Consider the following 144,179-nt stretch of genomic DNA (forward strand, 5'->3'; position numbering starts at 1 on the left):
CTGGTTCCCACACCGCTGCTGTGTTAGTTTAAAGCCTCCCCAACAGCATTAGCAAAACACCCTGCAAGGAACTCAGTCCCAGCTCTGTTCAGGTGCAACCCGTATGGTTTGTACAGGTGCCATCTCCCCCCAGTGCTAGTCCCAATGTCCTAAGAATCTAAAGCCCTCCCTCCTGCACCATCTTTCCAGCCACGTATTCATCTGCCTCATTCCACTATTTCTGTAATCACTTGCACATGGCACCGGGAGTAATCCGGAGACTACTACTTTTGAGGTCCTGCCTAGCTCCCTAAATTCTGTCTGCAGGACAAAATTCCCCCTTCCTACCTAAGTCATTGGTACAAATGTGGACCATGACCTCTGGCTGTTCAACCTCCCCCAGAGGAATGTCCTGCAGCCGCTCGGTAGCATCCTTGACCGTGGCACCAGGAGGCAACATACCATCTTGGAGTCATGTCTATGGCTGCAGAAAAGCCTATTTGTTCCCCTAAATAATGAATCCCCTATCACTATTGCTCTTCCTTTCTTCTTCCTCACTTCCTCTACAGACGAGCCAATCGTGGTGCCACAAATTTGGCTCTGACTGCACTCCTCTGAGGAACCAATGCCCTCACCAGTTTCCAAAACAGAAAACCGATTAGCAAGCAGGACCCCAGAGGACTCCTGCACTACCTGCCTGGTTCTCTTGGACTGCCTGGCAGTCACCCATTCCCTTTCTACCTCCATGTTCCTAACCTGCAGTGTGACCACCTCTCTGAACGTGCAATCCGCGTAGCTCTCAGCCTCACACATGCACCACAGTGACACCAGCCACTGCTCAAGCTCTGAAGAGACCGCCGAAGGGGAATCTGAAGACACCCTCCTCGAAATTCCATCACAGTGCTGACGCACACCCTTCACCAGCACAGAGACACACACCTCGGTGGGACCTAGCTCTAGAATAGGCATGGGGACACATACTATTGAGCACAGTATACAGTCTGATCTGCAGCAGGCGGCGGCAGGGACTTCCAGGTTCACGTCATTCAGAGGGCTGCTAGAGGCCAGGGACCTGTTGAATCCGAGTCAGATGACGAGCCTCTGGACTCGGTCATGTCACAGTTGCTGGAGCTGCAAAGGCAAGCTCAGGACCATCAGGAAGGGATGTCCCCTGCATTCCTCAGATTGCAAGGCACGATGGAGGAGTCCGTCCATCTTCAGGCTGAGGTGCTCGTGCCGGCATTGCAACACACCGAGGTCAACACTGGCAGGATGGTGGCCGCCATGGAGACCTTGGTCCAGGATGTCACTCCTACACTGCTGTACGGGCTGAACTCCATCGCTGATGTCATAGTTGGCCTCTAACAGTGTGTACATGAGATGGGTGTTGGGCAGCTCAATCTCACTCCAGCTACTCCTTCCACTCATGGAGTCCGCCAAGCGCCCTTGGGCACCCATAGGGAAGAGGATCAGCATGTGCGCACTCCAGGATCATCCACCCAGGTGACTCCGGGGGCGTCTGGCCCACATGAATCCCTTCTTCCTGTGACCTCCGCAGCTCCAGCTTCACACGCCGAGGAGGGTGCCACTGCCACACAGGAGGACCCCGAAAGCAGGCCAAGGCCTTCCAAGTCTCGGCCTTCCAGAGGATGCCGATCAAAATAATCACAGACAGGGCGTCGCAGTCAGCACGCTTCCTCCACCCCTGCTGTGGATGTGTTACGACACAGCAGTTGGTAAAGGCTGTTATTTAAAATCCCAGGAGGAAACTTTAAACAACTGTAATAACCTATATTTTCAATTGGTATGTTTGAGCTACCACTCTGAATTCAGAAATGAACCCACCAAGCCTCCAGAGGTCTTATATCAAACTAAATGAAACATTTATTAATTTACAACAAGGTATTAAACATAAACACATGTTTACAAATTATTACTATCATAAGTTTTTAACAAATTCCCAAATTAATCTCCACTAAGGCAACAATAACCAATAAGCTTAAACAAACAGCAGGCAAAGCATTTTTCACCTTATGAATTCAAAATGAGGTTCCTTTCAATTTGTTTCTTTGCAGACACAGTGGTAGGCTTACAGACTTAGATCTTAAATGCCTCTGCCCTGCACATGCACAACTCCTTTCTGTTATACCCAGCCTTCCCCTTTGAATGTAAATTTTCATTGTATCACCAGGCCCTTTGAGCCCCTTTCATAGTACCAATTTTATTAGTAACATAAACATATTGCTTGGTGTCTCCTAGCTAAGTGCAAGATTTCACCCCCAGTCTTTGAATGGTTTATTCAACAAAATGCAAATGTACTCTTTACCTTACTGTTTACATCCCAAAACTACTATACATTAAAGCACCCAGACTGGCTGGCTTTAATCCAATTAACACACACACACTCACAGACACAGACACGGACTAAACCTCTATTTATAAAAACAAATTCCAATAACATTATATGCATTAATATCTCTTCATGACAGGGTATCTGGGGAGCACCAAGGCAGAGCGGCAGGGTTAGGGCAGTTAAGGAAAAATAGTTGCACAGCCTTGGCATGGGCATTGGTCACTGGTTACTGTTCACTCTGGTCAATAAACTCCTAAGTATGTCTCCCTGCCTGTGGCCCCTTGTTTTGATGAGCAGTGTTCTTGTCACTCGGGTATGAAACTTTTCTGCACAAGATAAAAGGCAGGTGTCTCAGTCCAGGGCATCTTCCTTGTGCTCTGTGCAGCCTTCAGACCACAGTGATGGTCTGGCCTCACACTCCCTGGAAACATTACTGATGCGGGCTCCTCAGCGGTGCTGGTTATTGCTGCTAGAATGTAGTAGGCATGTACCACATAGTTCTCTAATTTCTCTGTGTGCTCTCAGGACATTTAAGGTGAGGCTGGCCCCCATTGCACCAGTGTCTGTGACCATTGATGCTATGCACCAGCTCCTGAAGGGCTCAGGTTGTGAAGGTGGACACAGCATTGGATGCATCTAAAGTTTCATGGCTGCAACGCTATGAGATGACCCTGATCATGGAGCACAAGCGAGATGCCCTCGGCAAGATAGGAGTCAGATTTTCACAGAGCCTATGTGAAGATTCATGGAGTGTCCTCATTGCATGCTGTCATCATCCTCCTGTGATCGAGTGACTATTTGGGCCTCCACTGCATCTCCATGACAGGAGCATTCTCACAGAGGCTTTTGGCACCGCCATAAGCCAGACTGGAGTCAAACATTCACAGTTGTGATGTGCGGATCTATGGAGACACCTCATTGCATGTCATCATCATCTTCCACAAATCTGGCAGCTATGAGGGCCTCCTGAGTGCGCTTGCCTCATCTAGCCAGTACGAGAGCCTCATCCTTATCATCATCACCACCGAAGACCTCCTCACCTTCATCCCCGCTGCCGTGATCCTTATCCAAGGAGACATCCAGCTTCTCCATCTCCTCTTCAGCCAGCTCGTCTCCCCATTGGAGTGCCAGGTTGTAAAGGGTGCAGCAGACAACAATGATGTGCGACACCCTCTGTGGACTATATTGCAGGGTACCGCCAGACTGGTCCAGACACTGGAACTGCATCTTCAGCATCCTGATGGTTTGCTCCACCAAGTTGCGAGCTGCAGCATGACCTTCATTGTACCATTGCTCTACTGCAGTCTGAGGCCGCCACACAGGTGTCATCAGCCACGGCCTCTGTGGGTAGCCCTTGTCCCTGAGGAGCCATCTCTGCAGCCTCTGTGGACCCTGGAAGACATCAGGGATCTGCGGGCGACTGAGGATGTAGGCACTGTGCACACTCCCTGGAAATCATGCACATACCTACAGGATGTGCTTCTGGTGGCCGCATACCAGCTGCACGTTCAGTGAGTGGAAGGCCTTGCAGTTGATGTAGTTCACCGTGTATAGCGACAGAGACATGAGCACCACATGGGTGCAGTCAATTGCACCCTGCACCTGTGGGAATCCCAAGATCTGGGAAAATCCAATGGCCCTTGCATCCTGGCTGTTCTGGTCCCGGGCGAAATGCACAAAGTTGTGTGCCCTCAAGAAGATGGCATCTGTGACCTCATGGATGCATTTGTGGGTGGTGGCTTGTGAGATCGCACAAAGGTCAACTGTGGAGCCCTGAAAGGAGCCACTAGCATAGAAATTGAGCGCCGCAGTCTCTTTCACAGCCACTGGCAGTGGGTGCCCTCCATGTCCCCTTGGCACCAGGTCCTGCAGTAAGTGGCTGATGTGAGTGACCAGGTCCCTAGCCATGCGCAGTCTTCAGTGACACTGGTTCTCGGTCATCTGCAGGAATGACAGGCAGCGTCTATAGATCCTGGCTGTCACTATGCGCCGACCAGCCACGGCTCACATTGCTCCTGGGCAGCGTGTGCGGGAACCCAGCAGCCCTTTCTTCCTGAGGTTGCTGTTCCTATCTTTGCACAGCCAGGAGCCTCAGTCACTCTCTCCTCCGTCTTCTTCACTCTCTGTAGGCCACCAGGCATACAGCTAGGTCACCAGGATCCATGATCCTGATGTGGTCCTCCTGCAGCATGAAAGAGAGAGAGAGAGAGACATGGTTAGCATGGGTGTACCTAGCATCCTTTCCTGGCCCTGTGATACTGCCCCTTTAAGCTTCCTGGGAAGTGCTGGTCACCCCTCGGATGGCCAGAGATGAGTGCGCTGTGTGGCTGCCCTGTCAACCTGCAGCATGGGGGACACTGGTCCAAACCAGGATGCTGAGATTGCAAGGGGCTGTGAGCACCTCCAGCAGTGACTGCTACATGGCCAGAGTTGGCGAGGAGATTGTACAACGTGTGCAGTCCAACTGCTCCACATTCCAGTAAAGTGTCCGCAGACTCGCAGTCTGTGCCATGGTGGTGGGGGTAAGGTCTGGGGGGCTTGGTGGCACATTGGTGCCTCCGCATTGCTTGTGTGGGCGGGAAGGCTAGGAGCCCACTCCCAATGATATCACTGTGGCTGCGCCTGAACTGTCTCAGTTACAGAGGGATGGTCAGTTTATACAGGTGTGCCTACTGCGTGGCCACTTCCCTCGCCTACCCTGCCCCCCACCTTGATTGCTTGTGCGCGGGATCCAATGCCAGGGCAGCGGTTGCCCCTGGACACCACCCACCACCTACCCCCCCCACCCCAAAAACAATGGCTTCCGGGGCCAGGCTCAGTTGCCCTGGGACACCACCCCCCTGAAAACAGTTGCCTCCAAGGCAGGGCGGCACTTCACCCAGACCCCCCCAGCACCCCTAAAACCTGCAAAGCAGCAGGCAACCCTGGTGATATGTGGAAAATGATGCTGTTCACTCACCTCAGTTCCCCCAAAGTGAAGGCCGCCAAGTGCACGTCACCTGTGTGCTGTTGTGAAGCACATCGACATGCTTTCCCACCGACGTGGACAGATGATCCGGCGGAGTTCCAGAGCCTGGCGGGTTGGCCTTTTAATCAGTTGCTAATGTATTACAATGAGCTCGATGCCGATTGTTAGCAGGAACGTGGCCCGCCATCGATGGGCTGAGCTGAATATTGCAACCTGCCTTCTCACCGTTGTTAACCAGATCGCACCATATTGTCTGCGCCCGCCACCTATCATGCCCACTGCCAGTGAGCACGGAAAATTCCATCCTCTGTTTCTCTCTCCCCAGATGCTGCCAGACCGGTGGAGTCTTTCCAGCACTTTGTGTTTTCAATTCGCCAGTGTCTTGGCCAATAATTATTCCCCTACCAACATCACTAAAACAGATTATCTGATCATTAATTCATTAGTTCTCGGGCTGGTCAGCTCAGTTGGCTAGATGGGGTTTAGATTAATACCAACAGCACGGAGTTCAATTCCTGTTCTGGTTAATATAGACTCAGGGCCTGCCTCCTTGGTATACCTGTAATCAAAAATTAATTTGCTGTACTCAAATTGGCTGACCTTAACAGGGTTACAATAGAGTAGTAAATTCAGTAAAAATAAGTGGAGTGTGGCAGGAAGAGACCAAAACCTGAACAAAAATAATAGTGTGTTTGTGAGATCATGGAAAAATAGGAACATAGGTAAAAGTTTTATCTTAATGCCTTATACCTAATATCCAAATACACAAAGCATTCACAATATATTAAGTTAATTAAAAATACAGATAGAAATAACTAAATTTGATCCAAAATTGCCATTATGGAGATATGGTTGCAGATTGAACAAGAATGATAACTAAATATTCCAGGACACTTGAGTTTTAGAAGAAAAAGGGAAGGGCTAGCCCTGATAATAAAGGATTGGATAAGTTCAGTAGAGCGAAAGGATCTTCGAATCAAGACGGGTGAACCGAAGATATAACAATGGACAGGAAGCAATGGTAGAAGTAGTTTCTAAGCCCCCTAATCGAAGTTCTAGTGTCAGGCAATGTACAAATCAGGAAAATAGAAGTGCGTGTAACAGGGGTAATACAATAATCATGAGGGATTTGAATATTCATATAGATTGGGCAGACCAAATTTATGGTAATAGCATGGAGGATAAGTTCATGGAATGCATTCAAGTTAGTTTCCTCGAACAGTTTGGAAACAACAGCAAGTGATATAGCCTAATCCATGTTTTACCTTTACCTATAGAGAATATAAAAAGACAATCCAGTAATAGCTATAAATCAGGAGATGGAAGGGAGAGAGGAACTTGGTGAAATTACAATCGCTAGGGAAGCAGTACTGAGCAAACTGATGGAGCTGTGGGCTGACAAGCCTCCGGGTCCAGATGGGCTTCATTGTAGGGTCTCAAAAGAGGTGGCGAATGTGGAAAATAAAAGTTCATGGTGTAAGGGGCAACATATTAGCCTGGATAGAAGATAGGCTGGCTGGCAAAAAAACAGAGAGTATGCATAAATGGGTCTTTGTCTGGTGGCAGGATATGACTAGTGGGGTCCCATAGGGGTCTGTGCTGGGGCCTCAACTTTTTACAATTTACATTAGTGACTTAGTTGAGGAGGGTGAAGGTATGGTAGCTAAATTTGAAGACAACACAAGGATCGGTAGGAAAGTATGTTGTTCACAAGACATAAGGAGTTTGCGATGGATAAAGATAAGTTGAGTGAGTGAGCAAAAATCTGGCAGATGGAATAAAATGTGGGAAAATGTGAAGTTTTTCACTTTGACAGGAGGAATAAAAAAGCAGAGTGTTACTTAAACAGAGAACAGCTGCAGAATTCCGAGGTGCAGAGGGATCTTGATGTTCTTTTGCATAAGTCACAAAAAGTTAGTATGGAGGTACAGCATGTAGTCAAGAAGGCTAATGGAATGCTATCCCTTATTACGGCAGAGGTGGATAGATTATTGTTAGGGAAGGGAATCAAAGGTTATTGGGGGTAGTTGGGTATGTAGAATTCGAAACACAAACAGATCAGCTATGATTTTATTGAATGGCGGAGCAAATTCAAGGGGCTGAATGGCCTCCTTCTGAACCTATTTTGTATGTTTGTTAGTAAAATCAGTGTACTTAGGTCACATATCTATAATTATTGATGGATAGCTTTATACCATTTTAAAAACAAGTGTCATGCATCATTTAAAATTTATTTGTGCTGCTTCCAGTTCTTAAATGACAGCAGAGGATTTTCATCAAGTTGAAGTTGTGACTTCTCGGCCAGGATTTTTCAGTCGGCATGCGGGGGCGGGCCCGACACGCCGGCACATAAAATGATGCACAATGACATCGGGCATGCGTCCCAACGACATCACGCTGTCTTGCGATGTTTGGTTCGGTAGGCGCGCGCTGAAGTTGGCTGCGCACCCGTCGATAATTGATAGGTCTATTAAGGCCATTAACCAAGTAATTAATTTCAAGTTTACACTGCCCGTCCAACCGTACAGTTGGCAGGCAGGCGAAAAGGCCAAGCGGCCTTTACGTTTTTTCGGAAACCTCATCCGTGAGCGGGATGAGGTTTCCTAAAGCTTTTATGAATTAAATGAAGTGTTTTTCTGAAAAATAAAAACATGTCCCATCTCATGTGACACAGTCACATGAGGGGACATGTTTCATTAATTTTTTTATTACATTCATTTATTTTTTTCAGAAGCGCTTCAATCTCCCTGAGCCTCAGGGAGACTGAAGCACTCTTTCACGTGCATACACGAAAGAGCACTTGACCCGATACTCCCTCCTCCCCCCGCCCGCACAAGTAGCGCGCTACCGCTCGCGTATTACGCTGGGGGGGGTCTTAATTGGCCCGCCTGCGTAAAATGGCGGAGCTCAGCCGATCACGGGTGGTAGTCATCTCTGCGGCCGTCCCCACCCACTCCCGCCGAGCCCGAAACTCAGGCGCTCATTTCGAAATTTTCTCTACCGTTTAACCTTTGCAGCTACCATATATCTGTAGACTGAATTGTAACCAAGATTTCAACCAATCTTCTTGGCAGTGACCTGTTCAGTTTTCTATAACTTCTTTAAAAAAAGTATCACATTCTTCTCTTCTATCCAATTTCTTCCTTTCCAGTTGGGGTTTGTTAGCTCACTTGACTAGATGGCTAGCATATGGTTCAGAATAATGCCAACAGCACAGGTTCAATGATCTGCCTTCTCACCCTCCCCCTGAGAGTGGAAGGCAATGGCAAATTACCACTGAAAAAACCACCGCAAAACAGCTCAGGGTGAATCCAAGGACCTTGTTTTAGGTAGAGCACACAAAACATACCTTTCCAAAAGTGTTGACTTGATGGGCTGTGGTTACATGCCCACTGACTGTTATCTAGTCTATCTTCCAAGTCACCATTATTTATGTCTAATCTTAACAATTAGTTATTGGCAAGCTAACTGACTGCAGAGAACATCACAGCCAATTACAGTCCTAGCTTCTCCAATATCTGCACATGCTCACTTCTTGCAGCAGCATTGATGAGGTCGTTGGATAACAATCCCTAGCCAATTTCCACCACCCTAAACCAGCACTGTTGGTATAAATTGTGTTCTCGGGGCAAGACAAAAAGGCAACAGACAATGATATTGATGCAACGAGTTAACAGAACTTATTAAGTAAGCGACTGAACAAAGATACTTCACAACTGGCGTTAGTAGACATGTTGCTTTCGATCCTAGTTCCTCAAAGCTGCCTGGACACAGGTGATATTGTCTCTCTGATGTCTTCTCCTCTCTGGCTCCTCCTCCTATGTGTCAAGGTGTCCCCTTTCTTACCCTCCTTAGGTCTGTCCATGTGTAGCTTTGGACATAGTCTCCTGCCTACGTGTGACCTGGCTACCTGAGCCCATGTCTACATGAGGCCTGGCCATCTAACCCCAGATTTGCTAGCAACCTTTTCACACCATTTGCTGACCATGTGACACCAGGTTTCGTGTTTGACACCAAACTGGCAGGCAGCAGCTTTCTGTGGAAAGAGCGTGCTTTTTTAAAATCATTAACCCTTTAGTTCCCTCATAGCTGCAAACGGTAAAATCAAACGCCATTTTAATTCAGAGCTTTTCCACAAATAATACAAACAACATATTAATCAGACCATCTTCATAAATGAAATAAGCAACATATTTACAATTTATTACAGCCCCCTTCCCCCACTAATCTTTTGCAATTGGATTTGACCCATTTGTAAAAAATATCGAAAGGGATAAAGCAGAGGTTTATTATATGCAATTAGAGGGAGCCCTACTTGATAAATCACTTAGAAATATCCAGAAAAAACTAAATTGGTTAAAAATACCCAAAGATGCAATCTTAGATCTATTTGTGTAAATACTTATGGAACAATAATAAATACTGTTGTTGTGAGTGTTTCAGTTTCCTAGAAGAATGCTTTTTTTATTTTACTCTTCAAATTAAAACAAGTTCTGAATAGATTTTATGAACATCAAAAGTTAATTGTGCTCTGTAAAGGTACTGCCATATCCTGTCAAGTCCAAGAAGAGATGGCAACTGTCCATCAAAATCTTGAAAACTAAGGTATTTGTCAATGCCCCAAGAAAGATTTGGGTGATAAACAATAATAACAATACAATGTTGCTTAGTCTTAATCACCCAGGTTAGTTTCAGGAGTTTGGAAAACTGGAAGAGTTTGTTTGTAAATTGATGTGTACTTGTTAAGGAAACTACAAAATGTAGGTCATAGTTATTCTTCGTTCTCAAACGAAAATGAGAAAATTACTCAATCAGTATCGGAGATAATTTCAATCCATCCAATTACACTTGGCTAAAAATCAAGTTCTTTCATGTTTGTGTCATTCCTATAAATAATTTGTGGAATTAATAAGTAGGATATACCCAACTGAATTAAACAAACAATATAAGGCTTGTAAATAATCCTAAATCGCATCACTATATATCATGCTAATTTCTACAGTTTATTAACTTAATTTGGGACAAACCTAAGCACTTCTCTTCGAATTCAATTTATTTGTTCATGTCTTGATCCATTAGCTTGTGTTGCTTGTGGCCAGTTTTTCATTAATGTTTTATTATTTTTTAAATGAAATAAATATTACAGTAGCTTATTTTTAAAAACTATAGATAATAATATGGTGCCTGCTGCAACTTCAGATGTAATGCAAATTAATGCATCATTAAACAGACATTAAAGCCTCTTCAGTTGAGCAGACAATACAGTACAAACAACACAAGGAAGTAAAGAGAGCTTTTTAAGGTTTTGATTTATTTATCCTGTCATTCTACCTTCAGGCAAAATGAATGATGAAGTTACACTCAGAAGTAGCAGCCATTATGGCAGTGTAGGTGTCTGGAATATTTTTACAGCTTTTGATTCATTTGTTTACAAAGTAGCAATGGAAAAGCTTTCTCAACACTATCGTTATGCATATTTTTGTTTAGTTTACAATTGGCTTGCACAAACTGTAAACTTTCTCAAATATTTCCCAGTCTGCTCCACGGCACGGTACTTAGGTTCTTTTAAAGTGCTTTAACCTTGGAGTCAGGTGGCACTATGGGTTAGAATATTATGCATTCACATGCTACTTTTATTCTGATTGTCAGCAGTATTCCAGTCCGTTTGCCATGATTTCAGTGATTTTAGCATTTATTTTGATAAGTGAAAATAGCCTATCCTTGTACATTGCAATGAGTCCCAACTGAGGAAAGTAGTAACAAGGACAGTATGAAGAATGCTAATATGGAGAGTATCAGTGTCTCATTCAACTGAAGCAAATAACAGAGAAGGATCAACATTTGGTATGTCCATATTACCAAAACCAATGGGTTTGCAGTGGAATGGTTATTCAAAACTCCCTACTTAACAGCACTGTGAGTCCACCTATACCATATGGACAGCAGCAGTTCAAAGAGGTGGCTCACCACCACCTTGTCAAGAGCAATAAGGGATGGGCAATAAATGCTGGCCTACGATGCCCACGTCCCATGAATGAATGAAAAAAATTACAGTTCTCTGATCAATCAAATCTTTTCCCTACAAATTTTTTGTAATTTAAAAGTCAAACAAAACAGTTTCTCAGCTAGATATCAGGCAAGTAACGAAATACAGAATTGCAACAATATTGACCTCAAACAGTTATGATGCAGTTTCAATATGAGCTCTTTCTGCAGCGTGTTATGAATGTGAGACTTTATTAGGCAGTTGTATTTTAAATTATCACTTTAATTTCCTGGAATTGGGGAGAGTGAAATCTCACTAAACCCTGTCTGGAGACAGGCCTATGTCATTTGGTTGTCATGGAGAAAGAGGCACAGACCCAAACCTATAGAAATCAAGTGCGCACTTTCACACGTTGACACAAAAGAGTGGTAGCTGATGTTTCTGGACATGGACTCTCAGACAGAGAGAGAGAGAGCTGCTGCTGGTTAAAGAAGCAAAGAAACAACTGCTGTGAAAGCAGAATACTTGTAAGAGTCAGTTTTCTGTTCGGAAGGGAGAAGACAGAACAGAAGGGACATTTGAAGATTTAAGAAACAAGGAGTCGTCAAAGTAGACATTGCTGCTGTCAATTCAAGGATATTCAGAAGGACATTGGAAGACTTGCCCTCGCATGGCAGAGTGAAGAGGGCCTAAGAAAAAGCTGGGAGGAGTTTTGGACTTTATCTTCAAGGCTACATATCTGCTGAGAGCGTGGTGTAGTGCACAAATGGGTCAATAAGCGTTTTTGGTTGAGTTAATTAGTTAATGGGGATGTACCTTTTCTGTAGTTTGGTATCTTAGTTGCTTATTAAGTAATATTCAATCTATGTTGATTTTACTTCATTTGTTACAGAATAGTCTTAGAATGTGAAATCTTGTACAATTTCCGCCAGTCGCTGGGAAATTAATATCTCTTTTTAAAAGTTATAGATTGTAATTAGTGTGAAACCTTAAATACTTCTGTACATATATTCTAAATTGTCTCCAATAGCAGTTAGCAAAGAACTACAGTTCAGGAGGGAAAAAAGACTTACATTTATATAGCACCTTTCATGACCTTAGGATTTTGTAATGAGCTTTACAACCAATGAAGTACTTTTTGAAGTTTAGTCACAATTGTAATGCAGGAAGCACAGCAGCCATTTTGTGCTCAACAAGCTGCCACAAAGAGCAATGAGATAAATGACCAGATAATCTATTTTAGGTATTTATTAAGGAATAAAGGTTGGCCAGAATACTGGGAGAAACAGCCCTAATCTTCTTCAAGTAGTGCCACAGGATCTTTTGCATCCACTTGAGAGGATTGATAGGACCTCGATTTAACATACCATCTAAAAGATTGCACATCCAACAGTGCTGCACTCTCTCAGTAATGCATCAAAATGCCACCCTAGATTTTGTGCTCAAGTCATGTGGACTTAGGTGGACTGAAATTTGAATCTATCACCTTCTGACTCAGAGGTGAGTGTGTGACTGCTGAGCCACAGCTGACAATAAAGAATTAGATTTGATGAGAAGAGGGGACAGGAAGAATTATCCTCCTCACTACCAGTTCTGCTGCATTATGCTTGGGTCCAGAACAACTTGTAGGTGCTTTCCACAAATTGAGTGTTCATAGATTTTGAACCATTCAACTATTAATAATTCTCAATACTGCTGAGCTAAATATAAGTAAAGATTTTGAAGGTACAATCTACAGTGGCAAACGTTTAGATGCCACACATAATGTACACACTCAAATATCTGGAATGAAGCTGGTGCATCCACTGTAGATGTAAATGCACTCTACCTAATAAATCTCGGTTAGTAATTAATTGCTGTGATAAACAGCATTTAACTGATACAAATACTGAAAACCTCTGGGTTAACAGCTTACATTAATTCAGCTCCATTATGCTATTGAGATTCATAGGTAATCTAAATCAATTCCACAAAGTCATCAGCACACAAGGCTTAAATAAAATTGTTCAAAATTTAAAATTGTTGAGAAGAAGATACAAAGTTAATTTTTACCTGATTTGCAAATCCTCCTTCAGTTGTTTCTTTTTTCTTGCTATAATTGCATCGGGTGTGTTCAGAACTTCTCTGACCAAATGTGTTGTCTCTCTGATGCCAGGGTCCAGGATGTCACTGCCTGGCTGCAGAGCACCCTGAGGGGTGAGGGTGAACTGCCAGCAGTTGTGGCCCACATAGGTACAAACAACATATGCAGAAAGACGGATGTGGTCCTGCAGTCAGAATTTAGTGAGCTATGTGGGAAATTAGCAAGCAGGACTTCAAAAGTAGTAATTCCCGAATTACACCCAGTACCACACACAAGTGAGCATAGAAATAGGACAAGAAAGCACATGAATGAGTGGCTGGAAAGATAGTGCAGGAGGGAGTGTTTTAGATTCCTGGGACATTGGGACCAGTTCTGTAGGAGATGGGACCTGTACAGGCTGGGCGGGTTGCACTTAAAAAGAGCCAGTACTGAGTTACTGGTGGAACGATTTGCTGATGCTATTGGGGTGGGGGGTTTAAACTAACTTGGCAAGGGTGTGGGAACCTGAAGGTTATATCAGAAAGGAATTAAAAAGTGCACATAATACTGGAGAGTTAGATAGCACTAGAGTAGGGAATAGTAAGTTATTAGGTGGGATCAGACTAAAGCAGAAAGTAATAAAGTCTATATCAAGGTTATTGTGCATGTATGTGAATGTACAGAGTGTGGTAAATAAGATTGGTGAGTTATTGGTGAGGCGCAGGTTGCCATGTAGAAATACAATGTTTTGGCTATAACAGAGAACTGGCTTAAATAAGGGCAAGACTGGGTGTTAAATATTCCTGGATAGAGGTGTTAAGGAAAGATAGGAAAGGAAGAAAATGGGAAGGGGTGGTGGTATTGGTTAAGGAGAGCATTGCAATGCTGGAGAAAGAAGATGTCCCAGAGGGGTCGAGGACTGAATCTATTTGGCTAGAGCTAAAGAACAAAAAAGGTGCAGTTATATTGCTTGGTGTAGCCTATAGGCCACCAACTAGTAGGAAGGATAGAAACATAGAAACATAGAAAATAGGAGCAGGAGTAGGCCATTCGGTCCTTTGAGCCTGCTCTGCCATTCATTGTGATCATGGCTGATCATCCAACTCAATAGCCTGCTCCCGATTTCTCCCCATATCCTTTGATCCCTTTCACCCCAAGAGCTATATCTAACTCCTTCTTGAAAACATACAATGTTTTGGCCTCAACTACTTTCTGTGGTAGTGAATTCCACAGGCTCACCACTCTCTGGGTGAAGAAATTTCTCCTCATTTCAGTTCTAAATGGTCTACCCCTCAGACTGTGACCCCTGGTTCTGGACTCCCCCACCATCGGGAACATCCTTCCTGCATCTACTCTATGAGATCCCGCCTCATTCTTCTGAACTCCAGCGAATATAATCCTAACCGACTCAATCTGTCCTCATATGTCAGTCCCACCATCCCAGCAATCAGTCGGGTATACCTTCGCTGCACTCCCTCCATAGCAAGTACGTCCTTCCATAGATAAGGAGACCAAAACTGCACACAACATTCCAGGTGTGGTCTCACCAAGGCCCTGTACAATTGCAGCAAGACATCCCTGCTCCTGTACTCAAATCCTCTGGCTATGAAGGCCAACATACCATTTGCCTTCTTTACCGCCTGCTGCACCTGCATGCTTACCTTTAGCAACTGGTGTACAAAGACACCCAGGTCTTGTTGCATATTCCCCTCTCTCAATTTATAGCCATTCAGATAATCTGCCTTCCTGTTTTTGCTACCAAAATGGATAATCTCACATTTATCCACATTATACTGCATCTGCCACGCATTTGCCCACTCACTCAGCTTGTCCAAATCACACTGAAGCATCTCTGCATCCTCCTCACAGCTCACCCTCCCACCCAGCTTTGTGTCATCTGCAAATTTGGAGATATTACATTTAATTCCCTCATCTAAATCATTAATTTATATTGTGAATAGCTGGGGTCCCAGCACCGATCCCTGCGGTACCCCACTGGTCACAGCCTGCCATTTGGAAAAAGACCAGTTTATTCCTACTCTTGGTTTCCTGTCTGCAAACCAATTTTCTATCCATCTCAATACAATACCCCCAATCCCATGCGCTTTAATTTTACACGCTAATCTCTTATGTGGGACTTTGTCAAAAGCCTTCTGAAAGTCCAAATAAACCACATCAACTGCTTCCCCCTCATCAACTCTACTAGTTACATCCTCAAAAAATTCCAATAGATTTGTCAAGCATGATTTCCCTTTCTTAAATCCATGCTGACTCAGTCCGATTCTGCCACTGTTTTCCAGGTGAATGGACTGTAGAATTTTCCCCACTACCGACCTCAGCTGACTGGTCTATAATTCCCTGTTTAATCTCTACCTCCCTTTTCAAATAGCGGGGTTACATTAGCTACCCTCCAATCTGTAGGGTAGGTATAGACTCTGGACTCTGTTCCAGAGTCTATACAATCTCAGAAGATGACCACCAATGCATCCGCTATTTCTTGGGCCACTTCCTTAAGTACTCTGGGATGTAGGTTATCAGGCCTTGGTGATTTATCGGCCTTCAATCCCATCAATTTCCCCAACACCATTTCCCTACTAATACTGATTTCTTTCAGTTCCACCTTCTCACTAAACCCTGTGTTCCCCAACATTCCTTGTATGTTATTTGTGTCCTCCTTGTGAAGGCAGAACCAAAGTATGTATTTAGCTGGCCAGCCATTTCTTTGTTCCCCATAATAAATTCCCCTGTTCTGACAGTAAGGGACCTACATTTGTCTTCACCAAACTTTTTCTCTTCACATACCTGTAGGGCAGAATTTTGCCATCAGCGAGCAAGGGGAAGGGCCCACTTGCCAACGCATAAAATGACACGGGATGGCGTCGGGCGGTACCCCCGATGACATCCCGCTCCATTAAAATTTTTAGGAAGGCGGGGGTGCAGCAAAATCAGCTGCGGGCCCTCCGACCTGTCAATGGCCAATTGAGGCCATTGACAGGATCATTTAAACAATTAAAGGACCTGCCCGTCCAACCTTAAGGTTGGTGGGCAGGCCAGGAGTCCCGGCGGCAAATAGAAAAAACATGAAACCTCATCCACCGGTGGGATGGGGTTTCATGCAGGGTTTTAAACATTTTAATAAAGTTAATCTGTAAATTATGAACAATGACATTGTCACATGTGGGGGACATGTTAGGAATTTTTTTTTTTATTTTTAATATTTTTCAAAGTGTAAGCGATCTCCCTGAGGCTGCACTTAGCCTCAGGGAGATGTGCACTCTTTCATGTGCATGCGCGAAAGAGCGCACTCTCGCTTTTGGGGAATCCCCCCTGCCTGCACAGGAAGCGCATAGCGCTTCCCGTCAGACATCACGCTGGGCGGGCCTTAATTGGCCCACCCACGTAAAATGGCGGTGTGGCCCGCTTCGCTGGCAGGGATCGGCTCCCTGCCTGCCGGAGATTGGGCCGGGCCTGTCCGCCTGACAGGCAGAAAATTCTGCCCATAGAAACTTTTATAGTCAGTTTTTATGTTCCACGTAAGCTTACTCTCGTACTCTATTTTCCCCTTCTTAATCAATCCCTTGGTCCTCCTTTGCTGAATTCTAATGTGCTTCCAATCCTCAGGGTTATTTTTTCTGGCTAATTTGTATACCTCTTCCTTGGATCTAATACTATCTTTAATTTCCCTTGTAAGCCATGGTTTGGCCACCTTTCCTGTTTTACTTTTGCGCTAGACAGGAATAAACGATTGTTGCAGTTCACGTAGAGGATGTAGAGGAACAAATTTGCAAGGAAATTACAGAGATGTACAAAAAGTAGAGTACTTATAATTGGGGACTTTAATTACCTGAATATAGATTGGGATGGTAGTAGCATAAAGGGCAAAGAGTGGGAAGAGTTCCAGGTGTGTGTTCAGGAACATTTTCTACAGCAGTATGTTTCCAGTCCAATGATTAAGGAGGCACTGCTAGACCTGGTTCTTGGGAATGAGGTTGGCTAAGTGGATCAATTGTCAGTAGGGGAATATTTAAGGCATAGTGATCATTGTAGCATAAGGTTTAGGCTGACTATAGAAGAGGACAATGGAAAAGGACAAAGAACAATCCAGAGCATGAATAAATAATGGGGAGATAAGCCAACTTCAATGGAGTATGAATGGAACTGGTCCAAATTAATTGGAGTCAAAGGTTGGTGGGAAAAATGGTACCTGAACAAAGGGCTACCTTCAAAGAAGAAATAGTTTGGGCACAGTAAAGGTATATTCCCTCAAAAGGGAAATGTAGGGCAAACAAAGCATGACAATAGAGATAAAAATTAAGATAAAGAAGAAAAAATATACTCATGGCAGATGTCAGGTAGAAAATAAAATTGAGAACCAGGTTGAGTACAGAAGGTACAGAGGGAAAGTGAAAAAGCAACTAAGAGAAGCAAAGAGGGAGTATGAAAGAGAAAGGCAGCCAATTAAAAAGGAAATCCAAAAGTATCCTATAGGCATAGAAATAGAAAAAATGTGGTAAAAGGTGGAGTAGGGCTGATTAGGAACCAAGAAGAGGATTTATGGATGGAGGCACAAGTCATAGCTGATGTATTAAATGAATGCTTTGCATCCACCTTTACTAAGGAAGAAGATGCTACCCAGGCTATGGTGAAAGGAGAGGTAATTCAGACACTAGAAGGGTTTAAAATTAATAAAGAGAATGGGTAGCCCCTTTAGGACTGAGATGAGCAGAAATTTCTTCATTCAGAGGGTGGTGATCCTGTGGAATTCTCTACCACAGAAGGCTGTGGAGGCCAAGTTACTGCTGTGAATGCAGGAAAACTGAATAAGGTAGATGAGAGATATAAAGGGTTTTTATCTAAAGGAAACACAACAACTTTTTCATCAAATGTTGCAGCTAAACCCATAACTATATTAAGGGACACAGGAGCTACTCAAATTCTTTTGCTGGAGAAGGACCTAGCTTTCCCCCAGAGTGTTCAATGAAAGCTAAAGTATTGGTAAACGGGATAAGCGGAGAGTATATCCTGGTTCCATTCTACAAAGTGCAATTGGAATGTGATTTGTTGTCTGGATCGGTGGTTGTAGGAATGGTTAAGAAGTTACCCATGGATGGACTTGATTTACTCCTGGGGAATGATTTGGCAGGGGTAAAGGTTATAGCTTTGTTCATTATTACGGAAAGCCTGAGAGAGGCTAAAGAGATGGAATAGTTACAAGAACAAGTTCCCGGTATTTTTCCATCGTGTGTGGTGACCAGAGCAATGGCTAAACAACGTCCATCACCAGAGGTCAGAGTAATAGCAAGAGCAGATTTTAGAGTAGCCAAAACTTTCTTTAAGGATGAGGATAATTCAAAGGAAGCATTTGGCATGTCTTCCTTAATTGAGGCTCAGAAAGCAGATCCAGAGTTAAACAAGTTAGCACAGTCAGCTCACACTGAAGCTGAGGCTGAAGGAGTTGTGGAGTGCTATTACCTTAAAAGCAGAGTTTTGATGAGGAACTCAAAGACGTACAGATGATGATTGGACGGTTGTTCGTCAGACAGTCGTACAGCCCAAATATCGGAAGGAGATATTGTGATTAGCACATGAAATCCCTATGGCAGGACATGTAGGAATATGAAAAACCCAAGCATTGATAAACAGGCATTTTACCTGGTCAAGACTTCATAAAGACGTAGTGTAATTTTGTAAAACATGTCATATATGCCAGGTAGTAGGTAAACCTCAACATATAATCAGATCAGCACCTTTAATAGCAGTTTTTGAAGAACCATTCAGTCAGATATTAGTAGACTGTGTAGGACCATTATCCAAAATGAGAGCAGGACATCTGTATATCCTCACAATCATGGATATGAATTCCTGATTTCCAGAAGCTATTCCTTTAAGGGCAATTACAGCTAAGGTGTTAGTGGAAAAGTTAACTCAGTTTTTCACTCGTTATGGCCTACCAATTGAAATACAATATGACCAAGGTTCTAACTTCATGTCTAAAATTTTCCAGGACATAATCAGCAATTTGGATATCAAGCAACTAAAGTCTGCTGCCTATCACCCACACACACAAGGAGCTTTAGAGAGATACCATCAGACTCTCAAAACCATGATTAAGACCTGTTGCCATTAATACCCAAAGGATTGGGGCAAAGGATTAGATTTCTTATTATTTGCTACCAGAGATTCTCCGAGTGAATCTACTGGATTTAGTCCATTCAAATTGATCCATGAAATAAGAGGTGCATTAAAATCGATTAAGGGAAAGTTCCTAAAGCAGAAAGATGAATGCTCCATGTTGGATTGACGTGTCCATGGGGAGAATTTTCTCCCCATCAGAGGGGCTGGTTGGGAGCGGGTGCGGGCAGGCACGTAGCCGATCACTGCCTGCAATTGGCTACGCACCGCCATTTTGCATGGGTGAGCCAATTAAGGCCCGCCCAGTGTGACACGCACCCGGAAGTGCTCAGAGCTCCCTGTGCGGGCAGGGGGAGTAGGCTGAGTCAGGGCCTGCTGTCTTTCGTGCATGCATGTGAAAGAGCGCAGAAATTTACCTGAGGCATGGAGCTGCCTCAGTAAGATTAATTTGATTACCAAAAATTTTAATAAAGAAAAATAAAATTTAAGATATGCCCCCTCATGTGACAATGTCTCAAGGTTGGACAGGCAGCTCAGTTAATTACTTTAATTAGTTTTTAAATGGCCTTAACAGGCATTTGACAGTTCGGCAGGTGCACAGCCGACTCGGCTGCGCGCCTGCCAAACTGAAGATCTGAATTTTATGCGTCAGTGAGCGGGGCCCGCCCCCGCATGCTGACCCAAAGATTCTACCCATGTTTCTAGAAAGACTCACAGAAGCATGTAAAATAGCACGAAAGCAGACTAATGGAAAAGAGTTGTGGAAATAAGCCAAGTCAAAATCCAGCACACGTGATCCAGAGCAGAGTAATGGTAAAGAGGCAAAATCCAGAAGTGGAGATCATAAACAGAGTAAAAGCAGAGAGTGAGAAAAAAGGGCCAAATCAAAATCTAGAAGCCAAGATACAGCACAGAACGAAGACAAAGACAGACGGAAAAGGGACAAATCTAGAAGTAAAGATAGGGTAAAAGAAAAAGTAAAGAATGAGACAAACATGTGAATTCAAGAAGCAGAGGCAGGAAACAAAAACACAAAGGGAAGAATTTTCCCGTCGGCGAGCGGGGGCGGGGCCCACTCACCGAAGCATAAAATGGTGCACGTCCCGACGTCACTGTGTGTCATTTAGATTTTCAGTTCGGCGGGCGCGCAGCCGAGTCGCCCACCAAACTGTCAAAGGCCTATTAAGGCCATTTAAGACCTAATTAATTCAATTTAATGAGCTGCCTGTCCAACCTTAAGGTTGGTGGGCAGGCGAAGAGCTCAGGCAGCCTTCGTGTTTTTCATGAAACCTCATCCACGGGCGGGATGAGGTTTCCTGGAATGTTTTAAGATCTAATAAAAATTTATACTTTTATTCTTTGACATGTCCCAGCTCATGTGATAGTGTCACATGAGGGGGCATGTTTTAAAAGTGTTAAAAACCTTTATTTAAAACTTTAGCACTGAAACAAATCTCCCTGAGGCACCTTCATGCCTCGGGGAGATCTCTGCGCTCGTTCGTGCACACGCAGGGGACCACTCAGGGAATCCCCCTGCCAGCACAGGGAGCCATAATACGCTGGAGTTCATTGACAAGTTTAAAACTCAAATGCAAAACTATTTAGATGGAGTCTATTGTTTCAATCATTCAATGTAACAATTGTTCACATTACCGGTAAAGATGATGTGATCACGGATGCATTGTCCCAGGTGTAAAATACTAAAATAAGTTAAAAGGGTAAGAAATGCTGAAGATTGTATAAGATTGTATAAGGGGAGGAAGGATGAATGAAAGTAACTCTCGTGTTTTGTTGTCCACGTATCACATACCTTGTGATGAAATGCAATTTTGAAATGATGTTTCATCTCTTTTAAGGATGGAGGCATGTAAGAAGCATATCTTTTTACTTCTGTTCGACTGTTGTAAAGAACATATCTTTTTATTTTCTGTTGGACTGTGGTAACATTACAATGGCTGCAGTTAAAAGATATGTCCACTGGAACAGGATGAGGAATATATACAATGTTGCAGTCCTGGAACAGAGTATGCCATGAAAGACCGGATGGAGCCGGAGAGGAGTCCTGGACCAAGGGAGCTGCCTAACAACAGCATTTTAATTGGCTCCTGACCAGGTGAACAGGTTTTGTGTGAGTGGAGCAGAATAGCTCCTAGCCTGAAAGGAATAAGATCTAAAACCTCTTTCTCCTGTGTGTGGAAGATTCCAGTAACCCCACAATAAAACTAGCTTTTTTTTTCTCTTCATATCTCTATAACCTGCACTCTCTCTGAAAACCCGTTTCAAGAGGCAAAGGGGAAAACCACTGTTAGAGACATTGAAAGGCAAGCGCTCAACCAGTGAACTACTGACTGAAATTGCTGGAAGACCACCTGGGGAGGCAGTGGCATAGTGGTATTAGTACTCCAGTGCTAATTAGTATTAGTGCTGGACTAGTACTCCAGAGATCCAGGACAATGTTCTGGGGACCAGGGTTTGAATCCCGCCATGGCAGATGGTGAAATTTGAATCAATAAAAATTTGGAATTAAAAGTCTGATGATGACCATGAAACCACTGTTGATTGTCATAAAAACCCATCTGATTCACTAATGTCAGACAAAGTGTAGCAATCTTGATGTTTGAATATCTCCACAGTTCACCTCAACAGTGTAGGAAAAATGTCCTTAAATTCATCTGTAATGGGGTCTCTCTTTACCTTAAGTGCTCACTTGTTGCTCAGGCTGTGGGCTACAAAACATACCAACGAAGGACTATCTCATGATGTGATTAATCCATTAAGCTCATACAAACAAAATATTGCCAGGGATAGAAAACATGATATCAAAAAAATCAAATAGACAGCTTGTTAAGAGAATGTAAACATGCCTTATCTGAAACTTTGTGCAAAACTTGAGAAGCTAGGGTTAATGATGTGAGAGACAACAGTTTCATGTGGGGTGCCAGACTGCACGGTTGCACCCAGTCACTGCAAGTGGCTGCCTGAGGGATTTGGTTGGGGTGTAGGTGGGGAGATGTGCTGATGTCTTATTGATTGGGAGATCATCCAGGGCACCGACTAGCAATGTGAAGAAATTCCGGTTTAAAGCAGCTTTTGAGAAAATCTGATTGGCCAAAAACTTTAAGCATTAAAATGTCACCTAAAAGTCCTAGTTATTCCTGGAGGGCAGCAGCAGTGTCTCACTCAAATGACTCAGTGAGTGTCCACAGCTATTTGAGCTTGAACAGCCCAGCCAAGCTGAGCTAATTACTAACAAGTGCCTACACTGAACTAACCTAGGGGCTCTGCTGAGTTCAACTACATCAACCCCAACACTGAGAAAGGCAGAGATTGGCTACTTCAGCACAAGCACATGTACTGGTCGTCATGGAGAAGAGGAAAGTCCTGGACAGCCCGACTGACTAAGTTAGTTGGGATGGGGGAGGGGGTAGGGAGTGTTGTGGGGTGAGGGGGAGCAGACACATTTTGATTCTGGACACTTTGTGGTTGGGATCCTGGGAATGCTGCTGTAAAGCAAGAATAGAAGTTTTAAGTGGGTACATCAGTATCTTGCATAATAATCATCTGGGCACTCATCTTCCTAGCTGACTTTTTTGTGAAGACTTGTACTTGTACTCAGATGCCCTAACTCAATTGCTGGATTAAAAAATTGATAAGACATGTGCTTCCTCTTTCCACAATGGCTTAATGTCCATGCATCGAACCAGGGACCTTATTAGGCTCTGGTTCTGTTGCTTCCTGTCATTAGGTTTTGGAATAAAAACAAGAAATGGGAATTTTCACTTTCTGAAAGGACACTGAAGAGTGGATGAGCAGAATGACCTCGGCATTCAAATATGTAACTGCTGGAAAGCTCAGGCAGATAAAGCCACAAAAAATGTGAACAGTATTTTTGGCTTAATGAATATGGGCAAAGGGTAAAGATGTAATGATAAATATGTACAAAACATTGCTGAGGCCACAGTTAGAACACTGTGTACAGATTAGAATGGCCCATTATAAAAAGTACATTCAAACCAGAGAGTTAATAGAGTGTAGAATCAATAGGATGATGTCAGTGATGGGGAATTACAGATAGGAGATAGGCTGATGGGTTACATGAAATATAATGGGAGAAGGCTTGTGTGGAGCATAAACACCATTGACCAGTTGGGCTGAATGGCCTGTTTCTGTGCCCTAAATCCTGTGTAATTCTATGAAATTAATCAGTTAAGCTCATACAAACAACACATTACCAGGGATAGAAAACATGACACCAAAATAAAAGGCTTGATAAGAGATGTAATTATGTCCTGTCTCATCTGAACCTGTGTGCAAAACCTGAGAAGCTAGAGAAGCAATCTGTCATGTCTAAATGCTGATGCCTTAGTGATTTGGAGATCACCCAGGGTACCCACGGGGCAGTGTGAGATCATTGACAAAAGAAGGGCTGAGCTCTTCTAACACGTGTCACTCACATTGATCAATAGAACTGAGAGGGTTTCTATGGGAAATTACAGATATGTAAGATGAAGGTATATTTTCAACTTCCTTTATGCTAGGTATAACTCTAACCAATGGAGAGTTTTCCCGCTGATACCCATTGACTTCAGTTTTGCTAGGAGTCTTTCATGCCACACTTGGTCAAATGCTGCCTTGATGTCAAGGGCAGTAACTCTCACCTCACCTCAGGAGTTCAGCTCTTTTGTCCATGTTTGGACAGGGAGGTAATGAGGTCAGGAGCTGTGTGCCCTGGCAGAACACAAACTGAATGTCAGTGAGCAGGTTATTGCTGAGCAAGTGCCACTTGATAGCACTATCCATGGCCCCTTCCATCACTTTGCTGATGATTGAGAGTAGGCTGATGGGGTGGTAACTGGCCGGGCTGGATTTGTCCTGCTTTTCATGGACAGTACATAACTGGGCAATTTTTCAAATTGCTGGGTAGATGCCAGTGTTGTAGCTGTACTGGAACAGCTTGGCTAGGGTCGTGTCTAGTTCTGGAGTATACTCTTCAGTATTATTGCTGGAATGCTGTCAGGACCCATAACTTTTGCAGTATCCAGTGCCATTTCTTGATCTCACGTCGAGTGAATTGTATTGGCTGAAAACTGGCATCTGTGATGCTGGGGACCTCCAGAAGAGGCCCAGATGGAACATCTACTCAGCACTTCTGGCTGAAGATGGTTCAAAATGCTTCAGCCTTGTCTTTTGTGCTGCTCTCCCTCATCATTAATGATGGGGGTATTTGTGGAGCTTCCTCCTCCAGGTGGTGGTAGATTGTCCACCACCATTCACAACTGGATATGGCAGAACTGCAGAGTTTAGATCTAATCTGTTTGTTGTGGAATCATTTAGCTCTGTCAATCACTTGCTGCTTCTGCTGTTTTTCATACAACTGGTTCCATGTTGTAGCTTCACCAGGTTGACACATCATTTTGGGTATGCCTGGTGGTGCTCCTGGACTCTTCATTGAACAAGGGTTGATCCCCTGGATTGATGGTAATAGTAGAGTAGGGGATATTCCTGGACATGAGGTTACAGATGGTGGTGAATACAATCCTGCTGCTGCTGATGGCCTACAGCGCCTCATGGACATCCAGTTTTGAGTTGCTAGATCTGTTCAATTTGGTGGTAGCGCCATGCAGCAAGTGATATACAGAGCTAAGTGATCCCACAACAAACAGATCAAATCTAAGCACTGCAGTCCTGCCAAATCTAGTCGTGAATGGTGGTGGACAATTAAACAACTCACTGGAGGAGGAAGCTTCACAAATGTCCCCATCCTTAATGATGGAGGAGCCCAGAACATCAGTGCAAAAGATGAGGCTGAAGCATTTGCTACAATCTTCAGCCAGAAGTGCGGAGTGGATGATCCATCTTGGCCTCCTCCGGAGGTCCCCAGCATCACAGATGCGTCTTCAGCCAATTTCCTTCACTCCACATGATATCAGGAAATGACAGAAGGCACTGGATACTGCAAAGGCTATGGGCCCTGACAATGTTCTGGCAATAGTACTGAAGACTTGTGCTCCAGAACTTGCTGCGCCCCTAGCCATGCTGTGGCAGTACAGCTACAACACTGGCATCTACCGGCTATGTGGAAAATTGCCCAGGTGTGTCCTGTACACATAAAGGAGGACAAGTCCAACCCGACCAATTACCGCCCCATCAGTCTACTCTCGATCATCAGTAAAGTAATGGAAAGGGTCATCAACAGTGCTATCAAGCAGCACTTGCTTAGCAATAACCTGCTCACTGACACCCAGTTTGGGTTTCGCCAGGGCCACTCAGCTCCTGACCTCATTACAGGCTTGGATCAGACATGGACAAAAGAGCTGAACTTCCAAGGTGAGGTGAGAGTGACTGCCCTTGGCAGCAATGCCACATTTGAGAGAGTGTGGCATCAAGGAGCCCTCGCAAAACTGGAGTCAATGGGAATCATGGGGAAAAGTCTCCACTGGTTGGAGCCATACCTAGCACAAAGGAAGATGGTTGTAGTTGTTGCAGGTCAGTCATCTCAGCTCCAGGACATCACTGCAGGAGTTCCTCATGGTAGTGTCATCAGCCCAGCCATCTTCAGATGCTTCATTAATGACCTTCTTTCCATCATAAGGTCAGAAGTGGGGATGTTTGCTGATGATTGCACAATATTCAGCGATACTGAAGCAGTCCATGCCCAAATGTAGCAAGACCTGGACAAATTCCAAGCTTGGGCTGACAAGTGGCAAGTAATATTCACGCCATACAAGTGTCAGGCAATGACCATCTCCAACAAAAGAGAATCCAACCATCACCCCTTGATGTTCAGTGGCATTACCATCACTGAATCCCCCAGTATCAACATCCTGGGGGTTATCATTGACTAGAAACTGAACTGGACTAGCCATATAAATACTGTGGCTACAATAGCAGGTCAGATGCTAAGAATCCTGCGGCAAGTAACTCACCTCCTGACTCACCAAAGCCTGTCCACCAGCTACAAAGCACAAGTCAGGAGTGTGATGGAATACTCCCCACTTGCCTGGATGAATGCAGCTCCCACAACACTCAAGAAGCTTGACACCATCTTGGACAAAACAGCCCACTTGATTGGCACCACATCCACAAACATTCACTCACTCCACCATCGACACACAGTAGCAGCAGTGTGTACCATCTACAAGATGCACTGCAGGAATTCACCAAGGCTCCTTGGACAGCACCTTCCAAACCCACATCTAGAAGGACAAGAACAGCAGATAGATGGAAACACCAACACCTGGAAATTCCCCTCCAAGTCATTCACCATCCTTACTTGGAAATATATCATTGTTCCTTCACTGTTGCTGGGTCAAAATCCTGGAACTCCCTTCCTAACAGCACTGTGGGTGTACCTATAACACATGGACTGCAGCAGTTCAAGAAGGCAGTTCACCACCACATTCTCAAGGGCAATTAGGGATGGGCAGTAAATGCTGGCCCAACCAGCGAAGCCCACATCCCATGAATGATTAAAAAAAAACATGATGGACGGTGTCCTCAATGTGAAAATGGGACTTTGTCTCCACAAGGACTGTGTGTTGATCACTCCTACTAATACTGTCATGGACATATGCATCTGCAACAGGTAGATTGGTGAGGACAAGGTTTCCCTCACCACCTGCCACAGATCCAGTCTAGCAGCTATGTCCATCAGGACTCGGCCAGCTTGGTCAGCAGAGGTGCTACTGAGTCACTGTTGGTGATGCACACTGAAGTCCCTCACCCAGAGTACATTCTGCACCCTTGCAACCCTCAGTAATTTTTCCAATTGGTGTTCAACATGGAGGAGTACTAATTCATCAGCTGAGGGAGGGTGGTCGGCAGTAATCAGCAGAAGGTTTCCTTGCCCATGTTTGACCTGATGCCATGAGACTTTATGGGGTCCAGCATCAATGTTGAGAACTCCCAGAGCAACTCCCTCCTGACTCTATACCACTGTGTCGCCACCTCTGGTGGGTCTGTCTTGCTGGTGAAACAGGACATACCCAGGGATGGTGATGGTTGTGTCTGGGACATTGACTGTAAGACATGATTCCATGAGTATGATTATATCAGCCTGTTGCTTGACTAGTCTGCGGGACAATTCTCCCAGTTTTGGCAGAAGTCTCCAGACATTAGTAAGGAGCATTTTGCAGGGTCAACAGGACTGGGTGTGTTGCTGTTTGCTTCTGGTGCCTAGATTGATGTGGTTGATCTATCCGGTTTCATTCCCTTGTTACTTTTTTGTGGATTGATACAACTGAATGGCTTGTTAGGCAATTTTAGAGGGAATTTTAGAGTTAATAACATTGAAATAGGAGGAGTAGGCCAAATCACCCCTCAAGCCTGCTCTGCCATTCAATAATATCATGCCTGAACTTCAACTTCAACTCCCTCTATCACACGATCACCAAATCCTGTGATTCGCTCAGAGACAAAATATCTACTGATCTCAGTCTTATATATACTCAACAACTGAGCACCCACAGACCTCTGGGGCAAAGAATTCCAAAGATTCACCAACCCTGTGAGTGAAGAAATTTCTCTTCTTCTCAGTCCTAAATGGCCAATCCTCATCCTGAGACTCTGACCCTAGTTCTAGATTCTCTTGCCAGGGAAAACAAGTCTTTCAGCATCTACCCTGTCAAGCCCTTTCAGAATCTTACATGTTTCAATTAAATTGCATCTCATTATTTTAAGTTCCAGAGTGCAGAGGCCAATTTTACTTTATCTCTCTTCATAGGACAATCATTTCATCACAGGAATCAATCTAGTGAATCTCCGTTGCACCACCTCTGAGGAAAGTATATCCTTCCTTAAGTATAGAGACCAAAACTGTACACAGTACTCCAGTTTTGGTCACATTAAAGCCCCTGTATAATTGCAGCAAGAATTCCTTATTCTTATACTCCAATCCCAGCATAGAAGGAGACAATTTGGCCCATTGTGTCTGTACAAGCTCTCTGCAAGAGCAACTCAGCTAATCCCACAACCGTATCTTTTCCTCATAGCCCTGCAGATTTTTTTCTCTTGATACAACCATCCAATTCACTTTTGAAAGTTGTGATTACATCTTCCTCCAATAAACTCTCATGTAGTGCATTCCAGACCCTAACCACTCGCTGTGCAAAATCTTTTTACTCATGTCAACACTGGTTCTTTTGCTCTTTACCTAAGGTCCAAATAGTTACTGTATCTGGGCGAATCAGGCCGAGCAATGCAACATCCTCTGGATGTCCTTCTTCCTCAGTTGCTCTGGGGCTTCAAGAGAGGTTCTAGTTGGGAGAGAGGGAGGTGTGTGAGTAGAGTGAGTAAAGTGGGGAAGGGTAGTTCAGTGATAAATTGCAATGTTGCAATTAATAAGGGCAGGTATTTGTAACCAAGCCCATGATGACAAGCTTTTCACATTTGCAACCTTGGTTAACTTCTCTCATGGCCAGCAAATGTGTGCCTGGAAGGCTTCCTTTTTCTGAATTTCTCATGAGAAAAAAATTGCAGGGCTACAGGGAAAAGGCAGGGCAATGGACCAAGGTGAATTGCTCTTGCAGAGAGCCACGACATGACAAGTTGAATGGTGATGTAACTTTCTATGATTTTATGATTCTATTCCCTGGGGTTTAATAGGATGCTAATGCTCCACCTTATTAACCAGCTTGTCCAAAGTAGCCTTGGAAAATTTAAAGAGACGCCCTCATTCCCTCTTCAGCCATTATGCTAAGTGCTCCTTAGCTCAGCAGCCAGCATGTGCAGCATGTCCTTCGAGAGATGCAGGCTGCCTTCAAGTGGCCTTAGCATACAGCATACAAAGGTTCACTGGTGTCTGTTAAGGAAGGAAATCTACTGTCCTTACCTGATCTGGCCTACATGTCACTCCAGACCCGGAGCAATGTGGTTGACAATGTGGTTTAGTTTTTGGCAAGGATGCAGATCCGGATCCAGCTCCTGGAATTTTTTGAAGGATCTGTTAACATTGGGAGATAGGGCGAACTGACTGTTTTTAAAGAATGTTATGGGTTGTTTTATTTAGAATGTTGTTGATTGTTTTAGGATGTTGTGGATTGTGTCAGCTACTGTGGTGGAATTTGTCACAGCTGTCAAAGTGTGAGCAGAGTTATCACAGCAGATTGTTGGATGTGGCTTGGCCTGAACCCTCTGCAGTTCTAGGGAAGCTCTTACTGAAAACGTTTCCTTTTTTCAGCTTTTAATCAGATAGGGGAAAGCCTCAAGGGAGAGTTGCATAATTGTAATAAGGTTGAGTTAACACAGCATGGCAGAGGTGTGTGTTCTACTTTGCGCCCTCCTCAATTATTATTAATGAAATTACTGGACTATCATCAAATATATATATTTATTTAAAAAATTATTACAGTGTAACATTCCTATTTTCCTTATATAACGTGTTTTACATTAAATATAATAATCCCAGCAACTGCAATAAGAGACATTGCTGTTACTTGCCGAGTAAAAATGGATTGTGTGCGCTGATCAAGTTTGGAGTGGTTTATGGGCAGGATGCGCGCATCCGGGGCTGTCTCGGGCGCGGCCACGGGGAGCGAGGCGCGCGGACGCGGTCAGCTTCAGCTGTTCGCTGCTCTCCAGCCTGCCGAGATTTTCTTAATTTAGTCACCCGGTACCATGGCGCCCAGTGAAGAGGATGGGTCTGTGGAAGAGAAAGAAAACAAGAAAAAGCCCCTTAGCACGTTTGCTACAGTTTGGCTCACATTCTACAACATTACCATGACGGCCGGGTAGGGTAGTTTGTTCACTTGTGCGCGGTGTAATATAGTTAAATTCTTTTTCCTATTGCAAAGTTTGGCTCTGCTGTTCTAGAGCAACCTTCTCTGAATAAATTCATCTTAACGCGTTTATTTGAATGTAAGAATATGTGCAAACTTGCACCGAGGACGTGATTAGCGAGTTTTATTTCAGTGATTCTTTTAGTTCATTCAGTTTTAACACAAAAAAAATCATTTCATATGACACAGTCAGTGTGTCTTGAATGGAGGAGTGCCTGGTTACTCTTGTATTCCCTTATTAGGTTGATTACAGAAGCTGCGTCATCTTTCTTCGCAACAGTTGTTAAGTATAGATTGACACTATCTAGAGAGGAATGCCATTAGGGAGGTCGTTCTGCTTTCCTAGGCAGATTTCCCCGAGTAGTTTAGAATACAGTTCTCTGGGGAGCAGGACATTAATTTATACACTAGTTCTAAAAAAAGGGCACTAAATACGAATCTATTTATCGTTCGTCTAATGGTCTCAGTAGATGTTACAGATTACAAGGATATTGCTGGGGAATAAGTAACTAAACCAAACCGTTTTTTTTTTATTAACGAGAAACAACTTTAACATAATTACTTCTGTCTTCATACAGAACAAATATATTACAAAAGTGAATCAAAAACCCTTTAATTATAAATTCGGGTTGCTAACTGTTTATATTGAAATTATAATTCCATTTTATATCTTTGTTTTGAAATTAAGTAATATGGTCCTCTATGAACCGTTTAAATGTTTGAAACTGCATTGCTTCATTTCACACAGACTGACTTAATTTGAAGACCATAGCAATCTGAGGTTTGCACAACTGAACAGATGTAACAACATGCCTGGCAATGTTTGACAGTATAATTGATTAAAAATCAACAGAAAAACATACTGTGTTCAAAGCTTTTCACACTTGTTTTGAGTTTCAGGGGATGATTTTTTGATCTGGTAAAATTGGTAGACACATAATGGCTATCTAGATGTAAAATATATTTGGTGTATATACACTAGGTCACATACTTTGAGTTGTTTTGCTATAAGCAGTAAACCTGCGCTGGTGGATGAAAAACCATTTAGCCAGTTATGGGTGGGCTGATTTAATTAACCCAAGTAAGAGTGTAAATTATATTTAACTGTGTGTTAAATGTAAATGGTTGATCACTCCAAATTAATTTATGTAGTGCCTTAAACGTAGGTGCAAACAAAGGTCCTAAAGAGATTCATGGAGTTGCAAGCAAAAGTTGAATGCTAAACCAAAGGAGCAGATATTAGGAAAGGTCACATGAAGCATGGCCAAAGGCAGGGGTATCTTATAGGATGTGGAGAAATATATAGGGGTTTAGGGAAAATAATTTAGAGGTGGAGCTTGGAAGCAGAAGGTACAGCCATAGAGCCAACAGTGGGTTGAGGGGTGTGGGTGGGAGTGTTGGTTGGGGAATGCAGAGGAATAGGTAATTCACAATGGTGGTAATAGGGCTAGAAGTGGTTATTGGGAAAGGGAGGAGTGAGACCATGAGGTGAAAAGTTTTAATTTTTAGGCACTGGGATATTGGTAGGAGCACAGACAGGAGTGGTGAGATGCATGAGACTTTGTGTAGAATAGGATATAGGCAGCAAAATGAAATGTATATGGATGAGAACAAAAACAGAATTACCTGGAAAAACTCAGCAGGTCTGGCAGCATCGGCGGAGAAGAAAAGCGTTGACGTTTCGAGTCCTCATGACCCTTCAACAGAACTGAGCAATATCAGGAGAAGGATGAAATATAAGCTGGTTTAAGGTGGGGGTGGGGGGAGAGAAGTTGGGGGGGGGGGGGGGGGTTTGTAGGGACAAGCAAGCTGTGATAGGAGCAGATAATCAAAAGATGTTACAGACAAAGGAACAAAGAGGTGTTAAAGGTGATATTATCTAAGAGAATGTGCTAATTAAGAATGGAAGGCAGGACACTCAAGGTACAGCTCTAGTGAGGTGTCAGCTGTGGCTCAGTTCATAGCACCCTCGCCTTTGAATCAGAAGGTTGTGGGTTCATGTCCCACTCCCGGAAACCAAGAACTGTGAATGTACTCGAAAGAGTTACAGTCTGTGACTGTTGATAACTCGAAAGAGTTACAGCTCTAGTGGGGGTGGGGTGGAAAGACTGACAGGGCATTACAGGTATAGATTTAAAAATAATGGAAATAGGTGGGAAAAGAAAAATCTATATAAATTATTGGAAAAAACAAAAGGGAGGGGGAAGAAACAGAAAGGGGGTGGGGCTCCTGGCTCTGAGGATTTCTTCTCACCAGGGTGAATCTTCCAGCGTCCTTTTAAATAAAGCCCCCTTCACTCAACCCTTTGAGCATAATTGAGTGGACTTCCCATTGCAGGTACTCTCTGGTGATTCCATGGTCTTTAACTCTTCACAATCTTTGTTTCCTCGAATAAGCATTCTGTCCTTACCAGCCCCCCACTTGGTGATTACCCCAAAACCCATCCTTTTCTTCTGCCTGGCATAGCAGCTGTTGTGACTCCTTTCCCCCAAAACTCAGTCTGACTGACTCTGAGAGTCTGGGCAGTAGTAAAGCCAGTTGCCTCCTCTGTGTCCAGGTGTTAAAATTTGCATTTGACTTTGAATAAGTTTCAATTTGAATTTCTGTCTCTCCAATAAGCAGGTCACATGGGGTTGTCTCCAAGCAGAATTAGTAGGAAGTCACATGGGTCGTCTCTGGGCAGATCCTTATGGGGTCCCATCCCCCTTTCCAAACTACTCAATTTTACCTTGAATTAAAGGGGATAGTATAAAATATAACTACAGCGGTTGTAACAATCTCATCAAGTAGTCAACACCTTTTGTGGAGAATGAATTCACCACACATTGGTACATATAGATTTATACGCAATGAACCCTATTGTGCTAATTTAAATGAGCAACATTAAAAATGGAAACATTATCTGTAAATAGTTGAGGTCATTATTTTTGTAACTACACATAACTATTATCAGGATCAGAGAAGTAATGTTCAGTTGGGCCAAAAATCACTGTGCCTGTCTCTTAAGCCCATAGGTGTGCTGTATAAACTAACTGAAATTTTCCCAGTGACATCTGATTGAGATTAGCTAACTGCACAGAAATTGAATTAAACATGGAAACCCTACCTGGTCAAAGTAGTGTGTCAGGAAGATATAATAATTTTCATAATGTTATTGGAATTTATTGTAAAAGAGAGTAATAGTGGAATGTGTGTGTGTTTGAAAGAGACTTAATTGAATTAGAGGCAGCTAGTCTGGGTGCTTTGATGTAAGAAGAGAAGTTAGGTTTAAAATGTTAATTAGGTAATTATGGGGAAGTTTTAGAGTGTGAAGTATAAAGGGAACATTTCCATTTTTAAACAAACTATGAATTCAAAGGAGTGGGTGTAATGTATAACTAGCCAGCAGAAGTAGTAAGAAATAGTGTGTTTATTTAATTTTTCCCAAAGATTACTGGTGGAATTGATACTATGACAGATTAGTAGCGAGGTAAAGTTCAAAAGACATAGTAAAACAGTGGGAATTTGCATTCAAAGAGGAAAATATGCATAAAGGAGAGAAGGCTATTTGTAAGGGAGGCAGTTTAAGATCCAACAAATGTGAAAAGCCTGCAGCCTGTATGTACCAAACTGCTACCTCTAGGGACTGAATTTAAGAGAATTCACTTTGAATCTGACTTTTCAGGGTATCGTTTACTTTGCCTGAGTCTTTTAAAATCTATGTGCCTTACTGTTGCCTTAATGAAAGTGTAACTGGGAGTTAAATTAATTAGGGGATTTAGAAGTTGTTGTAGCAGTAATTTGTAGATGTATGTGCTTACGATCTTTTTTAATAAATGTTTAATTTAGTTTTATAAAAATCTCGAGACTCTGCCTTATTACTGAATTCAAAACCTGCATCTTGAAACATACAAATTGAGAATTAGTTATGACAATTATTTCAAGTTTCCCTCTGGGATTTGAAAAGCTCAGCTTTAGCATCTGCAGTGTCCTAACGCGTGCAGTTGCATATTTTGGTACCTTCACATATTGAGCCATTGGTGGACCTTGTTAGGTAACTTAGGAATCCTGCCAAATGTTGTTGGGGTTGCAATTCGTTAGCAAAAAGAAAACATCAATTAGTATGAGTGCGAACATTTCCAAATTGTCACAACTACAGTATTAAGTTTAACATTCAGAAAAATGTCATTTTATAATTAACACCTAACGCATACCATAGATTGCGATGTATAAGCCAACCTTTGAAGTCTTCTAAAATACTCCCAAAGATGGGGTCAACTTATATGCTGAGTGTAAAATGTGAACTGCTGATGTGGGTGGTTGCCATTTTAAAATGTGATTTAAAGAAAACATAACACCAGTAATTCATATTAATGTGGCACGGTTTATTGAATGAATTGATTCTACAAGATACCCTTAACCACAATCAAAGCATTATAAAACCTGCCAAATTCATTGTTTTCAGCATCCGTTGCAAAGAGTTTATTGAATTCATTCTGAGTTACTTTAGCTATGGCATCATCGTAAGGATACCAATCTGGATCAAATGTAACACTTTCAGTTTCATAGTCATTCCCCCACGACAAATCATAATGAATTGCTGGAAACCGGTAATTTTGGCATTGAAGTCTTTTAGTAGTCTCTGAGCGACCCTGGTCTTTGTTTCCATTCTATAAAGTGGCTACACTGACTAGCTATTGCTCTGAAATATTTGCTGGACTCAGGGTTTGATTTGGCCTACTTTTATATATACATTGCATTTCAGGTGAATATGTAACCACTCTGAAGATTTTCAAAGCCCCATTCCAATACATGCTTCGCAAGTTCAGGCCAGTGGCTGGTCCCTATTCTCATGGCACATTTAGTCTTGGGCATCTTCTCAGGGTGGATTCTCCTTCCATTCTCACACCAGTTTTTCACTAATGTTGAATTCTCTTGTTGAAACACAGTTATTTGATGGATTAGCAAATGTTACAATTTTTAGCTTGAAACCAGCTTCATAATTTGTTTTGTTAGACTCATTTCTCTTTGTCGCTCATCATGAGCTATGTTTACTATATGTGGGCATGTTTTAAACACCCACCTTCTCCATGATACAGTCCATACTGCCTGCTTGATCCCTTTATTGTAAGGTACTGGTAAGTAAAACATGCATTTATGGGGTGAAAAATTGAGGCTGACTTCTAATGTGAGTGAAGCATGTTGTGGCTGAAAAGGAAGTTTGATTTATTTGCCGAGTATACGCATAAACATGATTTTTGGGGCCAGAAAACTGGGATCATATTTTCCAGGTCGACTTATACTTCATGATTTACAATACTTAACATCAAATTTATATATACATCAAAGTTTTCAGTTGGTAAAGGAGAGATAGTATTCTAGAACAAAAACAAAAATACCTGGAAAAACTCAGCAGGTCTGACAGCATCTGCGGAGAGGGATACAGTTGATGTTTCGAGTCCGTGTAGTCCTTCATCAGAACTAAGACATATAGAAATGAGCTGAAATATAAGCTGGTAGAAGGGGGTGGGACAGGAAAGCTCGATAAGGGGCCAGTGATAGGTGGAGGCCAAGAAGAGACTGCCAAAGATGTCATAGACAAAAGGACAAGGTGATATTATCTAAAGGATGTGCTAATGGGGACATTAAGGGAAGCAAGCTAGTGGCAGATGGCCCTGGTGGGGTGGGGGGAAGGGATCGAAATGGGCTGAAAAGTGGAGATGAAACAATAGATCGAAATAAATTTAAAAATCGGAGGGAAAAGAAAAAAATATATAGTTGTAGAACAATTTATAAATTATTGGAAAAAGGGGGATCGGAAAGGGGGTGGGGATGGAGGAGAGAGTTCATGATCTGAAATTGTTGAACTCAATATTAAGTCCGGAAGACTGTAAAGTACCTAGTCGAAAGATGAGGTGCTGTTCCTCCAGTTTGCGTTGAGCTTCACTGGTACATTGCAGCAGGCCAAGGACGGACATTTGGGCATGAGAGCAGGGTGGTGTGTTGAAATGGCAAGTGACAGGGAGGTCATTTTGCTTTTATTGTAAAGATAGTATTCTGTTTGGTCAATCAGGCTCAATTTCTTAAGTATTCAAGTTAAGAAAATTTACCATTAATAGTCACAAATAACCAATAAACCACTGAGAAATTTGTAGTTCATTTATCAATCTCTTGCATTCTCCTTCTCAAAAAATCTTTCAACAAACTTGGTAGTAGCAATCAACTGCATCCCTGCACTAATACAATATTGCACTTTTCTCCTATCTATCTTCTCATTTTTATGAGATCTGCCTCGATCTTGCTCCCTTGATCCTCTTTTCCACTCAACTTCCTTTTTCTTTTTCATGCTTACCGATTTGTTCGTCATTGTCTTTTTCCCCTTTCAAAACTCTATATCCCAATCCACAAAAACTCAATCTTGAGCCACCTTTCCTCATTATTTACTAGCTCATCTAAAACCTCCCCTTCCTTCCCAAGGTGCATTAATTCAGTGCCACCTTCTGGCTCTATCCATCTGTTCTGGAATTCCTTGTTCAAAAACGTCTAATCTGGAATCTGCTTTTCTTTCAGCTTTGAAGTTGCACTTGCCTGTGTCATGAACGACATCCTTCATGACTACCACGATGGTGCTTTAACCTATCTTATCCTGCTGGACCTATTTTCAACATTCAGTATGGTTGATTATGCCAACCTCTTCCAATGTCTTTCCTACAAAGCCAGCTTTGAGACTTCCCTCTCATTCCTAGTTATCCAATTACACTCTGCACATCTTCAGCAATGACATCTCTTCTTTTACTCGCAGTCACCTCTGGAATTTTCCAAGGATGTATATTTGCCTTCCTCTTCTTCACCTATACACAATGTAAACAGCCAGAACAATCAACTGATTACATGATGATTTGGGCCCAGTAGATGTATGACACAGAGAACACAAAGGGATCACATTTTCTCTCCTTTTTGCTCTTATTTACTCCAGTTCCTAGGAACTGGAATTGTTTTTTATATTTGGCACTCATTGTCAGCATCATGCACTCCTAGGTCAAATGTTGTACAACCCTTTGCAGAACTTTTCGCAACATGTTTCAGGCCCAAACTTTGCCTGTTTGGCACCTTATATTAAATCTGTCAAACACCATTCCAGACACCAATCATCCTATAGTTTCTGGGTGAGGTTATTAACGATCGCCCAAGTGGGGATAATTTTGGGCTAGATGTGTATACCCGCTAGGAAAGAGTTAGACTTCCCAAATTTGATTCACATACAACTATTACGACCAGCAGACTGAGGAAAAATTCAACAGCTGATTCAACAGGGGATCTGGGTTTGAGATCCGGTCCTCAAATATACTTTTCCTCAGTTGGCTGAAGGCTGAGCTGGCACATTGGAAGTGATGATGATTTTCGTCGTCTATATCTGCTTTCATTGAGAGGAGGCTCCTCAGATATGGAAAGGCAGTTCTCTTTGCCATATTATTACCTTTCTGCTAACTACAAAGCATTACAAAGTCAGAAAGACTTGGGACAAAGGATAGCAGTATTAGAAGCCCACCATTCGCAAGTGCTGATGGGAAACAATTGGGTGAGCCCTGATGCCAGCTTAGCAGCACCTATTGTCGGCAAGAGCTAAATCTTTCTCAAGCACGCCAGGTCTAAATATTTCAAGCTGAGCTGGCTTTGAACTCAAGCCACTACACCACCGAGTTCCCTTTCCACCTTCTCTTCAAACTTACAAAGTATATTCCAGAATTGACCCTCTTGCCAAATGGGGCCCACAGCCATCTTGGATTGTGGATTAGTCTCCAACTTACCCTCAAAACCTACTGTTCCACTCCAATACTGACACTTAAGCACCACAATCCTCAGTGCCCGAGATTTCGTGTTTTTCTGGTGGGCATCTCTTTCCCATTGTATAATCTAAAAGAGGAAGTCAAGACCCCCCCCCCCACCCCACCACCACCACCACCACCACCACCACCACCACCCCCCCCCCCCCCCCCCCCCCCGCCCTACTCTACTACATTGACAGTTCTTCTCCTTAGGAGTCCCTCGGGTTCGAGGCTGATGAGTGCAATGCATGATCTGCAGATGAGTTGTTGGGAGATTTATGTGCTCTCTCTGACCTCTTGACTCAGCTTCTGTGTGTTCCCGACAAAGTCTTTGCTGCCTTTCTGAATGAACCTTCTCCATTTTGGCTGATCTTAAGCCAGGGATTCCCATGAGTTGACTGGGATGTTGGAGCTCTTCAGGGATACTTTGAGGACATCCTAATGTGTTTTTGTTGTCCTCCTGGGAGTCTCCTGCCATGACTGAGTTCCAAATAGAGCAGTTGCTTCAGGAGTCTGATGTCAGGCATATGAAAGACATGTCTTGTGCAGAGGAGCTGGTTTTGAGTGATTAGTGCCTCAATATTGGGCATGTTGACTTGGGAGAGAATACTGCTGTTGGACCATCTTTCTTGCCACCGGATTTGGAGGACCCTGTGAAGGCACCAGTTAGGGACTTCTCCAGTACTTTGAGATGCCTGCTATAGTTTGTCCAATTCTCTGAAGCTTATGGGAGCATGGGGATCTGGGTTTAAGATCCTGTCCTCAAATACACCTGTCCTCAGTTGGCTGGAGGCTGAGCTGGCATATTGGAGGTGATGACTTTTGTTGTCTATGTCTGCTTTCATTGAGAGGAGGCTCCTAAGATATGGAAAGGCAGTTCTCTTTGCCATATTATTATCTTTCTACTAAGCACAAAGCAAAGTCAGAAAGACTTTGGACAAAGGATAGCAGTATTAGAAGCCCACCATTCGCAAGTGCTGATGGGAAACAATTGGGCGAGCCCTGAGCAGCACCTATTGTTAGCAAGAGCTAAAACTTTCTCAAACACACCAGGTCTAAATATTTCAAGCAGGAGAAGGGGAGACTCCTAATGTTTACCCTGCAACAAGTGCACAAGGGAAAATGTTGGAAACATTCATCAGGGTTCATCTTGCAGCAACCTTTTTTAAATTTACATCTCCAGCTGTTGTAACCACTCCAATCTGGAATGCTTGGATTTCGGAGTACGTACCTGAGACATAAAATGGTGACAAAACATTATAAAGCACTTGTAAAAAATTATTTTATTAATCGAAATACTGTACCTTACATGTTTCCATAGGACTCTAATGATCTCACAGTAAAGGCATCCCTAGGTGGCAGCGACCACAATATGATTGAATTTTACATCCAGTTTGAAAGGAAGAAGAATGGGTCTAAGACTAGTATTTTAAATTCAAATAAGGGCAACTATGTGGACACAAAAGCTGAGCTAGCTGAAGTGAACTGGGATACTAGGTTAGGTGATAGATCAATAGTGAAACAGTGGCAGACATTTAAGGGGGTATTTCAGAATAAGTATATTCCTACTATAAAGAAAATTCTAGGGAAGGACCCAACATCCATGGTTAACTAAAGAAATTAAGGAAAGCATCAAACTTGAGGAAAAATCATATAATTGCGCAAAGATGAGTGGCAGGTCAGATGATTGGTCAGAATATAAAGAACGGCAGAGAATGACTATAAGGTTAATCAGGAGAAAGAAATTAGAGCTTGAGAGGAAGCTAGCTAGAAATGTAAAAAAAGATAGCCAGAGTTTCTACAGGCTTTTAAAAAAGGAAAAGAGTAAATAAAGTGAGCGTTGGTCCTCTGGAGAGTGACAGTGGAAGTTAATAGATAATAAGGAAAAGACGGATGAAATGAACAAATATTTTGCTTCTGTCTTCACTATAGAGGGTACAAAAAACATTCCAGTAATAGCTGTAAATCAGGAGGTGGAAAGAGGAGGGGAACTTAGTGAAATTACAATCACTAGGGAAGTAGTACTGAGCAAACTGATTGAGCTGCGGGCTGCCAAGTCTCCAGGTCCTGATGGACTTCATCCTGGGGTCTTAAAAGAAGTGGCTAATGAGGTATTAGATGCATGGGTGTTAATTTTCCAAAATTTGCTAAATTCTGGAAAGGTTCCATGAGATTGGAAAGAAGCAATTATAGCCCCTCTATTCAAGAAGGGAGGGAGGCAGAAAACCAGGAAACTATAGGCCATTTAGCCTAATGTCTGTCATGGGGAGAATCAATCATTAAGGAGGTTATAGCTGGGCACTTGGAGAAACTCAAGATAATTGGGAAGAGTCAGCATGGTTTTGTGAAAGGGAAATTGTTTAACCAACTTAATTGAGTTCTTTGAAGGAGTAACATGCGCTGTGGTAAAGGGGAGCCCTGTAGATGTGCTGTACTTTGATTTCCAAAAGGTATTTGATAAGATGCCACATCAAGGGTTATTGTGGAAAATAAAAGTTATGGTGTAGGGAGTAATGTATTAGCATGGATAGAAGATTGGCTGGCTGGCAGAAATCGGACAGTGTGCATAAATGGGTCTTTTTTCATTGGCAGGATTGACAAGTGGGGTCCCGCAGGGGTCTTTGCTGGGGCCTCAACTTTTTACAATTTACATTAGTGACTTAGATGAGGAGAGTGAAGGCATGGTAGCTAAATTTTGAAGATGACATAAAGATAGGTAGGAAAGAATGTTGTGAAGAGGACAGAAGGAGGTTGCAGATAGATATAGATATGCTTAGCGAGTTGGCAAAAGTCTAGCAGACGGAATATAATGTAGGAAAATATGAAAATAAAAGCAAAATACTCCGGATGCTGGAAATCTGAAACAAAAACAGAAAATGCTGGGAAAACTCAGCAGGTCTAACAGCATCGGTGGAGAGAAAAACAGAATTAATGTTTCGAGTCCATATGGCTCTGTCATATAGACTCAAAACATTAACTGTTTTTCTCTCCACAGATGTTGTTAGACCTGCTGAGTTTTTTCCAGCATTTTCTGTTATTGTTTAGGAAAATATGAAGTTCTCTTTGGCAGGTGTCACGACTCACTGGGCATAGTGCTCTGCGATATCAAGCCCCACTGCTCCCCGAGCCGTGACAAATGTGAAAAAGTTTGACCAACCCACCTAATTGTTCAAGTTAGGTTAACAGAATATGAGCACCAGCTTTGTAAACTCAATAAGTAAATAACTGCTTATTAAGCAAACTGTTGTTAACCAGTGGCAAAAGAAAGAAATATGAACTGCTTATTTCTAACACCATAACTTAAACTCTACCCCCTTCTTAAATCCCTATTTTCACACACACAATCACAAGACACACAAAAGGGTGGGATAAAAAAGTTCAATAGCACCAATTCCGGAGTACAGGATTCAATGGGTTGATGTTGATCAATGTCTTCCAAATTCCTTTCAGTTCTTGTTGATGGCACAAGGTGGTCTTCCAGTATTTAGTTCACTGGTTGAGCACTTGCCTTTCAATGTCTCTAACAGTGGTTTTCTCCTTTGCCTCTTGACAGCGGTTTTCAGAGAGAGCAGGTTATAGAGATATGAGGAGAAAAAGCCAGCTGGCTATTATTGTAGGATTACTGGAATCTTCCACCCACAGGAGAGAGAGGTTTTGGATCTTTTCCGTTTCAGGCTAGGAGCTATTCTGCACTGCTTCTCTCACACAACCAGGTCAGGAGCCAATTAAAAAGCTGTTGCCAGGCAACTCCCTTGGTCCAGAATTCCTTTCCGGCACCATTCTGTCTTTCATGGCACACTCTGATTCCAGGCCTGCAACATTATATATATCTCTCATCCTGTTCCAGCGGACATATCTTTCAGACTGCAGCCATTGTAATTTTAACCCACAATCCAACAGAAAATAAAAAGATATGTTATTTACAATAGTCCAACAGAAATAAAAATAAATTTTCCTTACACTGGAAAAACAAAGAAGCAGAGTATTACTTAAACGGAGAACGACTGCAGGATTCTGAGGGATCAAGGCGTTCTTGTACGTGAATCACAAAAAGTTAGTATGCAGGAACAGCAAGTAATTAAGGCTAATAGAATGCTATCCTTTATTGTGAAGGGAATTGAACATAAAAGTAAGGATATTATGCTTCAGTTATAGAGGACATTGTTGAGACCACAGCTCAAATATTGTGTGCAGTTTTGGTGGTCTCATTTAAGGAAGGATGTAAATGCATTGGAGGCGGTTCAGAGGAGGTTTACTAGATTGATACCTGAAATCAGTGGGTTGTCTTATGAGGAAAGGTTAGACAGACTGGACTTGCTTCTACTGGAGTTTAGAAGAGTGAGAGGTGACTTAATTGAATTATATAAGATCCTGAATGGTATTAACAAAGTGGACATGGAAAGGATGTTTCCCCTTGTGAGTGAGTCCAGAACTAAAGGGCACTGTTTTAAAATTAGGGGTTATCCTTCTAGGACAGAGATAAGAATTTTTTTTTCTCTGAAACTTGTGCAACTTTGAACTCTCCGCCTCGGAAGGCGGTGGAGGCAGGGTCATTGAATATTTTTAAGGAAGGTGTAGATACGTTGTTGATGAAAGCAAAATACTGCGGATGCTGGAAATCTGAAGTAAAAACAGAAAATACTGGAGAACCTCAGCAGGTCTGGCAGCATCTGTGGAGAGAGAATGATCTGATTGAATGGTGGAGCAGACTTGAGGGGCCGAATGGCCTACTTCTCTTCCTCTTTCGCATCTTCGTATGACTGTATTGTACTAAAATGATGCTGATGATGTTGAGGAAACAAGTGATTGCAGGTGGCCCAGAATTAGCACTGCCAACAGGCCCAACAAGGTTAGTATGTAGGTACAGCAAGTAATTAGGAAAACTAATAGAATGTTATTGTTTATTGCAAGGGAAGCTGAATACAAAAGTAGGGAGGTTATGCTTCAGTTATAAAGGGCAATGGTTAGACCACATCTTGAGTACTGTGTACTGTATTGGTCTCCTTTAATTGATGAAGGATGTAAATGTATTGGAAGCAGTTCAGAGAAGGTTCACTAGACTAATACCTGGAATGGGCTGGGTTGTCTTATGAGGAAAAGTTGGACAGGCTAGGCTTATATCCACTGGAGTTTAGAAAAGTAAGAGGTGACTTGATTGAAACATATAAGATCCTGAAAGGCCTTGACAGGGTGGATGTGGAGAGGATGTTTTCCCTTGTTGAAGAATCTAGAACTAGGGGTCACTATTTAAAAATAAAGGGTCGGTCATTTAAGAGAGAGATGAAAAATTTTTTCTCTTGAGGGTCTTCAGTCTCTGGAGCTCTTCATGAAAAGGTAGTGGAAGAAGAGTCTTTGAATATTTGTAAGGCAGAGCTCGATAGATTTTTGATAAGGAAAGGGGTGAAAGGTTATCAGGGGTAGGCGTGGATATGGAATTGAGGTTACAATCAGATCAGGCATGATCTTGTAGAATGGCAGAGCATGCTCAAGGGGCTAAGTGGCCTACTCCTGCTAATTTGTATGTCCGTATGTCCAGGCTGGGGAAAGTAGGGTAATGATTATTTACTAAACATTCATATAAAAAGAAAACTGAAGAATTTCCTTTCTCAGAAAGACTGTCAATGTACTAGTAATGTGAAAGGTTTTGATTTTTAATTTTAATTCCTACTAAATTAGCTGACTTTTCTATCTTTGTCATTCATCTTGCCCCTCTCCTGCCATTTTCCCACTGAAACAACCATCTTTATCTTCAGTAGAAACAGGACCATTAGAATAGCTGTAAAGGCCATTACTTTCATTATTTCATGATTAGCTGCAGTGCCTTGAAGAGCAAGTCTGGGAGTTGTGTGGGCCTGCTCAAAAAATTCCGGACAAGTGATTTTGGATTTCTAGACTGGAGCAGTTACAGTGTATTACTAAAAAGAAAAATACGTTGTAAAGAGAGAGGAATGTATGGAAGCAAGATGGATAGTACTTGTGATTAGTCTGTCTTTTGTCAAAAGAGAAACAGAATCCATCAGAAGTCACAGTTTAGAATCTGTTCTAAAGTTGGCAGAGAGATTTGGAAAATGGATCAAATTTTTGCCAACCAAACGTGACTAGATTTCAACATGGGGCTAGTTTATACTCCAAAATTGGCAGCCACAAATTTGTCAGGTTTTATTACTGATGTCCATATATGTAATGGAACATAATGATTGAGTACTAGCCCTCATCCTGCTGTAGGCCTTTGGGGCAGTTGACCATACCATTGTCCTCCAATGCTTCTCCTCTGTTGTCCAGTTGAGGGGATTGTCAACATGTGGTTCTATTACTATCTATCCAGTCATAGCCAGAGAAATGCTTGGAATTGATTATTTTCCTGTTCCTGTATCAATACATCCTGGAATCCCCCAGTGATCTATCCCTGCCCCACCTCCTCCTATTTTTCATCAACATGCTGTCGCTCAGCAACAACATCCAAAAACATGACAGCACTTTGCTCTACCTGACCACCACTTTTTCCAACCATTCCACTGTCTCTTAGTTGTCACACTTCTTGTCTGACATCAGGTTTTGGATGAGTAGAAATTTCCTCAAATTAACTATTAGAAAGACCACATCCATTATTTTTCACTGTCACCACAAATTCTGTTCAATAGCCACCAACTCCATCCCTCTCTTGGTCACTGTCTGAGATTGAACCAGACTATTTGTAATGCTAAACTGACCTGACCACATGACCTCTCCATCACCAAGGCTGCCTATTTCCACCTCCCTAACACCACCCATCTCTGCCCCTAGCTTAGCTTAATGCTGCTGAAATCCTCATCCATGTCTTTGTTACCTCTAGCCTCGATTAATTCAATGCCCTCAGGGCCAGCCTTGCACCCTCCATAAACTTGAGCTCATCCAAAACTCTACTGGCCTTATCCTAACTCTCACCAAGTCCCATTCACTCGTCACCCAGTGCTTGTGGACTTATATTGGCTCCTGCTAAGGCAATGCCTCCATTTTAAAATTCTCACCCTTACTTTCAAGTCCCTCCATGATCTTGCCCCTCCCTTTCCCCAATTTCCTTCAGCCCTACAACCTTCTACTCTGCACTTCACCAATTCTAGCTTGTTGTGTGTCTCATTTTCTTTGTTCCACCATTGACTCTGCCATCAGCTGAAAAGCTCTTGATTTCCCTCCATAAATCTTAATGCTTTAGCACCTCTCTCTCCTTTAAGACACTACTTAAATCTTAACTCTTTGACCAAACTTTTGGTCATCTGTCCTGATAATTTCTCATGTAGCTCGGTCTCAAATTGTAACAATGCCATGGTGAAGTGTCTTGAGATGTTTTATTATATTAATGGTGATTTATAAATGCAAGTTGTTGTACAGACCGGCACAATGTTTACTGTTCAATTCAAATCAGGAGTTTTGTTTGGCCTAAATCTTTCGATATCAGGACTGCCAGAGATAGAATGTAAGTTAGGAGAAGCGCAAGATGCGCATCAGGACCCCCAGGAAGTCCTGATGCGCGCACATATGCGCTGAAATTCCTGGGAAGTTTAAACTTCCAAAAGGCTGATTTCCAGTGATTGGGACCCTCCACAAATGTCTGACACTGACCTCGGTGTCAGAGACTTGGGCCAGACACTTGGAGCTTACCTGCATACTTACCCTGGAAATGTTGTACTGGTTAATACCTGGTATAACCCAGCGGCTTACCCAACGTAACTGAACTGAATACCACAACCGAACCTCCCCAACCCGACTACTCAACTACCCCCCCACCCCTGGACTCGATCGGACTAACCCTCCCCCACCCAACTACCTCCTGACCACTCCAACCCACTAAACTGCACCCCGCCCCAGCCAACTAGCTCCCTGACCTGAGTACCCCCCTCCTGACCACCCACTCACCCATTTATTCACTAACCATTTCACTTACTTAAAGAATTGAGACCTTTAAAAGCTTACCTGAATATGACATCTACTGTAGTGGAAAGGGGGCATGTCCTGTCATTTTCCATCTTTTCTTACACTCAAAGAACTTCTCTGTGGGTGTCTGTCCTGACCTGTTGATGCTTCAGCCAGGATCGGAAATCCCAGCTGAAAAATCGCATAAGGGTCACAGAAATCTTCCCAGGCAGCATCGATGTGCACAGCGCCAACACTGACCGGAAGATCTTGGCCAACATGTCTGCACGATGTGAGTGTCCATGGCAAAGCCAGAATTTGTTACCCATCCCTAATTGCCCTTGAGAAGATGATGGTGACCCCCTGCCTTGAACTGCAACAGGCCATGTGTGTGGGTACCAACGACAGTGCTGTTAGGAAGGGAGTTCTAGGACACTGTCAGACTGTAGCTATTGTGTAGCATACAACATTGTTCTTTTAACATTAAAAAGGCATTTCGCAGCACAACCTACAGGAGTAACAGCTATTTCAAGAACCTATAATGAGTGAACTGCGCAGTCCACGTACCCACAATAGTCAATCTCTTTTGGTGTTTTACACACCAAGTGTAGTATTCAGATCAAGCAGGATTAGAGAGGAGATGGAGAATTGACCCCAGGTTGGGGAAGGGGATCATCATCATCTTGCATATGAGATACATGGAAGGTGGGAAAAGGGAAAAAGTAAGAAAATAAAAGCTGGGAAAGGGTGGGGGAGTGCGAGTAGGGATGTGAGAGGGTGGTGAATAGGGCTGTAGGAAATTAGGTTGGGAATGTGGAATCAAAGCGCGGAGACTACCTAAGGGAGACAGAGGATGGCTGGGAAGCACTGTTAGGGAGGGGAGGATTGCAATACACTCCTTCCCTCCTCCAACCTTAATTCTAAGATTTAGTTGTTCCATCCTCCCTTCCGCCCCCACACTTTTTGTAGACAATATGGGGTTGTGTTAAGCTCTACTTCTCTGTCCAACGCCTGTATTTTCTTTTCACCAATCCTACCTAATTTCTTATCCTAGTTTCTTTACTACATGGGTAGAAGACTATGTTCAGCCACCATTCTGGTCTCCAGTGCCTTGCCATGCTTGGTTGCTGCAGCATTCTTTTTGTGGAGTATCAGCTTTCAGTATATGAATGGGGAGACAATGGTACAGGTGATGTAACATGCACCCCATTAGGACATGCAGTCCCCCAGTGAAGTCTAGGACTGTTGCTTAGCTTTTTGGTATGCTATGGTCTACGTTTTTAAGTAGTGGAGCAGTATTTCACTGAAAAACTGTTCAATTATGAGTAATATGCCAGCTGTAGGCAGGGAAGAAAATTACAACATTAGAAGTTAAGCAGGGTGGCTGGAGTTCAGAAGCATTTAAGTGTTAAAAATATTGATTCAAAGAGCCTTGGGGAAATTGAGTAAAGGAGCCCAAGGGTTATCTGTAATAAATGCTTAAAATTAAGAATTGACTATTGTATGTCCTGGGTAACCAGAAACAGAGAAGGACGCATGTTTTTGTCTCTTCTATCCAAATGTCATCTTTATGCATTTGCACAAAGGAAATTTAACTGTCGTAATCAATGTGAAAGCATTGCAAAATAAACAGTTAAGCATGTGTGAAAGTCAAACTTTGCATTATCATACAAGTATTCACATTTACATTTATCGAACAAGTTCCATCAGTTCTCAGGTGACCCATAATGAGGTAGGATATTCTGGCAGAACGGCTGATATTCTTGGGATGGTGGGGAGGAAGCAGGGATGTATATTTGTGGAGGGGCATCCAGGAACATTGAATTTAAAGGAAAGCCCACTATCTTTATTTTTGTCCTGCTTCTTGGCTGGCTGCCAAGTGAGAAAGCCAGCAGAAGCCTGCAGCTGGGATCTGGAGGGGATGGTTCCTGGCCATTGGAAAAGATTGGGGCACGTTGTGGAACTGGGGGGAGTTTGGGGTGGTGGGGGAGGGGGGGTGGGGGTTCATGCTCCAAGTGCAGTAGGGAGGTTGGACAGAGGGAAAGAATGAGAGTTGGGATGGAGGCAGATTGTGGAGGGGAAGGTCAGTTGATGATAGAAGATTTGCATGAGGGCCTGGAGTCGGGGGAAAGCCCTCCTGCTTTTCCTGAGCTAAAAGAGGTGCTACAAAAGCACTTGCCTGCTGGATCTGGCTGCTTCGGTTTCCCTTTGGTGCCAAGTTGCTCGGCCCCGGGAAATCTCATCAAATCGCTGCCAAATTGGAATATGGCCTCATTAACATTTATTATAATTATGTAACAACCTGTCTAGAGTGGGATATTCAGACACTGCCAAATGTGCTGTGCTTAAAATGGAAATAGGTGCATTCAAGGCAGGTTGAGATTAGGTTTCATGCGTTTGCTAACTTTTAACACCCACCAGCGTTCCCCCCGGACCACTCGAGGTATGGTGGGGGAGAGGATTAAAATTTCTAACTTTTTTTTCTCAAAACAAATGATCTTACTGCAAATGAATAAATGCCTGTGGCATTGGACCCTGATAGATTTCAGGGTCCAATCATTTTACCCTCCTGATTGAATGGGACTGAAAAACAGCTCCTGTTGCAGCAAATAGATAATGAGGGAATTTTTTTTTTTAAATGGGAGTCTGCTAAATATTCATTTTTGGACTTCTAATATTCAGATTGTGAAGTAGAAGGATGCTTGTACAATCCCCAGTCCAAGCTGTCGCACATCTGGTAGGAGGGTAACATGATGAGCCTTTATAAAGCATTGGCTTGGCTTCAACTGGTGTATTGCATCGAATTCTGTGCACTACACTTTAGGAAGGGTATGAAGACTTTAGAGACCTTGTGGAAAAGATTTACAAGAGTGGTTCCATGGATGAGGGACTTGAGTTATGTGGATAGGTAGAAGAAGGTAGGATTGTTCTCCCTAGACCAGAGAAGATGGAGAAGAGATTTGATAGAGGTGTTCAAGGGGTCTGGACAGATTAGATGGAGAGCAAAAGAACCAAAAGGCGACATGAGGTAAACTTCTTTATTCAGAGAGTGTTTATGACCAACATATGCTCTAACTTAATTTTGGAGTGCGCAAGTGATTTATTTCAGTGCGTACCCACTTTAAAATATTTTGTCTGGCTGCACACCCACACTAATAGGAGCTGACTTGTGTGTGGCCTGTGTAGGGATTTTTGGGATGCTATGCAGTCACATGGATGTGCAGTTTAGAGGGACTATTAGTTATGACCTGGAATGCACTGCTTGAAAGGATGGTGGAGGAAGATACAATTGTGGCTTTCAAAAGTGAATAGGATAAACACTTGATAGGAGAAATTTATAGGGCTATGAGGAAAGGGCAGGGGAGTGGGTCTAGTCTGTGCAGAGCCAGCATGGGCTCAATGAGCTGAATGGTCCCATTCTGTGCTGTGCCTTCCTTCTGTGCTGCAACCACTCTATGCTTCTATTGTATCGTACTGATATTATATACTGTAGGTAAGGAAAATTAAATCGAAATGTCATACTGGTACCTTTGAGATAGGTTGAAACAGTGACAGAACAATGGGAACAAAGCATCTGTCTTTTTTCTTGATGGTGGTATCAGAAGTTGAACGGATTTAATTATTGTGCATCACTGGAACATTAAAAAGACGAAATAGGCTTTTGTTGATGCAAGGACAAAAGAAATATCAAAATGTTTGTGCAGAAGATTTGAATTTTCAAACATGTTTATAGCAAGACAGTCAATATCTATTCTAATAATATCCAAAAGCACAGAAATTGGCTTTCAATATGAAACCAGGTTGGAAGCAAAGCCACATTCTTCTGTCCTTCAGAACAAAATCCATGCCTCCTTTAAGAAATATCAATATATTAACATTTCTGTATAAATAAGGGTTTTATGTTTCAACTTTTAACTTATTAAACATTTCAGTAATTTCTTTACAATGTTTATTTTGCTGTTTATGATAAATTTAGCTTCTTTTAGCTTTACAAAATGTATATTTAACATAGAAAAATTGATTAAAACTTAATTACATATGTCACTTATGAACTGGCAGATGTTTTAGAGGTGTAGCTTTTTAGTTTTGGAGCTTAAATTTTAAATGCAAGTTCAATTAGAAAATCCCTGGTAAGCATCTGGAGGCTGACAAACCACGCAGACTTAAGATAATTGCAATTCAAAAGGCATCTTGCGTTTTATTGGATGAAGTCAAATAAAAGTGTGAGAGTCATAAAATGGCAGCTGTTCACACCAGATCCAATTAAATTAGATCCATTCTAGTGGTGGCCAATTAAACAGCTAACTGGCGGAGATGACTCTACAAATATCCCCATCCTCAATTATGTGCCCAGCGCTTTGGTGCAAAAAACAAAGTTGAAGAAGCATTTGCACTTCTGGCTGAAGATGGTTGCAAGTGACTGATCCACCCCCGCTTCCTCCTCAGGTCCCTAACATCACAGATGCGAGTCTTCAGCCAATTCTATTTACTCCATGTGATATCAAGAAGTAACTGAAGGCACTGGATGTTGCAACATCTATGGGCCCTGACAACATTCCACAAAAGTGCTGAAGACTTTTGTCTTGTGGAGCACAAGATTTGTGTTCCATAACTAGACATGCTCAAGCTAAGCTGTTCCAGTACAGTTTCAACACTGGCATCTACCCAGGAATGTGAAAAATTGCCCAGATATGACCTGTCCACCACAAAGCAGGACATACCTAACCCGGCCATTTACTGCCCCATCAGTCTACTCTCAAATCATCAGCAAAGTGATGGAAGGGGTCTTCGCCAGTGCTATCAAGTGGCACTTACTCAACAATAACCTGCTCACTGAAGTTCAGTTTGGGTTCCATGAGGGCCACTAGGCTCCAGACCTCATTACAGCCTTATCTCTTTTCTCCATGTTTGGGCTGAACTTGTGAGGTGAGAGTGACTGCTTTTGACATCAAGGCAGCATTTGACTGAGTGGCATCAAGAAGCCCTAGCAATAGTAAAGTCAATGGGTGGAGGGGGGAAATTCTCCACTGTTTGGAGCCATACTACCACAAAGGAAGATGGCTGTGGCTGTTGGAGGTCAATCATCTCAGTCCCAGGACATTGCTGTAGAAATTCCTCAGGATAGTGCGTAGGCCCAACCATCTTCAGTTGCTTCATCAATAACCTCCCCTCCATCATAAGGTCAGAAGTGGAGATGATTGCTGATGATTGCACAATGTTCAGCACCATTCGCAACTCCTCAGATGCTAAAGCAGTCTGTGTCCATATGCAGCAAGAACTGGACAACATTCAGGCTTTGGCTGATGATAATTGGCAAGTAAGTTTCGTGCCAGACAATGATCATCTCCAACAAGAGAGAATCTAACCATCTCCCCTTGACATTTAATGGCATTACCATCGCTGAATCCCCCACTATCACATCCTGCAGGGTTACCATTCACCAGAAACTGAACTGGACCAGTCATATAAATACTGTGGCTACAACAGCAGGCCAAGAGGCTAGGAATTCAATAGTGAGTAACTCACCTGACAGTCCAAAGCTTGTCCACCATCTACAAGGCACAGGTCAGGAGTGTGATGAAATACTCTGCACTTGCCTGGATGAGTGCAGCTCCAACAACACTCAAGAAGCTTGACACCATCCAGGACAAAGCAGCCCGCTTGATTGGCACCCCATCCACTACAATAAACATTCATTCCCTCCACCACTGACGCATAGCAGCAGTGTGCACCATCTGCAAAATACACTGCAGCAACTCATCAAAGCTCCCTCAACAGTACCTTCCAAACCCGCAACCTTTACCATGTAGAAGGACAATGGCAGCAAGTGCATAGGAACACCACCAGCTGCAAGTTCCACTCCAAGCCACATCACCCTGACTTGGAACTGTATTGCCGTTTCTGCACTGTTGCTGGGCCAAAATCCTGGCGCTCCGTTCTTCATAGCACTGTGGGTGTACCTATACCATATGGTCTGCAGTGGTTCACCACTACCACCTCAAGGGAAATTAGGGGTGGGCAATAAATGCTGGCCTAGCCAGCGATGCCCACATCCCCTGAAAGCATAAATAAAAAAGTGTTACGTTCTACAGCATTCAGGTATCTTCTTTACTGTCAGTTATTAAATATTATGAAGAAATCTAATCCAAAGTAACATCCTCTAATGGCACAGCAAGATAACTCACTTGCATCAAAAGCAAGTTTAATTTAAGTTATTAAGCAAAGGGTTTTATTGTATGTATTCACCATCTTCTCTTGGGCTTTGATTCATACTATAATGGCTCTGGGAATGTGCCTCATTCCCCATTTCAGAGTAGCACCCCAGAGTACACTGCTGTGAACCTTTTGTCTTCCCATAGCAAATATCATTTTATTATTTTTTGAGGAAGATTGCTAGTTTCTACTGACTTTTTACATAAGCTTGTCTGTGCTAATTTGCAACTGGGTTGAGATTTCTCAAACTGAAACCATAAACTGAACAGAAAGAAAGGAAATTTAGCATATGTTCAAACATCCGGTCCCAGGGTTGAAAGGATGATGTTTACCACCACATGGTTTTTGCGGGTATATTTTTCTAGAAATTCAAATTGTATTGTATAAATTATATCAGCACATGGTATTTGTACAGCAAATATATATTTCATTTCGAGAAATATAATGTATTCTTTAAAATGTTTCACAGGCCTTAACATCTTTCTATATTCATCTCGTGTAGTGGGGACAATGAGGCTTTAGGTTTCTCAGTCTCATTTTAAAAACTGAATTGTAGGCAGGGGGAAGAGTTATGTCAAACCACTGAATACATATTGAAAATGGGTAAAATTACTTTTTAAAAACGTAATTACAGAATTTGTGTAAAAAGATGGAGTTAAAGATTTTGAAATACATATGTCTTAGCCTGCAGTATTTCAGCCTACTTCAATATAAGACAATACAATGATGTGCTTATCTTGTTTCTCTAGGAATTAAATTTTTTGGTAAGTTTTTTACCTCAAATATTGTTGCTAAACAAACGCATAATGTTTTTCTAATTATTATCTTATTAGTTTATTGTGAGAAGGTGACCTTGTAACAGTAGCATGAACACAGCCCACAGTACCAGTTTAAACTTCATACTCACCTGGTAGCAGATTGGAAGTCAGTACTAGTCAAGAATAGCTAGACTAATAATCTACAAGCAATATTTAACAGTTCTTTGTTATTTGAAAAAAATCTATTTTCCATAATGTTGTATAAAGTCACATTGAACAGCTTGCTGCTTTTACAGTAGAGTTTTCTGAAAAGTAGTCAGTTATTCTGAGAAAAGACAACAGTTATTTGGCTCCTTACAGATGGGAATAGGGAGCTGTTTTTTTTTCATGGCCACATAGTGATTTCTTACTCATTTTAAAGAATGCCATAGGAACAGGAGTAAATCACGCAGCCCCTTCAGCTATTTCTGCCATTCAGTTAGATTATGGCTGATCTACACTTTCATTACATTTACCTGCCTTTATTCCATATTCCCCAATGCCTTACAAAACTACCAGTTTTGAAATTTTCAATTGATCCAGCCTTGACAGCTTTTTGTACAGGTCATGGGGTGGGGCGGGGTTCATAGAGTTCCAGATTTCCACCACCCTTTTTGTGAAGCAATGCTTCCTGACATCAGCCTTGAATGGGGTTTACACAGAGCATGTTAATATGCTCATCAACCTGTTGTGTGCTCAGTAGTTTCTGTTTTTATTTTATTTATTACTCCCTCATTGCACAGACATTTTGTTGTCTTTGGTATTATAATGTGGTATTACTTCTTTCAGAGTTGAATCACGTGAATTGACTGTTCATTATAAAATTACTGCATTTTTTTTTTCACCTTGCCTCTGTGGTTTATATTTACATTAGCTTCTTTCTGTCTCAAGGTGGCTGGTACTAGCTGTGGCTATGATCCGATTTTCTTACGAGAAAAGAACGCACAAGGGACTATACAGAAGCATACAAAAGACACTAAAATTTTTCCAGACGTTTGCATTGTTAGAGGTAAAAGGACTGATTTACTGTTATTACCGTATTTGTGCAAACTGCTGATTATGTAATGTGCAATGCAAATTTTAACAATGTTTACAACAATCTCTTTTTTTTTCTTCCTTTTGATACTCCACAGATAATCCACTGTGCTGCTGGTGAGTAATTGGTGGATTTGAAGAGGTATTAAATATGGAATTTTTTATTGATTGCAAAGTAACTTCTTTTTTTTAAGGGATAGTACGAACTTCGGTGCTCGTTACTGGGGTCCAAGTCATGTCCAGAATTTTCATGGTGTGGTTTGTTATCCACAGTATAAGACCGGTAAGTTTATTTCAATATTTTGATGAATACTGATGCCCCTACTGGTCCTCCCTCTGCTGCTCATAGTTTTGCTATTGTATGGAGAAAAAAAACTGTAAAATTAGTAGCACAAATTTTGTTTTGGCCTGCTCTCCCCTTCCCAATTCAAATCCCTGGTGGTATAACCCTACTTCTGCTGACAGTGTGTGCAAATTTTAACCTTGGCCCCAACATGCTATTCTGCAGCTACCAGGTGAATCATCATATCTGGGGCGTGAACACTGTTGTTAATTACCACTGTCTGTACAATTTGACCCATTACTTGCTGTTCAAATTTAAAGTGATAGTTAAGAAACTTTAATGTTTTTTAAAAAATGTCAAAGTGATTGGAAGTGTATGGCACTGCTTGCAATGCTGTCCTGCTGTTTACTAAAAGCAGGCTGCATTCACAATGTGAAAATAATGCTTTGAGTGTGTTTCAAGTCTTCAGTATACTGGAGTGCATGGGAATATCAAACCTGACAAATAATACAGGTTTCTGACATTTCATGCAAGACTTCAAAAATTTCTTCAAATTAGAATTTTATTGAGATGCTGGACAGAACTAATTTAAGTGAGCTTTTCCATAACATCAGAAACACTGGGCGGAATTTTCCCACCTTTGGAGCTCTTAAAGGAGCCACTGGCATAGAATTTGAGTGCCGCGGTCACTTTCACAGTCACTGGCACTGGATGTCTGCCTTGTCCCCTTGGCGCCAAGTCCTGCAGTAAGTGGCAGATGTGAGCCAACAGGTCCATAGACATGTGCAATCATCGACGACACTGGTTCTCGGTCATCTGCAGGAATGACAGGCAGCGTCTATAGACCCTGGGTGTCACTAGGCGCCGACCAGCCATGACTCACTGTCGCTCCTGGGCAGCGTGTACGGGAGCCCCAGCAGCCCCTTCTTCCTGAGGTTGTTGCGCTCGCCTTTGCGCGGCCAGGCACCTCAGTCACCCTCTCCTCTGTTGTCTTCAGTCTCTGTAGGTCGTCAGGCATACAGCCAGGTGACCAGGCTCCATGATCTTGACGTGGTCCTCCTGCTGCATGAAAGAGAGAGAGAGAGACTTGTTTAGCATGGGTGTACTTAGCACCTTTCCTGGCTGTGTGTGATGGCCCCTTAACGCTTCCCGGAGAGTGCTGGTCACTCCTCGGATGGCCAGAGATGAATGTGCTGCATGGCTGCCCTGTCAGCCCGTGACATGGAGGAGACAGCTCCTAACCGGGATGCTGAGATTGCAAGGGGCTGTGAGCGCCTCCAGTAGTGACTGCTACATGGCCAGCGTTGGCGAGGAGATTGTACAACGTGTGCAGTCTGACTGCTGCGCATTCCAGTAAAGTGGTCGTGGACTCGCAGTCTGTGCCGGGCTGGGGGTGGGGAGGGTAGGGCGGTAGAGGGGCTGGGAGTGGGAAGGTCTGCAGCACTTGGTGGCACTTTGGTGCCTCCGTGTTGCTTGCATGGGCGGGCAGGCTAGGATTCCAACCCCAATCACTGTGGCTGCGCCTGATCTGTCTCAGTTGCAGAAGAATGGTCAGTTGATACAGGTATCCCTACTACGTGGTCACATCCCTCGCTTACCCTGCACCCCCCCCCCCACCCTTTGATATCTTGTGTATGGGATCCAATGCTAGGGTTGCAGTTCGACAGCAGCAACAGTCGCCTCTGAGGCTGGGCATCGGTTGACCCCAGACAACACCCGCCCCCCACCAAAAACAGTTGCCTCCGAGGCAGGACAGCACTTCATCCAGGCACCCCCCCACTCCCCCGGCGCCCCTGAAGCCTGCACACAGGTGACCCTGGTGAGCTGTGGAAAATGATGTTGTTCACTCACCTCAGATCCCCCAATGTGAAGGCTGCCAAGTGCATGTCACCTGTGTGCCATTGTGAAGCACGTCGACGTGCCTTCCTGCCGATGTGTACGGACGATCCGGTGGGGTCCAAGAGCCTGGCGGGATGGCCTTTTAATCATGTGCTGATGTATTACAATAAGCTCCCCGACAACCGTCAGTGAGCTGAGTGGACGATTGCGACCTGCCTTCCCGCCTTCGTGAAACAGATTGCGCCATATTGTCTGCGCACGCTGCCTATAATGCCCGCTGCCAGTGGGCATGGAAAATTCCGCCCACTGTATCTTAATAAGACAACTGTCAGTTGTAGAAGAAAGAACTTGCCTGTTTATTGCATCCTCAGGACATCCTAGGTGCTTTACAGCTAATGGATTAGCTTTGAAGTGAACTTACTGTTGTTGTTTTAGGCAAACGTAACAACCAATGTTCATACAACAAGGCCACAAAGACCAATCCGAATCATAGAATTATTACAGCGCAGAAGGCGGCCATTCAGCTTGTCGTGCCTTTACCAGCTCTCTGAATGAGTAATTCATCTAGTGCCATTCTCCCACCTTCTCCCCAAAACCCTGCATATTCTTCCTTTTTAGATAAGCCTAATTCCCTTTTGAATAATTCAATTTGATGCTGCCTCCACCACACACTCAGCCAGTGCATTCCAGACCTTAACCACTCGCTGTGTGAAAGAGTATTTTCTCATGTCATTTTTGCCTCTTTCGCCAATTACTTTAAATCTGTGCCCCCTCAGTCTTGTGAAAAGCTCTCCAAATCAATGATTTTCTTCTTAGTAGTGTTAGTTGAGGGACGGTGTTTTGCTAGCATACTGGGAGACTTGCCTTGCTCCATCAAATAATTCCATGGGATCATTTATATCCACCTAAATAAGCAGATGGGGCCATGGTTGAAAAAGAGCCCCTCCGACAATGCAGCAGTTCTTTTAATACTGCACTGAGCTGTCTGCTTTTTTTTTGTTCATTCACAGGCTGTGGGCTTTGCTGGCTGGGCCTGCATTTATTACCCATCAGTAGGTGCCCTTGAGAAGGTGGTGGTGAGCTGCCTTGAAATGCTGCAATCCACACGGATACTATTTATTGCCTACTGATAGGCAATAAATGCTGGCCCAGCCAGTGAAGTCCACATCCTGTGAATGAATGTTAAAACAACGTAATAGTTTTACCAATTGAGCAAGCTGACATTTCTATACCATAGGAGCTTAGTGCATGCTAATAATATAAAAACAACCCCGATTATTAAATATGTGCTGAGCATGCTTTAATGCTATTTATTTTTATTAACGTTGTTATTTCACAATACTGCGAGTGAAATATCATTTTGACTGTTTCTTGAAGTTTGAAAAGAAAACTTCTTTCTTAGTGAAAACAGAAAAATGAAGGCAACAGTAGAACTAAACACTGTTTTATGATTATTTGTTTCAATTAAATAATTGTAAATGTGGAGTGCATTGGAATAATAGACTGTGCAGTGAAATGGTAGGACACAAGCCCCATCTATTTCAATGTTTTGAGTTCTTGATCTTATCTGTGTAAGAATTTCAACATGGGGTGCATGGTTGGAGAATCTGCCTTTAAATGGGTTGCTTGCCAGATTGGAGAAAATGGTGGGTTGTGACACTGAGTTACTAATGTTAGGAAACAATAAATTAGCAGTGCCAGAAAACACCTATTAGCATATTTCTTTAGCTTGTAAATTTGCAGTCAGAAATTAAGAATTTAACTCTGCTACATTCTAGTTTCCAGTACATTCTAATAACTAAGCATTATTTAACTTTATCCCTATATTGGATAGACTTTGTCCCTATATTTCAAGGCCATATAGCACATTTGACAAATGGCTGCACTGATGAATCACAGCAGGATCTTGTAACCTTTGCAGAATCTGCAATGAAACTCTATAGCTAAACTACAGGCATTACTTGCATGTTAACATGTTCAACTGAAAAGCACATACAAGACCTACATGTACAGTGTAGTTAGAACCCATGCATATACACACTGAACGTATACTCCGCTAAGGCTTGCCTACATGGTCTTGTTGCAGTGGTTTAGATTGATATAGATATGTGCAACTACTTGTATAAATGCCAATTGGTTTTACCAGTTGGCTTTTGTACTGTTAACTTGTAACAAATCTGAATTCTGCAATACAAATTTGTTTTTACCAATAACTGTTTCCGCAGCACTGATGTTACTAACATGTAGCATTATTTGATTGCATTTGTGGAAAGATCATATACATAATACTGATATGTTAAATATATTGTAGTTTGTCACTGCAAAGTATGTGTGGTGGTCTGATTTGTGCTCAGGTATTTCTCTGAGCATAGTCTGCAGAGTAGGAAAGGGGAATCAAATGCACTTCTAAATCTGGGACTTAAAACCAATATCATTTACATGATTTATTTCTGAACTTGCCTTTTTTCTCATGGAACAATCTGCAGATCCAGAATGAGGAAAGCGTCGTTCTTTTCTTGGTCACATGGACAGTGACAGAGATTACCCGATATTCCTTTTACACATTCAATCTGCTCAACCATTTGCCTTACTTCATTAAATGGGCCAGGTGGGCGATTGTGATGGTATGCAGCTGCTTTGTGATCTGTGTGTGATAATGTTTTGCATGTTGTGCTAACACTGGATGCTGCAGTTACTAATGGAGTTTAGCTATTGCAAAATAGGATACAGCTAATGGCTATACCATCATGAAGTGAGATAAAATTGAATAATTTGCACCTATTTGCTTCCATATTATGTATTAGATTGTCTGAATTCATCAAAGAATATTTTTCTGAAATTGTCATTTAGTTAGGCTCCTTAATGATTGAGTTGACTGAGGTGCCCAGATGTCTACACAGTCCTGATATCCTAAAGTAGTGCTTTGAGACTCTCGAATCTCCTTAATGTTGAATTGATTTATCGCGTTAATTGGAGTTACTAAAAAAAAGTTTGGATCTGAGCAAAGATGTATCTAAAATTTATGAAATGCTCTTATGTTCTTATCAAGTCTGCAGTTCATAATAATTGTAGAAATTGTCTGTAGTTATGATAGCTGCTCAAGTATCTCTTCAGTCAGCTGAAGATGGATTATGCATTTTTTCTCAACCACTATGCTGCTTTACTTACTCAATGATAATGAATAGAGTTTTTGTCTGTAATCCATACAATTTATGCCAAGATCTTGAATCATAATGCATGGGCATTAATTGGAACTAAAGCATAATCCACTTCAAGTTTGAGTTTATTAGGACAAATAAGAATAGGGGCTTTGCTTGGTTTGGATTTAAATTTGAAGTTAGCTATTTCATCCAATTTACTCAAGTTTTTGCAACAATACTACAGTGTAAAGCATAATACAGATTATTGAAAAGCAGCCTGTTTGGCCAGAGAAACAGTGTAAAATTAATCTTTCTCCTCCTATGCCTCTGATGAATGAAGACGGTAATATAGTACCAGATTTCAAAAAATGAACCATCCACAATATAGCAAAAGAATACATGATATCCTGAGGCATTGTTTACAGTTTAGTCAGGTGTTAAACTGCTCGATATGATAGCATTATCTTAGTAATGCAAATATGTATGTTATGCCTTGTTATAAATGATAAACTATATATTTATATATAACTGTCCTATTATTTATATATATATATAGTTAATTTATTCTGCACATGGAGAATACAGTACACATACAACAGAATAAAATGTTATATATTTCTAATATATGTCTAATGAATTCTTTTAAGATGGATATATAGAATAATATGTCTGAATTCACACACAGATTAAACAAATCTCTTATTCCTCTTTCATCACAATGTGTTTGTTGCTCATCTTTTGTGCCCTCTTCCACTCCTCAGCTATTCTCCTCATGTCATGTCATGTCATGTCATGCTATCCTACCTTTGTTGTTTCTCAATACCTTAACCTTTCGTCCATGGTCTCTTTTCATATACCTTCCACTCTGCAAGCTTCAAGGTCAATAATTTTACATCATGTTGAAATCAACAATTTTCCACAGAGCAACAGATGAAAGAGAAAATAATAATAGTATGTGAATTATGCATGTGTGGATTGTGCCAAAGTAAGCCATTGTTTTGAAGTGTATGGATCATACATTCACGGACCATGATGAAGTTCTTACTTAAATGAAGTAAATATAACGGGGTCAAAATAATATCTCATATCTTTACACATTATGGCTCTTGACTAGGCATGTGGATTGTTGGCTAAGTGCATTCGGCAAGGAGAAAGGTAATGGACTCTATGTCACAGGAAAAGTATTGAATAGAAAGATCCACAAATGTTAAAAGGAAAACATCAAAAATAGCCCATGCTTTCAGTAGAATAGGCTTTCAAACAGATTGTTGATGAAGACTTTTCAGATGCAGATAATGAACTGCATATGTAAACTTAGTTGTGCTATTGTGAATTATGTAAATCTTCATTTTTATACAAATAAAAGAGTTTCTACTTTGGCTTCAATTGGCAGTCTGGGGACAAATTGCGTTTAAAATTGCACTGGTTTTTCAAAGTATTGTCACGGTTCAAGTTTCTTAAACTTATTTGCTCAAATAAATAGCTCTCCATGACCCAGTGCAATCAGGCAGTGTCATAGAATGTAATTTTATTTATTTGGATTACAAATTCATTGTATTTAAGAGTAGTAACTTGGTGCAATTTTATTAATAAGGCTGAAAACGAGTTTATTGCAAAATAAGTGTTTTGGGAATGTCTAGTTCACCATCTGTGTGTAACCTGACATTCAAGGACTTTGAAACCAAAACAAAAACCCTTCTGAGCCACTTACTAGTTTCCTCAGTGTATAGTATTCAGCTTCTTAGTAAACTAAATATAGATCGAGTATCCTTCACCTGAGACCCTCAGGCAGATTGCATTTCAGATAATTTCAGATTTCAGGTACTGCAAATAGGTCTAGGTCTACTTACATTAAAATAGCCTAAGCCTAGGCTAGCTATCGTCTAAAGTAAATAAAATTGATAGAAAAATAAGATGCACCACTGAATAATAAAGGTCGAGTGCGGTCGGTGAGGTTCGTGTCGGCTCGGGCCACAGACTTCCTGCACTAAAGGTCGATGAGGTTCAAAAGAGTGTGGTTTTTGAATGTGTTTGGTTTTCAGATTTTTTTTATTTGTTCATTGGATGTGGGTGTCACTGGCTAGACTAGATTTACAGATAAAGGATTCCCAAGCTGTATCTAGTAATATTTTAGAACTTTTAAAATGAGCCACCTTATGCCTTTGCACCTTTTTAAAAAAAAAAATGTCCCAGCTTACTTATTAAATCCTTCATGAATGGTCACAAACAGACACAATTGATGGAGACTCATCATTCCCATTATTTTGACCTGGTGGTGTAGCCAGTTTTGTGGTCAGAGTCAGATACCAACATGATGGAATTAAAAAAACCAGCATTAAAGATTGTGGAAACATTATTTTCAATGATTTGCCCTGGTCAAACTAGCGAAAACTTTGGGCCAAGAAGTTTCTGTTGCTGAGGAGGAAAATTGCAGATACTTTTAATAGTTCATTTTTTTTAAATTCGTTCATGGGATGTGGGCATCGCTGGCCAGGCCAGCATTTATTACCTATCCCTCGTTGCCTAGCTCAGAGGGCATTTGAAAGTCAACACATTGCTGTGGGCCTGGAGTCACATGTAGGCCAGACCAGGTAAGGACGGCAGATTTCCTTCCCGAAAGGACATTAGTGAACCAGATGGGCTTTTACAGCAATGGTTTCATGATCATCATTAGATTTTTAATTCCAGATTTTTATTTAATTCAAATCCTGCCATGGCGGAATTTGAACCCAGATCCCCAAAGCATTACCCTGGGTCTCTGTATTACTAGTCTAGCAACAATACCATTACGCCATTGCCTCCCCCCACCTCACTGACACTTTCCCGTTGAGTGGCAAATTTATTGTAGTCTAGTCAGTGAGGTTCATGTTGGCTCGGGCCACAGTCTTCCCGGGTTTTTTTTTGTTTAAAAGTCCTTGAATGTCAGGTTACACACAGATGGTGAACTAAACATTGGAATCATGCAGTCAGGTGGAGAAAATGAGGATTTTACCCAAGAAGTTTATTTTGATCCATTTGTGAATTTTTGCCCTTGGATTTTTTTTATGGTGGGAAAAGATAGGAAAGGAGCCCACCATATTTGAGAGAGAGGAATGGAGAGAACATTCTGGCACAGATTGCCGTAGCCCCTTTCTATCACACCACTTTGACATCAACTCTCCTATTTTTAATTACACATTTCACAAATGAGCATGAGAGTTAGGAGCAGGAGTAGGCCATTCGGCCTCTCGATCCTCCTCTGCCATTTGATAAGATCATGGGTGATTTGATTGCGGCCTCGACTCTACTTTCCTGTCTACCTCTTATAACCTTTGACTCCCTTGTCAATCTATCTAACTCAGCCTTAAAATGATTTAATGACCCTGCCTCCACTGCTTCTAGGGAAGAGAATTCCACAAACTAACAACCCTCAGAAAAAATTTCTCCTCACTTCCATCTTAAATGGGAGATCCCTTATTTTCAAACTGTGTCCCCTAGTTCTAGTCTCTCCCGCAAGGGGAAACATCCTTTCAGCATCCACCCTGTCAAGTTCCCTCAGGATCTTGTATCTTTCAATAAGATCATCTCTCATTCTTCTAAACTCCAATGGATATGGGCCCAATCTTTCCTCATAAGATAACCCCAACATTCTTGGAGTCAGCCGAGTGAACCTTCTCTGAACTGAACTTCTAATTATATCCTTTCTTATGTGGGGAGACCAAAACTGTACTGAGTACTGCAGATATGGTCTCACCAAAGTCCTGTACACTGTAGCAAAACTTCCCCTTGCAATAAACACCAACATTCCATTTGCCTTCCTAATCACTTGCTGTATCTGCATCCTAACTTCTTGTGATTCATGTACCGGAACATCCAGATGCCTTTGTACCGCAGAGTTCTGCAATCTAGCTCCATTTAAATATTACATTGCTTTTCCATTCTTCCTCATTCACATTTTTCCACATTACACTCCATCTGCCAAACTTTCCTCATTCACTTAGATTATCTATATCCCTTTGCAGATTCCTTAAGTACTCTTCGCAACTTGCTTTCCTACCTATCTTTGTCAGCAGCAAATTTAGCAACCATACATTCGGTCCCTTTGTCCAGGTTATTGATATAGGTTGTAAATAGTTGAAGCCCTGACACTGATCTCTGCAGCAGTCCACTAGTTATAACTTGCCAATCCATTCACTGATCTGATCATGTCCCTTACTTCCCTGCTGTGTCTTTTCCCTGCTTTCATCAGTGCTGCTTCTCATCATCTTGCATCCTATCCCCCACCTATGCTAATTTGCTTTGATTCTCTAAACTAATCACAGGATGGCTGAATCTCCTAACTAGAAGTGCCTCGAATAGGTTTAGGTGGATTTGCGCATTAACTTCTGATTAAGTTGTAGCTTGGTGCTTTAAATGCAACATTATTAAAGTGAAATTAACTTCCCAAAATGTTTCTGGGAGATTTTTCTTCATTGCAACTACAAAGGATACTAGGATAAAATGTGTTATGACACAGCAGCTTGTGAAGACTGAGTTTTTTAAAATCCCAGAGGGAAAGTTTAAACAACTGTCATAACATATATTTTCAATTGGTATGTTTGAGTTGCAGCTCTAAATTCAGGAATAAAACCACCAGTTCTTGAGAGGTTTTTATATCACACTTAATGAGACATTTATTAATTTATAACAAATTAAATACATACACATGGCTACAAATTATTACTCATAACTTATAACAAATTCCCTAATTAATCTCCACTAAGGCAACAGTAACCAATAGACTTAACCAGATACGAGGCAGAGCATTTTCACCTTACGAATTCAAAATGAGGTTCCTTTCAATTTGGTTCCTTTGCAGACACAGTGGTTGGCTTGCAGACTTTGATCTTAAATGCCTCTGCCCTGCACATGCATAACTCCTTTCTGTTATACCCAGACTCTCCTTTTGAATGCAAATTCTCATTGTATCACCAGGCCCTTTGAACTTCACCTCTTCTAACAATAAAACCCCTTTCATAGTACCAATTTTATAAGTAATATAAACATATTGCTTGGTGTCTCCTAGCTATGTGCAAGATTTCACTCCCAGTCTTTGAATGGTTTATTCAACAAAATGCAAAAGTCCCTTCTACTTCACTGTTTACATCTCAAAACGACTATACATCAAAGTACCCAGACTAGCTGGCTTTAATCCAATTAAAGCACACACAGACACACTCACAGACACAGACCCTACTACAAGCCCAATTTAAAATAATTTCCAATAACATCATATACATTAACATCTCTTCATAACAAATAATTTCTGGATTGAGAAAAGGGTGAATGGTTTGGATGAAATACCTGCATCAGAAGTGACACAAGAACACAAGAACATATTTCATATTCACATGCCTTCCCAAAGTATTTCATAACCAATAAATTACCATTGAAATATGTTCATTGTTATGTAGGATAATTTTGTGTTCCACAAAGAACAAATGTGATAAATAATCATTCAATCTGTAGTTGTGGTGTTAGTTAAGGGGTTAAAAATTGGCCAGGTCAGCGAGAGAATTCCTTATTACTCTTTGAATATTCCCACTGGATCTTTTGTGTCCAACTAATAGGCTTTTAGGACCATTTAATGTCTGATCTGAAAGACAGCATTACTAACAATAGAGCACTCCAATAGTACTAAACTGAAGTGTGACTTGAATGTAACTTTCTAATTCAAGGAGTCCTTTATAGAACTATAGAAGGCTGCCTTACTGAAGGAGGCCATTAAGGCTGTCATGTCTGTGTTGGGCTGACTAAAACAGAAGATAATTGAGGAACAGTGGGTAGAGGTTATAAACACTAAGGGAATTGTTATAGCTCTAACCAGATTGTTTTAAAACTTATGAAGTGATGATGTGCATTGGTCATCCTAAAATAAATTAAAAGGAATAAAAGTGACAAATTTTAAAATTGAAGGAAATCACAGAAAAAAGGGGAAAGCTGAAGTTGCTAAATTCTATTTTTCAGACCAGAGAGCTGTAGAGGGCCCTGGAGGAAGATCAGATTCTAGGACAGATTTTTATTTCCCCTCCCCATGCCTGAGCATAAATAAGGTGATGTGGATCCGAAGACCCCTCTGTTTTGAGGGACCTCAATCCATCCATATTTCTAGTTCAAGTTATTACCATAGACCCAACATTTCCCCCAAGAACTGCCTTGGGTGGGGCTTGCGGTCAAAAGCAGAGGAGAAAAATAGAATGCAATGCTAATGTCCTTAGCCTACAGAACCTTCTGGATGCTGTTCAAAGCTAGACACTTTCCAGATCTATTGATAGTTCTTATTATCCCTTGAAAAAGCTTCACTTTTGTTGAGATTACTGACAGCTTAATCTCAGATCCTTCAATCTGAGGGGCTGGTGCAACTTCAAAGGGCCATTTAAAAAAAAAAAATTCATACATGGGACCTGGGCTTTGCTGGCTGGGCCGGTATTTATTGCCCATCCCTAGTTGCCCTTGAGAAGGTGGTGGTGAGCTGCTGCCTTGATCCGCTGCAGTCAAAGTGGTGTAGGTACACCCACAGTGCTGTTAGGAAGGGATTTCCAGGTTTTTGACCCAGCCACAGTGAAGGAACGGTGATATATTTCCAAGTCAGGATGGTGAGTGACTTGGAGGGGAACTTGCCGGCAGCAGTGTTCCCATCTATCTGCTTCCCTTGTCCTTCTAGATGATAGTGGTCGTGGGTTTGGAAGGTGCTGTCCAAGGAGCCTTGGTGAATTCCTGCAGTGCATCTTGTAGATGGTACACACTGCTGTCTGTGGTGGAGGAAGTGAATAGCTGTGTATGTGGTGCCAATTGAATGGGCTGCTTTGTCCTAGCTGGTGTTAAGCTTCTTGAGTGTCGTGGGAGCTGCACTCATCCAGGCAAGTGGAGAGTATTCCATCACACTCCTGACTTGTGCCTTGTAGATGGTGGACAGGCTTTAGGGAGTCAAGAGGTGAGTTAGTCATCCTAGCCTCTGACCTGCTCTTGTAGCCACAGTATTTACATGGCTAGTCCAGTTCATTTTCTAGCCAATGGTAACCCCCAGGATGTTGATTGTGGGGGATTCAGTGATGGTAATGCCATTGAACGTCAAGGGGCAATGGTTAGATTATCTCTTGTTGGAGATGGTTATTTCCTGGTACTTGTGTGGCATGAATGTTACTTGCCACTTGTCAGCCCAAGCCTGGACATTGTCCAGGTCCAGTTGCATTTGGACACAGACTGCTTCAGTATCTAAGGAGTCACGAATGGTGCTGAAAATTGTGCAATTATCGGCAAACATCCTCACTTCTGACCTTGTGATGGAAGGAAGGTCATTGATGAAGCAGCTAAAGATGGTTGGGCTGAGGACGTTACCCTGAGAAACATCTGCAATGATGTCCTGGAGCTGAGACGAGTGACCTCCAGCAACTACAACCATCTTCCTTTGCTAGGTATGACTCCAACAACTGGAGGGTTTTCCCCCTGATTCCCATTGACTCCAGTTTCATTAGTCAGAGCTAACCGCAATGTTAGTTGGCTGCATGCATCATGGAGGGGCATGGGAGGAAGGTGCAGGAGAGGCAGGTGCTAAAGGTGCAAAACACCACAGCTTGTGCCCTAGAGGGGGGCTCGGGCTCAAACAACTTGGCTGTTTAAATTGTCTCCTCCTGCTGGCACTGAATCAACAATGGTTGGGGCCCTGAGTGTGCATGCACAGTGAAAAGGGGACAGGGGAATCAGTGCATGCCAAATACTAATGGCTTTGCGAGGTGGGGGACTACCAGTATTCAACTGTTTGTTTATTCACTTCACTGAGTCATTTGATCCTGCCGAAACAAAGACTCAAAGTAAATCCTGCCTAAGTTAACTTTTTCTGTGGAGATCCTTTGCGATTTCAGACATCCAAAGCGGTTGAGCATAATTCTTGCCTTTACTCGTTTATAGGTTAAAATAATTTGTTTACATGTCATTGCTTGACCTACATTTTTGAAAACGGGTGTGTAAAAGTTTTGGGACTTGACTTCAAATGTGTCTATCATCTGTGTGATCAAACTTGTTGAGTGCTTGCCATATCCTTATGTGAGGCAGTTCCTAACCTGCCGCAGAGTCCTTTGGGAAGATTTTTATGAAATTCGGAATTCCACCCCCCCCCCCACCCCCACCCCGACATAAAGGGGCTGGTTGAGTTGAATGCTGAAATAAGAAGTGATAAGCCACCTGCCCCAGTGAAGGAGAACATGAAAGTGAAAAAGAGGAAGGTTAAAGTAAAGAAAATTGATTGATGAATCTTGAAACGGGAGAAGAAATAACCTGCGTGATTGAGGGAGAGGGCTAAAGGCGGAGTTGGGGGTGGGGGATGGTGTGGGTGGAGAGACAAGGGACTCAGAAATAGGAGAAGCACCCAAGGACTTGCTTGCTAGCATCATTCAAAGCTACCCTACTGTGCTTAAAGTTAGCCTCCACCTCTTAAAGGGAGGGGTGTGTTGCTGCTGGAGCTCATGCTGATAGCCATGCAGCAAGTGAGTCTGTGTGAACAATGACACAATATGGGAGAGAGAGCAGGCTCCATGGTTTTCCAATGCTGCATTGAAGGCCATGGTGGAGGAGGTGGAAAGAAGGAGCAATGCCCTGTATCTGTAGTGAGCCAGGAGGCTCTCCAGACAGATGGTCAAAAAGCAGTCAGCAGGTAACAAGTAAGTGGAGGTAAATACCAGCAATCAAGCCCCAACAACCTGGATGCAGAGTCACAAAAGTTCAGTGAGCTCACATTAGTAGTCCAGGTTAGTGAATGCATTTTCAAATGCCATACCTTGCCAACTACACCAGCTCAATTCACCTCGCCTTCATCACTCACCACCACCAATTACTACCATTCAGAATCATAGCCAACATTCCTATGCTTCAGTTCACCCTTGCACATAGCACTGCTTGACCCTCACATCCATTTCTCACAACTTGCTATTATGACAGCCACATCAGCCAAACATATTGCATGACGCTCATTGATGCCTTTTTCTCTCTCTTACAGGAGAAGGTGGTGTTAAACTGGGGCAGCAGGGGCTACCCATAGGGGGCAAGTGTGCCTGCACGTTAGGAGAATTCTCACCATTATTGGAACATCCATTGCTGAGTTAATCGCCAGCGGCAGTGTTGAAATCATCGGTGATAGTATTCTCGTATTAATTTTTTTTACTCCTCATTCCCACAATCTCTTCTTACTTACAAGCTGCAAATGTTGTAAGCATAGACTTCTTAACTGACCACGCATCTCCCCTCACCACAACCTTAGCTTTTATGCCTTTTTGCTTTGAGATACCCAAGAAGTGCTACCCCACCAGTCAATGGAGGAACTCCAAGAAGCTACTGATGCTGGAGACATACAGTCATGCATTTTCACACTTGCAGCTGCCAGCTCAGATACTGAAGTTGCATGTAATTTAGAGGGGAGAATAGTGGTGGGATCTGCACATGGCGAGACACTGGGCATGAGTGACCAGCAGCCAGGGCAGAGGGCATGTGTGGTCTTGGAGAGGAACTCAAAGGTGGTGGTGTTCCCATGCACTTACTATCCTTGTTCTCCTTGGTGGTAGACAGAGCTCCCCAGATGGCAATGTGGGTTCTGCTACAGAAGACACAGATGAGTTCGATGGGGCAGCCTAGAGAAGCACTACACAATGCTTGGCCCATTGGGATTTCTGTCGACCTGTGTTCAATGCCAAGCAGCATGAGGAGCCCAGCACCAACTTGGCACAGGGTTTTGCTCAGAGCTTGAGACTCATCCTTGCCAGTATGGAAGTGTTGACCAATTTCATTCACACCCTTCTGGATTTAAACATGCATTGTCTGATGGATGATGTTGCAGCTTACATTGCAGTACAATCAGCGGCCATCGACATCTGAGTGCTGCAGTGGAAACTGAGATTGCTGTATCGTACGGTTAGCTTTCTGCCATGCAAGTTCAGACAGCTGTCATAATAGCTGTAAATTGTAGTGTTCTAAGGGGCTTGCAAGTTGTCATAGCAGTCCAGTAATCTGTCCTCCAATTGATTACTAGGATTACTGGGACACTATCTCTGGAGAGTGGCAGTGGCTCCATGGAGCAAGAATCCTTTGTCCTCTCTCGCAAAGACAGCATTCAGCCTCCCACCCCTGCCACTCAGGCAACAGCAAGGGCACTGACTGTCAGCCAGCCAGCTCAGACTATTGCTCCCAAGCTGAGATGGTGCAACCTGAAGATAAAAGCAAAATGCTGTGGATGCTGGAAATCTAAAACAAAAACAGAAAATTCTGGAAAAACTCAACAGGTCTAGCAGCATCTGTGGTGAGAGAAACAGAGTTAACGTTTTGAGTCTGTTTGACCCTTCTTCAGAGCTGAAGAGAAGTGGAAATGTGATGAAATTTATACTGTTTAAAGCGGCTGGAGCAGGTGAAGCTGGATAAAATGCCAGCGATAGGTGGGGACAAAGGAGATATTGACAAAAATGTCATGAACTAAAGGACAAAGGGAGTGTTAATGGTAACGGTAAGGGCTAAAAAGGTGCTGATAGTGGTGTAAAAGTAAGAAAGCGGAATGTGATAGCAGAGCAAAGCTAGCATTGTGTGAAAGAACAACATAGAACAAGTAACAGACGACCCTTTTGGGGATGGGATGGGGCAATGGTGGGGCAAAAAAGGATAGTAAATGGGATAGAATGGGGGATTAAAAAAGGGGATAAAACCATGCATAAAAATAAAAGTAAGTGGATAAAAAATAGTAAATGTAGAAAAAAAGGGATTTAAAAAGGGTGAGGATAGAGGAGAGAATTCATGGTCTGAAGTTGTTGAAAATGTTAAGTCTGGAAAGCTGTAAAGTACCTAATCAGAAGATGAGGTGCTGTTCCTCCAGTTTGCGTTGGGCTTCACTGGAACATTGCAGCAGGCCAAGGACGGGCATGAGAGCAGGATGGTGTGTTGAAATGGCAAGCGACCGGAAGGCTTGGGTCATGCTTGCGGACATACCGGAGGTGTTCCGCAAAGCAGGCACCCAGTCTGCATTTGGTTTTATCCCCTTTTTTTTAATCCCCCTCCCCCCCCCCCCCGCCCCCCTTAGTTTCTCTCTCCACAGATGATGCTAGACCTGCTGAGTTTTTCCAGCACTTCTTGTTTTGGTGCAACCTGAAGACTGGCCTTCTGGGCCCAAACATGATCAAGGTCATCCTTCAAGGAAATCTGCAGCTAACTCCTCTTCTGCCAGCCATGCTGCAGTTTATAACTTTGGTTTGCAATTTTTATTTTGAGGTGACTTATTTTTTTGAATTCTGGCCAAGTGAACTCTCTGATGGCCAGTGATAAAAGGGGAGATAAGGTGTGGAACTGTTGATGAATGGGAGATTGAAGTTAAGTTTACCAGTATCACACTGGGATGAATTCTTCATGAATAGCCTAAGAAGAAAGATTGCTTCCTCCTCCTCATCAGGTGATCATTGTACAGCTGGTTGCAAGGGTTGTCCTGTTATGATGGCAAAGTTGTGCAATATGCAGTAGACCACCATTAATGCTGACACCTACTCTGCTGTGTACTGCATGGCTCCTCCTGAGTGGTGCAAGGAGCAGAGGTGTTCATTCAGTATGTCAATGGTCTGTTCTGCCATGTTTTAAATAGTATGATAGCTTTCATTGTACACATACTGCGCATGTTTACACATAGAAGCCATCGATCATGTCATCAGTCACCCAGCAGCCCCCTTGATTTCCTGTGGTGGCGTCAAGGCTGCTGCAGCACAACAGACATTGGCCTGCATGCCACACTCCGTAGTCACCCACTAACTGGACTTGAGGGAATGAAACCCATCTCCTTTCTGATATAGGACAGAGTTGACGTGCAGCAGCCGCAAAGCAATGTGTGTGTGTGGCACCGTGGGGAAGCCAGCAGCCTGCAATCCTTGCAAAGCTATGTGCTTGCTTTCCTGCTTCCCTGACAGGAGAGAACTAAATTTAGTAAGCGCTCTTTGAATAGAGCGCGTCAGTGATTTTCCTCCCAACTCCCCTCCTCCACACCAGTGAATGGCAAACTGAGATGTTTCAAATATCTCTAGTTGCAGCATGAAAGAAGCCAGATGCATTAAAAACTCGCCACCACGGTCACCTTCCCAGCTACTGGCAATGTGGTCCTTGCCCTGTTCTGTGGTTGCAGATGTGGCTGCAAGAGGTTGCAGATGTGGCTGCAAGAGGTTGCAGATTTCAAGAGGAAGTCCTTACTGAAGTGCATGTTTCACACACTGTTCCTCATTGAGGTTCTGATGGGAGAATTGCTGCCGGAACACCCTAGGAAGATATGGCCTCTTGCTGAGAGCGCTTCTTTTCCTTGCCATCCTTCTCCTCCCCTCTTGCTGCAGCTTGTCCTACTGTGTATGGCTTCTTCATTCTCCAAGTCATCCTGTATTGAAAGGGAAATGCCCATGACTGCACCCACATCTGAGTGTAACTGGTTTGTGCAGAAGCCTTGAAGCTAGCAAAAAGTCTATCAGCATCTCTCAGACTGTTGCAACTTGAAATAACGACAAAAACCACCAAACACTTATAGAATCATAACGAACAGGTGAGGAAAAACCTCTGAGGAAATATTACATCACAGATGGTCAAGTATAGATGTTGAGTTATGAGAGTGTACTACAGATATGGAGAAAAGGAGTGAAAGGAATAGAGTTTTACTGGAAGAAAGCATCAATGGTCTCCAGATTGGTGATCGTGTCCTTTTGCTCCAAAGCAACAGAAGTAGAAATCAATGGCCAATGCAGAACTGGAACAAGCAATGGTTCACAAAAGCAAGCATGTCGGGTGCATGGGATCCCATAAATGTTTTAAATCAGGAAATAGTGTACAAAGTTAAGTGAGAACTTATTAAGGAAGAAGATAAGCCAAGCAGAGGAGGTTGGTGGAAGAAGGGGACTGGACAAATAGAGCGGATGGTGCTCAGGAAGAAAATAGAGGAGCTTGAGAGCATTCCTGGTTAGAGAAGGTGGTGTAGAGTGATTGTAATCTAGAGAAAGATGATATGATTAGAATTAGAGAGTCTAAAATCATCAAAGCAATGTAGAGCATCATGAGACATTAAGATGGGTTATAGGTACAGGACAAAGGGAATGAGAATAGAATTCACAGAATCACAGGATCTCACAATGCAGAAGAGGCCCTTTGGCCCATCGAGTCTGCACCAACAGGTGAAAAACACCTGACCTACCTACCTAGTCCCATTTAATGGCACTTGGCCTATAGCCTTGAATGTTATGACGTGTCAAGTGCTCATCCAGGTACTTTTTAAAGGATGTGAGGCAACCTGCCTCCACGACCCTCCCAGGCAGCGCATTCCAGACCGTCACAACCCTCTGGTTAAAAAAGTTTTTCCTCACATCCCCCCCCTAAGCCTCCTGCCCATCACCTTGAACTTATGTCCCCTTGTGACTGACCCTTCAACAGCTGCTCCCTGTCCATGCCCCTCATAATCTTGTATACCTCTATCAGGTCACCCCTCAGTCTTCTCTGCTCCAACGAAAACAACCCAAGTCTATCCAACCTCTCTTCATAACTTAAATGTTTCATCCCAGGCAACATCCTGATGAATCTCCTCTGCACCCCCTCCAGTGCAATCACATCCTTCCTATAATGTGGCAACCAGAACTGCACACAGTACTCCAGCTGTGGCCTCACCAAGGTTCTATACAACTCCAACATGACCTCCCGACTTTTGTATTCTATGCCTCGATTGATAAAGGCAAGTGTCCCATATGCCTTTTTCACCACCCCACTAACGTGCCCCACCACCTTCAGTGATCTATGGACAACACGCCAAGAACCCTTTGTTCCTCAGAACTTCCTAGTGTCATGCTATTCATTGAATACTTCCTTGTCAAATTACTCCTTCCAAAGTGTATCACCTCACTTTTAAGGATTAAAATACAATTGCCACTTATCTGCCCATTTGGCCATCCCGTCTATATCTTCCTGTAGCCCAAGACACTCGACCTCACTGTTAACCACCCGGCCAATCTTTGTGTCATCCGCAAACTTACTAATCCTACCCCCCACATAGTCATCTATGTCGTTTATATAAATGACGAATAATAGGGGACCGAGCACCGATCTCTGTGGTACGCCACTGGGCACTGGCTTCCAGTCACGCAAGCAGCCTTGTGTCATTACCCTCTGTCTCTGACAACTAAGCAATTTTGAATCCACTTTATCAAATTACCCTGTATCCCATGTGCATTTGCCTTCTTTATAAGTCTCCCATGTGAGACCTTGTCAAAAGCTTTGCTGAAATCCATCATAACTACATCATAATCCATCATAAACTACATCAACTGCACTACCCTCATCTATACACCTGGTCACCTCCTCAAAAAATTTAATCAAATTTGTTAGGTATGACCTCCCTCTGACAAGGCCATGCTGACTATCCCTGATCAAACGTTGCCTCTCCAAGTGGAGATAGGTTCTCTCCTTCAGAATTTTCTCCAATAGTTTCCCTACCACTGACGTGTGAATCACTAGTCTGTAGTTCCCTGGCTTATCTCTACAATCCTTCTTAAATAGCGGAACCACATTAGCTGTTCTCCAGTCCTCTGGCACCTCCCCCGTGGCCAGAGAGGAATTAAAAATTTGGATCAGAGCCCCTGCGATCTCCTCCCTTGCCTCCCTCAGCAGTCTGGGACACAAAGCACCCGGACCTGGAGATTTGTCCACTTTTAAGCCTGCCAACACCTCCAATACCTTGTCACTCCCTGTATCAATTTGCTCAAGAGCCTCGTAGTGTCTCTCCCCGAGTTCGATACTTTCATCCTCATTCTCTTAGGTGACAACTGATGTGAAATATTCGTTCAACACTCTACCGATGTCCTCTGGCTCTACCCATAGTTTGCCCCCTTGGTCCCTAATGGGCCCTACTCTTTCCCTGGTTATCCTCTCCCCTTTGATATACTTATAGAATATCTTGGGATTTTTCCTACTTTTACCAGCCAGAGCTTTCTGATATCCCCTCTTTGCTTTCCTAATTTCTTTCTTAAGCTCCACCGTGCACTTTCTGTACTTCATTAATGCCTCTGCTGATTTGCGCCCCTTGTACCTGCAAAAAGCCCCTCTTTTCCTTCTCATCGTATCCTGAATATCTCTGGTCATCCATGGTTCTCTGGGCTTGTTGCTCCTTCCAATCACCCTAGAGGGAACATGTTGAGCCTGTACCCTCCCTATTTCCTTTTTGAACCCCCCCGCCCCCACTGTTCTGTAGATTTCCCCACAAGTAGCTGTTCCCAGTCTACCTTGGCCAGATGCTGCCTTATTTTACTAAAATCCGCTCTCCCCCAATCCAAAATATTTTTTTGCAACTTGTCCATCTCTTTGTCCATAACAAGCTTAAATCGTGCCATGTTGCATGTTGTGGTCGCTATCACTAAAATGCTCTCCCACCACCACCTCAGCCACCTGTCCAGCTTCATTCCCCAGAATTAAGTCCAGCCGTCCCTTGTTGGACACTCTACATATTGAACTAAAAAGTTCTCCTGTACACATCAAGAAACCCACTCCTTCCAAGCTCTTAACACCATGTCTATCCCAATTAATGTTGGGAAAGTTGAAATCACCTAATATATTTACCCTATTGTTATTGTTTTCACACACCTCCACAAATTGTGCACATATTTGCTCCTCAATTTCTCGCTGACTATCTGGGGGTCTATAATAAACACCTAACAATGTGGCTGCCCCTTTTTTATTCCTAAACTCTACCCACAAAGCTTCATTCGATGCCCCCTCCAAGATATAATCTCTCCTTACTGCAGTAACACACTCCTTAACTAATAATGCAATACCTCCTCCTTTTTTACCCCCTCCCCTGTCTCGCCTGAAGATTCTATATCCTGGAATGTTGAGCTGCCAATCCTGCCCCTCCCTCAACGTCTCTATGATGGCTACTATATCACAATACCACATGTCAATCCTTACCCTTAACTCATCCGTTTTACCTGTAATACTCCTGGCATTAAAGTAGAGGCCATCCAGCCTTGCCTTACTCCCTTGAAACTTAATGCAGCTATGCTCCCTCTGACTTGATTATTTTACTGTATTATAATGTATCCCTATTCTGCTAACATTCTGTGTCCCCTCCCCCTCCCGAATTAGTTTAAACTCCCCCCAACAGCACTAGCAAACCCGCCCACAAGGATGTCAGTTCTGCTCTAGTTCAGATGTAGACCGTCCCGCTTGTACAGGTCCCACCTTCCCCAGAAACGGTCCCAGTGATCCAGGAATCTAAAACCCTCCCTCCTGCACCAACTCTTAAGCCACGTATTCATCTGCGCTATTCTCCTATTTCTGTGCTCGATAGTACATGGCACTGGGAGTAATCCAGAGATTACACCTCGAAAGGTCCTGTTTTTCAGTCTACTGCCTAACTCCCTGAATTCTTGATGCAAGACCTCATCCCTCTTTCTACCTATGTCATTGGTACCAACATGTACCATGACCTCTGCCTTATCACCCTCCCCCTTCAGGTTGCCCTGCAGCTGTTCAGTGACATCCCGGACCCTGGCACCAGGGAGGCAACACACCATCCTGGAGTCACGCTGACAGCCACAGTAGCGCCTATCTGTTCCCCTGACTGTAGAATCCCCTATTACTATTGCTCTTCCTCTCTTCCCTCCTGCAAAGATAGACCGCTTGTGGTGCCAGAAGCTTGGCTCTGTCTACACACCCTGGAGGAACCAGCACCCTCATCAGCCTCCAAAGTGGAATACCAATTTGCGAGCGGGACCCCAGGGGACTGCTGAATTACCTGCCTGTAGCTGTAAACTGCAGGAGGCTATCAATGGACTGGTCAGGTGGGCAGAGCAGTGGCAAATGGAATTCAGCCCGGAAAAGTGTGAGGTAATGCACTTGGGGAGGGCTAACAAGGCGAGAGATTTTACTATGAATGATGGGACCCTGGAAAGCACTGAAGATCAGAGGGACCTTGGTGTGCATATCCATAGATCCCTGAAAGTAGCTGGGCAGATAGATAAGGTGGTTGAGAAGGTACATGGGATACTTGCCTTTATTAGCCGAGGCATAGAATACAAGAGCAGGAAGGTTATGCTGGAACTGCATAAAATACTGGTTAGGTCACAACTGGAGTACTGTGTGCAGTTCTGGTCACCACATTATAGGGAGGATGTGATTGCACTGGAGAGGGTGCAGAGGAGTTTTACCAGGATGCTTCTTGGGCTGGAGGGTATGAGCTATGAGGAAAGATTGGATAGGCTGGGGTTGTTTTCCTTGGAGCAGCAAAGGTTGCGAGGGGACCTGATAGAGATGTATAAGATTATGAGGGGCATCGATAGGATCGATAGGAAGGCACTTTTTCCATTAGTACAGGGGTCACTAACCAGGGGGAATAGATTTAAGGTGAGAGGTAGAAGGCTAAGAGGGGAGTTGAGGAGAAATTTTTCACCCAGAGGGCGGTGGGAGTCTGGAACTCACTGCCTGAAAGGGTGGTTGAGTCAGAAGCTCTCGTAACATTTAAGAAGTATTTAGATATCCCCTTGCATTGCCATAGCCTCGAGGGCTGTGGGTCAAGTGCTGTAAAATGGGATTAGCGTAGTCAGATCTTTGTTGACTGGCATGGACACAATGGGCTGAATGGTCTCCTGTGCTGTAGACATCCGAGTCTAACTGGAGGGCACAGATTCAAAATAATAGGCAAAAAGAGAAGTGATGTGAGGAAAATTTTTTTCACCCAGAGGGTGGTTGGAGTCTGGAACAAACTTCCTGAAAGGGTGGTGAATCAATGTATTCAAAGGGAATTGGATTGCTACCTGAAAAGAATGTGCAAGGTTACCAGGGTAAAGCAGGGGAGTGGGATTAGGTGGATTGTTCTTTTGGCGATCCAGTGCAGACTTGATAGGCTGAATGGCCTCTTTCTGCACTGTAAAGATTCTGTGATTTATAATTCTCTTAGGGTTGGAATTTTGAACAGATAGCTAAATATTTAGATGAAGATAGATTGGAGTAAATGCATACATTAGAGATAAATTGTGTTAAACTCCCATGTGTTTTATCATGATGAATTCTTTTTCCAAATAAGAGAGGCTTGGCATACATATTTTTTCATGAAGGCAAATGTCTCTTTAAGCAGGATATTATACCCTAATACTGAAACAGCTGTTTAAAAATAAAGTGATTCATGTGTTGTAATTGAATTAAATAATTGTATGCCACTCCCAGATAAACGTTTCACTGTATATAGATAATTTCTGGCACTGACTATTACATTCCTCACCAAAGGCATTTCCATGTGTGCAGAATGGCTGGGACATATTGAGCTAAGCCAAAGAACGAACAGAATTATAAAGCAACACAGTAATTTTGCATATCTAAAGTTTTAATGTGTAGTTCTGGTACAGTAATTAGGTATTTTATTGGATTTGCATGTGCAAAGAATGAAAGTAACATGGAGCTATGCAAGCTTGCTGCATGGTGGGTTCTGGTAATTAGCTCTTGAAACAGTTTCATGTTCAGCTGCTGCCATTTTAAAGTCCATCTGTTTTGGTCATGGAATGCATTTCATATATTTCTTCAGATCCTCAGAGGTAGTCTAAAGTATTACTGTTACACCAGCCTTTCACAGCCATTCTGTGCAAATTATTACATCTGCATGTTTTATCTTGGATGAAATGTTTATAAAATATTGTTTGATGTATAATACTTAGCATGCTTTCGATCTTTAATATGTAGCATTTTAATTCTATAGAAAATTTATTCCAGTTGCATGTTAATATTTTTTTTAAATTATGTTGCATTATGGAACTTTAGATTTCGAACACTTCCATGAAGAAGTATCAGTCGTAAAATTCTACTTGTCTGGTATGGCATTACATTACTGAGTGGCAACACCAGGGTCTTGTGATTTCCTTCCCAGTTCTCCCTCATTCTTGATTTGTGCCTCTAGGATCCAGCCTCATTCTCTTTGTGCCTATTTATGCTGCTACTCCCTCTTGGCTTTGCTGTGGCAGCCAATGAAGGGGATAAACTGCACAAATGCCAAGTACATGAATAGTTTGGCCACCGACATGCTTCTTGAATGTGAAGATAGGAGGGAGTGGCCAAGAAGAGGGATGGAAAGGTAGAAGTATTTATGGATTGGCAGCTGGAAAAGCTTGTAAATGACCACAGGGTGAAAGGGGAAACAGAAAAGGGAAGATTTCAAGATTTGAGAAGGAGAATTTCGTACCAAGAGTAGTCAAATATTTCGCTCGTGTGTACGTGGGAGAAAAAATGGTAAAAGTAAGCAAAAAATACGGGGGTTTGGGGGGGGGGGGTGGTGTGGGGGTGGGTTAGTGATCAGGATTGAAGTCTGTGCCAATGGTCAATTTTTTTTGGTTAATGCACATACCATGTAGAATCAGTGTATTCAATTTAACAGAATGGGATAAGAAATAAACTATATGAAGCCTTTAGTCCAGGTTTGTTTGAGTGTACTTTATGTTGGGAATAGAAAAGTGGGTTTTTGAATCACTGATAATGATCAAATATAGATATGAGTTATAAATGTTTTTTTAAATATACATGCTAATTGGAATTCATTTAATTTGTTTACTCTACAAATTGGAAAGTGACATTTAAAAATATAAAAACAATTTGTAAGCAACCCATTATGTGCTTTGATATGTGACAGAGAATTAGGGCATTTTCACAATCTTATTGGGTTGAAATTAGCTGTCAAAATAACGGTTGGGCTAATGGCACTTACCGTTATTTATGCATAAATGGTACAGCAACTTCAGGAGAAAAGCAGGTTAATGTTTATATGTCAAACTTCAAATATTGCTGCGCTAGTTGCATTGGCGTTGGGAAATATTAGTTTGTTGTCTGCCTTGCCGTTGTTGTGCATTGAATATCGCAAAGTAACTGCACTTTTTTTTATCATTCATCCATGGCATGTGGGCGTTGCTGGCTAGGCCAGCATTTATTGCGCATCCCTAATTGCCCTCGAGAGGGTGGAGGTGAGCTGCCTCCTTGAACCGCTGCAGTCCATGTGTTGTATATACATCCATAGTGCTGTTAGGGAGGAAGTTCCATGATTTTGACCCAGTGACAGTGAAGCAACAGTGATGTATTTCTAAGTCAGGATTATGCATGGAGGGGAACCTCCAGACAGTGGTGTTCCCATGTGTCTGCCGCCCTTGTCCTTCTGGATAGTAGTGGTCGTGGGTTTGGAAGGTGCTGTCTTAAGGAGGCTTGGTGAGTTCCTACAGTGCATCTTGTAGATGGTACGCACTGCTGCCACTGTGCATTGATGGTGGAGGGAGCGAATGTTTGTGGATGTAATGTCAATCAAGCAGCTGCTTTGCCTGGATGGTGTCAAGCTTCTTGAGTGTTGTGGGAGCTGCACTCATCCAGGCAAGTGAAGAGTATTCCATCACACTCCTGACTCGTGCCTTGTAGATGGTGGACAGGCTTTGGGGAGTCAGGAGATGAGTTACTCGCTGCAGGATTCCTAGCCTCTGACCTGCTCTTGTAGATACAGTATTTATATGGCTAGTCCAGTTCAGTTTCTGGTCAATGGTAACCCCAAGGATGTTGATAGTGGAGGATTCAGTGATAGTAATGCTTTTGAATGTCAAGGGGGCGATGGCTAGATTCTTTCTCTTTTTGGAGGTGATCATTGCCTGACACTTATATGGCATGAATGTTACTTGCCGCTTGTCAGCCCAAGCCTGGATATTGTCCAGGTTTTGCTGCATTTGGACATGACCTCTCAGATACTGAAGCAGTCAGTGAATGGTGCTGAACATTGTGCAATCATCAGCGAACATCCCCACTTCTCAGGAAGACAGTCAGGGGATTGAAAACAGCATGAGAAAACAAAGTGACATCACAGCAAAGAAGTAATTTGATTGGCTGGAGAAGCCAGCTAGCTGGTGAGTATCTAGTAAGTGGTTAAAGTTTATTCTGTTCGTAGAGATTAAAATTGTATAGGCACTGTACTTTTGTAATTTGATAGTAAGTTGATTGGCTGGTAAGTGCTTAGTGTTAGGGACAGTGTGTTAATAGCCAGCTTAGGACAAAGGAGTTAAGGTAGATCTATAAATAAAATAGAACTAAAACTTTAAAATTAAAATAAAATAATTAAACACCTAAAACAATACCTGTATAGTTAAGAAACGTGTAACTTTTAGTTGTCAGTGGTACTAGCATTTAATAAGCACAGTAAATTGTAGCATACATATGAATTATTCTTAATTAAGAAAGTAATTAAATTAAATTAATTAAATAATGTAAGTAACAGCACAGAACAGGTGTTATGTTGCAGCTGTGGAATGTTGGAAATTTTTAGATGCAAAGGCGATCCATGGCAAACACACTCTGCAGAAATTGTAAGTAGCTAGCGGAATTCCAGATCGGGATTATTGATCTGGAAGCTAACTGCATACACTGTACAACATAAGGGAGGCAGAGAAATATCTGGACACTTTGTTCCAAGAAGACAGTCACACGTCTTAGAATAGGGTGGACTGTTTTGGTCAGCAGTGAGGGACAGGAGGTTATGACCATGAGCGAGCAGACAGTAGTGGAGGAGCCTCAGACTTTACAATTGTCAAACAGGTTTGAGGTGCTCACAACCTGTGTGGACAAAAGTGAGGCCTGCAAGCTGGATGAGCAGGCTGGTCATGGTATCATGATATAGGAAGCTGTTCAACCGGGGGCAGAAACAGGAAAGTAGTGTTGATAGGGGACAGTATAATGAGGGGATTGACACTATTCTCTGCAGAAATGAGAGAGAGTCCAGGTGGCTGTGTTGCCTGCCTGGTGCCAGGGTTCAGGACATCTGCTCAGGGTTGGATAGGAGTTTGCACTGGGTGGGGGGGCGAGGATCCAATTGTCGTGGTCCGTGTAGTTACCAACGACATAGGGAGGACAAGAAAAGAGGTTCTGCATAGTCAGTATGAGGAGCTAGATACCAACTTAAGAAGCAGAACCTCAAAAGTAACAAAGGCAAAATATTGCAGATGCTGGAAATCTGAAAGATAAACAAAAAGATGCTGGAAAAAGTCAGCAGGTCTGACAGCATTTGTGGAGAGAAAGACACAGTTAACATGTCGAGTCCATATGACTCTTCAGAGCTCTTAAACTAGGGGACATAGTTATAGAATAAGGGGACACTCATTTAAAACTGAGATGCAAAGGAATTTCTTCTGAGGGTAGTGAATGTCTGCAATTCGCTACCCCAGAGAGCTGTGGAGGCTAGATCACTGAAAGTATTTAAAGAGGAGGTAGATAGATTTTTGAAACATTGGGGAGTTGAGGACTGTGAAGAGCTGGCATGAAAGAGGAGTTGAGGCCTGGGGCAGATCAGCGATGATCTTATTGAATGGCAGGGCAGGCTTGAGGGGCCGGATAGCCTACTCCGCTCCTATTTCCTATGAACTGACGTTTTAGGTTAAGGGATAGGTCAATAGAGATCCAGTGGCAGTCATGTAAGGGGGTTATTTCAGAATACACAGAATAGATACATTCCAACAAGAAAAAAAAATTCCAAGGGGAGGATCCGCCATCTGTGGTTAACTGAAACAAGTTACAGATAGTATCAAACTTAAGAAAAAGGATATAATTGTGCAAAGATGGATGGCAGGTAAGAAGATTGGACAGAATTTAAAATCAGCAAAGAATGACTAAAAGATTAATAGGGAGGGAAAATTAGAGTATGAGAGAAAGCCAGCTAGAACTATAAAGACAGACAGTAAGAGTTTCTATAAATATTTTTTTTAAAAAGAAAAGAATTAACAAGGTGAATGTTGGTCCTAAAGAAAGTAAGCCTGGGGAATAAATAGTGGAAAATAAGGAGATGGCAAATGAATTGAATAGGTATTTTGCATCGGTCTTCACTATAGAGGATACAAGTAACATTCCAGATATAGCTGCAAATCAGGAATTGGATTGGAGAGAGAAACTCAAGACAATTACAATCACCAGGGAAGTGGTACTTAGCAAATTGTTGGAACTGTGGGTTGACTAGTCCCCAGGTCCTGATGGATTTCATCCTAGGGTCTTTAAAAGAAGTAGCTAATCAGATGTTTGATGCGTTGGTTTGAATTTTACAAAGTTCCCTAGATTTGGGGAAGGTTCTGTTAGACTGGAAAATAATGAATGTAACTCCATTATTCAAAAAGGGAGGGAGACAGAAAGCAGGAAATCATAGGCCAGTTAGCTGAACATCTGCCATAGGGAAGATGTTAGAAGCTATTATTAAAGGCATTATAACAGGACACTTGGATAAATTCAACCTATCAGGCAGAGTCAGCATGGCTTTGCGAAAGGGAAATCATGTTTAACCAATTTATTGGAGTTCTTTGAAGAAGTCACAGATGTTGTGGATAAAGGGGAACTGGTGGATGTACTCTACTTAGATTTTCAGAAGGCATTTGATAAGATGCCTCATCAAAGGTTATTGTGGAAAATAAAAACTCATGGTGTAGGGTTTACATATTGGCATGGATAGAAGGTTGTCTAGCTAACAGGAAACAGAGGGTAGGCATAAATGGCTCATTTTCTGGTTGGCAAGATGTGATCAATGGTGTCCCACAGGGATCAGTGCTGGGCCTCGACTCTTTACAATTTATATAAATGATTTGGATGAAGGGACCAATGGTATGGTTGCTAAATTTGCTGATGACATAAAGGTAGGTAGGAAAATAAGTTGTGAAGAGGATGTAAGGAGGCTACAAAAGGATATAGATACATTGGGGAGTGGGCAAAGATCTGGCAAATGGAGTATGTTATAGCAAAATGTGAGGTTGTCCACTTTGGCATGAAGAATAGAAAAGAGGCATATTGTCTAAATGTTGAGAAATTGCAGAGCTCTGAGATGCAGAGGGACCTGGGTGTCCTAGTGCATGAATCACAAAAGGTTATTATACACGTGCAACAAGTAATCAGCTAAGCTAATAGAATGTTATCATTCATTGCGAGGGGAATTGTAGGGAGTAGGGAGATTCTGCTTCAGTTATACAGGACATTGATGAGACTACACCCGGAATACTGTGTACAGTATTGGTCTCCTTATTTAAGGCAAGATGTAAATGCATTAGAAGCAGTGCAGAGAAAGTTTACTAAATCAATAACTGGAATGGGTAGGTTATCTTATGAGGAAAGATTGGACAAGCCAGGCTCATGTCCCCTGGAGTTTAGAAGAGTAAGACGACTTGATTGAAACATATAAAATCCTGAGGAGTCTTCACAGGGTGAACGTGGAAAGGATATTTCCTCTTATTGGAGAATCTAGAACTCAGGGTCACTGTTTCAAAATAAGGGGTTGCCCATTTAAGAGAGAAATGAGGAAAAATGTTTTCTGAGGGTTGTGAGACTTTGGAATTCTCTTCCTCAAAAGGCGGTTGAGACAGCATCTTTGAATATCTTTAGGGCAGAGGTAGATAGATTCTTGATAAGCAAGGGGGTGAAAGGTTATCAGGAGTAGGCAGGAATATTATTAACCCATCTGGTTCACCAATGTCCTTCAGGGAATGAAATCTTCCATCTTTTCCTGGTCTGGCCTACACGTGACTCCAGACCCACAACAATGTGGTTGACATTTAAATGCCCTCTGCACAAGGGCAATTAGAGATGGACAATAAATGCTGGCCTAGCCAGCAATGACCACATCCCATGAACTAATTTTTTAAAGAAGAGGTTAAATTCAGATCTGCCATGATCTTGTTGAATGGCGGTGCAGGCTTGAGGGGCCATGTAGCCAATTCCTGATTCGTATGTTCTAACCGAATGATGAAGGATGGCCATTGATGAAGCAGCTGAAGATAGTCGGGCCTAGGACTTGCAAGATGGAAAGAAAGACTTGCACTTACATAGCACCTTTCAGATGTCTCGAAGCACTTTACAGCCAATTAAGTACTTTTGAAGTATAGTCACTGTTGTAATATAGGAAATACGGCAGCTAATCTGTGTTCCTTAAATTCCCACAAACAACATTGTGATAGTGAATAGATAATCTGTATTTTGTGATGTTGATTGAGGGATAAATATTGGCCAGGACATTAGGGATATCTCTTCTTCTCTTCGAAATAGTACCATGGGATCTTTCACATCCATCTGAACGGACAGCTAGGGCCTTAGTTTTACACCTTAAGCATCTTAATGAATTAATCTCGCCATAAAGTTCAATCTTGTCATTTTAGCATGATAAATGTCAGTTAATGCCAATCAACTTCTCTGGCATTGAAAATTACGTGGTCACTTATATCCCTTTTTTTGTACCTGATTTGATTTTGAATTCACCCACTTCAATTTACATTTCTTTCTCAGTTCTTGCACTCTTTAGGCTAAAAACGTGTTGCATAGCACCACTTCATTGGTACCATGTAGACTATGAACATACAAAGTAGGAGCAGAAGGTAGGCCATTTGGCCCCTCAAGCCTGCTCCACCATTCATTAAGATCATGGCTGATCTTTTGTGTTTCAAATTCCACATTCCCATCTACCCTCAATAACCTTAGCTTCCCTTGCCAAACAAGAATCTATCTACTCTGGCTTAAAAATATTCAATGACCCTGCCTCCACCACCTTCTGAGGCAGAGTTCTAAAGTCTCTCAACCCTCAGAGAAAAAAAATTTCTCCTCATCTCTGTCTTAAAAGGGCAACCCCTAGTTCTGGACTCACCCACAAAAATGTCCATCTTGTCAATACCGTTCAGGAACTTACTTACATCAGTCAAATCACCCCTCACTCTTCTAAACTCCAGTAGAAACAAGCCCAGCCAGTCCAACCTTTCCTCATAACACAACCTACTCTTTCCAGTCATCAATCTAGTAAACCTCCTCTGAACCGCCTCTGATGTATTTACATGTTTCCTTAAATAAGGAGACCAAAGTTGCGCACAATATTCGAGATGTGATCTCACCAATGCCCTGTATAACTGAAGCATAACGTCTTTACTTTATGTTTAATTTCTCTCATAATAAAGGATAGCATTCCAATAGCCGCCTTAATTACTTGCTGCACCTGCATATTAACTTCTTGTGACTCATGCACTGGAACACATAGATCCGTCTGCAGCTTGGAATTCAGCAGCCGTTCTCTGTTTAAGTAATACTCTGCTTTTTTATTCCTCCTGCCCAAGTGAACAACTTCACATTTTCCCACATTATACTCTATCTGCCATATTTTTGCCCACTCACTCGACCCATCTATATCCATCTGCAACCTCCTAATGTCCTCTTCACCACATTACTTTCCTACCTATCTTTGTGTCATCTGCTAATTTAGCTACCATGCCTTCACTCCCATCATCCAAGTCATTGATATAAATTGTAAAAAGTTGAGGCCCCAGCACAGATCCCTGCGGGACATCACTCACCACATCCTGCTAATCAGAAAAGATCCATTCGCGCATACCCCGTTTAACACTGACTACATGATTCCCAAGGGGGACGACAGTGCACTACACACACAAAAAAAATCTAAATGTGGGAGGGCAAGTCTAACTAATAGCAGATGCTATTGTGTGTCCTGCTGCAGCAAAACCTGGGCTGCTATTTTTCCAAAAAACTGATACAAATAGCTTGGGTGCTAATTAAATACCTTTCCAGACAAATGGAGTGGCAATATCTGTTTGTTATCTGCTTGTTATGCTGCTGTGTATATAACTATAATTAATAAAAACAACATATTTATATAGCACTTTAACATAATGAAATGTTCCAACGTGTTTCAGAGGAGCATTATAAAACAAAAAATGATACCAAGCCACACGAGATGACTGAAAGTTTGGTTAAAGAGGTAGTTTTACAGAGTGTCTTAAAGGGGAAAACAAGATAGAGAGGTAAAGGGAGAGTATTCGAGAACTTGGGGCCAATGCAACTGAAGATATGGCCACCAAAGGTGCAGCGATTAAAACTGGAGTTGCTCAAGAGGCCAGAATTAGTGCAGAGCAGATATCTTTGAGGATTGTGGGGCTAGAGGAAATTACACAGTGAAGGGCAAGACCATAGAGGGCTTTGAGAATAGGGATGAGAATTTTAAAATCAAGACATTGCTTGACTAGAGGTCAACAAACACACGGTTGATAGAAGAAGGGGACTTGTTGTGAGAATTTTGGATGAATCAAGTCTACAGAGGGTAGAACATGCGACACCAACCATTGTGCAGTGGAATAGCCTTGTCTAGAGGGAACAAATTAAATAATTAAAATAAATTATGTACAAGTTTAATAGTTGTGGGGAAGGTAGCGTAATGCTAATGTTACTGGACTGGGAATCTAGAGTCCCGGATCGATGCTCCAAAGATATGAGCTCAAATACCACCATGGCAGCTAGGGGAATTTCAATTCAATTAAGAAATCTGGAATAAAATGTTAGTCTCATTAATAATAGTTGTGACACTACTGAATTGTCATTAAAAAAGCAAGCTGGATTATTAATGTGCTTCATGGAAGGACATTTGCCATCCTTACCTAGTCTGGCTTACATGTGACTCCAGACCCACATCAATGGGTTGACTCTGAATTACCTGCTGAAATGGCTTAGCAAGGCACTCAGTTGTGTTCAAAACCACTACAGAAAATTCAGACAAGAAAAAAAGGGATGGGCCACCTGGCATCAATCCAGGCACTGGAGATGAAAAAAGTACACTCTTCCCAGTCGACCCTGCAAAGTCGTCCTCACTAAAATCTGGGGACTTAAACTGGGAAAATTGTCCTATAGACTAATCAAGCAAAACTTGACATAGTTATTCTCAGCGAACCATACCTTACAACCAATATTCCAGACTCTTCCATCACCATTGCTGGGTATGTCCTGTCCCAGTGACAGGTGGAGGAACAGTGGGATACGGTCAATGGGGAATGATCCTGGGAGTCCTCAACATTGACTTGGACTCCATGAAGCCTTATGGCATCAGGTCAAGTGAGATCAAGAAAATCTCCTGCTGATTACCAGCTACTGCCCTCCCTCAGCTGATGCATCAGTGCTCTACCATGTTAAACACTACTGGGCAGAAGCACTAAGTTGTAACAGGGGTACAGAGTATACTCTGGATGGGAATCTCCAATGTCCATAACCAAGAGTAATTTGATAGCATCACTACAGACTGAGCTGGCCAATTCCTGAAGGACATAGCTGTCAACCTGAGCCTTGGCAGAGAATTAAGAGGATAAAAATGCATGCTAAACAGTGGAAGGAGACCGAGCAAAGCTGAAGTCAGTGGGAATCGGGGGGGAAATCTCTCCACTGGTAGGAGTCATGTTTAGTACAAAGGAACATGGATGTGGTTGTTGGAGGCCAATAATATCAGCCGCAGGACATCACTGTAGGACAGGGGCTCCAAAGCTGTGGGTCGGGACCCCCAGTGGGATCATGGGACAAGATTTTGGGGTTGCAAGCTCCAAGGCCGTAATGGTGGTCATGGAGCAGACACTCTGTCAGCACCTTCCAAACCCATGACCACTACATTCAGAAGGACAAGGGAAGCAGATAGATAGGAACACTGCCACCTGGAAGTTCCCCTCCAAGTCACTCACCATCCTGACTTGGAAATATATCGCCGTTCCTTCACTGTCACTGGGTCAAAATCCTGGAACACCCTTCCTAACAGCACTGAGAAGTGCTGTTAGGAAGCACCACCACCTTTTCAAAGGCAACTAGGGATGGGCGATAAATGCTGGCCCAGCCAGTGAAGCCCACATCCCATGAATGAATTTTTAAAAAAATGTATGCAACCGATTCCCCACCCCTGCCCCCCCCACAAACCTGCTGCTTGCAGTTCGCTGGGAGGGGAGTGAACAAATTTTGCACTGGCAGTCTTAGTGTCTGCTATGAGCATGCCAGATTGTTTTTTTTCTAGTACACTGGTCTTTATCAAGTATTGATCAACCCAGAAGTCACATCGGAGATGAGATGTGCACTATTAACCACACTGCCAGATGGGTCATAGCATGCATGCCCATGTGTCTCATTAGGTCCAGTGATGAAGATAAAATTATCACAAAATAGTTTAAATTTAAAAACACATTTTTGTATGTTTAAAGCTATTGTGCACTTCAATAATTAAATAGTGAAGGTTACTATCCTGCTGCTTTGTTTTATTTTGGTGCTGATCTCCCCCTCCTCTGCTCAATAACTGAAGGCCACTCCCTTACTGCCCTCCTTGCCTGGGGCCCCCTACTCAACAACATTCGTGACCCACCAGATTTTCTGGGGTCACACCAAGTCAGGCATTAAATGGGATCACATCAGGGAAAAGATGTGCTACTGCTACTGTCGTAGAAGTTCCTCAGGGTGGTGTCTGAGGCCCAACCATCTACACCTGCTGCTTCAATGATCTTCCCCCAACATAAGGTCAGAAGTGAGGATGTTCGCTGATGATTGCATAGACCATTCACAGCTCCTCAGATTCTGAAGCAGTCCATGCCTGCATATAGCAAGACCTGGATAACTTGGGCTGATAAATGGCATGTGACAATCACACTACACAAGTGCCAGGCAATGACCATCTCCAACAATACAGAATCTAACCATTTCCCCTTGACATTCCATGGCATTACTATTGCTGAATCTCCCACCATCACCATTGAAACTTAATTGGACTAGCCATATAAATACTGTGGCTGCAAAAGCAGATCAGAGGCTAGGAATCCTGTAACGAGTAACTCACCTCCTAACTCCCCAAAGCCTGTCCAACATCTACAAGGCACAAGTCAGGAGTATGATGAAATACTCTCCACTTCCTAGAGTGTAGCTCCAACTTTTTAAAATAGAGTTTATCAATGAAATTTCATCATTCATTTTGTTCTAAAAAGCTCCAAATAATGCTATTCTAAATTTGCACAATTGGAAAGTTAAAAGTTCAAAAGTGAAAGCACTCTAATCCATTCCCAGTGGTTCTGTACTCTATTCGCTAATTATTGTACAGAAGAAATACATTGTGGAATTGTGGTATGATTGGCTCTTTCAAAATTTGTGGATGATACTAAACTTGGAAGTATTGTGAACTGTGAGGAGGATAGTGTAGAAGATCAGAAGGACATAGACAGGTTGGTGGAATGGGCAGATAAGGTGTAGATGAAATTTAATGTACAGAAGTGCAAAGTGATTAATTTTGGTAGGAAGAATCCAGAGAGACAATATAAAATAGAGTGTACAATGCTAAAGGGGAACAGGAGCAGAGGAACCTGGGTGTATATGTGCATAAATTATTGAAGATGGCAGGAGAGGTTGAGAGCACAGTTAATAAAGCATACAGCATAGGCTTTATTAATAGGGGCTTCGAGTACAAAAGCAAGGAGTACTTGTATAAAACACTAGTTTGGTCTCAACTGGAGTATTGCATCCAGTTCTGGGTGCCACGTCCTGGGAAGAATACAAAGGCATTAGAGACAGTGAAGATAAGATTCACAAGAATCGTTCCAGGTATGAAGAACTTCAGTTACATAGACTGGAGAAGTTGGGACTGTTTTCTTTGGAGAAGAGAAGGTTGAGATGAGATTTGATAGAGGCATTCAAAACCATGAAAGGTCTGGACAGAGTAGATAGGGAAAAAAAATTTCCATGGGTGGAAGGATTGCGAACAAGAGGACACAGAATTAAGATCATTCGCAAAAGAAGCAATGATTATATGAGGGAAAACCTTTTCACACAACAAGTAGTTACGATCTAGAATGCACTGCCTAAGAGTATGGTGAAGACAGGCTCAAGCAAGGCATTCAGGAGAGAATTGGATTTGTTAATGTTCAAGTTAGTTACCACCTTCCTGGACTTTTCCCAAGGCCAGCGTATCTTTGTTAAGTAGGGCACTAAAAACTGAAAATAATATTCCAGGTTAATTTTGACTAGAATCATGGAATGGTTACAGCACAGAAGGGGGTCATTCAGCCCATCGAATCCATGCTAACTCTCTGCAAGAGCTCAATAACTAGTCTCATTTCCCTGTAATCTTGCACATTTTTTCCTGTAATTACCAATCCAATTCCCTTTTGAATGCGACCATTGAATCTGCCTCCACCAAACTCTTGGGCAGTGTATTCCAAACCTTAACCACTTGCTGCAAAAAAAGGTTTTCCCTCATAGTGCCTCTGATTCTTTTGCCGATCACCTTAAATCAGTGTTTTCTGATTCTTGACCCTTCTGTCAACTGGAACCGTTTCTCCATATGTACTTTGTCCAGATCCGTCAGAGGTGGGGGAGATGGTGTTATAGTGGTATTGTCACTGGACTGGTAATCCAAAGGCCCAGGGCTCTGGGGATTGGGGCTCGAATCCCACTACTGCTGATGGTGGAATTTGAATTCAATAAAAAAAAACAGTAATTAAAAGTCTAATGATGACCATGAAGCTATTGTTGATTGTTGGAAAAACCCATCTGGTTCACTAATGTCCTTTAGGGAAGAAAATCTGCCATCCTTACCTGGTCTGGCCTACATTGGACTCCAGACCCACAGTAATTTGGTTGACTCTTAAATGCCCTCTGAAATTGCCTAGCAAGCCACTCAGTTGTATCAAACCGCTAAAAGGGATGAAACTGGATGGACCAACCAGCATCGACCTAGGCACTGGAAACAACAACGGCAAACTTGGCCCTGTTGACCCTGGAAAGTCCTCCTTACCAACATTGGGAGAGCTGTCTCACAGATTAGTCAAGCAACAGCCTGACATAGTCATACACACAGAATCATACCAACAGATAATGTCCCAGACAGCACCATCACCATTCCTGGGTATGTTCTATCCCCACCAACAGAGGTGGTGGCACAGTGGTATACAGTCAGGAGGGAGTTGCCCTGGGAGTTCTCAACATCAACTCCAGACCCCATGAAGTCTCATGGTACCGGATCAAACATGGGCAAGGAAACCTCCTGCTGATTATCACGTACCATCCCCCTTCAGCTGATAGATCAGTACTCCTCCATGTTGAACATGACTTGAAGGAAGCACTGAGGGTTTTAAGGGCATAAAATGTACTCTGGGTGGGGGACTTCAATGTCCATCAGCAAGAGTGACTCAGTAGCACCACTACAGACCGAGTTGGCCAAGTCATTGAGGTCATAGCTACTAGACTGGGAACCAACAAGGGGGAAAAGCATAATTGACCTCATCCTCACCAACCTGCCTGCCGCAAATGCATCTGTCCATGACATTATCAGAAGGAATGACCACTGCACAGTTCTTGTGGAGACGAAGTACCGTCTTCAAGTTAAGGAGGCCTTCCATCATTTTGTGTGGCACTACCACTGTGCTAAATGGAATAGTTTTCAATCAGATTTAATAGCTCAAGATTGGGCATCTGTGAGGCCCTGTGGGTCATCAGCAGCAGCAGAATTGTACTCGACCACAATCTGTAACCTCATGGCCTGGCATATCCCCCCACTCTACCATTACCAACAAGCCAGGGGATGAACCATGGTTCAATGATGAGTGCAGGAGGGCATGCCAGGAGCAGCACCGGGTATACTTAAAACTGAAGTTTCAAACTGGTGAAGCTACAACACAGGACTACTTACATGCCAAGCAGCATAAGCAGCAATTGATAGACAGAGTGAAGCTATTCCACAACAAACAGATCAGATCTAAGCTCTGCAGTCTTGTCACATCTGGCCGTGAATGGTGGTGGACAATTAAATAACACACTGGAGGAGGAGACTCCACAAATATCCCCATCCTCAATGATGGGGAAGCCCAGCATATCAGTGCAAAAGACAAGGCAGAAGCATTTGCGACAATCTTCAGCAGGAAGTGCCGAGTGGATAATTCATTTCGGCCTCCTCCGGAAGTCCCCAGCTTCACAGATGCCAGTCTTCAGCCACTTCGATTTACTCCACATGATATCAAGAAATGGCTGAAGGCACTGGATACTGCAAGCACTATGGGGCCTGACAACATTCCGGCAATAGTACTGAAGATTTGTGCTCCAGAACTAGCCGCACCGCTAGCCAAATTGTTCCAGTACAGCTACAACACTGGCATCTACCTGGCAATGTGGAAAAGTGCCCAGGTATGTCCTGTATACAAAAAGCAGGAAAAATCCAACCCAACCAATCACTGCCCCATTAATCTTCTCTCGGTCTTCAGTAAAGTGACGGAAGGGGTCATCAACAATGCTATCAAGTGGCACTTGCTTAGCAATAACATGCTCACTGATACTCCATTTGGGTTCCACCAGGGCCACTCAGCTCCTGCCCTTATTTCAGCTTTGGTTCAAACATGGATAAAAGAGCTGAACTTCAGAGGTGAGGTGCAAGTGACTGCCCATGACATCAAGGCAGCATTTGACCGAGTATGACACCAAGGAGCTCTAGCAAAACTGGAGGCACTGGGAATCGGAGATGAGCGGGAGCTCTTCACTGGTTGGATTCATACTTGCAAAAAGGAATATGGTTGTGATTGTTGGAGGTTAATCATCTTAGTTCCAGGACATCTTTGCAGGAGTTCCTCAGGGTAGTGTCCTCAGCCCAACCATCTTCAGCTGCTTCATCAATGATCTCCCTTCCATCATAAGGTCTGTAATGAGAATGTTTGCTGATAATTGCGCAATGTTCAGCACCATTAGTGACTCCTCAGATACTAAAGCAGCCCATGTCCAGGTTTTGCTGCATTTGGACAGTATCCAGGCTTGGGCTGACAAATGGCAAGTAACATTCACGCCATATGAGTGCCAGGTAATGACCATCTCCAACAAGAGAGAATCTAACCATCACTCCTTGACATTCAATGAATCCTCCAATATCAACATTCTGGGGGTTACCATTGCCCAGAAACTGAACTGGACTACTCATATAAATATTGTGGCTACAAGGACAGGTCTGATGCTAGGAATCCTGCGGCCAGCAACTCACCTCCTGACTCCCCAAAGGCTGTCCACCATCTACAAGACACAAATCAGGAGTGTGATGGAATACTCTCCACTTGCCTGGATGACTACAGCTCCAACAACACTTGAGAAGCTTGACACCATCCAGGACAAAGAAACTCGTTTGATTGTCACCCCATCCACAAACATTTACTCTCCCCATCACCAACACACGGTGGCAGCAGTGTGTACCATCTACAAGATGTACTGCAGGAACTCACCAAGCCTCCTTAGACAGCACCTTCCAAACCCACAACCACCACCATCTAGAAGGACAAGGGCAGCATAGACATGGGAACACTACCACCTAGTCATTCCCCTCCAAGCCACTTGCCATCCTGACTTGTGCCATTCCTTCACTGTTCCTGGTTCAAAATCCTGGAACTCCCTCCCTAACAGCACTGTGGGTGTATCTACACCACATGGACTGCAGTGGTTCAAGAAAGTAGCTCACTACAACCTTCTCAAGGGCAATTAGGATTGGGCAATAAATGCTGGCCTAGCCAGTGACACCCACATCCCATAAATGACAAAATAATCATGACAATGAACACCTCTTATCATACCTCCTCTCAGCCTTCCTTGGGGAGAGCAGCCCCAGCTTTACTATCTATCCTCATAACTGATTAGTATTCTCCATTGTTTTAGTAATACTTCCTGACTTATATAAGGCCAGGATTTTCCTTGAAATTGGCGAAGTCCGATATCAGGCAGGGAAATCATGTTTGACTCGCCGATGGTAATAGTGGAATTTCACCCCGCATGGTGTGGAACATTGTTTTTAAGAAATCAGAGGCATGGGTTTTACGTCGGATCGCTTACGGGGCAGCCTTAGATTCGCCTGCCCCACCGTGACTTCAGAGCTTCAGTAAACCAGGCACCATATTCAAAGGTCACCCCTGCACAGAGCTAGCGCTCTCCAAGGGATAGGAAGCTGCTGGGAACTAGGAAACAGGCTGCACCCAAATTTAGCGACACCTCCCTTGAGTGCCTGCTAGACACAGTGGAAGCCTGTCATGATGTCCTCTACCCCTGCTTTGGATGAAGACCAGCAAGCATGGTCACTAATCCAGCATGGGAGGTAGTGGCAGTGGTGGTCAGCGCCAACGCCCTCCAAAAGAGAACAACTACCCAGTGCCGAAAGAGGATGAATGATGATCTCTGTTCCACCAGGGTAAGTTGCCCTTCTCATCACTCTCAACTCACACACACTCAAACCATCACACATCCACAGGGATCACATTAACTGCCACCTGAAGGGACACCACCACTCTCTCTCTCACACATACCTTCATCTGCCCTGTGGATCGTGTCCTCATCCCGTCCTGGCACACATGTCAGGCATCCTTCTCATCTGGAGATCTCTTTGTCCCCATTCTTAGTGATAGAATGTCCACCAATATTCATTACAAGCCCACCGACTCCCACAGCTACCTCGACTACAGGTCCTCACACCCTGCTTCCTGTAAGGACTCCATCCCATTCTCTCAGTTCCTTCGCCTCCGTTGCATCTGTTCCGATGATGCCACTTTCCAAAATGGCGTTTCTGACATATCTTCCTTCTTCCTTAACCAAGGTTCCCCCCACTTTTTTTAGTCCCCATTTCTATTGTTTTTCCACAACTACTGCCCCCTACCCCCACCCCACCCCCAAAAGGGCCATCTGTTACTCGTTCCGTGTTGTTCTTTCACAGAGTGCTGACCCTTGTTCTGCTATTAACACATTCTGCTTTCTTACCTTTATGCCATTATTGGCACCTTCTTTCGCCCTTACCACTACCATTAACACTCCCTTAGTTTTTTTGTCCATGACATCTTTGCCAATCTCTCCTTAGCCCCCACCTATCGCTGACCCTCAATCCAGCTTCACCTGCTCCACCCCATCTTAAACAGTGTAAATTTCATCACATTTCTACTCTTCAACTCTGAAGAAGAACCATATGTTAACTCTGTTTCTCTCTCCACAGATGCTGTCAGATCTGCTGAGTTTTTCCAGCCTTTTCTGTTTTCAATCCTTCTCATCTGACCTGGCAGGCATCCTGCTTACACACTCCCCATCTGTCTTCATGCAGCACAAGCTGGCACACAACAAAAAGATGAGGGTTCCAGACTGGTGGAGGAATGCCCAATCTCAAGGTCCTGACAGACTTTGAAAATAAAGCAATTCAGCTGCCCGTTGAGGATGTGGGCGGTTCATGGGCTGATGATAGTGAGGTTGGTGGCACTCAACCAAGTGAAGATCCAGCACTGAAACATCCATCAGACAACCATGCTGTGAGTGATGTCTCCTATTTCACAGCCCCCTCCCATGCATTAATTATCTCTCTTTTCTTTCGCAGGCACATCTGGAAAGCAGTCGAGGGCATCCACGAGCCAGGTCCTCAACACCATGGAAGAGGAATCCACAGACAGCGACCTTGAAGACCTGTCACAGCACTCACCCACACTCACCACCAGCGCAGGGACACAAACCTCGGTGGGACCTAGTTCTCGAGTAGCCTCGGGGTCACAATCTGATGGGCACATCGCACTGTCTGATCCACAGCAGGCGGAAGCATCGACTCCCCAAGGTGCCAGCCCTCAAAGGATTGCTGGAGGCCAGGAATCTGCTGAATCCAAGTCAGTTGAGGAGCCTCTAGATTCAGTCATACCTCAGTTGCTGGAGCTGCAAAGACAAACTTGAGAACATCAGGAAGAGATGTCCGCTGCATTCCTCAGATTGCAAGGCACAATGGAGGATTCAGTTTGCCTTCAGACCAAGGTGATAGTGCCAGCATGCCAATGCACTGAGGTCAACACTGGAAGGCAGCTGCTGTGGAGACCTTGGTCCAGGACATTGGTCCTCCGCTACTGCAGGAGCTGCACTCCATCGCTGAGGGACTTTCAGGCATCCATCTGTATCAATGCGAGACGAGGGTGAGACATTTCGAGCTTACTGCAGCTGCCCCTTCCTCTCGAGGAGTCAGTCACGGGCCCTCTGGAGCCATTAGGAAGGAGGATCAGTAGATGCACAGGGTCCACACAGGTGACTCCGTGAGTGTCTGGCCCATCTGAATCCCCTCTTCCTGTGACCCCAGCAGATCTAGGGCACGCAGGGTGGCACAGCCACACAGCAGGACCCCGAAAGCAGGCTGAGGCGCTCAGGTCTCGACCCTCCAGAGAACATCTGCCAAGGTCATCACAGACAACAGGGCATAGCAGTCAGCAGGCCACCTTCACCTCCATTGTATATGTTGAGAATACACCAAGATGTAGCGGCAGGGTTAGAAAGGTCAAGAAAATGTGGTTGAACAACGTGGACATTGGTGTTAATCACTTGTACATAATGTTGACCATTGTAAATACACTCCCAAGAATGTCGTCTTGTTATGATAAGTAGCGGTTATGTCAATAAGATGTGAAATCTTAGTTCTGGCACAGAATGAAGGCAAGTGTCACAGTCCAGGGCACCTCCCCTGTGCAAAGTGTAACCTTTTAATCACACTGATTGTCCGGGTACAAAGTCACACTACAGATCAGTGATGCCTGCACCTCGACGTGGCTTGTGTTTGTTGCAAGAATCTCGTACCCAAACGTCACTGGGCTCCTTGATGTTCTCTGTGTGCTCTCAGCACCTTAGAGGCGGGGCTGCCTGCCACCCCCATCCCATAACCATTCCTGACACATGAAGGTGTGGTGCTGAAGGGAACAGGTGATGAAGCCTGCCATAGGGTCAAGCTGTCTTAAAGTCCATTTGCCCACTGTATCTCAGCAGTGTCTCCATGAAATGAGCCTCTTCACAAGAGTGTATGTAAGCTGCCCTCAGCCAGACAAGTGTCAGACATTCCCAGATGCAACATGAAGATCACAGGAGTGCCCTCACTGCATCTCATCATCATCCTCCAGGATTCGTGTGGGAATGAGAGCCTCACGAGTATGCCTGCCTCGTTTGGCCAGTACAATGATCTCATCGCCTGCATCCTCGTCTTCCAGGACCTCATCACCCTCATCCCCTTCACCTTCCTCCTCATCAGAGGAGACATGTGTTTCTTGTATCTCCTTGTCATCCAGATCCTCACCCATTTGCATTGCCAGGTTGTGTAGCACGCAGCAAACCACAATAATGCGTGACACCCTCTGCGGAGTGTAATGGAGTGCTCTGTCAGATCTGACAAGGCACCAAAACCTCATTTTCAGGATCCCTATGTTGTGCTCCACCAAGCTCCAGGTTGTGGCATGAAACTCATTGTATCTTCTCTCAGCAACAGTCTGAGGCCACCGCATAGGTGTCATCAACCACTTCCTTTGCGGCTAACCCTTGTCCCCGAGGAGCCAACCCTGCATCCTGTGTTGTCCCTGGAAGACCTGCCGAGGATGTACAAGTTGTGGATGTTTCCAGGGTATCTTGCACAAACCTGTATGATCCATTTGTTATGGTCACAGATCAACTGAACATTGAGAGAGTGGAAGCCTTTGTGGTTCACATACTGGACTGCTTGTTGCCAGGGAGATTTAAGAGCCATGTGAGTGCAGTTGATGGCACCCTGCACCTGTGGTAATCCGAAAGCCTCAACAAATCCCAGCACCCTTGCTTCCTGGTTCACCTGACCTCTGTCGAAGTTGACGATATTGTGTACAAAATGGTGTCCATGATCTCCTGGATACATTTATGGGCGGAGGCTTGCATGACCCCGCAAAGGTCCCCAGTGGAACCCTGGAAGGATCCACTGCCGTAGACGTTGAGTGTGGCAGTCACCATCATTGCCACTGGCAGTGGATGTCCTCCGAATCCCCATGGCACCAAATCCTGCAGAAGGTGACATATATGCATGACCAGTTCCCTTGACATATGCAGTCGTCAGTGACACTGGTTCTTGCTCATCTTCAGGTAGCACATGCGCTATCTATAGACCCTGAGTCTAGTGAGGCACCTATGAATGATGGCTCTCTGGAGGAGGCCCTGCCACCCCTTGGTCTTGAAGTTTCTGCTCCTCCCCTTGATGAGCCCGGCACCTCCATCACATTCTTCTCCGTCTTCTTGCCTAACTATAAGCAACGAGGCAATCAGCGAGATCACCAGGCTCTATCTTCCTGATGGTTTCCTCGCTGCAGTATCAAAGAGAGAGACGCGAGAGTCAGCATTTGTCTCCTAAGGACCACACTTGGTCAAGTCATCGCCCGCAGCTGTCTCTCAAGGCCCCATTATTCCTGCTGGAGAGTCGTGGCCACCACATAGATGCCCAGTGTTTAGTGCACATGATGGTTGATCAAACCCCACCCACCACTGCTCCACACTACATGATTGGCTGGTGACAGCTTCGGCCACTTGACTGCATCCTGAACTCTCATCTTAGGCACAGGCGTTGCACTAACCTGCACACCAAGGCTTCAGGGTTTTCTTGGATTATGAGGATGACTTTTCAATGTCTACTTAAACATAATGCAAAGGATTGGGAGCGCACTCCTCCGTCAGTGTTCCATGGGTACCTTTCCCAAGGGGATACTCAAGCTTGCCCAATCGCCCAATGGTTCTGCAGCAGCACAAGCACTTATTCAATTTTGAAGTCTGCGCGCGAGGTGTTAACAGTGGAGGAGCAGTCATTGGCATTCTTAGGAATTAGTGCGGTTTGAGTGGGCACAGTTGCTTGAGTAGCCTGACTCTAAGCATATCAATTGAGTTCAAGTTAGATGGTCTCATCTGCGGAAGAGTACTCATCTTTGACATGTTTTTTCAACTTTCCCCCCAACTGGCATGTGCGCAACCTCCAGCCTGTGCTGCCATGACTCCCACCCCACCCCGCCCCGCCCCGCCCCGCCCCACCCCGCCCCACCCCGCCCCACCCCACCCCGCCCCACCCCACCCCGCCTCGCCTCGCCTCGCCTCGCCTCACACTGTTGCCCTAACCCCAAGGTTCCCTTTTCTCTCTTCTCTCTAGCACCATTGCCCTAACCCTGAGGTTCCATTCTGTCCAGCACCATTACCTAGCCCTGAGGTTCCCTTCTCTCCGGCACTGTTGCCCTAGCCCCAGCACCACAAGCCAACCATGAAGATGCTGCTGTGAAGAGTTGCCTGTGACCCCTCCTGAATCCATGGGGCTGCTTCCTTGCAATGGGATCCTCATGAGCGCTGTGCTAAGTTGTGTGCACTCACCTCTGAGTTCCCCTAGAAGTTCAGATTGCCAGGTGCACACCTTTTAAAAGCAGTTGTAAATCATGCCGTTCTAGAATCATGCCAACGTGGGATTTAAATCGGATGTGTGGAGGTGATTTCAGTGTGTGGCCACAATAATGATGTGCAAATGTATTCAAATTAAATTCCTGACATCCAATGGCAGGAAATGTGGCACACCATTGATCGAGGGAGAAGACAATCGCTTCCCAGATTTACGTCGCCGGGAAATGTCCCAAGGGCCTTCTAGTGAGATTTTCCAATCTCATCACCGAACACACCCTTCCCTATCAGGTGCGGAAAATCCCGGCCCAAGCATCTTGTCAAGTCCAACACCTGTTTTAGTGTTTTTCTTTTTTTTCCAACTGTAAGGCAGCTTTTTTTTTGTTGCTTCCCAAGGTGAGGGGAATTAGTGCTTTGGAGTGGAACATTTTTACTTTCAAGCACGCTTTAGCCAGTCATTACATGGCTACATACAGAGTAAAGCTCCTCCTACATTGCTCCAACAATTTAGTGAGTCCCATCCTTGGAATCTCCTGACATTTTTTCCTATTTCCTGCCCTGACCATTCTTAGGCCAGCCTCATTGACATTGCTACTTAGTGCTGATTTTTTTGTGCCATAAATGCATACCTGCTAGGATTTAGATTGTGACTATTGAAACTCATTCACACTGGACCTTTACAGCCTACAGACTTTATTTCCATTGTTTTGGATTGGTTTGAACCCAGGTCCAAGATTTGTAGGGCTGTTATCAAACCCAGTACAACACCCAGTTCTTACAAGCTACCTTTTAATATATACCTGGACCTCCAATTCTAACTTTAATTATGTAATTCAACAACCTATAATTAGACTGAACATATCAAGTCCAAGTATAAGTATCTCAATCTAACAAGACAAAGTTGATGAAAGTATCTCTAGTTAAACTTTCTAATAGCTCCTATTTGTAGATTATGGAGACATGGAATGTTTAGTCTTTTCATTCCTGACAGTAATTTTTGTTAGTCTATTTGACATCAATGATAATTTTTATTAAATTATTATTCCTGTTTGCAGATACAACTTCTTTATCATCTTGTACCCAATTGGTGTTGTCGGTGAACTCCTTACAATTTATAGTGCCCTGCCTTTTGTAAAGAAGTCTGGCATATATTCTCTGAGACTTCCGAACAAGTACAATGTCTCATTCGACTACTACACTTGTCTTATCATTGTAATGATAGCATATATACCACGTAAGTACCTTTTATAGGTTTATGTGATAATTTTAAATGAAAAAAAATCAGCACCAGGCTTGTAGAAATTTTTAGTAAATGTTCATGTCTTATCTGTTTGTGCATGTATGCGTGGAATCGGCTTATCTTCTATCTTTAGTTGGCTGGCACATCTTTACATCTTACCTGTGTTTTTATTTTGTGAAGAGAATGTAGGTAGCTGCATTCAATATGTCCTTATGTGAGTTTTCAAGAATGGTTAGAAGCCAGACAGAACCCAGGAGAATCCAAAGGCGTGAACAAATAAACAAAATACTTAAAATCCTTGTTTTAATGCAATTGATATTGTGTGAAATTTTAAGTTATTTACTTAAAGCAGCAGATGCTTGCAGCTAAACGCAAACATTTTAATTGTGATTTTATTCTGCTGGGATTATGAATACAAGTACCTACGTTGTATATAAGTATTAGTTAAACAGATAGATAGAATTGGTAAATGGTGCCTGCCCTGACTGATTCAGCCCTTGAGTTTAGGTCCCAACATTAGTTGATACTGACTGTTTTTTCCATATGTGGCAAATGAAAAGAAGTATGGATATTACCTGTGTAAAATATATGGCACAAAATTGAATACAAATCTGAAATTTGGTTATAAGATCAATGTTGGATCAAAATGTTTCAATTGGTCATAGAATTTCCTGTAAGATGCATTAGTTAACTATTCAAAAAAGAAACCTCATTGGTTGCTTGCAGATCACAAGACAATTTGGGCTATCATCCTATCTGTTAGGTAATGCCACATGGTTAAAATAGATTTTAAAAAGGGACAATTATAACTCTGCCAATCTTTCAGTACAGGCTGGTGGGCAGTAAAAATAGCTGCAGCAACTTACTCCCACTGAACCTACTGCCTTCCAACAGGTTTTGGATAGCAATAGGGATCCTTCTTTAAATATATAAATCTGGCTCCAATGACATCTTCAGAGCTCGACTCAATTTTAACCTGAAGATTGTGTGGGAGAATCATTGTAGCTTCTTCGCCAGATGAACTAGGCAACAAAGGGAGCCAGAGACAGAAGAGGCCAAGAAATGCAAGTTTTTTTTTAAAGTTTCCTCTGTCTGAGGAGAAGGGATGCATGAAACAAAAACAGAAAAGGCTGGAAAAACTCAACAGGCCTAGCAGCATCTGAGGAGAGAGAAACAGAGTTAACATTTCGAGTCCGTATGACCCTTCTTCAAAGAAGGAATGCATTCCTGGTTGCAATGTCCTCCTGATCACCATCCCAACCACTTTCCTGAGTATTAGGGACTGTTTCTTCAGCAGCCTTCTGCCTGAAATTCAGCTTCTGCTCACCAGTCAGATAGGACCTCCTGCTGGTTTGGACAAGAGTCTGAAAGAAGGTTTGAGAATTTCAGGGATAGACAATTTGCATTCTGCAGTGGCCCCCCACACAGACAATTTCCACCCTGAGTTAAATCAGCCTTAAATGATGTATTCAATTTAACTGCCATACCTTTGTCTGATTTATTATCCTCCAAAGTTACTCTGTAAATGGACCTAATTGTTCACTAGTTGATCTGTGACTTCAAACAAAAGGAAAAAATGATTTTCCACAGTCCTAACAGTTTTTTGCTCTCTCCTCTAGATGCATTTTAATATTTCTAATACTTTCTTTTCTTATTGCTAACTGCTTCCTTTACCTCCATTTGGAGTTACTCTGTTACTCTATTTAATTAAGGTTCAACCAAGCTCACTCGCCTACAATAGGTTATACAATATTATTTGTATGGGTCTATGGTTGCACACAAGATTTTTTAAATTACAAAATGTCAAAATAGAGGTGAAGCTTATCTTGTAAATTTGGTAATGCAGGAGATGCCATTATAGAAATGTAGCAAGTGGAGTGGGCCACTTCAGCAAGCCTTTTGCACATGTTTGAATTTGTACTGATCTGAAATCAACCACAATGTTTACACTGGCACAGATTTTGTGACCTTTGTGACTTCAGTTGAAGTTTAATCTGGGCATTAGTAAATTGAATAATGGTATCAAGTTTTATATAAAAGATAATTATTTATATAATCTACATCTCATGAATCTAATGCTTATTTCTCTCTCTCCTCAAATTTATTTGCAATCAAGTTTTTCCACAACTGTATTTCCACATGCTTCGTCAAAGGAGGAAGGTGCTTCGTGGAGAGGTGATCAAAGAAAAAGAGGATTAAGCCAGTCATGAAACAATGGTGCTTCTCTCAGGATCATTAGACTGTTTAAACCCCATTTACACCAAAGATGTAAATTAAGATTCAAACTGAATTGACAGTTGATCTGAATCCAAGGCATTGTGCAAATGTTATGAATTTATTGAAGTTTGGTCAATTTGGAACTAAAATGATCTGCATTGCCATTCCAGATTGATTCAAAACTTGCTTCAATGTGTGTCTAAATTAAACAGCCTGGAATGGATTTGAATTATTGTCTAATGTGATGAATTGATCATTTTTACGTCATCATGGCACGTCTGTGACTTGTTCCTGCTTTGCACGCTTTGGGGTGAATTTTTGCCCTTGATACATTTACCCAAACTACCGGCATAATATAAATGCTAAATGTTTGAAATTTGATTCAGATCAACGTAATCCAAATGGAATCTGAATTAGATGTGTAAAAGGGGATGAAAACTGAACAACCAAAACCTCAGTGTGACCTTTCAATGATTCTGAGTTACAGGAATCATGGAACCAAAATAAACAGCTATGCATAAAACGTAATGAAGTTATGTATGGATTATTTAGCAAAACCCCACTTATCCCATAATTTTGTATTTACAATTGTTTTAATAGTTACTAAGACTTGAAGCTGACTGCAGACTAACTCACCAATTCTGTGGTTCTTGTAGTACAAGAGTAACAGTTTTATCCCTTTCACAGTAATATTCAGATTGAATGACCCTGATACTACAACTTTGGCTATTATCCTAGTGCGAGGATGAGGGCTGTCTCCTTTACAATTACAGTCACAGTGGAGCAAGGCTGATAATGCTTCATGCATGCATGTGACTGATAATGGACAGCTGCCTGTAGGTAATCACTAAACATAGACAAACAGTTTTGTCATTTAATAGGCATCCAATTCCAAATTTATATTGCAGACTTACTTTCTGAGACAGTTCTGTAAAACCAGCTGCAGTTCTGGTGCCAGATAGAAATGCCCCTTTTATATCTTGAGGCATTTTCTACAGGAGCTGCGTCCATATTAAAATACCAATGCATGCTTGCAACATTTAATTTAATCACCCAGTTAGATGGTGACAAGTTTCGGACACGCCAGGCATAGGAAATGGCTTTGGTGGTTTATTTTGTGTGGCTATTAGCACTTCAGTCCACAAAGGGCCAAAAACATGGCTACCTCTTTAAACTTGTGTTGCAGTTAGAGGTGACACTGCCATTGTAAGTATGAGTCATGTTCACATTGCCTATTTGCCACTAACTTTGGAAGAGCCCATGATGGCAAAGTGAATTCCCTGTAAATTAGGATGCGTGATGGATTTTATTCCACTTGAGTTGAGTTTTATTCTGGTTTCCCAGCAGAGTTTGAACATCACTGCTGTTTAAATTGAGAAAGTTCTAAATTCACTACAGATTAAATTTTGTAAAGTCAATATAAATTGGTGAATTTTGTACAAACAAAACAAATTAGACACATTACATTGGACTGCATGGTTTATTCCTTGATTTATCTGTATTTCTCTGTAGCTTATTTTCTAAATAAGGCAAAGTGCTATAGCTATGACAGTACAAAATTTTATCACTATCTTGAAGTGATGCTTTAGTAACAGTAATTAAAAACTTATGTGCCCTCGGCTTTAAAGCACTGAACTATTTTAAAGGTCTTTTCCTGCTTTTGTATGGCAATTTTTTGGCAATGTTTCTAAATTTGAATCTAGCACCAGAAAGTAGTTATGAATAAAATTCATTCAAGCCACCTAGGTCATCCTTTCAACGCGTAAAAGAATCCCAGGAACTATTTTCATCTACCTTCTGTCTTTTTATCTGAGTATTTTGTGTGGCAATTTCATGCAATCCTGTTTATGATGTCCAGTGGACAAAATCCATCTTTTGAAGTGGCAAGCCAAAAATAGTATATGGCAAGCAAAGTACAAACTGAAAACTTTAGTTACAGTGAAGCATAATTATTTAAATGATTGTCACGATGGCTTTGTAAGGAGTGCATTGATTTTAAAAAACTGCCTAATTTTATATAGTAAGCTTGTAGTACAGTTTGCTGCCCTGTTCTCTACTCAACCAAAAATTACATATGGAAAGAAAGAAAGGACTTGTGTTTATATAGGATCTTTCACAGCCACCAAGCACCCCAAATCATAATGTCCCAAGTACAGTGTAATGCTGCAAGTTAATAATATAATGGAGCTTAAAAAAAGTCACCAATTTACAATGGTCACAAAAGTAGATGGAATTATGGGATTCAGAAATCATCAGGAAAAATATCAGAATCTAATGAAATGGAATTTAACTTTACTGAAGGAGATTTTCAACTTCTGCTAAAAACAGATGCATAATTGGTGAAGTGGCCAAGTCACCGCCCGAAGCCAGGTTTGGGATGCATGAACCATTTTCAGGTTCGAGTCTCATTTAAATACTGCCAGTTAGCTGTGAGGCCAAATGTGTGCCTACTGCAGCTTGTCGGTTGTGGGAGGCCGTGGGGAATGAGCCAATCCCCAAGCACAGGTCAGTAGTGGCCTGGGGTATTTATTTGAAGTTGGAAGGAGCACTCTTCCCTGCCGCACAAACATTTTCTCCCAAAAATGTTTGTTAGGGTCATTTCTCGAGCTGTTATCAGTGATCCATTTAAGGACCATTGGCTAAGCCACTCAAAGTCTGTTACAAATGGGCTGTGTGTGTGTGTGGCACTGGTTCTGCACACTTGTTCCTGAAAAAGGATCCTACAGCCCCTATTTGCATAGTTAAGCGCACACCCACTGTAAACAGGCAGGCTTGCTTTTTAAAAAAAAAAATTCATTCTGAGGAGGTGGGCATTGCAGGCAAGGTCTCTACTTGTTCCCTTAGATGCAGGCCTGAAAATTGCATAGGATGGGTCTCGGCCATCATAGGTGAGAAATAGATGGTTGACAGTTGGAAACTCACTCCCAGTGAGTTGTTTATAGAACAGTGCTGCTGCCCGTAGCTTATTAGACGCTGGGGCAAATTGTAATTCTGATCAGGTTTTCAGTGGGAAATCGCTATGGCAATTTGCTTCCTGCCTAGAAGAGGCAGCAGGAGGCACCAGCGATTTTAACTGCTAGGACTTGTTGAATGTGCTGGTCCATTTCTCACAAATGTAGAGCAGCTGCTGGTTGGTGAAGACTGAGAAGTGCTTAAGGCTTCCAGGTAAGTGACAATAAGAGATGTTGCAATTTTTCATGTGGGGCCTGGGGAATCACTTCTGCTCCTGGCTGCACAAAGAAAAGTTCTAGACTTACTAGAATTAATAAAATTTCAGCCTAGTCCTGCTGATATAGGACCTCAATTTGTATAAATCTATGAGGCTCCCACCTGCATTAGGTAGTACTTCATCTACCTGTAGAATTCTGCAGGTTAACATTGCAAAAGGTCAAAAATAATTGGCATCTGAGCACGTAAGTAACCTGCTCTTGTTTAAGTGTCCACCAACCCTGATGAATAAGGTTAAAATCAATGCCTATATAGTCTGAACTTGAGATGAATCACTGTTGTTCAATATATACATAACAATTTAACAAATTCCAACATGCTCAATTTATTGTGTTCTACTTTTTCTTTATTTTCTACAATGATGCTTGTTTGCAATTTTTTTTTATTCGTTCATGGGATGTGGGCATCGCAGGCTAGGCCAGCATTTATTGCCCATCCCTAGTTGTCCTTGTTCAGATGGTATTTAGGAGTCAACCATATTGTTGTGGGCCTGGAGTCACATGTAGGCCAGACCAGGTAAAGGAGATTAGTGAACCAGATGGGTTTTTACAACAATCGCCAATGGTTTTGTGGTCATCATCAGACTTTTAATTCCACATTTTTTTTTAATTCAATTTTCACCATCTGCTATGGTGAGATTCTAAATCAGGTCCCTAGTGTGTTACCTTGGGTCTCTGGAATACTAGTCTAGTGAAAATATCACTACACCACCATCTTCCCCCATTTCTGTGATTGATTGAATATGTTTTTTTTCCCTCATCACTGTTGGTGTACATCTTGAAAGATCTCCTTGGTAAAAATGTTTTTAAATCACCATTGGTGCAACCAAAATAGGGTCTGGAAAGTTTTTACAATTTTTTTAGTACTGTTTACATTTCAATTGCTTTTCCAGTAGGTTATTTTATCATTTGCATATGGGTGCTAATTAAGTAACTGACTTTAATAAAATTCTATGTTTCTAACTTATGCAGCTAAACTGAGGTTATTACCTCTTCTAAAATGTGCAATATAACTGAGTAGAGTTGATATTTGTCTATTCTAAGCCCTTAAAATAGCTACAGTAGAGATCTGAAGACCTAAATTACAAAGGACATGTGAACAGTTTTGACTTTCCTTTAGTTAAGGAGTAACATTTTCAAGGTGGATGCTTTAATTCAACAGATTGCTTAACTTTTTTTTTAAAAAGACATGTTCTTAACAGAATCATCAAAGGACACACATTTTGAAAAAAAAAGCCATGCCTGAAATGTTCATTGATTTTCATGGAATGACTATTGCTATTTGAATTAGGTCTGATATATAGTAATAATCAACATAATCTTGTATAAAGCAGTGTGATCCAGACATGTTACTGTAACTGAAGCAGCTCTACATTTTTTGTTCCCTTTTAAGTGCATGTGTATTTATTAACTGAATAGTAGCAAAAAGTTTTTTTAAAATATATAATTAGAGGTTGTATATTATGTATCTAACTTGGTTTCAACAAATCCGAATACGATATTTTGAAAGTAAATGAGAAATCAAAAAATGTTGCACTCTGAGCCCTGTAATTAAGTACAGTTGTGTGAAACTACTAAAATTAAGTGGAAATGCTGTGTATTAAAAAATTATGTTCACTTTTTTTGGGTTATAATCAGACCTAAATATGAATTTAGTAGAGATTAAAGAATGCCTGCTGGTGATTAGTTGCTACAAGTGAAAAATACAAGAGTTAAATTAATTTGGAAATGCTGTAAAAGATTTCATTAGTTAAAGATATTAATGAAAGAATTGTGACACAATTGTTTGGTTAGAATGTAGCAGTACTGTTGGGGCTGTCTAAGCCATAATAATGGAAGGTATAAACTTGCACCTGATTTGGAGCAAATGTCTTTATTTTCTGCTTGTTTCTTTATTTCAGCATTGGATACACTTCATTTGCATGCAAGTGATTTAGTTGCAGAGACCAGGATTGGAAAATAGAGGAGCAAGAAAAAGGCAAACATGAACACAAACTCATACATAAATGTTGCTTTCTGAAAAGTATATTCAAGAAAGGAAGGAGTCTGAAAATAGGTAACTAAAGGGCAGTTAGCCTAACATCTGTCATAGTGGAAATGCTATAATCTATTATTAAGGGCACTTAGAAAATCTTAATGCAATTAGGCAGAGTCAACATAGTTTTGTGAAAAGGAAATCATGTTGGACCAATTTCTTAGCGATCTTTAAGGAAGTAACAAGTAATAGGGAAACCTGTAGATGTAGTGTACTTGGATTTCCAAAAGGTGTTTGATAAGGTGCCACATCAAAGGTTACTACACAAAATAAGAGCTCATAGTGTAGGGGGAAACATCGTCATGGATACAGGATTAGTTAGCTAATAGGAAACAGAGAATATGGATAAATGGATCATTTTCAGGTTGGCAAGCTATAACTAACTAGTGGAGTGCCACAGGAATCAATGCTGAGGTCTTAACTATTTACAATCTAAATAAATAACTTGGATGAAGGGACTGAATGTAGGGTTGCTATGTTTGCTGATGTCACAAAGATAGGTAGGAAAGTAAATTGTGAGGAGAACATAGAGTCTACAAAATGACATAGATAGATTAAGTGATTGGGCAAAAAATTGGCAGATGAAGTATAATGTGGGAAAATATGAACTCTTCCGCTTTGGCAAGAAGGAAAAAAAAAACATTTTATTTAAATGGAGAAAGATCACAAAACTTGGCAGTACAGAGGGATCTGGGTGTCCTGGTAAATGAATCACAAAAAGTTACTATGCCAATAAAGCAAGTGAGAATGGAATATAAAAGTAAGGAAGTTTTGCTGTAATTGTATAGGGTGCTGGTGAGACCACCTATGTACAGTTTGGTCTCCTTACTTGAGAAAGGATATAATAGCATCAACGCAGTTCAGAGAAGGTTCACTTGACCGACTCCTGGGATGAAGGGGTTGTCTTATGAGAAAAGGTTAGCTAGATTGGACCTGTACCAACTGGAGGTTAGAAGAATGAGTTGTGATCTTATTGAAACAAGATCCTGAGGGGAATTGACAGGGTGGATACTGAGAGGATGTTTCCCCTTGTGGGAGAGACTAGATCTGGGGACACAGTTTAAAAATAAGGGGCCTCCCATTTAAGATGGAGATGAGAATTTTTTTCTGAGGGTCATTGGTCTGTGGAATTCCCTTCCTCAGAGACCAGTGGAGGCAGGGTCATTGAATATTTTTAAGGCTGAGTTGGATAGACTTTTGATTGACAAGCAAGTCAAAGGATATAGGGGTAGACAGAAAATGGAGCTGAGGACACAATCAGATCAGCCATCAAATGGCGGAACAGGTTCGAGGGGCTGAATGGCCTCCTGCTCCTAAGTTATATGTTCATATGTATGTATAAATATGTTTTAAATGGAGGGGACTTTATGTCACCTTCAACACAAAGGAGACTTTTCACTAGAAAATGCAGCATTCGGACAACATTTTCCCAGGGATTTGTAAAGCTGTATTCTGCTCCCTAATAATTTAAATTTAGATTTTTTAAAATACTATTAATATTGGACAACATAAATGAGTGATTAAATTATACTTTTCAGTACAGTACTCTTTCTAAGCCACATTCAAAATACTAAGCACAGTAAGATTGTGGTCTAAACTACTGAGTTTTGGAAAAAATTATATTCAGCAATTGTTAACACTACATCTGTGAGTATTTGGAATTTAATTGGCTTTGAGAATTCAGAATATAAGAAGAAAAAGAAACACATTTATGTCAAGCACACAACTGAGCAAGCAAAATACTCCATTTATAGTAAAAATTAAATAGATATATAGGTAAGAAAACTTAAATATACAAACAGATTTTACAACATAGGTTGGGCTTCTGTAACATACTAACTTGGCAATCAGGAATCAAAATCAGGACTTGAAATATTGTGTTGAATAGATGTATTTTTCATTCTATCTGATTCATTCATTCATTCATGTTATTTGGATAACTAATTGTATAAATTTTGTCAAATGTTTCAAGGTTAAATCCATTGTTTTGACTATATCAGATGGTTGCTCCTTGTGTATGCTTACTTATTTTAGAGCAATTATACAGCTTCTAAGCCAAATATCCCTTGATTGGTTACACATGCAACATAAAACTAGTTAATATAATTAGAGTGAAGTACATGAACTAACTATCTTGTTGGAATGTTATTACAATATAGTTGACTCCAGATAAATATACATTTTATACACCGGAATTCCAATGCAACATACCACTCCTTATTCCCATATATATGAGAATTGCTGGCAAAATAATCAAGTTTTCGATCTCTTTTGATGTTATATGGACCCAATATTACTCTCTGGTTTAAAAACAGAAAATGCTGGAAAAACTCAGCAGGTCTGGCAGTATCTGTGGAGCGAGAAAGAATTAACGTTTTGAGCCCCTATGACTCTTCTTCAGAGATAAAGAGTAGAAATGTGATGGATTATATACTGTTTAAGAGGGGTGGAGCAGGTGGTGCAAAATAGAAGGTCAGGGATAGTTAGGAGCTCAGGAGAGATTGACAAAGATGTCATGGACACAAGGAGTGTTAATGGTGGCGTTAAAGACTAAAGAAGGTGCTGATAGTGGCATAAAGGTAAGACAGCAGAAGGTGTTAATGGCAGAACAAGGGTCAGTGGTCTATGAAAGCACAACATAGAAACAAGTGACAGATGGCCTTTTGGGTGTGTCGGGGGTGGGTGAGGTTGTGGAAAAAAAAACATTTTTTTAAAAAAATAAGTAAATAAATAAAAATAAATAGATTAAAACAGGAGGAAAGATGGAGGAGAAAGTTCATGGTCTGAAGTTGTTGAACTCAATGTTAAGTCTGGAAGTCTGTAAAGTGCCTAATCGGAAGATGAAGTGCTGTTCCTCCAGTTTGCGTTGGGCTTCACTGGAACATTGCAGCTGGCCAAGGGAGGACATGTGGGCATGAGAGCAAGGTGTTGAGTTGAAATGGCAAGCGACAGGAAGGACTAAGTCATGCTTGCGGACTGAGCGAAGGTATTCCGCAAAATGGTCACCCAGTCAGCGTTTAGTCTCCCCAGTGTAGAGGAGACTGCATTGGGAGCAGTGAATATAGTAGACCAAATTGAAGGAGGAGCAAGTGAAGCGCTGCCTCATCTGAAAAGAGTTTTTGGGCCCTTGGATGGTGAGGAGGGAAAGGGGCAGGTGTTCCACCTTCTGCGATTGCATGGGAAGGTGCTGTGGGAAGGGGATGAGGAGTTCGGCGTGATGGAAGAGTGGACCAGGATGTCACCGAAGGAACGGTCCCTATGGAATGCTGACAAAGGGGTGGGGGGGGGAGGGTAACGGGAAGATGTTTTTGGTGGTGGCATCATGCTGGAGTTGGTGGAAATGTCAGAGGATGATCCTTTCAATGTGGAGGCTGGTGGGGTGAAAAGTGAGGACAAAGGGGATCCTATCATGGTTCTGAGATGGAGGGGAAGGGATGAAGGCAGAGGTGCGGGAGATTGGTTGGACAGTTGAGGGCCCTATCAACCACATTGCTGGGAGGGAGGGTGGGGGGAACCCTTGGTTAAGGAACAAGGAAGATGTCAGAAGCGCCATTTTGGAAGGTAGCATCATCGGAACAGATGCAACGGAGGTGGTGGAACTGGGAGAATGGGATGGAGTCCTTACAGGAAGCATAGTGTGAGGAGCTGTAGTCGAGGTAGCTGTGGGAGTTGGTGGGCTTGTAATGAATATTGGTAGACAGTCTATCACCAGAAATGGAGACAGGTCAAGGAAGGGATTGTTGGAGGTGGACCATGTGAAGGTGAGAAAGGGGTGGAAATTGGAAGCAAAGTTGGTAAAAAAAATTTCCAGGTCAAAATCCATCACGTTCTACTTCTCTTTAGCTCTGAAAAAGAGTCATATTGGACTCAAAACATTAACTCTGTTTCTCTCTCCACAGATGCTGCCAGACCTACTGAGTTTTTCCAGCATTTTCTGTTTTTATTTCAGATTTCCACAAGCCGCAGTATTTTGCTTTTACCCTACTGTGTTTTTTTGTCCTTTAGTCATTTCTTGTATAACACAAAATATATGTTTCCGATTGGAGGAAAGCCCCCAGGGGTTGGGACTGTTTTTAAAATATGGATTTGGGGCATAATTCAAACTTTGCAGATGGCATAAAACATGGAATTTTCATAAGCAATGGAGAGGATATTAACAGACTTCTGGAGGGCATAGACAAACTGGTGAAATGGGAAGACCCATTAAATACAATTGTCAATTGATTCATTTTGGTAAGATGAGTGAGGAGAAGCAATATAAATGGTACATTCTTAAAGGGCATGCAGGAACAGAGACACCTTGTGGTGTATGTACATAAGTTTTTGGTAGGACAAGTTGAGAAGGCTATTAAAATGGCATAGTGGGTTTTACAAATAGAAGCATAGATTAGAAAAGCGAGAAATCATGCTGAGCCATTATAAAACGTTAGTTAAGCCCTAGCTGAAGTATTAGGACCAAATCTGGCCACGGGACTTTAGGATGGAATGTCAAAGCCTTAGGGAGGGTGCAGGGGAGATTTACTAGAATGGTACCAGGACTTCAGTTACATAGAGGGCAGAATTTTCCTGTTGGCTTGCAGGGGCGAGCCCCGCATGCCCACGCGTAAAATGACACACGGTGACGTCAGGCGAGTGTCCCGACGTCACCGCGCGCCATCACGATATTTGGGAAGGCGGACGCGCTATAAGTTTGGATGTGCGCCCGCCATCAATTAACGGGCCAGTTAAGGCCCTGAGGCAGCAATTGATCTCAATTTTTCGCAGCCCATGCGATCTTCAGGACGTCGCACAGGCACAACAGGCAAGCGGGTAAGAGACATTTGTATAATCCTTATCCACGGGCGGGATAAGAGGGGTGAGTGGGGTCATGAATGTGATGTTTGAGGTTTTTAAGTGTGAAAGTTACTTATACTTGCCTGTGTGAGCAGGAACACTTCAAAATTCGTACCAGCTGCTAGGACAGGAGTAAAGCCTTGGTCAGGACTCTACAGTAAAGATCATTTCTGGGGCCTGCAGCTTTCAGGAAGCTTTCCCTTAGCCTGGAAACGAGAGTTATGCTCTCCACTGGAGGCACCTCCTCTGAGGAGGAAGGGAGGGCCAGAAGGGGGAGGAGGCCAGGGGTCCACATTCAGCCTCCAAGGAAGCCACCTTTGGGGGGAGAGGTGCAGGCACAAGAGGCGTAGGACCAACAGGAAGTGCAAGGTGGAAGGGGCTGCAAAAGACACCAATATCCTGCTGCCAGGGTATACAGGCAGCGAAGCAGCTATGTCTGAGGTCCAGTGCCGAAGGAGGCACCGTCTCTCAAGGGAGACAGTCACCTCCATCTGTCAGATGATAGGCCCTGAGATCTGCGCAAACTGTGTGGGTGGACACTCCATGCCAGTGGCTCTAAAGGTCACAGCTGCCCTCAACTTCTATGTGGAGTCCCCCAATCAGCTGTCCACATTTGTGTGAAGCAGGTGACAGACGCTTTGTTCAGACGGGCATTGACTTTCATCCACTACTGCTGGGACGATGCCAGCCAGAGTGAGCCAGAGGCTTCGCAGCGATTGCTGGCTTCCCCTGCATCCAGGGTGCAATAGACTGTACACATGTGGCCATCAAGGTGCCAGCAGGTGAGCCCGGTGCCTTCATCAACAGGAAGGGCTTCCACCCCATGAACGTGCAGATAGTGTGTGACCACAGGATGCTGATTCTACAAGTCTGTGCAAGGTACCCAGGCAGCTCCAATGATGCTTACGTCCTCAGACACTCCCAAGTGCCGGGGCTCTTCAGTGCTCCAGCCCGGCTTGATAGATGACTGCTGGGTGACGAGGGTTATCCCCTCAGAAAGTGGCTCATGACGCCTCTCTGCCATCCAAGAACAGTAGCTGAGCAGCGTTACAATAGGAGCCACGCCTCCACAAGGGCTGTGGTGGAGAGAACCATCGGTCTTCTCAAGATGCGCTTCCGATGCCTGGACCACTCACGAAGCTCACTCCAATAACCCCCAGATCGTGTATCGTTGATAGTGGTTGCATGCTGCGCTCTCCACAATCTGGCGCTGGAAAGGGGCGACACAGTGGATGAGGAAGATGAAGACGCAGTTGCTTTGGATGCACACGATGAGTCAAGCAGTGAGTCCGAGGGTGAGCATGCACAGGAGAACACTGAGGGGGTAGACGTGGACCCAGGCATACTCCAGGGAGGCAGGGACACCCGGGAGGCTTTAATCCAAAGAACCTTTAGCTAGCACACCACATATGGACCTTCAACACACGCGAAGGCTGCAGGCTCCACACTCGATATCTGAGTGCTGAATCACCCTGGATACTAACATTAACTAAGGCCCTTGTCAATAAAGCTCAATGTCAAACAACTCACTCATAACATCATGGCTTCCTGTCCACTTGCAGAAGTAAGGAATCACCCTGAGGTATGGCAACATGTCAAAATTTATTGAGTAAACAAATGTAACTTCATAAAGCAAAACAAAAACGGTGTTGGACATCACACCAAGTCTTCCACAAAGTACTATGGGCCAACATAAAAGCACCAGTGAGAAACCCGTAGTGTGCCTAAGGTGCCTTAAATTTATGCTTATGGGTGCTGTCTAGGTGCTGTCCCCTCACTGGCACTGGCATCTGAGACAGCCTGCTCACTGTGCTGTCCTGTTGGCCTCGATGACCTTGGCGGACGTCCTCTGGCCCACGGAGCATTTGATGGCCCCGCCTGGGAGGGAGCAGCCAGTTCCATAGCTGGCTTCTCCCCAATCATCGCAGCCTCATCAGATGCCACAGTCACTGGCAGAGGGGCGGAGGAACTGCTGCCCTCATCCAGAGCGCCCTGAGAGGAACCCGCAGAAATGACAGGCAGCTGCTGCGCCGATGTGAGGTCGCTTCGGACCTCCCTGCTCACCACAGATGGATGGGCACCGAGCTGGGATACTCGGTGCCCAAACCATCTCCCACACGGGCACTGACCAGCTGAGGCCAATGCCGCTGTAAGGGCTTGCAGGTCTGATCGCAACCCCAGGAGGCCCTGATTGTTCTCCTGGAGGAGCCTCTCCACGAGTCGCCACTCTCTCCATGGAGGAAGCATGGCACTCAGCCATGAAGCTCATTGCATCGGTGGTGCGCCATGTGGACTCCTCCAGCACGGGCACCATGCCACGCATAGCCTCATGTACCTCTGCCAGATCTTCCCGCATACCCTGCTGCACTTCCAGCGTTCGCTACCTCACGGACAACTCCAGAGGCACATCATCAGCCCCCGATCGAGCATGTACCTGGTCACCGGCAGTCCTGTATCTGCCGGTACCCTGGGCACTCTCTGTCTCTGTCCACACCTCAGGCGTCATGCCCCGGGACACTAGCCGAATATCTAATTCCCACCGAGGTTCTGGTATCTGCCTGGCTGAGATGGTGTGACGCTGGTGAGTGGATTTGCTCTGGGGCTTCAGGGGTGAGAGGTGGGCCCTCTGCCTCCCCCTCCCAGCCCTGCTCCGGTGATGCTGAAAGGAAGAAAAAGGACATTTGATTAGTTACAGTGGAGACAATGTCAATGTGCATGCTGCTGCCCTGGATCATTATGTGCTCATCCTTCCATAATCAATGGTAAACCCATGTTGCTAACTTCAATCACTGAGCATTCAGCAGTGCCATGGCTTCTGTGACACACATGGTGACCTGAGTGCTCACCAAACATACCTCCCCGTGGCACCCCAGCCTCAATGCCACCGGTCAACCTGGGGGCATGGCGCCTCTCCAGATCCATGGCTTGCTACTCGAAAGCTGTTGGGACTGGGCCTGCCCTCCGCCAGTCCGCATTCGTTCAGAGGCACTGTGTGCAGTCTTTTCCGGAAAAGGAGTGAAGAGCAATGATTAGTCTGGCCTGCACCTGAATTCCCATTGCATCCCTGCCAACCCAACCAGAGTAATACATTGCAGGACTCCAGTTCTTCGTCACCTCACAGCTGCCGCACACCCATCCATCAAGCCAGGGCTGACCCACCCCACCATTGCCCAAATGCTGTCTCCTTCACATGTGGCACCACAAGGTGTCACTTTGCTAAGCAAGGAGGCACAAGCATGTGGAGCGCAAAGACCAGCAGATGGATTGGTGCCCCGCCAACTGGAAGCTCCTCTCCCAGCATGTTAGCACCCTGACTTCTACATGCTTCACAGTTCCAGCACTCTGCCAAGTTGCAGACCCCAGACTTTCAACCCCATACTCTGGGTCTCAGTGTCACACATGCTGAGGATGCAGAACACGTCCTAGCTCAACCCTCTCGGGGTGAACTGGGCATGGGCAATCTCTGCTGTCATACCCAGCGAGGGATCCATGCCGTGAGGGATTCAGTGCCATTACTGTACTCAAGAGTTGCTGGGTGGGAAGGTGGGGTTGGGGGGAAAGGGTAACGGCTGCATTAAGTGACTTGAGGCAACATGATACTCACCCTTCCCAAGCGCAGGAGATCGTTGAATCTTTTGTGGCACTGGAGCCATGTGCGCCGCACCACATCATGGGAGCTCACACTCTCAGCCACCCCCTCCCATGCATGTTTGGTCAGGTGGGGAGGCCTCCGCCTCCCATCCCTCGGAAGAAGGACCTCCCGCCTTGCTGCCACCTCTTCTAGGAGGGCAGCTCGGCACTCGTTGGAAAAACAAGGGGCACACTGCCCCGCTGGCCTACCCTCCGGACTTGTGTCATGCACATTGCCCCTCTGTGCTCTTCTCCCAGCCATTGTGTGAGCAGCCTTTCCAAGGCTGCCAGGCCTTCACTTAAACAGGTCGCCGGGTCGCCACTGGACCCGGCGGTCTGAGCGCGCCCGCCCACTCCAGCTATGCACGGGAGTTGTGAACTATGCTGGATGGGCTTTAATTGGCCTACCCACGTAAGATGGCGGCGCGAACCCGAGTGTGGGCGGACGTTGGGTCCGTGCCCGCTCCCGCACAGCCCGCCCGACATGGGGAAAATTCTCCCCACAGTGATTGGAGAAACTCTGATTATTCTCCTTGGAGCAGGGACGGTTAGGGGAGAATTGATAGAGGCGCTCAATGTTTTGATACAGTAAATAGAGAAACTGTTTCCAGTGGCAAAAGTGTCAGTAATCAGAAAACACAGACTTCAGGTAAGTGGCCAAAGGACCAGAGGCAACATGGGGAAATAAAATTACCATACCTAGTTGTTACAATCTGAAATGTACTGGCTGAAACACTGTTGGAAGCAGATTCAATAATAACTTTGAAAATGGAATTGGATAAATACTTGAAAATGAAAATAAGAGATCCAGGGCTGCAGGGAAAGAGCTGGCAAGTGGGATTCATTGGAGACCTCTTTCAAAGAGCTGGCACAGACATGATGCCGAACAACCTGTGCTGTATCGTTTTATGATTCTATAAAAGTTTAACATGGTAGGGTTGAATCCAGTGAATTCATAGATGGTTGATTGAAGTGCTATAGTCTGTCAGGTTCCAAGGGTGGTAGAGGCAGAAACCCTCACTGCATTTAAAAAACACTGGATATTATTACGACCAAAGCTGATCTTAATCGCTGCGTAAACCAAACCTCAGAGGGAAACTTGGCTTAAAGATCATACCTTTTTTTTGTATTCCGAAAATGAGAAGAAGGCGTACCGATCTCAGCAGTAAGAGGCCCAGTAACACTTCTGGGATTTTAAGAATGAAAAGTAGAAGTTTTATTAAGAATAAATGAAAACTTAAGCACACAAGATCACAGTTGCATAATTAAGGTTAGTCTTACAAAACATTTCCCCAAAAAGATTCTCTACTGGGTCAGACCCACAACTAAACACATGAAGGCAACACTCCCATATAGGTGTTTAACTATTAAAAAATTCTGTAATATTGCCAAAGGCAAACTGCTGTAGCTTCAATAAAGGTATACATGACCTGTAACTTTCTTCCACTCTGCTGTGAAAATAAACTGAATAAAACTGTTTTTTGTAGCCCAAGACTTTTCTGGCTTGTCTTGATGGCTGATTCAAACCTACATCTTCTCCCAGCTCAGAGCTAACAGCTCCCAACTCAGCTCCAGCTGCTACCGACAGCTCAAACAGCTGTCCTCAGTAACTCTAAAATACCTTTTTCCCCTTTCATCTCAGGTTCCATTGCTCTCACTCCTCTTTGAAACTCAAATCCTGCCAAATATAAAATCTTTCATGTCTCTATCTTGTCTTTGCTTTCAGGTCAATAAAATATAATATTCCCACTACTATTTAACCATGGAAGATGCAAACATGTTCCTTTGGACCTCTGACTTCCTTTGATATTCATACAAACTCTCAACTCTAAAATGCAAATGTTAGATCTAACCTATTGTACCTCAAACCTAACACCTCTACAGTTTTCATGTTTTAACCTCCCCAGACCACCTGTCTCCTATTAATTATCTTCCCAGCTTAATTAAATCATACAGTTCCCCTTCAAGTTACTCACCATCTGACTTGGAGATATATTGCCGTTCTTTCAGTCATTGGGTCAAAATCCTGGAACTCCCTCCCTAACAGCACTGTGGGTGTACCTACACCACGTGGACTGCAACGGTTCGATAAGGCAGCTCACCACCACCTTCTCAAGGGCAATTAGGGATGGGCAATAAATGCTGGTCAGGCCAGCAAAGCCCACATCCTATGAATGAACCTTTAAAAAATACAGGCATGCACACAGACATCACATATAGCCTTTTCCACAGAACAACACAATATTCCCTAAAAATATTTGTAAAAAATCAATTTCTCACGATATGTACTTGTAGTGCTGTAAGCCATGAGGCTACAGACCAGGAGCTGGAAAGTGGGATTAGGCTGGAGCTTTTTTTCAGCTTGCACAGGTATGGTGGAGTGAATGGCTTCCTCTTTGCTACAAATTTCCTGTTTCTATGTTAATGGTTGAATGATCTGTAACATAAATACCTCATGTGAGAACACTCACTTTACTGTCACACAAAAAGGCTCAATCACAGAATCTGTCAATCTGTCACTTCATTAAAATGCATTGCAGTCGAGCATAATCTAAGGAAATAGCTGAATCCCATGGACAGTCTGTGTCCTGGAGCATGACTGGATTCATTGCTTGTATGATGTTTCTCCTTCAGCATTGCAGTGAAATGTCAGGCTGGATGAGTGGTTAGGTCATGCAATACGAGTTGAGTACAAGCTTTCGAAATGTAGCCCATTTCAGAATCACAGTGCAGAAGAGGCCCTTCAGACCATCGAGTCTGCACCGACACGTGAGAAACACCTGACCTACCTACCTAATCCCATTTACCAGCACTTGGCCCATAGCCTTGAATGTTATGACGTGCCAAGTGCTCATCCAGGTACTTTTTAAAGGATGTGAGGCAACCCGCTTCCACCACCCTCCCAGGCAACGCATTCCAGACCGTCACCACCCTCTGGGTAAAAATGTTTTTCCTCACATCCCCCCTAAACCTACTGCCCCTCACCATGAACTTGTGTCCCCTCGTGACTGACCCTTCAACTAAGGGGAACAGCTGCTCCCTATCCACCCTGTCCATGCCCCTCATAATCTTGTACACTTCGATCAGGTCGCCCCTCAGCCTTCTCTGCTTCAACGAAAACAACCCAAGTCTATCCAAACTCTCTTCATAACTTGGATGTTTCATCCCAGGCAACATCCTGGTGAATCTCCTCTGCACCACCCCTCCCAGTGCAATCACATACTTTCTATAATGTGGTGACCAGAACTGCACACTGTACACCAGCTGTGGCCTCACCAAGGTTCTATACAACTCCAACATGATCTCTCTACTTTTGTAATCTATGCCTCAATTGATAAAGGCAAGTGTCCCATATGCCATTTTCACCACCCCACTAACATGCCCCTCTGCCTTCAGAGATCTATGGACACACATGCCAAGGTCCCTTTGTTCATCAGAACTCCTTAGTGTCATGCCATTCATTGAATACTTCCTTATCAAATTACTCCTTCCAAAGTATATCACCTCTCACTTTTCAGAGTTAAATTCCATCTGCCACTTATCTGCCCATTTGACCATCCCGTCTATATCATTCTGTAGCCCAAGACACTCAACCTCACTGTTAACCACCCGGCCAATCTTTATGTCATCCGCAAACTTACAAATAGTCATCTATGTCATTTAAATAAATGACGAATAATAGGGGACCCAGCACAGATCCCTGTGGTACGCCACTGGACACTGGCTTCCAGTCACTAAAGCATCCTTCTGTCATCACCCTCTGTCTCCTACAACTAAGCCAATTTTGAATCCACCTTATCAAATTACCCTGTATCCCATGTGCCTTTCCCTTCTTTATAAGTCTCCCATGTGGGACCTTGTCAAAGGCTTTGCTGAAAGCCATATAAACTACATCAACTGCACTAACCTCATCTACACACCTGGTCACCTCCTCAAAAAAATCAATCAAATTGTTAGCCATGACCTCCCTCTGGCAAAGCCTGCCTCTCCAAGGGGAGATAGATTCTCTCCTTCAGAATTTTCTCCAATAGTTTCCCTACCACTGACGTGAGACTTACTGGTCTGTAGTTCCCTGGCTTATCTCCACAACCTTTCTTATATAGCGGAACCACATTAGCTGTTCTCCAGTCCTCTGGCACCTCCCCATGGCCAGAGAAGAATTAAAAATTTGTGTCAGAGCCCCTGTGATCTCCTCCCTTGCCTCCCTCAGCAGCCTGGGACACAAATCATCCGGACCTGGAGATTTGTCCACTCTTAAGCTTGCCAACACCTCCAATACCTTGTCACTCCCGATATCAATTTGCTCAAGTACCTCGCAGTCTCTCCCCCCCGAGTTCATTACCTTCATTCTCGTTCTCTTGGGTGAAGACGAATGTGAAATATTCGTTCAACACTCTACCGATGTCCTCTGGCTCCACCCATAGATTGCCCCCTTAATCCCTAATCGGCCCTACTCTTTTCCTAGTTATCCTCTTCCCATTGATATACTTATCGAACATCTTGGGATTTTCCCTGACTAAACACCTAACAATGTGGCTGCCCCTTTTTTATTCCTAAGCTCTACCCACAAAGCTTCATTCGATGCCCCCTCCAAGATATCATCTCTCCTTACTGCAGTAACTCAGTCCTTAACTAATAATGCAATGCCTCCTCCTAATTCACCCCCTCCCCTGTCTCGCCTGAAGATTCTATATACCGGAATGTTGAGCTGCCAATCCTGCTCCTCCCTCAACCACGTCTCAGTGATGGCTACTATATCACAATTCCACGTGTCAATCCTCACCCTTAACTCATCCGTTTTACCTGTAATACTTCTGGCATTAAAGTAGAGGCCTTCCAGCCTTGCCTTACTCTCTTGAAACTTAATGCAGCTGTACTCCCTCTGACTTGATTGTTTTACTATTGATGTGTCCCTATTCTGCTAACATTCTGTGTCCCGTCCCCCTGCCGAAATAGTTTAAACTCCTCCCAACAGCACTAGCAAAACGCCCACAAGGATGTTAGTCCCGCTCTGGTTCAGATGTAGGCCATCCTGCTTGTACAAGTCCCACCTTCCCCAGAAACTGTCCCAGTGACCCAGGAATCTAAAACCCTCCCTCCTGCACCAACTCTTAAGCCACATATTCATCTGTGCTATTCTCCTATTTCTGAGCTCTCTAGCATGTGGCACTGGGAGTAATCCAGAGATTACAACCCGAGAGGTCCTGCTTTTCAGTCTACTGCCTAACTGCCTGAATTCTTGATGCAAGACCTCATCCCTCTTTCTACCTATGTCATTGGTACCAACATGTACCATGACCTCTGCCTTATCACCCTCCCCCTTCAGGATGCCCTGCAGCCGTTCAGTGATATCCTGGACCCTGGCACCAGGGAGGCAACACACCATCCTGAAATCCCTTATTACTATTGCTCTTCCTCTCTTTATCCCCTCCTGTACAGACAGACTGCTTGTGGCGCCAGAAGCTTGGATCTGTCTACACTCCCTGGAGGAACCAGCACCGTCATCAGCCTCCAAAACGGAATACCGATTTGTGAGCGGGACACCAGGAGACTCCTGAACTACCTGCTTGTTTCTCTTGGACTGCCTAGTGGTCACCCATTCCCTTCTTTCCTCAAGTCCCTTCAGCTGCGGTGTGACCACCTCTCTAAGCGTGCTATCCACGATACTCTCAGACTCGTGGATGCTTCATAGTGTCCCCAGCCGTTGTTCCAGCTCTGAAACCCGAGCTTCCAGGAGCTGCAGCTGGACACTCTTCCTGCACACATGCTGGTCCTGGGCACTGGAAATGTTCCCGGCTTACCACATGGAGCACGAGGAGCACACTACAGCTTTGAGCTCTCCTGGCATGACTTGTCCCTTTAAATTAAACCTTTTAAATCAATTACTCTCGGGCCCTTCTTTCCTGATCCTCGTTACTGCAGAATATATAAAATATAAACCACAAAAAGACCTTAAATTATAAGTGATAAAAGTAGTAAATATTTACCTGACATTTGTCTGAGATATGGGACTAGCTAGCTGTGTGGACAACAACATAGAAGGCTGATGGGATGGCCTTGTAGAGGTCGTTAAAATTATGAAGGGGGTTGATAGATTAAATACAGAGAGGAGGGAAAACTCTGAGAAGCTATAAATCCAGATCGGAAATTCAGGAGAAACTCTTTAGCCAGAGTGGTGAGAATGTGAAAAGTTGTTCAGAAGGGAGTACTGTGCAGTTGAAGAGGAAGCTGGATTTTTAGAGATAAAAACAAAAAACTGCGGATGCTGGAAATCCAAAACAAAATCAGAAATACCTGGAAAAACTCAGCAGGTCTGGCAGCATCGCCGGAGAAGAACAAAGTTGACGTTTCGAGTCCTCATGACCCTTCAACAGAACTAAGTAAATATAGGAGAGGGGTGAAATATAAGCTGGTTTAAGGTGGGGGGGGGGTGGGGGGAAAAGTGGGGGGGGGTGGTTGTAGGGACAAGCAAGCAGTGATAGGAGCAGATAACCAAAAGATGTCACAGACAAAAGGACAAAGAGGTGTTGAAGGTGGTGATATTATCTAAAAGAATGTACTAATTAAGAAAGGATGGCAGGACACGCAAGGTACAGATAGCTCTAGTGGGGGTGGGGTGAAATAAGACTAAAAGGGCATAAAAGGTTTAGATTTAAAAATAATGGAAATAGGTGGGAAAAGAAAAGTCTCTATAAATTATTGGAAAAAATAAAAGGGAGGGGGAAGAAACAGAAAGGGGGTGGGGATGGAGGAGAGAGTTCAAGATCTAAAGTTGTTGAACTCAATATTCAGTCCAGAAGGCTGTAAAGTGCCTAGTCGGAAGATGAGGTGCTGTTCCTCCAGTTTGCATTGAGCTTCACTGGAACAATGCAGCAAGCCAAGGGCAGACATGTGGGCAGGAGAGCAGGGTGGAGTGTTAAAATGGCAAGCGACAGGGAGGTCTGGGTCATTCTTGCGGACAGACCGAAGGTGTTCTGCAAAGTGGTCACCCAGTCTGTGTTTGGTCTCTCCAATGTAGGAGCAACAAATGCAGTAGACTAAGTTGGGGGAAATGCAAGTGAAATGCTGCTTCACTTGAAAGGAGTGTTTCGGCCCTTGGACGGTGTGGATAGGGGAAGTAAAGGGGCGTTGCATATTTTGCGTATGCATGGCGAGGTGCCGTAGGTGGGGGTTGAGGAGTAGGGGGTGATGGAGGAGTGGACCAGGGTGTCCCGGAGGGAATGATCCCTACGGAATGTTGCCGGGGGGGGTGAAGGGAAGATGTGTTTGGTGGTGGCATCATGCTGGAGTTGGCGGAAATGGCGGAGGATGATCCTTTGAATGCGGAGGCTGGTGGGGTGATAAGTGAGGACAAGGGGAACCCTATCATGTTTCTGGGAGGGTGGAGAAGGCGTGAGGGCAGATGCGCAGGAGATGGGCCAGACACGGTTGCGGGCCCTGTCAACTACCGTGGGTGGAAAACCTCGGTTAAGGAAGAAGGAGGACATGTCAGAGGAACTGTTTTTGAAGGTAGCATCATCAGAACAGATGCGACGGAGGCGAAGGAACTGAGAGAATGGGATGGAGTCCTTACAGGAAGCGGGGTGTGAGGAGCTGTAGTCGAGGTAGCTGTGGGAGTCGGTAGGCTTGTAATGGATATTGGTGGACAGTCTATCACCAGAAATTGAGACAGAGAGGTCAAGGAAGGGAAGGGAAGTGTCAGAGATGGACCATGTGAAAATGACGGAGGGGTGGAGGTTGGAGGCAAAATTAATAAATTTTTCCAGGTCCCGACGAGAGCATGAAGCAGCACCAAAGTAATCATCGATGTACCGGAGAAAGAGTTGTGGGAGGCGGCCGGAGTAGGACTGGAACAAGGAATGTTCCACATACCCCATAAAGAGACAGGCATAGCTGGAGCCCATGCGGGTACCCATAGCCACACCTTTTATTTGGAGGAAGTGAGAGGAGTTAAAGGAGAAATTATTCAGTGTGAGAACAAGTTCAGCCAGACGGAGGAGAGTAGTGGTGGATGGGGATTGTTCGGGTCTCTGTTCGAGGAAGAAGCTAAGGGCCCTCAGACCATCCTGGTGGGGGATGGAGGTGTAGAGGGATTGGACGTCCATGGTGAAGAGGAAGCGGTTGGGGCCAGGGAACTGGAAATTGTTGATGTGACGTAAGGTGTCAGAGGAATCATGGATGTAGGTGGGAAGGGACTGGACAAGGGGAGAGAGAAGGGAGTCAAGATAACGAGAAATGAGTTCCGTGGGGCAGGAACAGGCTGACACGATCGGTCTGCCAGGACAGTTCTGTTTGTGGATTTTGGGTAGGAGGTAGAAGCGGGCCGTCCGAGGTTGGGCGACTATCAGGTGGGAAGCTGTGGGAGGAAGATCTCCAGAGGAGATGAGGTCAGTGACAGTCCTGGAAACAATGGCTTGATGTTCAGTGGTGGGGTCATGGTTCAGGGAGAGGTAGGAGGAAGTGTCTGCGAGTGTCTGGAAGTGTCAACTTTGTTCTTCTCCGCCGATGCTGCCAGACCTGCTGAGTTTTTCCAGGTATTTCTGTTTTTGTTCTGGATTTTTATATCTCATCTCAGATGGCAGTTGAGGCGCGCGCCCCCTGGCGTCGGTCGGTCAGTCCATTTCTATGAGGATTCCCGCATGCGCGCTCCCACTGCCGGCGGCTGATCTGTTTCTGAGGTTCGCCGCATGCGCGCTCCCACTGCCGGCGGCAGATCTGTTTTTGAGGTTCCCCGCATGCGCGCTCCCACTGCCGGCGGCTGATCTGTTTCTGAGGTTCCCCGCATGCGCGCTCCCACTGCTGGCGGCTGAGCTTTTACCAAGGAGATTTGCACATGCGCGCTACCTATGCCGGCAGCCTGTCTGGTTCGCGCTCGCGTTCACCCTCTGCTGGCAGCCTTTGGAAGGACCGTGATCTGTCGGGATTTTTCAGTCATCTGATTCGGCTCCAGTGAAGAACCCACAATGTCTTCTTTTAGCTGTTGGGTAAGGGGTGTGGTGGGGCGGGTTGTCTTATGAGGAAAGGTTGGAGAGGTTAGGTTTATATCCACTGGAGTTTAGAAGAGTAAGAGGTGACTTGATTGAAACCTTTAAGATCCTGAGGGGTCTTGACAGAGTGGATGTGGAGAGGATGTTTCCTCCTGTGGGAGACTCTAGAACCAGAGGCCACAGTTTAAAAATAAGGGGTTTATTTAAGTGAGAGATGAGAATTTTTTTCTCTCAGAGGGTTGTGAGTCTTTGGAACTCTCTTCCTCAAAAGGCAGTCGAAGCAGAGTCTTTGAATGTTTTTAACGCAGAGCTAGATTTTTTTTGATTAACAAAGGGGTGAAAGGTTATTGGGGGTAGGCAGGAATGTGGGATTGAGGTTACAATCAGATCAGCTATGGTCTTATTGAATAGTGGAGCAGGCTTGAGGGGCCGAGTGGCTTACTCCTGCCCCTAATTCATATGTTCGTATGACTGTGTTTACCTAGGTTAAAATCATGGAACTCCCTAACAGCACTGTGGGTGTACCCACAGCACATGGACTGCAGCGGTTCAAGAAGAAGGCACACCAGCACCTTCTGAAGGGCAATAAATGCTGGCTTAGTCAGTGAGACCCACACCCTTTACTCTCTTCCCGGTCCATTCTGGTTTGTAGCGGCTGTTTAATGTGTGCCATCTGAGAAATCTGCTTGGTCAGAAGCTTTAAACAATAAAATGATCCCTGGTTATTTCCCCTCCCAGGGGTCTGACAGCTCCAGTACAGACTTGAGATGCAGGGATTTGCTGATAGGGTGAGGTGAAGAGGTTCCTGTGGAGCAGAAACACCAGCATTGGAGATGTTGGCCCAAATGGCCTGTATATTCTTGTAACTAGTATTCATTGGATGTGGGCATCACTGGCTAGGCCAGCATTTATTGCCCTTCCCTAATTGCCTTGCCCAGAAGGTATTGAAGGGTCTGGAGTCACATGTAGGTTAGCAGATTACCTTCCCTAAAGGGGCATTAGTGAACCAACAATCGTTTCATGGTTATTGTTAGACTTTTAATTCCAGATTTTTTATTGAATCCAAATTCTGTTGTCTGCTGTGGCTGGATTTGAACCCAGGTCCATAGAGTATTACCCTGGGTCTCTGGATTACTAGTCCAGTGGCAACACCACTACACCATCACCTCCCCTAAATTATTTCATGGGATTCAGGTGTCACTGGCAAGGCCAGTATTTTATATCCTTGAGAAGGTGGTGGTGAGCTGCCACCTTTAACTGCTGCAGTCCATGTGGTATAGGTACATCCACACTTCTGTTAAGGAGGGAGTTCTGGAATTTTGACCCAGTGACAGGGAAGGAATGGCAATATATTTCCAAGTCAGGGTGGTATGTGACTTGGAGGGGAACTTGCAGGTGGCAGTGTTCCCATGCATCTACTGCTCTTGTCCTAGCTGGTAGAGGTCATGAGTTTGGAAGTTGCTGTCAAAGGAGCCTCGGTGAGTTGCTGCATTTCATCCTGTAGATGGTACACACAGCTGCCACTGTGCGTCAGTGGTGAAAGGAGTGAATGTTTAAGGTGGTGGATGAGGTGTTGATCAAGCGGGCTGCTTTGACCTGGATGGTGACGAGCTTCTTGAGCGTTGTTGGAGCTGCACTCATCCAGGCAAGTGGAAAGTATTCCAAACACTCCCGACTTGTGCCTTTTGGACAGACTTTGGGAAGTCAGGAAGTGAGTTACTCACTGAGAATTCTCAGCCTCTGATCTGCTCTTGTAGCCACAATATTTATATGGCCAGTTCAGTTCAGTTTTTGGTCAATGGTAACCCCCAGGATGTTGATAGTGTGGGATTCAGCAATGGTAATGCCATTGAATGTCAAAGGGTAATGGTTAAATTCTCTCTTGTTGGAGATGGTCATTGCTGCTTATTAGCACAAACTTGAATATTGCCTAGGCCTTGTTCCGAGTGGGTATGTACTGATTCGGTATCTGAGGATTTGCAAATGGTACTGAACATTGCAATCATCAGCGAATATCCTCTCTGCTGATCTTATGATGGAGGGAAGGTCATTGATGATGCTGAATATGGTTGGGCCTAGGGTACTACCTTGAGGAACTCCTGCAGTGATATTCCAGGGATGAGATTACTGGCATTTAACAACCACAACCATCTTCCTTTGAGCTAGGTATGACTCCAAACAGTGGAGAGTTTTACCCTGATTCCAATTTTACTGGGGCTCCTTCAGACCACAGTAAGCCAAATGCTGGCTTGATGCCAGTTTCACCTCACCTTTTTTGTCCATGTTTGGAGCAAGGCTGTAATGAAGTCGAGGGGTCCTGGCACCACTGATACTGAGCAGCTTATTGGTGTACAAGTGCTGCTTGTACTGTTGTCAATGACACCTTCCATCACTTTGCTGATGATCAAGACTAGATTGATGTGGCAATAACTGGCCAGATTGGAATAGTCTTGTGTTTTCTGGACAGGGCACACCTGGGAATTTTTCCACATTGCTAGATAGATATCTGTTGTAGCTTGGCTAGGAGCACAGCTAGTTCTGGAGGTCAAATCTTTAGTAATACTGCCAAGATGTTGCCAGGACCCATAATCTTTGCTGGATTCAGCTGTTTGTTGACTTTGTCACAGACCAGGATAGTAGATTTCCTTCTCTGAGGAAGAGACATTAGTGAATCAGATGGATTTTTGCAACAATCTAATCGTGGTTGCAGCTACTAAGGTGAGCTTTTATTCCAGATTTGTTAATTAATTGAATTTAAATTCCACCAGCTGTGATGGGATTTGAACCTGTGTCCTGAGAACATTAGCCTAGGCTGCTGGCTTACTAGTCCAGTAACATTATCACTACATTGCTGTCCCCTTCACTGAAAGTGAGGAATAAGTTTCAGTGAAATATCTTTACACAGAGCCAGCGTTGTTGAAGCCAGGGACCATTGCTTCTTTCAGGCACAATTGGAAAATAATTTGAAGTGGAGAAAGGTGCAAGCTATACGGAAAGAGTGCTGCAATGGGATCAGTTTTACATTGTGTCAATGTCAGCTCTTTGCTAGACTAAAGGGCTGAAGAGCCTCCTTTCTGTCCTGTAAACATGCATGATTTTATCACCAGCTGAACCGCTAAGATAGGTCCCAAACACCTGGAGTTTTTATAATCTAAATAGAATACATGTAGAATGTTAGAAAAAATTGACAGTACTTGTATTTACTGGCATTGAATGTTGGCGATTATTGCAAGCTGGAGAAACATTATAAATCCTCTGCATCAATAACAACTTGTATTATATAGCACCTCTAACGTGGTCCAGAATTTTCCCTGAATTGCAGTAAGTGCAGTGGTGGGAGTGAAAAAACGTGGGACGTTTTTCCCACCGGCCGCAATGGTGGGTTTTTGTGCTGTATCGTCCGTTTCCCGGTGTGTCCTGCCTCATTAATAATGCAAGCACAGGAAACATGCCGGATCGCTGGCGGGCAGACTCGGATTTGCCCGCCACGTCATAACCTCAGCGCTTCCCCACTACCAGTGCCATATTTAAAGCACACCAGAGTGCAGCCTACTTCATGTCTACAGACCAGGACTGCTCCAGGCGACAGATGGCGCCGAAAGCAAAGGTGAAGGCAGCCCTCTCTGGTGCACCTGCTGGACACAGTGGAAGCCCACCGCGAACTCCTCTACCGCCCAACTCTGGGCAAAGATCAGCCACCAAGCCCATCAATCCAGCATGGGAGGCGGTGGTAATTGATGAGCGTTAACACCCTCCAAAAGAGGACAGCCACCCAGTGCCGCAAGAGGATGAATGATGATCTCACTTCTGTCGGGCTAAGTCATTCTTCTCATCACTCTCAACTTACACACTCACAAATTCATCACACATCCACAGTTAATTCATTCACTGCCAGCTCAAGGGACCACTCACACTCTCACAAACACCTTCATCTCCTCTGCCCATTTTGTTGTCATGCTGTCCATGGCACCACATGCCAGGCATCCTTCTCATCTGGCCTGGCAGGCATCTTGCTTACACTCTCTCCATCTGTCTCCATGCAGGATAAGCTCACCCATAACAAGAGGGAGACATCCCAGACTGGGGGAGGAATGCCCAACATCAAGGTCCTCGCAGGCTTTGAAAATAGAACCACCTAGCTGGCTGATGAGGATGTGGACCATTCCTGTGCAGATGGTGAGGTCTGCATTGCTCTACCAAGTGAGGATCCTGCAGTGCAACATCCATCAGACAACCATACTGTAAGTGATGTCTCCTGTTTCACAGTCACCTGCCATGCACTAACTACCTATCTTTTCTCTCGCAGGCACATCGAGGAAGTAGCCAAAGGTGGCCACGAGCAAGGTCATCAACTGCAGCCCCAAGGACACCTTGTGTTATGATCCCAGTTGAGATTACCCCCGGATAAACCTGATCCCAGGGTGGAACCCAGCTTGATAGATCCTAACTTTTATTTGTTTGTTTAGATATGTGGCAAATAGCTACTGAACAAAGTCACAGGAGTCAGCTGATGAACTTTTAACAAAAGAATAAAACATTTATTCAACAAGAAAAGATGAACTATATTACAATACTCCTTCACCCACAACTATACCTTTACAGATATATACAGATTTGTAAGGATAACACAAGTTACAAAAGCTATCTTATATTCGAATGTTCACAGTAAGTACAGTCCATGTACAAACCAATTGGCAACCTGTGGTCAGACACACCACGCTCAAAAACCAAGTGATAGATGCAGATCAAATGGATCTCTCCTCAACTCCCCCCAGACACTTATCACACCGTGAACTAATTGGTCTCACTGAACTCTGTTTTTCACACGAGGGTTTCCAATCTCCACTCTCCAAAAACTTACCTTGGAATCTTCTCCCAAACCGACACTTTCTCTCAGACGCCTTCCATAAGATTTCACCTCCAGGGTTTCGAACTCGCCTTCCGATGTTCCTCTCCCCTGGGTCACCAGATGTATTCAACCTGTCTTCCACACACTCTCTCTCACCGACTCAGCCATCAACAGTACCATTTCTTCACATGCCCATAGCAAAGAGTTACAGACATTCAGTTGTCTTTTTGGACCTTCTGGCCTCTTGCTAGCTGTTCTCACTTTAAATCTGCTTTCTGCAGCTATTGTCTCTTTAAATCTGAAGCTTGGAGCCTTTCTCTTTGCCCCTCACTCTTAACTTCGCAGGACCTTTTCCAGGTTCCTGTCCTTCCTTTGACTAGAAAGTCTGTTTGGGACTTTCTCCTGTTCCACTCCTCTGGATTTTGGGGTCTTTTCCTTAGCTTGGGACTGGCTATCTATCCCTTTTGTTCCATTCTGTCCTGGCAGCTACTTGCAAAACCAACTGAACTCAAACATCTTCCAAGATCAAACTACTGTTTTCACCCTATGTGTGTCTGTGGGAGGGACATGCCTCTCTGGACCCCTGTTGCTAGGCAACAGTATTGTTTTTTTGCCCAACTCTTGTTTGTTTAACTTAGCTTAAGTAAAACTCTCATTAGAAATGTAGGCACCTTTTTAAAGTGGAACTAAAACTCAATTTGACCTTTTTTTAACACACGGATACAGAAACACAAATCAAACTTAAACTTTAAAGCTAAGACTCATTCTTAACGTCCACAAATACAAATATAACTTACTTAATCTGTCTCTATTTCCTAACACCTTGGAAGAGGAATCCGCCGACACACCAATGGATGACCCTTCACAGCGCTCACCCACACTTTCCACCAGCACAGAGACAAACACCTTGGTGGGACCTTGTTCTAGATTAGCCTCGGGGTCACAATCTGGTGTGCACACTGCATTGTCTGATCCACAACAGGCGGAGGCAGGGAATTCCAAGGGTGCCAGCACTCAGAGGACAGCTGGAGGCCAGGAATCCGCTGAGTCCAAGTCAGGTGATGAGCTTCTGAACTCGGATCTACCTCAGTTGCTGGAGCTACAAAGTCAAGCTCGGGAACATCAGGAAGGGATGTTCGCTGCACTCCTCAGATTGCAAGGCACGATGGAGGAATCCATCTGCCTTCCATCTGAGGTGATAGCGCCGGCATGCCAATGTACTGAGGCCAACACTGGTAGGATGGCGGCTGCTGTGGAGACCTTGGTCCAAGGCATTGGTCCTGCACTGCTGCAGGACCTGCACACCATCGCTGAGGCACTTGCTGGCATCCATCAGTGTCAACGTGAGGAGGGAAGGTGAGGCATCTTGAACTCATTCCAGCTACCCCTTCCTCTCATGGAGCCAGCCAGGGGCCCTCTGGCACCCATAGGGAGGAGGATCAGCAGGTGCACACCCTGGGGCCATCCACCGAGGTGACTCTAGGAGTTTGTGTCCCACCCGATTTCCCTCTTCCTGTGACCCTCCCAGCTCCAGGTCCGCAGGCTGAGGAGGGTGCCACTGCCACACTGCAGTACCCCAAAAGCAGGCTGGGGCGCTCCTGGTCTCGGCCCTCCAAGGTCATCACAGACAGGGCGTAGCAGTCAGCAGGCTGCCTCCACCTCTGCTGTGGATGTCTGGGGAGCACCAAGACAGAGAGGCAGGTTTAGGAAAGTTAAGATGTAACTCTTTCGAGTTATTAGCAGTCACAGATTGTAACTCTTTCGAGTACATTCACAGTTCTTGGTTTCCGGGAGTGGGACATGAACCCACAACCTTCTGATTCAAAGGCGAGGGTGCTATGAACTGAGCCACAGCTGACACCTCGTAGTTGCACTCCTTGGGGATGGGTGTTAATCACTTGTATATAATGTTCACGATTGTTAATAAAGAATGTCTCCTTGTTTATGGCTCCTTGTTATGATGAGCAGTGGTCGTGTCATTCAGATTTGAAACCTTGATTCCTGCACAAGGCAGGTGTCCGAGTCCAGGTGCAATGCGTTACCTTCAGAGCAAAGTGATTGTCTCGCTTCACACTCACTCGACAAATCAGTGATGCCTGCACGCGATGTGGTTTGTTATTGCTGCCAGAATGTTGTGGGCAGGCATCACAGAGTTCCATCATTATCTCTGTGTGCTATCAGGACCCTTGAGGTGGGGCTGTCCCCACATCTGTTCAGCATCTCTGTCTAGTGATGGTGTGGTCCTGAAGGGGACAGGTGATGAAGGCTGCTGAAGGATCAGGTGCTGTTAAAGTATCACCGCTGCGTCTCCATGATATGAACCTGTTCACAGAGGGCAAATGAGCTTCCCCCAGCCAGGTAGGAGTCAGACATTCACAGATGCAACATGAAGCTCCATGGAGTGTCCTCACTGCATGTGGTCATCATCCTCCATGAATCTTGTGACCATTGGGGCCTCTGTTATATCTCCATGACATGAGCCTGATCACAGAGAGTATGTGCGCTGCCATCAGCCACACATGTCAGATGTTCACAGATGCAATGTGAGGAGGTCAGGAGTGTCCTCAATGCATCTTCTCATCATCCCCCACGAATCTTGCTGCTTCTAGGGCCTCATGAGCACCCTTGCCTCGTCTGGCCACTGCGATGACCTCATCGCCAGCATCTTCGCCTTCCAAGACCTCTTCACACTCATCCCCTTTGAAGTTCTCCTCATCAGGGGAGACCGTGCAGCTCTTCCACCTCCTCCTCAGTGAGGTCCTCCCCCCGTTGCAGCGTCAGGTTGTGGATCGCACAGCAAGCAATGATGATGTTGCACGACACCCTCAGGGGACTGTATTGCAGTGCTCCACCAGACCTGTCAAGGCACCGGAACCTTATTTTTAATATGCCTATCGTTTGCTCCACCAAAGTCCGGGCCATAGCATGAGCCTCATTATACCATCTCTTTGCTTTAGTCTGAGGCCGCCACATGGGCATCATCAGCCACGTCCTCAGTGGGTAGCCCTTGTCCCAAGCAGCCAAACCTGCATCCCCTGTGGAACCTGGAAGATTGCAGGGATCTGAGACCTGCTGAGGATGTAGGAATCGTGGACGCTTCCGGGGTATCATGCGCAGAACTGTATTATGCATTTGTTGTGGTCGCAGACCAGCTGAACATTCAACAAGTGGAAGCCCTTGCGGTTGACGTACTGGACTGCTTGTTGCCACGGAAATCTAAGCGCCACGTGAATGCAGTCAACTGCACCCTGCACCTGTGGAGAACCAGAGATCTGCGGAAATCCCAGCACTCTTGCTTTCTGGCTTTCCCGATCCTGGTCGAAATGTGCAAAGCTCTGTGCCTCCGCAAAGTTGGAATCCGTGACCTCCTGAATGCACTTGTGGGTGGAGACTTGCAAGGTCCTGTACAAGTCACTTGTGGAGCCTTGGAAGGAGCCACTGGCGTAAAAATTGAGCACAGTGGCCAATTTCACTGCCACTGGCAGTGGATGCCCTCCAAGTCCTCGTGGCACCAAATCCTGCAGCAAGTGACATTTGTCACTGACCAGTTCCCTAGACATGCACAGCCTTTGGTAACACTGGCCTTTGCTCATCAGCAGGAATGACAAATGACATTTATAGACCCTGGAGCTAGCGAGGCACCTATGAGCGACGGCTCGCATTGGATCTTCAGCTACATCCATAGGAGGCCCTGCCGCCCCTTCATGTTGAGGATGGTGCTCCTCCGTTTGCCGAGCCAGGCAACCCTGCCACAATCTTGTCCTTCTTCTCTGATCCCCGTAAGCCATGAGGTATATAGCTAGATAACCAGGCTGCATAATCCTGATATTCTCCTCCTGCAGTATCAAAGAGAGAGACGCGAGGGCTAACATATGTCTCCAAGGGACCTCTCTTGGTTAAGTCTCCATCTCTGGCTGCATCTCAAGGCCCCTTCATGCATGTGTAACATGTGGCTGTCCCAAACCCAACCCCCTTCTGCCTCACTCCACTTATCTGAATGGCAGCATCTTCAGCCACGAGGTCCCATCTTCACATTGAGGATACCCTTCTTCGTGTTGTGCGGCACTAACACTGTGCTAAAAGGGATAGATGTTGAACAGATCTAGCAACTCAAGACTGGGCAACCATGAGGCACTGTGGGCCATCAACAACAGTAGAACTGTACTCAACCACAATCTGTAACCTCATGGCCCAGCATATCAACCATTACCATTATTCTACCATTACCACCAAGCCAGGGATCAACCCTGATTCAATAAAAAGTGCAGGAGGGCATGCCAGGAGCAGCACCTGGCATACCCAAAAATGAGGTGTCGACCTGGTGAAGCTATAACATAGGACTACTTGTGTGCCAAACAGCATAAGTAGCAAGTGATAGACAGAGCTAAGTGATTCCACAACCAATGGATCAGACCCAAGATCTGCAGTTCTGCCACATCCAGTCGTGAATGGTGGTGGACAATTAAACAACTCACTGGAGGAGGAGGCTGCAAATATTTCCCCTTCTTTAATGATGGGGGAGTCCAGCACTTCCGTGCAAAAGATAAGGCTAACACATTTGCAACAACCTTCAGCCAGAAGTGTCGAATGGATGATCCATTTTGGCTTCCTCCGGAGATCCCCAACATCACAGATGCCAGGCTTCAGCCAATTCGATTCACTGCACATGATATCAAGAAACGGCTGAAGGCACTGGATACTGCAAAGGCTATGGGCCCTGAGAACATTCTGGCAATAGTACTGAAGACTTGTGCTCCAGAACTTGCCGCGCCCCTACCAAACTGTTCCAGTACAGTTACAACACTGGCATCTACTTGGCAGTGTGGAAAATTGCCCAGGTATGTTCTGTACACAAAAAGCTGGACAAATCCAACCCAACCAATTACCACCCATCAGTCTACTTTCCATCATCAGTAAAGTAATGGAAAGAGTCATCAACAATGCTATCAAAGGGCATTTACTTAGCAATAACCTGCTCACTGACGCTCAGTTTGGGTTCCACCAGGGCCACTCAGCTCCTGATTTTATTACAGCTTTGGTTCAAACATGGATAAAAGAGCTGAATTCCAGAGGTGAGGTGAGACTGACTGCCCTTGACATCAAGGCAGCATTTGACCAAGTATGACACCAAGGAGCTCTAGCACCAATGGGAATCAGGGAGAAAACTCTCCGCTGGTTGGAGCCCTAGCACAAAGGAAGATGGTTGTGGCTGTTGGAGGTCAGTCATCTCAGTTCCAGGATATCACTTCAGGACTTCCTCAGGGTAGTGCCCTAGGTCCACCATCTTCAGCTGCTTCATCAATGACCTTCCTTCAGCGGAGATGTTCACTGATGATTGCACAATGTTCAGCACTATTTGCAACTCCTTAGATATTGAAGCAGTCCATATGGAAATGCAGCAAGACCTGGATAATATCCAGGCTTGGGCTGACAAGTGGCAAGTAAAATTCACACCACACAAGTGCCAGGCAATGACCATCTCCAATAAGAGAGAATCTAACCATCACCCCTTGACATTCAATTGCGTTACCATCGCTGAATACCCACTATCAACACCCTGAGTGTTCCTGTTGACTAGCAACTGAATTGGCCTAGCCATATAAATACTGTGGCTACGAGTGAAAGTCAGAGGCTAGGAATCCTGCGGCAAGTAACTCACCTCCTGACTTCCCAAAGCCTGTCCACCATCTACAAGGCACAAATCAGAAGTGTGATGGAATACTCCCCACTTGCCTGGATGAGTGTAGCTCCAACAACAGTCAAGAAGCTTGACATCATCCAGGACAAAGCAGCCCCCTTGATTGGCACCCCATCCTCAAACATTCACTCCCTCCCCCACTGACACACTGTGGCAGCAGTGCATACCATCTGCAAGATGCACTGCAGGAGCTCACCAAGGCTGCTTAGACTGCAGCTTCCAAATCCACGACCACTACCATCTAGAAGGACAAGGGTAGCAGATACATGGGAACACCACCACCTGGGAGTTCCCTTCCAAGCCACTCACCATCCTGACTTGGAAATATATGAACCGTTCCTTCACTGTCGCTGGGTCAAAATCCTAGAACTCCCTCCCTAACAGCACTGTGCGTATACCTCCACCACTTGGACTGCAGTGGTTGAAGAAGGCAGCTCATCACCACCTTCTCAAGGGCATTTAGGGATGGGCAATAAATGCTGCCCTAACCAGTGACACCCACATCCCATGAATGAATAAAAAATGAGGATGCAGAAGCAGAGTGACTTGGTTGTATGTGTGCATAAATCATTGAAGGTGGGAGGAGACGTTGAGAGAGTAGTTAATAAAGTGTACAGCAACCTAGGTTTTATTAGTAGGAGCACAGAGAACAAAAGCAAGAAAGTTACATTATCAGTACGGTATGCTGATTCAGCCTCAGCTGGAGCGTTGCAACCCGTTCTGGGCTCCACGCTTTAGGAAAGATGTTGGTGCATCAGAGAGAGTGCAGAAAAGATTCACAAGAATGGTCCAAGGGGCAAGGAACTTCTGTTATGTCAATAGATTGGAGGTGTTGGGACTGTTTTCCTTGGAGAAGAGAAAGTTGAAGAGGAGATTTGCCAGACATATACCAAATCATGAGGGGTCTGGCAGAGTAAATAGGGAAAAACTGTTCCCATTGGTGGATGGATTGAGAACAAGAGGCCACAGATTTAAGGTAATTGGCAAAAGAAGCAATGGCAGCATGAGCAAATGTTTAGGTTCTGGAATGCACGGCCTGAAAATGTGGTAGAGGCAGGTTCGATCAAGGCATTTAAGAGGGAATTGGGTTATTATCTGAAAAGGAAAAATGTTCTGGGCTATGAGAGAAGGCGGGGGTGTGGCATTGTGTAAATCGCTTCTATGGAGAGCCAGTGCAGATACGATAGGCAGAATGGCCTCCTGTGCTATAACAATTCTGGGAAAAGGGAAGGACTGTGATAGCGTAGAGGTCAGAAGAGATTAAATGAGTTTAATGAGTTAAATGAGTAATTAAGTTTCATAGTACAAAAGCCAAAAGGCGTGGGCATGGATAAAGTACAGAAGCAAAATACATCTCTAGATGTGGTGTGAATGGCTGGATGGGGGGTTAGGATATGTGCAGTGTAATGTTGGGTGACCTCAAGTTGATGTAAGATAGAAGATTGGAGGCCAGCCAGGAATATGTTGGAATATTCATGTCTAGAGGTAACAAAGACATGAAGGTTTCATGGAATAAGAGGAACAGTAACAACATGAAAATGAAATTGTCTAAGTGATATTTTTCAGACTGAAGGAAGGCTTGCCATGGAGCTTCCCAGGGGTCAGTGTTGGGACCCTTGCTATTCCCTGATATATATTAATGATCTAGACCTAGAGAAGCTGATGCAGGGGCAGAGCTGGGCAATATTATCAAGGTCTTGTAGATGGAGCTGTTATGTGGTCAGAAGTTCATTTTAGGATTAAATACAGCACAGAGGTTGTGAACAGTCAGTCTCAGCTTTAGTTACCAGGGAAAGGGATGGAAATGGTGGTCAGGTTGGAGTGGGGACCGAAGACAGTTGCCTCGGTTGTCCTAACATTTAACTGGAGGAATTTTCTGCTCATCCAATACTGGCTGTTGGATAAGCAGTGTTGCAATTTAGAGAGACTGGAGGGGCCAAGAAAGTTGTTGGTGAGTTAGAGTTGGGTGTCATCAGTGTACTTGTGGAATCTGGCCTTTTTTCCACACGATGTTTCTGAAGGACAGCCTGTAGATGAGAAATAGGAGTGATACAAGGATAGATCCTTGGGAGACTCCAGATGCAATGGTGTAGGAATGGGAAGACAATGCACTGCAGGTGATTCAACAACAACACAGCAATTTTTATTTATATAGCACCTTTAACATAATAAAGCATCTCAAGGCATTTCACAAGAGCGTAATGAAGCAAACTTGAACATTGATCCACATAAGGCAATACTATGGAAGCTGGCCAAAGGCTTTGTCAAAAAGGTAGGCATCAAGGAGTGTCTTATAGGAGGAAAGAGAGGTAGCGAGGCAGAGAGTTTTAGGAAGGGAATTCCAGAGCTTAGGGCCTAAGCAGCTGAAGGCCTGACCACCAATGGTTGAGCAATTAAAATCGGAGGTGCTCAAGAAGCCAGAATTAGAGGAGTGCAGATATTACTGAGGATTGTGGGTTTGGAGGTGATTACAGAGATAGGGAGGAACAAGGCCCTGGAGGGATTTGAAAACAAGATCAGAATTTTAAAACCAATAGATTGCTTGACCAGGTGCCAACGCAGGTCAACAAGGACAGTGGTAATAGGAGAATGGGACATGCTACAAATTAAGTCAAGGGCAGCAGAGGTTCTGGTGACCTCAAATTTACAGAGGTTTGAGTGTTGGAGACCAGCCAGGAGTGCATGGTATAGTTGAGTCTCGAGGTAATGAAGGCATGGATGCGGGTTTCAGCAGCAGATGAGCTGAGGTAGAGTTGGAGTCAGGCAGTGTTATGGAAATTAGAGTAGCCAGTCTTAGTGATGGCATGGAACTGTGGTCAGAAGCTCATTTTGGGTCAATTATGACACCAAAGTTACAAATGGTCTGGTTCAACCTCAGACTGTCACCAGGGAGAGTTGGAGTCAATAGCTAGGGAATGGAGATTGTGCAGGGACTGAAGACAATGGCTTTGGTCTTCTCAATGTTTATTTGGAGGAAATTTAAGGATTCTCTGGCTACGTCTAGATATATAAGAATGAAACCAGGTGAGTGCAGTCCCGCCCAGCTGGGTTGAAAGGGAAAGTGGGCCTGAAGCATCGTGAGATGTGGTGCATTCCACTACATCATATTTGCTCACCACCATTGCAGTCTCATCTCATGTCTTTGAACCAGATATTTCAGTGGCATGGTTCATGTCAGGAGCATGTAGGGTGCAAAAAACTATTTACAGTCTGGCAGTTTCTCACTACCTAGTAATCTATTTAGCAAAACAGTTGAGTAGCATTTGTCAACTAACAGATTTGGAGAAAAGGAGCAGCTGGTGGAGAAACTCTGCAAAGAAGAAAAACAGCAATGGTGAAAATGAGTGAGGCCATGGGAATGATAGCCTGCACTTAATATAAAGAGCCTGGGAGCAGGTGAAGCATGAATGGAAAGGCGAAAGATGGCAGTTTGGTGATTCATACAGAGCACAGCATGTTGAGTTGAATGGGGAAGGAGGGAAGACAAAAAGAAATGAGTGGATGGAATTGAAGACAGCTGGAAGGATTGCTCTACATTGCAGGTATCTCGCGACCATCTAAGTTCGGAAACAGCAAGCTCGCAGTTCTTTAAGAGTCCTGACTTGTAGCATGATACCGCTGAATGAATTAAGTCAACAGCCAAGCAACCTACACTGCCATTGTAGTCCCGTCTTCTTCAGGCAAAGTGTGCTGCCACTATTTTGAAAAGTCTGCCAAAAACAGGGAAGTGCAGGAAGATCCTTTGTTCATCAGTAACGATGCTGCCATCTTGGAAACCTGTAATCTCTTAAAGCTGTACACACACTTTTTAAGGTCATCAAAAATGGATTGCAGTTCCACACTTCCAGCTCCACTGGGATTCAGTCACGGTCCAGACCAGTCACACAATTGGAGTCTTCAGAGGAGGAGATTTTTAAGATGCAGCGTTGCTCCAGACTTCATAAAAAATTCTGCAGACCTGCAAGTTAGAGGCTGTCTTACCCTGGACAAGGCAATCCAGCTGCTTAGACTGAGCTATGTGAACAATACGGGATCATCTTGAGAGCGCTTCATGGGTAGGAACCAACCCTCAATCCACCATATCAAGTCACAAAAACACATGGACCACGCAAGTCAGGGAAAGCGACCCCAGAACCACCCAACAGAGCGACCTTGCCAGCGCTGCAGTGCAAAACGCCCTCAAGTACTGCGCAATTTCCTCCACTGCAACAGATAAGGACACTTTGGTAAACTGTGCAAGTCAAAACCCCAGCACCACACAGACATCCCAAAGGTAATCCACAACCGAAGACCCAGAAGACACACAGCCAAGCTCCTTTGGGGTCGTCAGAGAACACGGCTCTTCTTTTGGAATGCTGACATCCTGGTAAGTAGTCATCCAACAAATTTTAAATTAGATTCAGGTGCCAGCGTGACAGTCCTGTCAGTTCTGTCAGAACATGGCTCGAAGGCCTTTGGATTCGAATGATGGAACTCCACTATATGCAGTGGGAGGGATTTGACTCCCAGTCATCGGCATGAACCTTGAATTACTGAGGTTTGGTGACAAACATATCTTTGAGCTGATGCATGTCATCCGTAATCAGCCTTTCTCTCTTCTGAGCAGAGATGCCTGTGTGGCTCTCAATCTTCCACAACTGGAGGAAGATGTCAAGACTACCACAGCCGTTAGACGGCCAGAATAGCATGATCCTGAGTCCGCAAACACTAAAGAGTATTCAGACACTGATTTCACCCATGATCTCTCTTATTTTGTGGAGCAGGTCCATTATCATTCCAAGTCCCGGAAAGTCGCCAGTGGTCAGACCAATCTCCCACACACGAGATTACCATAGCACCTCCGGTGCAAGTGGTACCAGAGAAGGATCAACAGTCTGAGGTGCCTCTACCTCCAACTGCAATGGTGCAGTCAGTAGACACACCAACCATTGCGCACGCACAGCAACTTCCAGCCAGCATGGAACCTGATAGCAGACAGCATCAACAACAAAAAACAGAGGTAAGCATGCTACTCAGTCCTCTCCTTGCTACAGGAACGCTCTTTCTCAGCATCAGCGAGCTTCCAGGTGGCCTAAACGGAGAAGGAAAAAGAAAACACACCGCCAAGTAGACAAATACCATTTTCATCCACACCGCAAGAAACAGTCAAGAGTAACAACAACCATACACTGCCAAGCCAGCAACCAGGCATGGTTTAACATCAAGCAATGGAAGAAACAGATGAAACCATACCCAAACACCAGCACAACCTCCAAACCAACAACAAGAACAAACAACATCAGAGCCTACCACTCTCACAACAGAAGGACAAAGGAGATGTGGAAGGGTTATAAGGCCCCCAGACCGCCTGGACCACTAACTTCAATGACTCAAAGGGGGGAGATGGAGTAATGAGAATGTTGTTAATATTAATACTGTAATAGCAAACATGTTAGAATAACATTAAGGTTGTAGCAATAAGGTTAATACACAAGACTTATAACAATGTAAGACTTGAAGTATATCCATTTGACTCGGGGGTGGTGTAGTAGTAGGGTCTGGTACATAAAGGGTTAATGTAGGACTGAGTACAGCACTGCCCACATAGTGATGCAAGAAGGGCACCCAGAGCCAGGGTCAATCCAGAGATGGACAGAGTTGGGTAAAGACCTAGACTGGAGTCAGCTCCATACCTGTACCCTCCACTGTAAGTATGTACATAGTTATGAGTTACTAATAAAGACTTGCGTTAATATACTCAAGCATATGTAACCTAATTCATGGTGTCTGACTAGGCCAATTTTCTCTGGAGCTGAGAGAAATGAGAGGTGATCTAATGGAAACATACAAAATTCTTAGGCGTTTGGCAAGGTGCTGAAAATTCCCCCCTCCCCCTGTTGGAGAATCCAGAACATGGGGTCATGGTCTCAGAATAAAGAGTTGACTATTTAGGACTGAGATGAGGAGGAATTTATTCACTCAGAGGGTTGTGAATCTTTGGAATTCTCTATCTCAGAAACTTGTGGATGCTCAGTCATTGAGTATATTCAAGATAGAGGTCAATTGATTTTTGAGCCCTAAGTAAACTATTGGATATACGGATACTTCAGGAAGGTGGAGTTGGGCTAGAAAATTAGGCATGATCTTGTTGAATGGTGAAGCTGTCTTGAAGGGCCAAATGGCCAGCTTCAGCTGCTTTTACTTATGTCATTATGCTTTGTTGTCATAAAATTGGCTACAACTTTTCAGGAATGGAATAATCAGATCATCTCATTTCTCAAGTATTAAAGACTCTTTATTAAACCACTTCTTCTTTAGAACTCTTTCCCCCCCATCCTTTTGCACCTTAGGGTGATGCATGTTTACATTGGGTGTGCAATTATTTGCATCTCCTTAGTATTAGTAGAGAACTCGTGAGCTATGGCAATCTAAGTATTCTATTGTATGCAAATATAATCTTCTCAATCCACAAGTGGTAAGAAACCAAAGTCACTTGGGAGGTTTGCAATGATTTAGAAAATCAACCTTAAAACATTGTTCTGGGATAGCAATGCACATTTTGGCACCAGTTAATGGAATCAAAATAGCAGAAGATTAGGGCACCATCTCACATAGATGCACATTAAAGCTGTGGCAAACAGAAAGGTGAAATATGTGTCTCACTGGTGGGAAGAGAAAATACATAGAGATAGTTATGCCCGAGCAGTCTATTGTATCTCCTAACATTCAACTATAGTGGAGGTTAAAAACAAAAAACTACTGCGGATGCTGGAAATCCAAAACAAAAACAGAATTACCTGGAAAAGCTCAGCAGGTCTGGCAGCATCGGCGGAGAAGAAAAGAGTCGACGTTTCGGGTCCACATGACCCTTCAACAGAACTGAAGTATAGTTAGGAGGGGGGTGAAATATAAGCTGGTTTAAGGTGGGGGGCGGGGGGGAGAGAAGTTGAGGGTGGGGTGGTTGTAGGGACAAGCAAGCAGTGATAGGAGCAGATATCAAAAGATGTCACAGACAAAAGGATCAAAGAGGTGTTGAAGGTGGTGATATTATCTAAGAAAAGTGCTAATTAAGAATGGATGGCAGGACACTCAAGGTACAGCTCTAGTGGGGGTGTGGTGGAAAGACTGAGAAGGTATTAGTTGTAGATTTAAAAATAATAGAAATAGATGGGAAAAGAAAAATCTATATAAATTATTGAAAAAAAAAAGCCCAACGCAAACTGAAGGAACAGCACCTCATCTTCTGACTAGGCACTTTACAGCCTTCCGGGCTGAATATTGAATTCAACAACATTAGATCTTAAACTCCCCCAACCCCCATCCCCACCCCGTTTCCTCCCCCTCCCTTTTGTTTTTTTTTTTTGTTTTGTTTTTTTTTCAATAATTTATATAGATTTTTCTTTTCCCACCTATTTCCATTATTTTTAAATCTACAACTAATACCTTTTCAGTCTTTCCACCCCACCCCCCACTAGAGCTGTACCTTGAGTGTCCTGCCATCCATTCTTAATTAGCACTTTTCTTAGATAATATCATCACCTTCAACACCTCTTTGATCCTTTTGTCTGTGACATCTTTTGATTATCTGCTCCTATCACTGCTTGCTTGTCCCAAAACCACCCCACCCTCAACGTCTCTCCCCCCGCCCCCCACCTTAAACCAGCTTATATTTCACCCCTCTCCTAACTATACTTCAGTTCTGTTGAAGGGTCGTGTGGACCCGAAATGTCGACTCTTTTCTTCTCCACCGATGCTGCCAGACCTGCTGAGTTTTTCCAGGTAATTCTGTTTTTGTTTATAGTGGAGGTTAGCTGTGCCTTAGAAGCAGGTAGTGAATGCATCAGCTGTCTTAGAAAAAAATTTACTGACAAAATAAATCAAATGGGGATCTTACCTTAAATACCCCATAGAAACAAAAGTTGAGAAAAACTTCATGCCTCCAAAATATACTGTGCAATAGTATCTGCTTTGGGAAACAGAAATAAATAAGGGTATTTTTATGACTGGAACTAAATGTGAAGCAGTGACATGCTTCTGTCTATAGCTTTTCCCTGGTATCACAGCAACACTTTTATTATTTTGGTAAATCCTGTTAAATAGTTACTAATTCTTCACAGCCTACATTCCTGCACAGTGGTAGAGGTGCTTTTCAGTAGATTTGTACCTGGCAGCATTACAAGAGGCTCTCATGCATTCATCTCTGAAGCTATAAAAGTGAAAGACTGTTGTTAAACTGAGAA

At 43.6% G+C, this 144,179-nt stretch overlaps 1 protein-coding gene across 1 annotated transcript; it reads left to right on the plus strand.

The window, feature by feature from the left end:
• The first annotated feature begins 30,019 nt into the window (after window positions 1-30,019).
• On the plus strand, window positions 30,020-103,224 carry hacd1 (3-hydroxyacyl-CoA dehydratase 1). Its single transcript, XM_078538398.1, has 7 exons — window positions 30,020-30,207; window positions 53,852-53,969; window positions 54,094-54,112; window positions 54,190-54,278; window positions 58,604-58,725; window positions 100,300-100,478; window positions 102,601-103,224. The coding sequence occupies exons 1-7, from the start codon at window positions 30,095-30,097 to the stop codon at window positions 102,681-102,683; spliced, it is 723 nt and encodes a 240-aa protein (XP_078394524.1). The 5' UTR covers window positions 30,020-30,094; the 3' UTR covers window positions 102,684-103,224.
• The last annotated feature ends 40,955 nt before the right edge of the window (window positions 103,225-144,179 follow it).

Source organism: Cetorhinus maximus, chromosome 3, assembly GCF_964194155.1.
Source record: "Cetorhinus maximus chromosome 3, sCetMax3.hap1.1, whole genome shotgun sequence".
Classification (NCBI taxonomy): Eukaryota; Metazoa; Chordata; class Chondrichthyes; order Lamniformes; family Cetorhinidae; genus Cetorhinus; species Cetorhinus maximus.

What these genes read in the sequence shown, in the direction of transcription:
- hacd1 (XM_078538398.1), top strand. Translation starts at nt 30,095, where the DNA reads ATGGCGCCCAGTGAAGAGGATGGGTCTGTGGAAGAGAAAGAAAACAAG. An exon ending in AACATTACCATGACGGCCGG is followed by an intron (nt 30,208 to 53,851) that starts GTAGGGTAGTTT and finishes TTCTGTCTCAAG; the next exon opens with GTGGCTGGTACTAGCTGTGG. An exon ending in TTATCCACAGTATAAGACCG is followed by an intron (nt 54,279 to 58,603) that starts GTAAGTTTATTT and finishes AACAATCTGCAG; the next exon opens with ATCCAGAATGAGGAAAGCGT.